Source organism: Tinamus guttatus, unplaced genomic scaffold (genome assembly GCF_059628265.1).
Source record: "Tinamus guttatus ecotype Peru unplaced genomic scaffold, ASM5962826v1 Tinamus_guttatus_pri_ptg000311l, whole genome shotgun sequence".
In the NCBI taxonomy this organism is placed as follows: domain Eukaryota; kingdom Metazoa; phylum Chordata; class Aves; order Tinamiformes; family Tinamidae; genus Tinamus; species Tinamus guttatus.
In genome coordinates this window covers 2,884,710-3,028,888 of record NW_028288845.1, presented here as the reverse complement: position 1 = coordinate 3,028,888, position 144,179 = coordinate 2,884,710, and the positions used below count along the sequence as shown (strand labels likewise).

Here is a 144,179-nt window from a genome sequence, read left to right as displayed (position 1 = left end):
AAAAAAGGTGACCATCCCCACTTTTTAACATCAGCTATATTCCACATGGAAATAACTTCTAGAAACACCTCCTTTTTATGTTTAAAATGAAGAAACCACTTTAAAGTCCATTAATTGTTTTAAATGAAATAGGCAAAGAAGTCATCCTTCTTCTTTAAGAAGGATGGCAGCTGGACATAGATCTTTTATACCAACTTTCAATGTTGAACTTAGAATAAAAGAAGCACTAAGAAATCTAATTCATGGCAGTGCAAAACTACATCAGTTTTCAAAGTTAGTATTTTAATTCACTATTCTTCCCCTCCAAAATATCTACTGGAGTACGGTATCACACCAACATGTTGACAGACAACAAGAATTAAGTTTAAAGCATTTCCCTCCTATTTCCAATTCTAAAATTGTGCATCTTGGGAAAGTGGAAAGTCCATGTTGCCCACTCATCTTACACAATTTGCTGCAGATATTTGAATTCTCCATGGATTTCTTTCTTTCTAAATATATTTAAATTATAAAGTTTTCTTCTTACAAAAAGACTGCTATTAAGACTGCTAATCTTGATTTTTTTTTTCCTTGATCAAATAGTGTTAGTTCCTACTAACACATTGTACAAGGCTAGGAGTAGCATAAAGAGATTGTGGATACTATTTGATATGCTTTATATATTGACAGACAGAAATACAAAGAAAAATACATACACAAAGTTTTACTTTCCTAATAGGAACACTGGGATTACCACATAGTATATATGAATCAATAGGAAATATTACTTTGTAGTAGCACACACTTTGTAAATAAATACTTATTTTTTTAATGGAAATTTTATAGAAAAAGCTATTTCTGTATACTCATTTGATCTCATGTTTACTGAAAATGCTGCAAGTGGGAATTGTACATTGCAAACTGTGGGGGGGGGGCAGGAGGGGATTAGGGAGCAGACAGCTGACTGACATAAAAAGTATGTACACACTGGACAAAAACAATATCCAGCTGTTTGTGAACAGGAAAGTAAAGCTTTACTGTAGAAGAACAGAATAAAAGACTTTCAAGGCAATGGGGTTGGGCTTGTTCTTAAGAAAAACGTGGAAAGAAGTTGCTCAAGGTTAATGCTTACAGCATGTGTTCATTATATAAAAAAAAAAAAAAAAGAGAGAGAGAGAGAAATACTTTATGGCTTAATGTCCAGAAGAAACTATGTAAGGTTTGATGCTTTGCAGATAAATACAAAAATCTAGCAACTGCAGCAATTGCTTTGGTTAGTCTGCCGTTCATAACAACTTTGCATGTCGTGTTGGATGCCTGAAACCATTACCTATTGACAAAGTAACTCACAAAACATTTAGAAATATTTCAGTTTCTATCTCATTAAGAAATGCACCTAGCTGGTAGGTAAAAAGAAAGCCTCAGAACCATCTGATTAATTTTCATGCCAAATACAATGTTTGTTGTATACAGGCTTTTTTCCTTCAGGTTTCTGTAGTAAAAGCATGAAGTCTTCCTGTTCAGCAGCCAAGTTTGTGGGGAAGGCACACACAGTGCCCTTCCTAGGATGCCACTTATATTCCTTAGCTCCTTTGCAACCCTCATGTTTCATGCAAGTAATGTTTCTATATGGTTGACCCCTTTCAAGCATCTACACACTCTAAATATATTTCTATTTCCATATTTTGTTATCAAGAACCTAAATAATAAAAATTTAGGGAGATCTGAGTACAGTCTCCCTTTATCATCTGTTGGCTTTCACTCAACTCCTTTAAATAAAAAATATCCAAAGTAATATCACAGTGCTTGTTTTCTCACATGACAATAAACAAACAAACAAGCAAACATACATACTTATATTTTCAATCTTTAATCAGATGGAAAAAAGACAATAGGAAAAAAAGAATTGCACAAAGTTAGTTTTTGTGTAATGAAAACAATCCCCAACACAGACCTCTCCTAGTAAACATTCATTTAATATACAATGGTCTATTAAGAAAGATATTCTCACGAAGAGAATTATTAGACTTCAGTTAGCTCCAAATAACTAGCTGAAAACTATTGTCACATGGCTTATCTGGGCCGAAATTACAATTGAAGAAATGAGAGGAAAAAAGCAGAAGGGGAACATCGTACATTCTTTCTCTCATCGTACACTATGCTATAAACGTAATCTATATGGAACATTAACAGTAAAGATTGTTGGGATAATCCTCGAAAGAGTCCCAAAAAGGTTGATTTTTTTATTGTAAGCTACTTTATTTCTTTGTGCTGAATTTTCACCTCAGTATCTCCCCCCAAAACATCAACATGGAGACTGAAAAAACATGAAAGCAAAGAGAGACCTCTTTTACTCTTTCCCTCCAAGAATGAAGTGCCGTGCATGGTTCTCTGTAAGAATGGACAGGTCTGTGAAAAAAGCCCTCTCTGAAGTTACAAATGCTTTTGGTAATTTCTTCAACTAATTCTCCAACAAGACAATTGTTCTATCTTATTGTTTATAGAATTGTCTCCTAACTGTTGTAGCATTAAGAGTTCGCACCGCGATTAACAATTGCTTGTGTAGGGAGGCAGTACAGGCTCCATTTTGCAGAAATAAACACGTTTCTGGAAACAGAAAGATCTCGGGGGGGGGGGAAAAAAAAAAAAAAAAAAAACAGGCTTGTGTAGGTTTATTATTCGTTACACTTTGTCTCAAGCCTAAGTGTAGGATAGAAGATAGATTTGAACAATACTTCATTGTGGAAGCCCACTGTCACGAGTAAGGTCCCTGACTGCTTGTGATTTGTGTAGCTTGTTCCCGAACATGGCTTGGCTTTCCTGCATCAAGCCTGTCTTCCCTCTGGCTAAAAAAAATTTACACATCTTTGTTGGTGGTGTTAATTTCCTATTCAATTGTTCTTACCATGTATCATTTAAAAAGCCCAAAAATCTGAAGTCGCTGGGACTAATTGACTCTTCACTGAAACTACTGTTGAGGGTCAACAAAGTAAACTGCTCTTATCTATTTCACAGTATAAGCAATACCTGTCACCCATCATATAGGCTTAGGCAAGTGACCCTGAGAAAACACAAATTCTTAAAATGATTTGCACTGAGGCCTATTGGCTTGGCTCTTACAGCTTCCACCTGGATGAGCATTATTAGCATTATTCTGCCATTTCCAATACTGGTACCTTCCCTTGTACAGTGATTTGGAGATAGCTGATAATAAGCTTTATTTTATTTGTTGTTTCATGAATCCCTCACCAGTCACTCAGAGAACTTAACAGATCCATGAAGCATAACTGAAAACCACTGACCCAGCCATGCTGAGCAGGGATATAAAACCCTGCAACAATGAAGTTACATCAAAAGGAAAAAGAACAAGCAAACAGAGCAACAGGCCCTCTGTCAGGAAATGGCAAATGGAGTTTTTTTTTTTTTTTTAAATAGCAAGGTTATCTATGTACCACTGATTTTCAAAACATGAAGTCAGAACTGCCCACTAACCATTGGTCTCCTCTGTTTCAAAGGGCCATTTCCCAGGGCTAATCTAAATTCTCAACATCTCGATGTCAAAGTCCATGTTACAGATCTATGATAACACACAGATATTACATTTAATGAACACAGTTAACTGAACATTACTCCCCAAATATAAAATAGTTAATTTTCCATAATATGTGAAGAATAAAAAGGAAAAAAAAAAAGAACGGGGCGGGGGGGGGGAAAGGCAGGCACATGTAGCAGCAGGCTAGAACATTTTTACAACAGCAGCTAGCATAAACAAGATAGCAGCTATTTATTCAAAATCATAACTATAAAGACACATGGCACATTTAGGAGTTAAGAGTGTTTCAAGTGTGCAATCACACTAACAGAGAGGAAAGAGTCCTAGCATTGAGTTGCACCCTGGCTTTTGGCTTTCCACAGTGAAATGAAACAGCACTCAGGATGCTCAGAAACAGGCCCAGGTTGAAGGAATGGACAAGAGCAAGTTCCTGCATGGTAAGGTGGGGTGTGAACTCACTGTACACTGTAATTATATAATTCTGCATCCCACAGAAAGCTTTTCTATGATAAATTTAAAGTTTTTTTTAAAAAAAAAAAAAAGCTTCTGCAGTTGCTGGCATGCTTTCCTGGTCCACACCCTAGCTAAGCATCAGGAAAAAAAAAGCCTCTGCATATTAAAATATTTTATATGAGACAGACATTATGCCACTGTTGCAGAAGGGCAACCTATGACCAGAACGGCCACGATATTCTTGTTATCCTTTACAAAAGCCATGTCTTTCTGTTCAGGATGTATCCTGTATTTGTGAGTCTTCCTTATTTGTTTTAGTTTGTTTAGTTCCTGTCTTTGTGATACACATTATCTGCTCACCAGCTCGGTTTGCTCTTAAAGAGCCAGGTGCTCACTCTGCTCTTGGCACCTGGGAACACCAGCCACCGCACAGAGCCCTCCCTCCAGGGCAAGCAGCCCAGCCATCTGCTCCTGGAGAGCCACGGGTGGAGGAAAGCCCAAGCAGTCTTACTAGTACAACAGAGAAACGCAGTGAGAGAAGGCTGCTGGCCAAAGAAAAATGGCAGAAGGGCAGGAGATGCACATCACACTTGGACATGCAGTGCAATCTACCCTATACTACTGTAAGCCTCACAAAATCTGTTTCTCACTCTTTTTCTAGAAAGATGGCAACACACTGGCTATTTCCCTTTTGCTAGTTCAAGAAATCTGTGCTACCCTTCTCCAGCTCACTACTCCAGAGAGGTGTCTTTACTGCCTGCAGCAGCATCTTCCCCTAGACATACTGATTTTTCACACCTTCCACAGCTGCTGCTACTCAGGTTGGAGCTCACGTGCAGCAGCTGTGAAGAGGCCCTCCTGCAGGCCCACACGTGCCTCCACATGTTCGCCAAGGCCAAGAGCCGCCCCTTAACGGCCACGGCGGCAGAGGTGCCACTTAACGCTGTTAGGGGTATCCTGCCCCCGCTGCGAGACGAGCGGCGCCCACCCGCACTCCTGCCCCGGCCGCCCCGTTACCTGCTCGCTGGGTCGGCGGCGGCTCATGCCGGGGTGGTGCGAGGCTCTGGCCGCGACGCTGCGCGAATCCCTCCCAATTGTCGGCCTGCCCGGCGGGGCGGCGCGGCGCCCCGAGCCCGCGCTTCAGGCGGCCCTCAGCGGCGCGCAGCTTAACGCTCAACGGCCAACGGCCAACCGCCAACGGCCGCGGCGCGCGCCGCCCCGCCCCGCCCCTCCGCGCGCACGTGCCCGCCCGGGCCCGCGGCTGCCGCGAGGACGCGGAGAGGCTGCGAGGCGGCCGCGCGGCTCCTCTTGTGACTTATGATGGTTTCAATTTTCCTAAAGGGCAGTTTCATTTCCATTCAAAAACAAAGCAAAAAAACAAAACAACACAAAGAAAATAAGGGGCTAAGCCAAGCTCCAGTGCAGATGGCTTTCTCTGTAACTCACATTTTGTGCTAGGCAAACACCAGTGTTACAAAGTGCTATTCACAATATTATTTTTTAATTCTGCAGTGTAAGAAATGTTTTTAAAAGCACCATACTACTGCAAAAGAAAAATCATTTATTTGCATAGAACAGACCCGAGGCATCATTTGAACAGACTCAGAACCAGAAGGCAAACAAAATAACCTTTTTATAAACCTTCATAAACTCCTGATTTTTAATGATTTAGAATTAGCAAAGCTAGAACAACTATAGAAATGAGACCTCAGCGTCCCAAAACAAAAATTTTGCTTATATATCTCAATCACTCATTCATGTCTGCCTCTGAAAAAGGACTCAGTTCCCGAATGGTTTGTCGTAAGTATGGAAAAAGAATTTAAATTATATTGACCAGGGAAGGCTAGAACTCATTTCTTTCCAGAAGAGCCTCAGTCCTATCACTAGAATTCGTGTGGCTAATTTGCTGCATGAGGGAGATAAACATCAGTCTGCAAATCTGCAGATGCAAACTTCGAAGTGGAAAAAAAAATCCAGTGTCAGCAAGTATGTTTGGGGGGTAGATCTTTCTTTTCTTTTCTTTTTTGAACTATTATCATCTTAACACTCTTATTTAAAATAATAATAATAATAATTAAATGTTATATCCAAACTATGTAAGGAACAGCTATCCCTATTTCTGATAACTTTGTTTAAGATGTAAATAAATACAGCTATTGCAGTTTGCAAATAAGCAATCTGACACAGGCCAAGGAAAGCCCTGCATTTTTATTCTAACTTCTGAACCATCTCAACTTTGACATTTTTCCTCATCTTATTAGCATGTCTAAAGCCAAGCTGGAAACATTCTAGGCCTATAAACCTTATTCATGTTCTGCCAAGCTGCTACCTACATTTTTCTTACATCAGACAACACCTTAAGACTATTAAGATTAAACGATAATTCTACTCTGTCTTGGGTCTGCAGCCAAATGACTGAACTATAACATCAGAACATGTACTAGACCAATATTTCTTGGCTGTTGTGCAACAACTGAGGGGCAGAACTGAGAACCCATCCAGCTCACACCAACAAACAGTTCTGTGTGTGTCCCCGAGGGACTAGTGCTGCACTGTCTATTCAAACATGAGAAGTGTGTGACTTGCAAGATAATGGGTGAGTAAATCATGAGATGAGCATGACACCCAGGAACTAGGTACAGCCATACTGGCTGTTGAAGAGACTTCATAAATATCTGCAGAGTCCAAGGAATTCTCAACAGACTCTGAGACTCATTAATTCATTTGAAAGAGGAATATTCCTTTTTTAAATCTCTGGAAAAAAAAAGCATATATGAAATGATACATTTTATCAATGATAAACCATTCATAGTTAAATATACAGCGCTAATTACAGAAAAACATATCCCTCTATGACTGCTAAAATTGCTAATGGATGTAAGCCCTTCAACTGGGATAATTTTGTTGTTTTTGTTCAGCATAACTAGCTAAATTTGTGTTAGGAAAAAAAGAATAATATAAAAATATCAGCAATAGATAGATAGGTAGATAGACAGACAGACAGACTGATAAGAGAGAAAGAGAGAGAATGCAGGCAGTGCTCTCACAGTGGTCAGACTCTCTAAAGTGAGATAGGAAAACTGAAGATGAGTGGGCCAGGCTCTGTTCTTCACGCTTCAGGACATGGTGAAGAGGCACAAGGGCACAGAAACAGACGGGGCCACCAGATGTTGCTAACTGAATGATTCCCGTTTCACAGCTGCTAGATGCATGCACGCAAAGAGCAGAACACACACTGAAGAGCATTTGAAGGTGGTGCTATGTACTGCCGGAATTACTTGTTTTTCCTTTCCCACTTGCACAGCTTTTTCTAACTCGATAAAGAGGGCAAAGTATTATGTAAAGATGATACATGAACATCTATTCCCCCGCATGTTGAACCTGTAAAACAGAGCGCTCAGAAAGAGGAAAAATGGGTGTGCTACACGCCATGCTGAATGTCCCCCAGGGCACATCAGCATTAAGCTAAACAGCACTGGCTGCTCCTGCATGTAGAAACTCGGTTTTTTTTGCGCTGTCCCTGCAAACTCCCACTTTTCATCATTAATCACTGGTAACTGTACAGTCTGTGAGAAACTATTATTGAGGCTTAACTTCACATGTTTTTTTCAGTGTGCTATACATACTTGTACTTAAAACCATCTCGGTAAACTGGCATATACAGAATATATCTTTTGCCATACAGAATGAGTTAAGGAGTCTTGTGTCCGAGTTCCTTGCAGACAAGAACAACGTGAAATCTCTGATAAGCCAGGCAAATATTTCTGGCTCACTAGATAGCAGGAACATGACCTCAAAGGGCAAAGACATCCCACAATTCCAACAACCATTCATGTCCTAGGGAGATTTCAAAGAGCTTTCTTGTCATGTTTTAGTCATGACTGCATTTCTGTTTGTCAAAGTGCATTTGCCAGTTGCACCACTGAGGATTTTATACACGAGTCAGCCTACAGCGGTTTCCAGTAATGGCATCTTATGCAATTTTTGACCTAGTTTAACATACTGAGGCTCTTGGAAACACGCAATCCACTGCAGCAGTTTTCTGCTTAACGCTATGTTACACCACTGCATTAAACAAATGCATCATCTCACTAAAATACAGGGACTTCAGGAAGGGGAAAAAAAAGACTAATTTCAATTTGCCATATAAATTCACCAGCAGCACCCTATTCTGATCCAATGATTTCAGCTCTCTAGATCCTATGTTAATGGAAGGATGCTCTTCCATCAAAAAAGAAAAAATCTATACAGACTTCGGTATGAATCTTACGTAAGAAACTCCTGTATGATGACCTATGTTCTCATTCTGGCACCAGTGGTTACTGATAAAGCATAGCAAGATGATGACAACAAAGGCCAACTATAAAACACATCTGATATTAAGGGACAGCCCCAATCCCCCTAAACTGATTGACACATAAAATTACAACTGTTACAGAAAGCCGGTCAGGGAATCTTAAACAGTTTATTGTTTCTGAAACAGGAAAATTCAAGTTGTTGGGTACAAGTTACCATCAATCCACACAGGCACTGGAATCCTTCATTGTCCCCTGTCCCAAATAGTCACACTTTGCAACTTCATTTTCTTGCCAGCTACGGTCTTACCTTTGGGAAAAAGATGCCTCAATCCACAAGCACATAGTTATCAATCTGCTCTGAGAAAACTACCTACAGGAACATTTCCCATCTTTCAAAATTGATGCCCTTTTGCTACACAACTTCCTTTCTTATCCATATTAAGCACAAGGGTTGTAAGCCTGAGGATGAGATTGCACTGTAACAAGCCTGCAAGTCTAGTCAGCACAACCACAAACTCTTCCAGTTGAAACAGCATGGCCTGAGGAGATGGTACTGGGTTTCTACACCCAAGTAGCATCTCCTGTGAGGACATACACATAAAATACCAAATGAAGTAACCAAGAAGCTCCCAACCATCTGAAGAAGTTTATGTCAACTCAGCTTGACTTTTCAGATCAAAAATCCCACTCCACTTTCCTTCTGCAGCTAAATTTCTCAGTAATGGCTCACCCAGTAATGCTGGGTTTTAGCCACTTGAAATCTGGGGATGGGCAATGAGGGGAGAAGTTTCAAAACCCTCCTCACTTACAGAATAGCTCATGCTATTGGGATGATTAGGAATTTACTAAGGGAACAGGAGGACAAACTTATGAGCTGCTACTGTGCCTAACACCTCAGTGGAGGGCAAAGCCACTCGTGCAGCTTTTCTTCAGAGTGCATTAAGATTTGGTACCAGTTAAATCTTGTCTACGGATTTGTTCTAAATTAATATTTAAACCAATGACGTTGAAATTTACTACCACTTGTAAGTGGTATTTAGATTAAGCAAGTCCCCAAACCAAACAAGGTTAGAGAGGAATTTACAGAGTTTACTACAGTGTGCTATCCCAGCTAATCCCCGCTAACCTCTCCCTAAACTTAAAAGGCAAAAACAGCAAAGTGAAGACTTTAGCAAACACCATCCCTTGCACTGAAATTCATCCAAGCTCCCATGTGTTATGCTTTTTTCCTGTTCACAAGAAGGCTTACAGTGTGCACACAACTCAGTACAAGGTTTCAGCCATTAAGATATTTAAAATATTAAATTAAGTCATCTGTCCCCTTTGTAACTAGTTTCTTAAATTAGAATCTACAGTCATGGTTTTAAGAGGGAACTTGTAAGGGACAATAAAAAAATCAAAACAATAAAAATATCAAAACAAAAAAAAATCACTGTAAGGACTCCCCTTTATCAGACAAATAGAAATGGCACTAACAGGCTCACAAGTAACAAAATATTTGGATACAGAAAGAAAACACAAATACTTTTATTTCAGATAACTGTAAAGCAAATCCAAAAGATTATAATGCTCTCTACCAAATCATACATACAGCTACACATGCTTTCTAAAATAAAATATACGATTAAAAGTGCTAAGACTTAAATATATATGAAATTCATCAGCCCTTTAAAGGAACTGTTGTCAAATCCAACTTAAACTGCTAGCAATTCCTACCATTTTAATGCAAAATCAAGAGGAGGCACTACTTCCACAGCTACATGCAATACTCACTGTTCAGAGCTGCACCACATAAAAATTTAAGTACGTGCTAGTGAACATAACCTTGAATTTTCCTTTAGTAGCTTCTTTAGGAGCTTGCCTGAGATTTAAAGAGACAAAGAAGTCTTACTTGTAGTCATGGATTAGCAGACCTATTTAATCCAAACAAACTACTCAGTAATATACAGGCTTTTCAAAAATTCTCACATTATACTGATTTTATGTGCAAGAATCAGTTATCAAATTAACAAAAGTAAAATTAGAATGACCTGGATTTTCTGCACTGCTTTTCCAATTTTTTTTTATTTCTCATTTCGACAGAAAAAGAGAGAAGAGCTGTATAAAGAAGGTGATATAGGGATTCCCTCTTGTCATTTGTATTAAAAATGCTTTTTCTAACAAGACAGTGACAGGTACTCTATATAATTTAATTGGGTGGCAACTAAGACCACTGTAAAAAGATCAAGGCTCATGACAGAATGTGTGTTTACAGCAGCACTGATTTATAGTCAAGTAACATCTGAGGTTTTAAAAAAGGCACATTTTTGATGTGCAGCATAACACCTGCAGCCAAAGAAACATGAGCCCCAAGATGCATGATGTCAAGTAGTGGAGGTTAAAAGTTATCCCCCAAGAATGGCTAATACAAATACAGGTTCTAGTACAAAAGGGATGTTCCTCAAAAGTAAACTGGGGACTGGAAAGGGGGAAGCCCACATACGACAGACATTGTTGTAGCAATGCGGAACCAGAGTCCTCCATGCCCTAGGTAAAATTTCCTGCTCTCGACACTATGGTTGATTGAAAACTCATCTGGCTACTAAGACAAGATTACAGGTTTTTATACTACAGTCGTAGCAGCTAAAAGATTTACCCATGCAGAAAGCCAAAGATTTGTTTCCAAACACATTTATGACTTGCACATGAATGAATACAATGTTCCCAATTAAGAAGTTTTGGGTTACACGGTAGTATGAGATTTTTTTTCTTCTATAAAACTCCACTCAGAAAGAACACTAGTTTTCATGTATACTGAATACAGGCATGTACATCCTTAGTACTTAAATCTATATTTTTTCAGTTAGGTCTTAAATTACACAATTAAGACACCTTTAATAATGATTTATAATTAAACCCAAAGAATGCGTACTGAAATTTTCATATGAAGAAAATGAATAATCATGTCATGCCCTAATAGTTGATACACCTGATTATAAATATTGATAGATCACTTGCTCAAATTAGGGGGGTGGTGGGAGGGATGGAGAGGGCAGAAATAATAAAAAAAGGAAAAGCCCAGATAAGTTTTAAGAGAAACTATCTCAGCATCCGCATATATTTTACATAATAATTTTGACAGACTAGGGAGAGCAGTTTGTTGAATTCACCCAATCCAGAAAATGCTAGTGAAAAACTGCCATTTCACACTTTTTCTAAATAGACGAGAAGGAAAAGAGAACCATCTCTTTCAAAAACTGAACAACTCTCTAGAACTTACCATGCCTAAGTGAATTCAAATCCGAAATGAGATTTTTTTTTCCACATGCAGTTCATTTTCAGATACAACCTCTTAAGTTCTCTCACAACTATTAAAATACTTTCAGGCTGCAATAATAGTCATATCTTCAAAAATTCACATGCCCCAGCTCTAAAACTGCAAGACTTAGACTACGCATTCCTATGCAGTATTATGTACGCTATCATTATAAAAGTACCCATTGCATATTTGTGAGGAACACACAACCATTTTTCCATTGTAAACAACAACCAAAAAGTGTGCTAAATTATAGCAGAAGTGTTCTATTTTTAATGAGCGTAAGTTCCATTATGAGCAGCTTCCTCCAGCCTTGCACAGATGTACGCCTGCACAGGCGTTTAAAAAAGCTTTGTGCAAATGTGGCTTGCTTTGGCCTCAGACAATTTCCAGGAAGGGCATTAAGATTTCAGAACTGATATTGAACTTAATCATAATTTTGAAAACCACTATAAGAATTAGGCATAAAAGCTTGTTACCTAACAAATCTAGCCCCCAGTACTTGTAACAGAGTATATACTCCAACTCAATAGCCTCAGTTTACTATAAGGTAGATGGTAAGACCAGTTTTCTAATGACAGATGAGGAAACAAACAGAAAATTAAGCCAAAAGAATGGAATATCAAATATTTAAAATGATGCAAGGAAACAGAGCATATAAATTAAACATACGAATGTTTAATCAAGACAATTCTTATTTTCAACAGAGTTTCTTCAGGAACTTGTTTTAAATGGAAAACAAAAGCCTATTCCCACAATAGCAAGGCCACTTCTTTAAAGTAGCTTTGTTGTACAACTGTTACCAGGACTCTAAACCATTTTAATTGCCTTATACTGATATTTCTGAACTAGAAAGTTTTAAAATATTGTATAATTTTATTTGTGCTCCACATATCGCAAGCAATTAACAACACAATAAAAGATTCAATTCCTCAACTAGAATACCAAACTCTATACCAAGTATTACATGTACACAATACTTGCACAGTGACAAGCACAAGAAAGTACTAGTTGAGCACTTACTTTCTGAAATCCATACCAAATCTTAAAATACATTTTAATTCTCCCACCCCACCCAATCTAGGATTTAAGGCATCTCCACACATCCAGCCACCAACCCACCCACTCTCATGCACACAATTTACGTGGAGGTGTTTACTCTTTCAAAATATCCACTATGTCAGTCAGGTACCATTTATTATTTATCCCTAAAACTGTGTCAGCATTGAGATATGACAGTTAAACCAGTGTTAAATCAATACAATATTTACATAGCACAGCACATTAAGCTTGAGACACTTCGGGGAATAAAACCACATTTTAGAACAGGACAAAGATCACCATTATTATGTGTTTGAAAACAGCTATTTACAGATCCCTAAAATGACATAACTATAGTCTGTACACTGTTCCAATGGGGCAGGCAGAAGCATAATAGGCATTTTTTTGAGGGATTTTAAACATGATTTGGAAGCATATTATTTATGCTACCCTCAACGCCATATACCACCTGAACATCCTCCAAGGTGGTCTCGTATCCTAGAATGGCATGTCCAGCTGATACAAAACAAACAACATAACATTTTCATTTGTGCAGATTTTTTTTTCTCTCCTGCTATTCAGTCATCTGAACTTTGAAGGCAATTCGTCCCAGAAACTTGTCACGGTCATCTTCATTTTTTAAATTAGGTGAGCCCAGGATCTTACACTCAATTGTTATTTCTTCTTTGGTACTGTTGGAGTTAATTGCTAGTTGAACAGCCACTAGAGGCTGTAAATAGTGAGCCTAGTAAACAGAAAGATGGGGAAAATATTTGAGATACCAGAGTAAGTGATCTGCACAATTGACATGAACAATTTAATCCATCAAAATCCTGCCCAGAAAAAACTAATTAAGATCCTAGCTTTCAAAGTCCAGTCTGACTCAGGTAAAACTTCTTCCACTCCAGCATTAAATAACCAGGTTTACATTCTTTACATCATTTCCTAACTGATGCAGTCAACATAACTGTTAGGCAAGGTTGTCCTCAAAATTTTCAAGTCAACAGCAATACCACATTTGAGACAGTAACCAATTTTCTACTGATGAAAAAATAAAAGTGGACACTCAGGAAAATCATTTCTAATCCTTTAAATAGGTGCACAAATCTCTGTGGTATTTTGTAGACAGATCAGAGCAAAATGGCCTTTTACTCAATATAAAACAGATAAAAATATTCAGCATTTTTATTAAGCAGTACAGATCTTTCCAATAACAGAAAAAATCACTAAGGTCAGGCAGTTGGGTTCAGTGCACTAAGAATGGCAAAAGGCAAGCAGCCTTTCTGGAGAGACAAAGTAACATACCTTAGTATTTTCACGGTTCCCACTTTTACACCTTCAGAGCAGGTGTTTAATTAGTTAGGAGAATAAAACTAACTCTTTCACACAACAAAGTAATTCAACAAGTCTACAAAGTTGTATTGCAGAAGAAATCAACCCAGTCTCTTGAGACCTAATGGAATACAAGACCTAATGGAATACCTTAACCTCTCAGAACTCTTCCTGTTGTCTTTTTTTTTTTTTCAAAATATAGCAGTGTTATGAGAACTGAGCTTCACATAAAGAATTCCTCAAGCAAGGCTCAGTGCCTAGCTCACACAGCAAAGTGAATGCGAAGAATAAAACATCCAAAAAAGAGTATCAGTTCATTAATAAATAAATAAATAAATAAATCATCTAAAGGTAAGGAATAGCACTGTGTTTCTTTCTCTACTTTTTCCCCAAGAAAGGATAGCATGTGTACTGACTCTGCCTTTTGGAAGTGCAGATTGGCAGATCCCAGACATGTCTCTAGGCCCTTTTTTATTACACAAATCAACTCCTGAAGTTGTACTGAATTGCTTTTGATGTGTGAAGCCGAACACTGGACTTTCATATTAAAATTGCCAAAGACCAACCTCATCTGAACACAATTATTTACAAAGTACAGTAAATCCTCTACATTTTTCAAATTATAAGCAATAGTTTACTGTCCCAAGGATTCCCTTTTTTGAAACACAGCACTCAGCCTAAAAATGATAGAGGCCTCTGTGGTTTGAGTTTTCACTGGCATAGTTGTGCAGATCATGTCAACTATAACAAAATGGAAGAGACAGAACAACATAAAACTAGATGCTAAAGAATAACAAACACCTTCCTGATTATGGGTAAGTTATGTAAAGATATGAGCTGCTGCAACCATAGAATACAGTAGAAAGACAACGGATCATTAAACAATTTGGCAGTGTAATAGAAAATCATTTGGGGGAATAATAACTAAATACTCTGCTATGGACCTCACATTTATGTAAAAAAAAATATTTTTATCTTAGTGGTGAGTGATGAAGTTGTTTACTATCTAAGAATGAACTCAGTACCCTGTAAAGAGGTCATAGAATTTAGAGTTGATAGAAAGTAAGGACTTTTTTTTAGGCAGTTATCACAGCTTGATTAAAAATATATTTAAATACAAAAGGAAATTGTAGTCTTAACCCTACTTGTTCTGGATTCACAAAGCAATGCTTTTTTGTTTTTCAACCTAACTGTTCTTCATACATATAAACAAAATTTATGGTCAGAATACTTGAGGTGGTGAGGACAGAAAAAAATATATACATAGATATGTATATAAAGCTTCTAAATAACAAATCAGCTAGCTCAAAGAGCTTCTTCACAAAACAGAGTGAATAGAAAACAAGTCTGCAGAACTACAAGGATGCATAACTAACAGTGGAAAAAAAATAATTTTAAATTTCATATCCTGAATATAAATCCTAAGGACTAACTACCAGAAACTGTATTGTAATCAGAAAAAACAGCTTAGTTTCTGTGTTGTTCTGCACTGAAATTTATCTGTGCAGAAATATATCTCTCTATCTGTATCTATCTATATCTATCTACCTATATATATAAGCGACCACAAAACAGCACACCTCTAAAATTGCTAGTCCGCTAGTATGAAGCCTCTTCCTCCTAAGAATAGTAATGCCAAAATTATCTTCTGGCTGCAAAAGCATCTCTCTAATCTCACCAAGCACTAGGAAGCTTCTGCATTCATAATATTCCTCATAAACACCTCATTGCAAACTTCAGACTTGACTATGATTCTGAAAATGGTAGTAGTAAATGCAAAAGAAATTAAACACTTAGAAAATGAAGACTGTCAGATCATAAAGACATACTTACATGCAAGCTTTTCCCATAGTATGGGAAGTACATTAAGTCAATCAAACCTCCATGAGGAAAATAATTTATCTGCACTGCGCCTTCTTCCTATGATTGGAAATAACGAAATTTAAAGTTAACATCTATTTGCATAAATAGTAATAAAGTAGATTGTAACTCAATGATAAAGTGCAAGATCAAAAAAAAAAAAAAAAGTAATTGAGCTCTGAAGTATTAGAATAGTTTCCAGAACAGATTAATTTTTGGGAAACAGTTACATGCTGCACACATCTACTACAGTAATATGTAAATTAGTAAACCAGTCAAGACAGCTTGCATTTAAATTTCCCTTATCAAAGGAAACAGGGCAGTGGGAAAACATACTCATTGCAAAGAATAATTCATTTTAACATGAAAGCATAAAGAAACTAAAATCCCCCCAAACCACAAGTAAACCTGTATGTTTTGGTGAAGCAACAGCAAATCTGTATTTAAGTTAAAGCCAAATATTCAATATTCTCAGCTTTTGCAATAATACAACCCTAGCCTTTCACAAGGAATTCTAGCCAACTCCCTGCAATGCTGCCCCATTTTCAATTTGTTCAGAAAGTTCTTGGACTAATGCTATCAAGAAGGAAATTATGATGGTGCTACAATTTCTGTGCACTATGAACACACAGAAGGTACAATGTACATATCCATGTCTTTTCATTAGAGTTCGATCACCTGAAGAGCTGACACATAATTCCTGACTGAGGAGTTGGCCAACAGGACACTACAAATAAGATTGAACTGCCTCAGACCTGGCTTGTCACTATGATAGTATATGGACACATCACCTATGTACATTATTTTCCAGGATTGTGGATGCTGCCAGGACAGTAGGCTACCACAAATTCAAGCCATTAGAAAATGGCTGCATCTAAAAGTGACTTTCTACAAATAGGTAAACATTTACCAGGATTATGTAAGCAAAATACTACAACCCCTGCCAAACACTATGTAGGATCTTCCAAACATCCCTGCTTGTTCTGTGTATTTCACAAATTAAAAATGCATTTTTTCTAATATTACCTTATACAATATCAGGAATTAAAAAAAAAAAAATCAGAAAAATACTGCAGAAATAGATCTCAGTTAAGAGGCCCACAGCAGCAGAGAAGTAAGCCACAAACCAAGAATGTCCTCCTCCCTCTCTAAGGACACACTATATGATGTTTAGGATAAGGCCATATTCTCACTCCTTGAAGCCTCAATTGCTGCAGTTCTCCAGTATGTTTATAAAATACTTTGGACCTTGAGTTAGCAAATTTAATTAAGCAGAATTCTGATGCACTGCAGCATTATCCTCTATTTTAATTATACCTCATGCAGCTCAAAACAGTCATTATTCAAATATAATTCTGAAACTATGGTAAAAAAAAGATCAAAATACAGGATAATACAGGAGTATTTCCAGAGTAGTTACATACAATGCATGCATGCAGTCACAAGCATATACATTAGGCCATCAATAAAATACTAGAAGTATTCAGACATGCAACTGCCTGTCATGCAAATGCTGTGATTTTTGAGCTATCCTCACTAATATCCCTACACAATTTTTAAAAAGCTAAGCAAGCTGCATTTGCTGAAGAGCTTTAAGATGAAATCCATTTGTGCCATTTTTTTCTGCCTACCATTGACAACTTCCTCAAAGAGCTGCAGGCAGTCAGCAAATCTATAAATCGGATCGCTTAGCTGTGCAGATAAAGATGTGCTTCTACTTCACCTCATCAAGAACAACTTTGAGATTTAAGATCAAGTACAAAGAACAATGGAAAAACTTGGGTTAAAGGCTTGTAAGACTGTTTTTTAATCATTTGAGAAGAAATATAATCAGTTGCATGCATCTGTTTAGGCTCACTGCTCAGTGTAAAGAGAAAAAAAAAAAAGAAATATGTTAAAGACCAATACGAGCTAACAGGACCTGTAAGGTGTTTGGTCTCCAGAAAGTAGAAATACATAGTTTGGAATTATTTGTCCTTTTTATATATTAACAAAAACCAACAACAACAAAACCCACACACATATACAGTGTTTTTCCTTGCACCAAATCTTTTCATCTTTCAGTAAATGCAGTTTTAACATGTAAAAATGATGCTGCAAGAAGTTCCAATGAACATGAAACTAGATATTTCCATCTCAGAATTGCAGCTCTAGAATGCTGAAGTTGTCAAACTTCTTGGAAGCACAATTCATTTAAGCTTGTTTCTTCTGGCAAGATCCTTAAATCAAGAGCAGGCCAGTTCCTCTAGTGGAGCAAGAACCAGCTGTGATTAGAACAATCCCCTTCCTTCTCTATAGAGACTACATGATGACATCTTGAGACCACTACAGAGTGCTAGTATCCTAAAGAATCAGATACTGATGCAATTGGGGAAACAAGGACACATGAGCTGATGCAAAGGAAGACCATAGTCCTTTAAGATTTTAAGTTAAAAAAAAAAAAAAGTATGGCCAAAATAAATTTTCAGTCAATAACAGGTGTAGGTAAAGAGAAATTCTCTAAAAACAACGCATAGACAGGAAGAAGAAAATGGTAACTGCTAATGCTGATTCTTCACTTTGGTCTCTACAGAGAAGATTGAATTCTAACCCATATTTAGGCTTTCATATGCAAGTAAATTAGGACAGACTAGAGTAAGCATAAGCTTAACATAAAACAGATGCATTCAAAGTAGCAAAGCCTGACAAAATTTCCCCTTGAGTCACTACCTTTGATTCCTTAGCAATAACCTTACAGAGCAGAGATTTTAAAAGGGTTAAAAAAAAAAAAAAACTCAAAGTTGTTACCAAATTTTGCTAAGGAGCTCAACTTAGAGGATAAGGAAGAGGAACGTCTGCAATGGTTAGCATATCTTTTAACACTGTCTCACAGGACATCCGTATAAGAAAACTGAAGCGATATGAACATCATGAACTGGGATTCCTGCTCTGAATATTGTGTTACAGTAAATGATAGACTGGAGAAGACAGTGGGGGAGAAAAAGGGATAGTAAAAGTAGAGAGAACTTAATTGCTTTATTCTAGAAAAATAAATCATTCCTTCAACAGAACATTTTATACAATCAGACACAAAATATCAGCCTCAACAACTGAGAGAAGTAATCACTTTAGCTTGCAGCAAGCTGCTACAGAAAGATTAAATCTGTCGAACAAGCCACAAAAATCTAGTATTAAAATTAATGCTTAACAGAGGCAGGTGGTCCTAGGTGTTCTACCTTCATCCTAGATGTTTGCCTAGGTAATCTCCTAAAATTCCCCAGCCTACCTACCATTTTTTTGAAAGCCACCTTAAGCTAAAAGCCATGGCTCTGTCCTCTGCTCAAGATAGCAACTTACCAAGTCCTTCACTGCTCCCCAAGTAGACTAGGAAAAATGTGCAGTAGTTATAACTGTCAATAAAACATTCTTTTTAAATTAACTGGTACACAAAAAAATAGGTATAGATTTGCTGTTATTACATATAAATCGTTTATAATTGATTCGAGGACAATATTTACTTGGAACAGTTAACAACGTTAGTTTTCACACTTTCTCTTACCCATCATTTACAAAATTGTCTAAGGTGCACTTGCAGCATGGAGAGAAAAATAAAAATATAGGTTATGAAATGAGAAAACAAAACATAACTTACACAAAATTAAAAAAAAATAACATGAGCACAGGTTACATGTATGTTCTTTCCTCAACTCTGTAGCAGGTCAAATAGCTCAAATACATCTTAAAGCTATTAAAGATGGAAGAACAAAAAAAGGACAGTATTTTAAAAATTACACTAAAGAGGTTAAGTACACTAAAACTAAGAAATACAGTGAGATGAAAACAAGAAATAAAAAAGGGAAGAAAACAACAGTTTTAAAAGTTTTAGGAAAAGGGAGAAAGTACAGTAAGTGCTTAGATCCAGTATTTACATTTGGTTTTCATCCTAGCCATAAGGAAAATAACTATACACATATTTATTGTATTTAGAACTGACCTTAGGTGAACACTGTATATATGGTTCTCCTTCAGGCTTTAATCCAATTATCTAAAGGAAAGAAAGAAAAAATATTTATAATGTTCTTCCCCCTTCCAGTTTTACATACTAAATTTAGTAACTCTTCTTGCTTAAAATAACAGAGTACATAAAGGCAGCAAATCTGGTGAAGAACCATTTTTATGGTGCACAATTTTAGACTAGAATGAAAATTTAAAGCATTTTTAATTTAAAGCTCAAATAGTTACAATGGCTATACTAAGTACCTTATTTTAAATTAGGCATGCAACATTAATGGCTCAATTCAGCTAGCAGATCAAGTGATGTGTAACATCCATGAAAAGTGATATATTTATTCATGCAATGTAGTTTTCATCACATTGCATAGTTCGAATGTTACCAAACACATTAAATTCTAATTGCATTTATATAATGTAGATATGAAATAAAATGTACTTCATTTTTAGAAATCATTCTAAAACCGAAAAAAAAAGAAGATAACTATGAACTTACTCTATTCATTTTCACAAGCACACACGGAGTTCCTCTAGAATAGCCAAAGGTCTTATCTTCCTTTCCAGAGCATTGTCCAAGCTCAGAGATATTAAATCGACATGCCTTTTTAACAGCCTCCTCATTCTGATCAAAAACCTTTCCTGGAGTGCAGTCTATGTTTTGGGCTTGTTTTGAATCATCATATGCTATGAAACATTAGAAAAGTGTAAAAATCAATGGTATAGGGCATACATGGAGGCAAAAAATAGAGAAGCCTACGTAAACATCTAGTCTACAGTTGTCACTTGCTAGATTTGTTTTTAAAAGAACTTTTTTTCAGAGCATTAGGGATCTTATTTCGCTCTTAAACACTGTTACTTTTCCAAAATCTAACAATAGTCTAACAGTTCTACTATATCTGAATAAAAGAAAACAAATTATTACAAGAGAAATAATACAGTCCTATCTTACCAATAATCACAGCTTTATTAGTTTCTGTAAATAAATAATGTGTTAAAGTATAAAAAGAATTTTTACCTCAAGACTAAGGTACAAGCATGTTTTCCCTTTGTACATTTTTTAAAAAAAAAACAGGAAAACTTAAGTATTCACAGAGAGTATTAACTTGTATCTCATCTATATCAGGTAGCACAACAGATGTTATACTGACATTCCAAATTATTTTCTCATGTCTTTAAATTTCACACATCTCTAGCTCTAGAAACTGCTAACACGGAAGAAAGTACACAGTTTACATTGTTACAAAAGCATTCACATTTAACACACTCTATGTTTGTTTAGCTGTGCGGGGTGGGTGGGTAAATAAACAAATAAACAAACAAACAAACAGGTGATAAAAGGCTTGTTGTCAGTGTGTGGGTCCAAAACCTGTTTAACTGCAGGAGCGGCAGGTAATCACTAAGTACAGCACTCCTTTGGGGAAGTTTCCTCAGAGCTCTGAAAGATGCATCTACTCACAGAGCCTTTCAGGAGGCACCAAAACTAGAGGCACTCAAACGAGGCGCATTCCAGCAGAGCTTCCACAGCTAGCAAAGCAACTCACAAACAAAGATGAGATGCTACAGAACCGCTTTAATTACAATCTACACTTGCCAATATTTTTCTCAATTTCTACATTTATAGATTAAGTATATGTGTGGGCAAGTACATAAAATTTGATAAGTCATTTGCCATTCTTCCACACGCTCTTTGCTACCTTCTCTCTTTCAACTTTCTGTTTATAAGGACTGTGTATTACGGTGATAATGATTAAAATGCTCTTAATTTATGCTTTATGTGCCTCATGAAAAAGGATTCAAATACTCAAATTCATAAGGTCAAAGTATTATATATTACAAATTTTGATAAATGCTGATTCCAAACACATGACCTCTGTAATTTTATGTTGAATTCTCTTACATAATTCCTACTTCTTGTAGCGTCTATATCAACATATTACCAGAACTCTTGACTAGGACTCAAAACTCTATTTTATGCACTCTGCTGTTCCTTGTGCTCCGTTTCCTGTCTGTAAAATACTCACTTTTTTTGTAAAATGAGACTTCGAGATCCAGTGTTGAAAAGTGCTATAAAGTAATTACAAAAATAGACATCTATAGAACAAGCCTAAACTTACAAATATGTCATTTAGCAATTAGTCACTCCATGCATAAAAAGAAATGAATGTACTCAACAATAAGACTCCTGAACTATCTGGGCAGTTTGAAATAACTTACTTACTTTCAAGAAATTGTCTAAGTGTAGAAACATATTCTGCATATGATTGGGAGTCACTCTTGTTAAAGTAAAATTCCAGTGCAGTGTCTGGTTTTGGTGAAATCATAAGTCCTTAAAAAGAAAAAGTACACATAAAAGACTGAACTCTTCTCTACTCTACTCTAACCTACACAAATTGAATAAAGACTTAAACTCAATTCAACATATAATTGCAATTCACAAATCAGAACAATTGATTAGGAACAGCAAAATCAGCAGCTTATTCACTTTCAATTAAAGTATTGTACTGATTCACGTTGCATTTTCCACATTCAACAGATTAAATGAAAAGGAACAAACACACAAAAAACAACCCTAAAGTTACACTTGAGACCTTAAGGCAATACTCACTAAGGCTATCACCACTTTAATCTTAGAGGAACGCACAAACAACAAAGTTTTTTTTTAATTTTATAATGTGTAAAGATTAAAGATGCCTGGAAATATTTCCCAATCAAAACAAAGTCTGTTGTTCCTTTCCTCCTTCTCCATACACAAAAAGTTTAGATTGCATCTGTTTCATGGAAAATACAATCAAGTTTATTAAACCACTGCACACATACCACCTTGAAGGGCTGGGTATGTCTTGGGGAACATAGGCCATAACAAGCCTTAAGAAAACAAGCAGCTAGCACCAAACAATAAACCAAGCAGGGTGACATACAGTAGTGCTACTTGCTCCCCAGTCTACTGTACTCAGTGCCTACTGCTGGACCCATTCAGCTTCTGGCTGAGGGACACTGGAACAGGAGCAACCTACAGAGAAAGAGCCAGGACTAGCAAGAGTAATGAGGACACTTGAATTACTGAATACTGAATGCAGCTTTGTGATGGAGGGTAAGAAAGGTAGACACTGATATGTGGGACCTACATGAAGGGGAAGAAGCATTCTTCCTGGGAAAGGAAGAGAAAGACATGGTGTTGAATCTGGGGGATTTTTCAACCCCTCACAAAAAGCTACTAACTGATTTTATGTTATAAATCCTCATACCTTGCAACCAATTGTTCCTTTGAAACATTTAAGTAATTGAGTTAGAACCCATGGTTTCCTATAATTAGTTTATACTTCAAACAGGTTTTCAAATAAGCATTAGCTGTTAAACCAGAACCAGATTTATGAAGAAATAAATACAATTACCTGGACTAGCAATTCGGTCACGGTATTTTGGAATATCACTGCTCAGTGTCTGAAGCATAACCCACATTGTGAATGTGAAGAGTGCTGCTAGGAAGCCATAAAATACCAGATAGAATAGTAAGATCAAACCTGTAAAGAAAAACTAAAGTTATTATTTTAGTTTTGGCAGATCCTGGTATGCAATTTCAAAATCAAAAGTGAAAACAAGCAATAGAGTGTTTTATTTGTTTTCCTTAGTATGTTCCCTGCGTCAAGACAACTAAGGAGCCCATTAGGGAAAAGTTTCACGTGTTTAAGGAAATCGCATATTTGTATGAAGAAAGGAAGAAGTGATGGGGAAGAGTAACTGGGTGAACAGGTTAAATTGTTGCCTTGGATCAAGAACAAGTAGTAGAGACTAATGCCTTAATAATGTAGCTGATATCTGAGACAACTCCACACACAGCCCTCATTCACACATGCTTCCTGTTACAAGTGACTTCTCAAGGTGGAAATGCTTTCTGCTGAGCATTTCTGAACACAAACCAAGTCTTCTATTCAGCCATAATAAAAGCCTTTGCCTAAACATCCACTTGCTTTGCAGATGTACCTCAGGGATCCAGCAACATGCCTGGAATTCCCCAGTTAGATATCTGTTGCTGGCTTCTACTTGACAACGGCTTAAGGAAGAGCTCCTGAGGACTTCAGGAAACAGCCTCAAGAAGACAGCCTGTAACCATAAGGCTGCCAATGCTGTAGCTCCCTGACAGGAAGCTGCCACAAATTCCGTCCACTGAAAACTCACCATGATGATGTGTTTCTATTTATTTCCCTGTTCCAACCCCCTTTTTTTTTCATTATACATGCATGCAGTGTCACATACAAGTTGTTTAGTGAAAGATAATACCAAAGTTAAAATTTTGTATCATACAGACTCAGATCCGCTGAAGTGATTTGCAGTGAGCTTTCTGCCCCAATTCTCAGAAAAATTATGCATAAGACTCATTTTAAAACAAATTAAAATTTGGGAGAAATAGCTTATTTTAGAAGCCAAGCTTTCAACCAAGTTTTTGTATTATTGCACCATTTGCTTTTTGACAGTGATGGACTCATATTAGCTTATCTCTTTAAACATTAAAAAGCTAATAGCACTCGTTTTGCTACATTTACTCAACTTTCTTTTCAGACTTTCTGAGAATATACAGTAATAATTACTATTATTATTATTATTGCTATTACTATGACCTTTTAAATTTCAGTTTATTTGGAGATAGCTTCCAATTTTAGATGAAACATTTACATTATTTGGATGAAGACTTCATAAAAGACACTTAAGATTCTACAGAAATTGTTTTATTGATTCAGTATATGAAATACTATGCCCCAAAAAAGAGCCCACAATTTTGGTAAGGCAAGACTGATTACTTGAGACTTATGAACACATTCATCTTTTCAAAAATAATGGAAGCTACAGATGTATTTAGCAATTTAGATGCTTACAGACACTTAAACTACAGAAAACAACTCTCAAAAGCTGTTTAATTCGAAACTGCAGGATGCAAATTCACTTACATTTTACATGAATTTGTCAGCTTGTTTACAGAAATCTGAAGATGAAGAGAAGTGTATCGAAATCACAGTCCAACGTCCCACCACTGATGCTTGAGTATATGAGACTCAAGTGCAGTATTCTTTGCCGAAAGCAAACGCGACTCAGTAACCCAAGGACAAGTACTGTCTGCTGCAAGAGGACCAGAGGAAGCCCAAGTTCTGGCTTCTCTCCCAGAAAATGCGCTTCCATATCGCACTGAAGTATTTTCTAGTGTACTACAACCACATAGTTACCTAACTGCTGTTAAACATATTGCTTTATAAGTTGTCTGCAGCATCTGGATGTTGGGTTGGTTTTGGTTGTCAGTTCCACACGTTAAGAAGGCTGTTTAGCTATCCATAAGAAGTCTGGAAATGGCAAACTATTTAAGATCTATATAAATTTCACCTATATTTTACTTATAATATTACAATTGCTTCAACAGTGATCCTCCAATTAATAAACAAGGCATTTTTTTAATAACAAAATATTTCCTTGACTCTCATTTTGATCCTTAGAAGTTAATCAATTCTTCAATACACCTTTATCAAGCCAAGGGAAAAACTTGCTTCCTGTTAAGCGACTACGACATTCATCAGCATCTTAGCTCCAATAGAACAGGAAAAAGACATTCAAGACAAGCTCCTTTTGTGGGAGCCTAAAAGCAAAAATGTCAGGGAAACTTTCTTCACTGAACTCCAGAAATATGCTGCCTTATTTCAATAAATAAATAAGCAGGTGCTCCCAGGGCCTGAGCGGGAACACCAAACCTATAAAGAAAACAGAAGGATCCCAATTAAGGTCTGAACATTGTGACTGACTCCATGATGGAAACCAGAGTGTGAACAATTCTTCCTCCCATCCACAACGTATCTACTAGGGAAACTGCAGTAAAAAGACCAGAAAGATCCTGTTTCTATTCACAGTCCTGAAAACAGTACTAACTTTCTCCCTCCCAAGAAAGCACCAGATATGATTTTCTTTTTTTGTGCAGTGCACATTAACACTGCTCACTAGACCAAAATGTCTCATTTAACACTACTGTGACACATTAAAAAAAAGGGGGGACGGGAGAAATAGGGACAAGAAGAGAGGAAGGGAAATCACTCTGAATCACTCCGCAAATTTCTGTGGCCCCAAACTGAGTAAGTTGCTCTTTGTGAGGCTATTAGTACTAATTATCCTAAGCTAATAGCAGGGAACAAGCCATAACCTGTCAAGAATCTCTGCTAGAACAATTTCAAATAATGCTGGACTTCTTGTCAGGAAACAAAATCCACCTAAGTAACAGTGGAAAACTATCCTGCACATTTGCTCCAAGGAAAGTTCAGCTACCATATATAATTCATTCACTTGTTTGAAGGATTATAATGCACAACTTTTTGCTGCAATAAACCCTCAAAGTCTCTCACTGTAACATAAACTATCACACAAAGGAATCTGTCAAACAGAAATTCTGCATTACAATGTACCTCTTATTCCATTTTTTCGCCCTTCTCCCTTTGGCAAGGTTCGCAGTAACCACATACCCTGCATAGCCTGACAACAAACAGTAACAATCAAATTTGGGAAACTGATGTTTTTAAAACAACACAACTGCAGAAATCAAAACATGCACTTCTCTACTATGAAAATTAGAATTTCTGACAAAAGTAAAAACTTATTATAAATTATACTATTTATTATATACTAAATATTATATAACTTATAAATTTAATGTGAAGTATTCAATATCTGTCTATATTTTCCATGAGGAATATGAATTTTTCAGACTTACAAGGCAAAAGTGATAAAAAGCAGGTGAATCTGGTATGTGCACATTGTGTAAAGATGTATTTACACATAAATATGCAAAGATGAGATACATCAACATTCTCACAGCACACATGAAGGTGGCTGTTCAACATACCTGCAGCAACGAAACACTGTCTTTACAGTATGTTAGATTACAGGCTGCTTCAACTGTATCACCTGCACGATCATTCTTCTTCAGTACCTCAAACTAGAGCAATCCAAATATGTGAATAGTGTTACTTGGGACTACCACCACCACCTGCGACATCCAGAAAGCCTTTTGGTCCACCTGCAGCCTGACCTCCTTGAACTAACATAGCGATACCTATTAGATGAGCCCTTATCGTACTGCAACTTTACTCTCTTGACACTTGTGAAATGTTTCCAGTTTGGGGGTTGAAAAGCTAAGAAGAATAGACTAGGAGAAAAGACTCCAGGAAGAAAGAAAACTCGTGTCCTATGTGGCAGTTTATTTAATTAAACCTGGGATCTACATATAGCATGGCTGAACACTTCAGGGGCCAAAAACATTACGTGCAATACTTGGAAAGGATCGCAAGAGCCAGTCCTTAGTGTCATTAGTGTCACGACTAAGCATTATTTAAAAACAAACAAGCAACAACCCAAAGAACATCCACCTTCACTACTCCATCAGTTTACCAGCACTTACAACAGGAAAAATCAAAAAGCAGTAACTCAAGCCTATATTTCAAATATTCACTTCTTATGATAGGCAGCATCATGGTAAAGTTTAATAACATTTTGACTGTAGTCATATTCCTAGCTGCACATATGACATATATATATACAGGTAGAAAGTTTTCCTAAAAAAAAAAAAAAAAAAAAAAGCCCTGTTTTTTTCTATTCTTATTAAGCACAAGTTTGTGCACTGAAGCACATAACTAAGCATTCAGGAGTATGCTCAGTAGCTCTAGATTTATATGCAGGCCAAGATAAAATCATCTCTACCTTGAAGCCATGATTGGCATTATAAAAACACTCAAACAAGCCTTCCAGCATCTAGTGTGAACATGAATCAATTGTTGCTGGACTCTATATATTGTCTATATTTATTTCTTTTTTGCACGGTTTTACATTTTTTGTTAAAAAAACATTACTGTCTATATTATACAGATTATACAAGAAAATTCAAAACACGTCTGAGTGCATAGCGAGCACCACATCACAATACTTTCAGAATGACCTGTGTTCTTGCTGTTATTCTAGCGCAGCTCAGCATCTTGCAACCACCAGTAAAGCAATACGCTAACCTTCCTCTTGCCCTCAACCCATAGGGAAAACCTACATGTTAGTACTCCCAAGCTCTATTTACTTTGCCCTACCTGATTACGCCGTGTGAAACCCGGGGACTGCTCCTGCTTCTCTTTCCTTCTATGGGGGTTTTTAGCGCCACTTATGCCTTGTTCCTGAGATCATCACAAGCTCAACTCATTCAGAGTTTTTTTTTTTTTTTCCCCAATACTTCCTACACGAGTAATACATTTGATTATGTCAGATGATTCAAAGTATGATACTATTAATTATACCACTAATACAGTTTGAAAACTACCAGATCTGGATACCAGTTTGTGAGAGTTTCAAACTGAAACATCCCTTGTCAGTCTGTGAAAGCTAAAGCAAAAATCTCTAGTCATTTCTTAAAGCAAGGGAAGATGTAACAGTGTTTTACAAACTGCTTCCATACGGCCACAAGCCTCTGTTTCATGGTAAACGAGCACAGGAGCTGCTGGTGTTTCATCTTAGTATAAATTTGGTTTAGTAGCAGCACGGAAAGCACTCCAATTGTTAGCAGCTCAGATTCATAGAGAACCACTGCCTTGCTGTTGGAATTTAGGTAAGTCTCTATTACAACCTCAAGTTCCAGGCAAAGTGTATAGGAATTGCAAGTAGTTATTTATCTGTTTCTCCACTTCTTCCATCTTCTTTCTGTGAGGAAGCTGCCCAAGACAAGAAAAACACACAGTGAAGAACCAGAGCCAACTGACTTCTCATCATGCTGTCCCTGGAGATGCCTCAGCGCAGCACATTGGCAATCAGAGCTCCCTTCTACTTTCAAAACAGTGACAGGCAACAGAAAAGGAATAATTATTGAGACTGCTATAAACTCACATCATCACTGCAAAGGCAGAAACAAGACCAGACGCTGCACAGTTTCCAGTTAATGCAGTTATAAGCTTGTAAGCAAAGCATATGCTTTTGAAAAAAGAGTAGGCTAATACTGAAAGCGCCTTCCCAAAAGAGTTGAGGAGTGTGACTTACTTTATATATGCAAGTAAATAAATCTAAAAAGCACAGTGCATTAAGCATGAAAAGCTAAAAGCAATAACCTTAATCTGCTAAAAATACACTGAGAGTTTACAGTGTTGAGTAGTCATCTTTTAACATCAAGGATAAGGGAAAATAAAAAATTAACCCCGCACAATCACGTAAATCACTGAAGAAAACTAATCATGGAAATAAAATTGTTCAAATTGTTATCTAATTCTATTCATAGTGTGACATGGTACAAGTATCTTGTAAAACAACATAGCAAATCAATTACCAGCTAAGTTGTACCAATTTTAAAAGTTATCTAATGCGTAGCAACATCTAGTAACATTTTGAGTGATTCACCCTACCAGATAGCTTTAAGCAGAGATAGCTGGTTTAACATAATTTTCTTCAAAGTTACAAAATATTTCTAATATGCCCACTGTATCTGTGCATTCATGACACAAAAGGATTTCTGTGATCCACGCACCCATTCATGCAACCCACGTACTTGAGGAAACCTGCCCATACAGAAAAACCACTAGACAACCAGCATAGTGGAAATTTCCTCTGCTTGCTATTCAACTGGCAGAGTAGCTTGCAAACTCTTATTTCCATCTGAATGGAGGGGAGCTCAAGTCAGAGCAAGGGCCCTCTCTTTCAGAGGAGACATTGGCACAGCAAGGAAAGCACAGACCGTGCACAGGCTGCTGGAGGCTCCTCCTCGCTATTTCAACATTCATTGAGATTGTGTCAAGGCCAAAGATGTATTGGCTTGTTCTTTTACACCACACTGAGATTCTTGCTGGTTTTGTAAGCACATTTATTAAATATCCCAACTGCATCCAAGTTCTGGGAGGAGACACGGCATTTTCTGAAGTCAGTAAATACGTCCCATGAGCACTGGAGAAGCATTCTAATATTAAGCGTTTATATAACCGTTTAAGAGGAGGACACATACCCAGGAAATCCAAATATTTTTATTGGAATTAAAAAAGACCACGATAACAACCTTTCAAGCTCAGAGAGAAGCAAAGGCCCCCTGAAAGCAGGAAAGCTGACAACTGCCTTTGTGGCTTTATTAGAGAAGCTCTTCGTTTAAAAGCTCCATTTTAAAGCGCAGGGGCCCCGAGGGGACGGCGTGACACGAGGGGCCGCTCCGGGCCGGGGGCACAAAGGCAGCGCGCGCCGCCGCGGGGCGGTGGGGGGGGCGGCCCGGAAGCCGTCACGGCGGCGGGCGCAGCCCCCCGCGGCCCCCGGCGGGGCGGAGCCTGCGCGCGCGGCTGCGGCATTTGCGCGCTGAGGCGGCGGCTGAGTCAGCTCGGGACGCGCTCCCAGCGCCCCCCCCCCGCGCCCCCGGCCCCCTCCCCGCGGCGGGCAGAGCCTCGGGGGCCGCCCGCGCTCCCCCCCCCCCCCCCGGCCCCGCCCGCTGTCACGGCGCGGGCTATTTTTAGATGCGCGGGCGGCGGTTGTAACGGCAGCGGCGCCGCGTGCTGCGGCCTCCCGCGCCGCCTCACCTGCCCGCCGCAACGCCCGCGGGGAGATCGCTGCACCCCGCACCGCCTCCCGCCGCCGCCGCGGCAGCCCCTTACCCCAGCTCTTGGCCGTGCGCCCCAGGAACTCGCCGCTGCGGGGGTTGTACACGAACTGCCGCCACTCGGCCATGCTCTCGCGGAAGGGCTTCTTCTCCTCCTTGGTCATGGCGAGGGCAGGGTGGCGGTGCCGGTCCCTACGGCGGCGGAGGCTCGCAGGCAGAGAGAGCCGCGGCGCGCGCCCGCTCCCAAGCGCTCAGTAACTGCCCGCGGCGCGCGGCGGCAGAGCGCTCCGCGAGCAGGCACGCAGCGAGCGCCCGCCCTCCGCCGCCGCGGGGCGGGCCCACCGCGCGTCACTCCGCCGCCCGCAGCCAATGGGCGCCCGCCGCGCGCGCGCCCGCCCGCCCCCTGGCGGACAGCGGCGGCGGCCGCTGGGGCGCGGGCCGGCGAGGCCGCCCCTCATCGCGCCGGCCCGGCGCCGCGCGGGCCAGGCCCGCGGCTCGGCTCGGCTCTGCCGCCGCCTATAGCGGGAGGACGCTCGGCCCCTTGGCCGCCCCACGGCTGAGCGGGTGCTGCAGGCGTCACTGAAAGCAGAGGGCCACTGGGGGTGAGAGGTGCCTGGCTGCAGGCAGCGATTCTTAGGCACGGCTGTCTTAGAAACCAAAACGTCTGGTGACAGAGCATGTTTCTGTACACGATTAAAGGAGGTATGGACAGTCCAGGACCTCCAAAGCTCGTTTGGCCTCACATTCCTAAAGGTCAAAGAACAAACAGTGGCAAAAAAAAGAAGATATGAGAGTGGCAGAGCGAACAGGCTGCCCAGAGAGGTTGTGGAGTCTCCTTCTCTGGAGATCTTCAAAACCCGCCTGGACACCACCCTGCACCACATGCTCTAGGTGTCCCTGCTTGAGCAGGGAGGCTGGACGAGACGATCTCTAGAGGTCCCTTCCAACTTCGACCATTCTGTGATTCTGTGATTTCCATTTCTCATCTAAAAGGAGAGGGACAGAATGCTTCCTCTCTACTGTGGGCCAACACTTTCCCATTCACTTTTCCCCTCTGTTACTGACCTGAGAGTCCCCTTACTGCCAGATACTGTGCGTGGCCAGCCCCGCGGTCAAGATCCTGCAGGTCACCTCTAACATAGCGTCTCAGTCACTGTTAAAAAAACAAAAACAACACTAATTAGGGGTGTTGCAAAACTCAGTCAAAACAGGAGTGCTCCTGCATCAAAGGATCTCTTAAAGTATTCAGTCAATAAGGCAGAGATCAAGCCTGAGTGAAAAGACTACATCTTAAAAATGTAAGAGAAACAAATAGGAGATGTCTTAAACAAGAGGAATTAAGTATTTATCAGCACGGTTAGTTTAAATCTTTGTTTCTGATGCCTGTAACATCATGCATGCCAAAAAGCAGGAAACACAAAGCATAAAATAGAATAATCCCATTTGCCTCCTGCACATCAGATTCCCCCATTCTGTCCTTTCTTCTGTTACAGCCAATCATCCAAATCGCTCTTATTTGCTCTAAAACAATAGCAAAGAAAAACAGATCCCTCACTACTTATCCTGTGTCCTACTGATCAGCTAATGCATTCCATTTCAGGCCAAAAATAAGTCATTCTCATTTTTCCTTTTTCTTCTAAATGTCACGCAGCAGAAGATTGAATGCCATTCCATTCCAACAACTGCTTTGCTGAATTATTTCTCGCAGTTTATTCAAATACCTATATCACACACTTAAGGGACTTTACTTCAGCAAAATATGCCACAGACATCCTTTTGGAAGAAACACCATGTTGAATCAATGACTGTGAAGTTTACTAAATGTGAAAACTGGGGAAGTTAATATAGATAGAATAATCAGGTTGCCTGTAAGGAATGAACGTTTCTTACAGTATGCACACAACTTGAAAAATAAAGTATATTTGTATTTACAAATGACTAATTCATATTTACACCCTCCCCCTCAGCATCAGATACTGCCTCGGGGTCAGGTCGGGCACATCACAGCCGAGGTGGGTCTGGAGCCCGGCCCTGCGGCAGTGCCACGGATAGGGACTGCTGGGTGGGACGGCGCCGGGGCCTGGGCAGGGAAGGGATCGATGGCCAGCTAAGGCTGGGCAGGGCAATTAAGGCCTATTAGTGTACTCAGGACTCTGACAGGTAGAAACACCCATTTATTAATTTTTTTTTTAATAATTAAACATCAAAATGATAAAAGTAGTTGCACTTTTGATGTGAATTTGGATTTCTCTAAGCCATTGGTTTAGTGCCACAAGACATTATGATTTATATGGAAATAACTGAACCAAAACCTGGCTCACTGACATTTCAAAATGTAATTGTCTGTGGCAAGATATCAATGAGCTGATCTGTTTCTAGCAGCATCCTTCAGGATGCTGATTCTTCATCCAAAGGCATTTTGTTTTAGTGGTCTGGATGGTTATAGAAAGTCTTTGAAAACGATTAGAGAGGACAGAAAAAAACAGTGTACTAGTAAACAAGGAAGAAATACTCTTCTTACAGACTCATCTTAATCATATTGTTAAACCCAATACATGTATGCAAATGGAAGCAAGCACACAGAGGTGTAAGGAATATGTAGACCATTGCTACAAAAGCAGTGGCTCAAAAAAAGACTTGGAAAAATCACTGCTTTGGCAAAGCACAGGCAGTGCTGTAGCAAAAAGAATTTATGCAATCTAGCGTGTATAAAAACATACACATCAAGTAAAAATAGATAGCTTTGCACTAAAAATAGATCTCTAAACACCACAAAAAAAAATCCTGCATCCACTTCTGATATTTAGACTAGAAGGAAAGTGGAGATATTAGTGAAAGTTCAGAGAGTAATGAAAAATGGTCCAGGCAGTAGAAAACAAGCGTTACAATGCCAAGCTTACATATTTCAACCTACGGAGCTTCTGAAAGAAAAACCTGTCAAGAGGATGGCTGTTCTGAATATGTACATATAGAAAAGAGATCTTGATAGTATGACCTTTTAAACCTTGCAGATAAAGACAGAATGATATCCATTAATTGAAAACTGTAGCTAAACAAACCTAATGTTGACATTTCCTGACTGTGAGGGCAATTAAATATTTACAAAGTTTATACCAGGAGAGATAGTGGGTAGGCCTTTGCTTGAGGTTTAAAAATGAGATTAGATAGCCTTTTTAAATATAGGTTTTAATTCAGCTTTTGAAGAAATCCAGTTGTGCATGGACAGGCAGCAAGATTTTACTTATCCTCAGACAACCTCGCAGTGCAACGTGCCATGTCAGTAAGCAGCACTGTCTGCTTGCAGGCACCGTCACAAAGTAAGACCAATTTTCTCCACTGACCACAGGGATTTTGCCCATGATCAGTCAGACAGTTACTGAAATACTTGGTTGGGCTCCACAAAAAGAAATGAACAAGCAACACTGGTCGTTCTGAATATGGATGGCTAGTGATTGTCAGGTTTATGTACACTTTATGTCATCCCAGCTACAATTTGGGCTCATCACCTCACAGGCCTTTTGGCACTAGGAATGTTCTTCAGTTTACGCATTTCCTATTTCTCTGGGAAGGCAGTTTTTAATCAACATTGCTATCTTTGTAACAGTGTAACTGGTAATATATTTCCAAAAGCACAATGGGGAAGAAAATCACCTTGACCATCAAAAGAACAATGTATGATGATATTAAAAATGTAAACCATGCAAAACAAAATCCCTCCCATTTATTATATTAGTTATATATAAAATACTTCCTAAGATTTTTCTTTGTTTGTTTTGAATGCACAATTCTGGGAAGAATATAAAAAATGACAGGAAGCAAGATTGCTATGGGTAACAGCATAGAAGGCTCTACAGAGGACAGCTTTTTACCTGATATAAATTTCCTGTGTGTTGCTAAGAGAAATGTCACATTGGTCCAGCAGAGGATCACAATGATGAGAAAGTCCCCCCCTTTTCTGGGTGCCAGTCTGGGGTAGATCACAGCAAGACACATTTCTAGCCTCACTGAAATGGCTCCCTGTGGCTGCTGTGGCCTCCACAGGGTCTGTCCAGCCCAGCTCCAAGGCAGCTTTGGAATGGCAAGAGACATATGCCTGATCGAGACTCCAGGCTGCTGCTTCATTCTTAGCTCAGTTTAAAACTGGAACTCAGAGATTCATGATAAACTCAGGAAAGACCAAACTTCATAAACTTTATGACTGAGAAATACTTTCTACTTAATTGTACAAAATACCAAGAAACATAAGAAATACATTTTCATGAGTTAAAAAAAAAAAAAACACACACAAAAGACTTCCCACTAAAAATGAAAAAGAAAATGTCTGTCTTTGTGAAAGTAAAAAGACTACAGAAACAGTTCTTGTGTCTGGTAGCCTGCCAATGAATCAGAAATGGCCGCTAAAAATGCATTCATTGTGTAGAGTCCCCTCACTCTTGAAAAAACTCCTTTATTCATAGAGACAAGATTCTGCTCTCATATATAGCACGACAGCTCCTGTTAAGTCAATGGGAGTTGACTCACATTACGCAGAGGAGACTTTTGCCCAGATATTCAGTATTTGTTTACAGCTTGAAAAAAAGAGACCCTAACTATTGTTGAAAACTATTTCACTGCTTATTTTAAAATACAAAGGGCTTAAAAAGAAGGCGGCTAAATTTGTGGAAATTTCACTCCAGATTTATTGGATTTTTTATCCATCTTGTAACATATGCAGTCAGAGCTAACACACAGAATACATGGATGTAAAAATGCTTCTTAAACAACTAAAACTGGTCTGAGGAGGTTTATAAGTGCAAAGTATGTCTTAATTTACAGAACATTCTCCCTTTTTTAGCTAATATTTTGTCCACAGCAACTGAATGATGGACCCAGGCACCACTGCTGACAGCCTCACTCTGTGGTGGGCCAGCAAAGTGCACAGCCTGTGGCTGGGTGAGACCACAGCGGGTGGCAGGAGCAGGGAGGGCAGGGGCAGATGGGGAGCCAGCAAGGAGGGCGTCTGATGAGTTAACATGAGAAAATGAAAGGCTGAGTCAAAAGATGGGGGCTGAAGATATAGTTTGATGTTGAAATTAATGTAATTGTGAGCTTCTGCTAAAAGACAGACTATCTCCTTTGCTATTCCACTCTCCTCTCCAAACCTGTTTGTGATTTTTTGCAGTGGTGTTCCTTTTTCACCACGATGACCCAATTCACAGCAGAACTGGAAGAAAACTAAGCACACAGGTCTGGCTCGCAGCGGAGACCAAGGGAGACAGTAGGAGGGGTAGGACAACCCCTTTCCTTAGCAGCCCACAATTAGGTTGGCAGAACTACATCCTGAGATCAACAGAGGACTCGGGCAGAAAGCCAAGGAAAAACCAGCACTGGCCAGGCCAGGAGACTGAGGCTGAAAGGAAGAGTCTGGAAAGATGAAAAACTGGTGAAAAACCGAGGCTGGAGAGAATGAAAGGGCTGGAAGAGGGGAGGTTGGAAAAAGGAAGGGGTAGAGAACAACAGCAAAAATCTCCTCACCGACGCATGGACATGTCCAACACCAGAAACTAAATTGGAAAGTGGCGAATGTCACTGTTCCTTTACTACCAATAAGTGCATATCAGCAAATTTTGTAAAGTTGTTCATAAGCCAGTCTGATTCCCTTCTGTCATCACAGAAGACGAAAGTTATTACTTTTATCGCTAATCTATGAATGTAACAGACAAAAGCCATTTGCATGAAGCTAATCTTACTGAGAAACATCACGGTATCATACCAACACGAATGATAGCCTCATGATAACACTGACATGTCTCTACAGTGTTAAAAATGCATTATAAAAAGCCAATTAAGAAAAAATAAAAAAAAAAGCACACACAAACCAACTTCAGACACCCGTAAATTGAAAAATCCTAGAATTATAGCTCAAGTAGATTAGTTACTAAATGGTTAAATAAAAGCGAGAAAGACTCATTATATTACCAAACTTTCCCAAATTTAAGAGTGACATATATACAAAAATAACTTTTTCTGTTTTTAGCTGGTATGCATAACTAGATGTCTAGTAACTGAAAGTGTTAATTTTTATTCAGTTTTCCTTCTGCACCTACAATTCCCTACTGATGTAAACTTAGTCCATACAGTGCGGGTACTTTGTGCATATCTCTGTGAAATATAATAGGTTATCCCTCTAATTTACTTAAGTGCTACTGAGAAATTGTTTTGTGATGGGAACCAGTATTTTCAGTTTTCCCAATCCAACTTTCTTCTCTCGGTCAAGTCAGTAATTCACTTAGTAATCTTGAAGAAATCATTTGATTTAATTGTACCCATATCAAGCCAGCTGGAAAACTGAGTAAAAAGCTGCTCTTCATTGAAAACCAAATGCTGTGCCTAAATTGTGCCTTTCTGAGTAAACAAACACAGGCGAGACTATCCCATTTTCCCCTTGGGACTATGATGAGGGAGTCAAGCATTCCAAATGTATTTCAGAATCCAAGAGATAGGTTCCAGTTTGATCTTCATAGATGTTTTCTCTAATACAGTAATTGACAGGCTGCATTTGCATAGAATAAAAGTTCTTAAATATTTAGAAGCAAATTATCATAGTATCTTAAAAGATTTACTACTATTTCAAACATGCTAATTTCCACATTCAGTTCAAACAATCTAGATCTCAGCTGTTACATTTTTAAAACATCTGGTGGCTTACTTAATGAATGCTTGTGATTCATAAAACCTATTATTAGTCCTTCTGAACATATATCAGCTAAAAAAAAAAGAACAAGCTAGCTTTCATTTACTGCTTAGCAGGAAGTTCACTGTATTATATAGACCACTCATGTACTATTCCTTTAATTGTTACGGATTATATTATAACCTGCTTGTTTCGAGTGTGTTTTTTACTTCCCAAACTAAATAGCGCACATTACGTACATTCACCTTGCTAATGGCTGCCTCAAACTAAAATCTTTAAAGTATTTAACCAGCTCATAGAGAGAAACAGCACTTGAATAATGTAGTCCTTGTCTGAGTTATTTACGAATTCTTTGCAAATACTTCTGCCACTCCATGAGAGTTACATTTGTTTAAGGCTAAGCACCTTTATCTTTGATGAATGATGATGTTCACCCCCTTTCAGCGGCGGCGTGTCCAACATGCATCCGTTCTCCATTGACCCATTGATATGGATGACTCCTACAGTAAGCAAAACAGTGCAATGCTCGCACAAATTCACAAAGCTCACAAACTAAGATAATGTTAACTTCTATGTTAAGCAGTCAGTCTGTTTATTTATGCGATTATGCAAGAGGAAGTTTAAGAAAAGGAGAACTTTTGAAAATGGAAAATTACAATCAGGTTTTTGTTTGTTTTTGTCTTTTTTTTTCCATTCTAAAGGGGTGGGAATTCTAAGATTGCTCTATTTTTGGTCTAAGCTCTAACAGCATCTTTTGTAGGAAAGCACAGTACTCTTACAGCAAATTATTAAATAACTTTAAACCAAATTGTAACTTCTCTGCAACTGATTTTTTTAAAGCTATCTACGATTTTGAAAAAATAGTATATGCTTTGTAGTTTGTAAAATAGTTTGATAAACAAATACTATGGGGGGAATAATATAAATTCACAAAGTTACATAAGATTCATATTCCTATTTCCTCTGATCGTGAAGATTCCTGCAAGTTTAATTCGCAGTATATACTGCTGGATTTTCCCAAAGTGCCATAAAGAAAGATTCTACATAATTTTAAAATTGCATTTTCTAACCTTTTTCATGTTAGAACAAGCATCTATAACATGCAATCCTTAACAGTGTTTCCTAATCATAACACAATCTAAAAATGTTCACTCTGCATCCCAGTTCCAGACACCATTATTTGAAAGAAACATACACTTAAACAAGAGATTTAGCAATCTCTATGTATTTTCAGGGCAACAGTGGTGCCTACCAAATGACAGCAGAATACAAAGTTTTAATCACAAAGAGTCTTGGGAATAGATTTTGAGATTCATACTTCAGATAAAAATAACAAAAACCCACACTCAAGTGCTCACAGAGTAAGTAAAACTGCTGTGTCTTCTCCCCACGCTGTTCCCTTGCACTGCCTTTGGGGATACCACACACACAGGAGAAGTACTTGGAGAGAAGGAGCAGGGTTCAGTCTTCTGGAAAAGGGAAAGAAAACCCTGTCAAATTGTGGTCTGTTATAGTCACAGAGCCCACGAGAAAATAAAATCTTAAACTCCAAAAAAAGGAGTAGCAAAAAATAGACTTAAATGTTCTACATACTGTGTTTATTGCAGTTTTCCCCTGCTGCAATTGTAATTGTACATTTTGTTAGAGGGATACCATCAATCTTCATTTTTTATTTATTTGCTAAATTATTTGCTAGCAGAACACGGAGATCATTTACAATAAAAACCCATTTGTGTAGATGTGTGCAAACATAATTGCACATAATAATATTCAGCCTGAAATATATTGATTTTATCTAGGAGATCTATTTGTTCACAAATTGAGGCCATATAAATTGATTTTTTTTAATAATTCTATAATACAAGCAAAGTACTTACAGTCATCCTCAGGAGGAAATCTGGTTATGGTTTCTGGCAGAAATCATAGTGCAGTTTCACTGCATGGAGAATGATCTATGAAGCTGATGAAGAAACTGCATGTCCTATATGCTCTAAAGCCTCGTACTGTATTCCTAGTGTTTAACCACGCGCTGAGCATAGTTGTTCATTACATAGAACACAGTTATAGTTTCAAGGCTGTAGGAAAGCAACTAACTTTGCACTTCATGTCAAGTTGGATTACTCAAATTTGATACACACAAAAAAAGTTATTAATACCAAAGAAGAACAATTGCTGTTGCCCTGTGCAACATACGAAAACAAACCAACAAAAAACAAACAAACAAAAACAAACAAGTTTGTAGCCTGAGTTAATCACTTTTAAAACACTGTAGCCCCACAAGAGGAAATGGTATTTCACAGGTTGTTTTGGAGGAAAACAGTCAGAGAATTCATGTTCTTAACACAATGCATGCTATGCAGTATATTTCTTAAAACTATTATCTTTTCCCCAAAACAATGATCAAATAAACACAACACCAGGAAACGCTAAGTATCTGCCTTAAGTCTGGCCATGAAGTGCAGTTACGCCTGTTTCCCTCTCCTTTGGCAAATTTCAAGAGGTTAGGATGTATTGTAAAGAGAGCAGATTTTTGTTAGCATCCTAAATATATAATTATATCACTGCCCACAGTGAAGTCTAAGTAGGGCAGCTGTAGTACAGGGCTGCAAATGAAGTAATCTCTATTTTAAAACATGCTTAGAATGAAGCTTGGTTTTGAATTTTTATATTAAATTGTGCCAATTCACTTAATCATTATGAATTAAAATTACAAGGAAGATGTAAATCAAATCCATCTTATCTACATATGCACATATATAAGAATATATATACACACACACATTTATATTTACACATAAACGCCCTGAAATGAACTGGAAGAAAAGTATTTGGAAATTCAGTATTTAGGTATGTGAATTGTTACCCTGTATAAGGAGCAGTCAATAATTATTCTTAAATTGTGTTCTCAAACACAGATCTAAACTTCTGGATTTAAAAAAACTCAGTCTGGGTTCAGTTTTTACCATTAGTGTCATTTTGGTAATGGAAAGACACAAAACCCCATTTATAAACATCAGTTATAAACCTGGGAGAAGTTTGAATCTTGGTGCAAAAATCATTAATTTCACTTTTCCTGCATGACATTTATTTACAAAGCTGTGAGTAAACTTTTATTACTTTTATCATTATCTTTCCATTTTAATCATGTTTTGGACAGATTTCTTAAACTGCAGCTAAAAGGTATGTGGAAAAATACTACTGAAGTTAATGATGATTACAATGGGGCAAGGATTGTATTTCTTGTGTTCCTTTACATTTCTGCTTTGTGTGTAGATTCTGCATACTTTATTCTACGCAGCATTGGCAGCAGTGTGGTTAACTACCTTTTCCCTTATCCCAACTGCAGCCTCCTTAGAAGAGGGGAATGTTTCTGCAGGAACCTTGCTGGCGCAGAGGGTGGGGAGGGCAGGCAGAGACAGGGCCAGCAGGGAGCCTGCTGCAGGCAGCAAGGCTGGAATGAACAAAAGTGTTTGCTTGCGGCACAGAAAAGACTCAGACCTAAATGCAGAAATAAGGATGTTTTCCTAGGAACCACAGAGGGAGTTGTGTAAAGCACGCGCAGATTAGGTGGGAGCTGAAAGTTACTCAAAAAGAAGGCAAAATTAAGTATAAGGATTCACCCAGTAGGGCACAGTGGAGAGAGAAATATTCATCTCAGTATAAATCCCTTTGGCATCTGAAAATGTTAATTACTTCATTCACAGCTTGTGGCTTTTGCTCAAATAAGAAAACATGGACTATGCTTTTGTATAAGTGTATGTGCAATCCTAAAGACATTTCTTATTGTACAGTTAAAAATAGTTTTTCTAACTTTCTCTGTCCTAAAACTGTTCTCTGCTCTGAAAAACAGCTGCTATTAATCACAAAGTAAATAAAACTGCTGCTGTCTGGACTTGCAGCAGCAAAATAGCCTTCAAAAATCCTTAGGGTATCACCTAGAATTATACAGATATGAATCTGCGATCACAGAGGCTCTTGTAATAAAAGGATTTTTACTGAGCTCTACTGAGTACGTGCGCTCTCAAGCTGTGCTAAAGTCTCTCTCCGTATTGCTTTGCTTCTTTATATGAAATAAAAGTTGACAAAAAGATTTGTATTTTCATTAGAAATGGGGAAACTATACAAAGTGTTACAGATGGATCTTTAAACTATGCTGAGCAGCTAAGAAATTGATATCTAAACTATCCCACTAGATAGCAATACAAAAAACAACTGCAGCTAACGTACTACACAAGAGTGCAAGATTAAGTCGGGCACTCTAGCTTTAGCTTTATGCTTGTAGGCTATGTAAATATTACTTATTGTTGGAAAATAAATTAATTTGTTCTAAATAGTCCTACTAATTTCATACCATCTGCATGGTCCAAAGTCTGAAGCATTGTGTCTTCATTGTCTTATTTCTCAGGCCTCCCAGTAGAAGCATTAAGTGCAATCTGATAGCTACAGAGGATACAGATAGTTGTAAACGAAGATCAGAAAATAACTCTTCATATGGTTAATATAAATTAGAATGTATTTTTAGCTCTATAAAAAAAACCTCAAATACTATCTCCTTGCTTGCTATTATAAATATATATACATATATTTATATATATACACATATATCATTGTTCATTTAAAGTAACAGCTTTGACAGAATCTTTTTTTTTTTTTCTCTTATCAGAAGATTACAGGTATAAAACACTATTAATGCATTTGCTGTCATTCCTGAATAAAATGAAGATTTACAGCCCTGTATGTCCTGCCTTAAACTAATTTTAAAATGTTTATTTCTCAGATAATGTCAAGATCAGGGTCATTTCAGAACAATGGTTTAGAATCCAGAGCTGTGACTTTCCATAGAACCCATAAAAATCAGTTATCTCTGTCTGTCCAAAAAAACAACGGTCACAGAAGAGCTGCCTGAACGTCATGGATGGAGTAGACAGAAACTGGGGGCTGTTTACCAATACAGATAACAAACCACAATTTTTTCTCTAAAATGCAATGATTTCCATGTTGTTTTAATTTATAATGCTTATATTAAATATCTCCCTACTTAGTTCTAAACTAAGGACTACATACCTGTAGCTGATTAATGCCTCAGTTAGTCTACACGTATATGATTGGAGTCAAAGGGCTCAAGGCATGCATTAGATTTATGCTCTTCTGCTATACAGAGAGAAGTTCATCACATATGTTTGCTCTCCTGCTTATTAGCTAATACAGCCTGAAGACTTCATGCTACTGTAATCTATGGCAAGTCTTCCTTTGAGTTCAGACTCTGTCAATTAACTGTCATCTTCTCACTAAAAAAAAAAAAACAAAAAATCAACAAATTTTATATATATTTGATTTATAGTCCGCATCTACTTCGAGATCGCTTTGAAATCAGTTACATAAATACTGCAGATATGGTATAAACTGTATCATAACTAAAGTGTCAATTACTGGAGAAGGCCAGTTTTCATCACCGATACATTCAATGCAGCTAACTTTCCTTTTTCAAACAGTCACTTCAGAGGACTTCAATATCTTACACTCAGTAAACCTCTTAACGTTTTCCAAAGGAATAGAACAATCCTGAAAATCAGGGTCAGATCCTATTCAATGGCAAAGGCAGTTAAAATGCCCTGAGTGTACTAAGAGATCAACATCCATAAAAACAACAACTTTCACCTATTGAAGAGTAAAAAAGCTAGAGTTTTGTTATGAGCCATCTGGAAGCACTCCAGGCCTGGAGCTGTGCACATTTTCTGGTCTATATTTAAAGCTCGAAGTGCATCAGTCCATACATTAAATTGAGCAAAGTCTTAGTGCAGCCATTCTGTACAGCCTGTTTTCCCCACTGCTGTTGGCTTACCAGATGGAAAGGAGCTGTTTAAGGTGAGGAAATTGTTTGTTGGCAGCAAAATAAGCTAGCTTGGTAAAAGATCGGGAGGTTTCAATCTGTTGGCAAGAAATCGAAGTTTCCTTCCTTTTTTTGTTTAAAACACTTGATCCACTATTCTCTGTAAAAAGCACTTGGAAAATTCTGAACACGTTATCCGTTTCTTTATGCCTTCCCCTGCCTAGAACTGGTGAAAAAGGAGTCTGCAGTAAGACTGAATTTCTATGAGTCCATATGCAATTATAGTTCTTGCAGTCAGCAGGCCCTAGATCAGCTCAAATTGAGGAGTTAGTGGCCTTTCACCTAACATCTTGCTGCCACCACATTTCCAAACACATACAAAGAATATAATGTTTTGATTCCTCTCTTACGCAGAGGATGAACTGCTGGTTCTCAGGTGCAATTAGACAATTTAGAGATTATTTTGAGAAGCATGTATTGTGCCTTTGCTTTGCCACTTACTACAGAGCAGGTTTTCTATTTCTTGATAATTTATAGATGCACAATTGCTATAGATGCACAGTTGTACAGCTGTAGTTGTGCAACTAAAATAATTCAGAACAGTTCACATTTTACATTTTATCAGTTATAAATGTTGAGACTTCTTAGGCATACAAAATTCCTAAAAGCAGTGATAGGATTGTTGCTTTTCCTATTAAAAAAAAAAAAAAAAAAAAAAAAAAAAAAAAAAAACAGATCTGACTATCTACATGTATGCTCTGCAATGGTCTGCACCACTGATATAATTTGCAGACCTGGGCATTAAAGTGAAAAAAAGAACTGACCTGAACTAAAACCAACTCTCTTTTTTTCTGTTGCTAATAAAAAATACTCCTGATACTATTGACCTAATTGATAAATCTCAATATATCCCTTTTTATATTTTCTACCTTGTTGGCCTAAAACTTAATTGTGATCTCTCATTACATTCTTCATGGCAGCTGTTCTTAACAGCTCAGCCGTGGTTTTGTGGTCAAAAATGGTCCCTCATCTGTTCCTAGGAATGCATCAATATATCAGTCCTAAGGAAAATAGTATACAAATCAGTATGGAAGGAAGAAATAAATATTTGAAAAGAACAAAAATTTCTAGTATTAATCAGAATAACTTTCTTCCCCTAATGAGAGTTTTCAATACTGCTTCATATATGATTCTTGTATAATCAGGATATAATAAAGCAGACTTACAAAGCACTGTATTTGAATTTACTATTCTGTGAAATGCCTTTATCAGCTCAGCAGACTATTTCCTCCTGTTGTTCGTAATATCCTGTTGCCAGTATGTTTTGTGAAGAGAAGCACAATTCTTTCTGACTTGTTTGTAATTCAAGCATCTCCAGTTTACTACAAAAAAAAAAAAAAAAGTTAAATCTATGATCGGTGCTTCCTGATAATCATGATGTTACCACTATTACTTCTGAGCTGAATTCTTTCACAGGAGGAAGTGCACAAGCAGGAATGCTTTAGTGGCCTCCCTGTTTGGTTTGTTGCAGACATTATCTCATTGCTTGCACCCTGACCATTTCTTTCCCTATCAAGGTAAAGCTCTGCTGATGTCTGATTCAGCCAAGTAGTTCCCTAACAGTTTGACTGAACCAACTCAATCCATAAAGCTGCAGGGCTTTTTCTCCATCTTCTTTTTCTTCACTTCGCTATCGCTGAAGCCACTACCGACTTGCACCCTGACAACATCAGAAGCAGACGTGAGCACCCCATATACCGCTATGGCCATACACTCTGCTCTCCTCTTCCTTAGAGGCTCAGGAATGGGAACAACTTATCTCTGTAGTTCCAGCTGTGCAGCTCCATAGGCTGTCACGTAACTAAATGCTGCAGGCTGCCAATGTATTTAAAAGAAAGTTTTCATTATTGTTCCAAAGGTGTTTGGTCTCGTTATTACATACTTCTGTAGGAGTGTTTGCTGGCAAGATTGTTTAACAACGAATGTGTTGTTACTTGCTGCAGACCTTTTACTGCAGTGATTCAAGAGTCACGAGACATGTCTAGCACATCCTCTGTCATGTTTGCATGCAGTCCTGCAAAGCAAACATAACTGAACATTCATTTTCAATAGCTGTTTTTTTTAACTGTTACTCTACTATTGTTAAATGAGCTACAAGTTATGACATCTGATATATCTGTGGTCATCCCTTTGACATTCTTTATAAAAACATGAATCACAGAAACATTCATCAAGGGGAACTCCCATCATAAGGATGTGCATTCAGCGTGTGATTCGGCCTTGTTGTATCTTCCCATTCTGTGACACGCAACTTGATTGAATCATATAGGACAACATGCAAGTTTGCTAGGAAAGAAATCTGATAAAATACACATTAAGATTAATTAGTTATGTTTAGTATGAAGCAATGCTTGTGTACTGAAGAAAAATGAAAACCATAATTCTCCATAAGCCCTTCTACTAAACACTGTAATAGCACTATGTTGGTGTAATCAGGAAACAAAAGACCTAAAAAATTGGCCTACTAACAATGCTCAGATCATCATATCCGTATCATCATAGATAAAGAGCCAAAATGGGACAAAATAACTGATTGTGTTAAATTGTTTGTGCTTACGCTTGGTCGGGGAAAAAGGGAGGAATTAACTACTGCAGTTGCCCCAAAGTTGTCAAGAGGAAAAGGAATAGAACTAACATGCCCAGAAGCCTTTTCAAAGAGGTTCATGTTTTTTTCTCACACCTTCCTCCCCGCCTCCCCTGCTCAACCCCCCTCAAAGCCTTTCGCTCTTTGCAGTAAGGTAACTGGTGCTGACAGCTATTCTCTTTGACACCACTTGTCTGCCCAAACTATAGAATTAAGTTCCCCTAAATGGGAACTTCATGGTAGCTTCATTTGAATGTTGTCACCCCTGACAGTGCAAGGAGAGGACACAGATGTGGAGATAAATGCAAGAACAATAAACCATTGCATATAAAGGAAGAGAATGAGGAGAACGGCTCTACACACCCAGTCACCAGCTGTTTACACTTTTGCCATGGATTCTGGGATTTGCATTGCAAGAGACAGTGACACCCTCTGTGTTCTTGCTCTTCACCCCTTCCAGGCCAGAGATGCCTAACAGACTCCTGCTCCCATGCGCATGGAGTGGGTTTATTTGCACTTCTGCAAGTGCCAAGGGCTAACCAGGAAGAACTTTTTATTAGCTCTGCTCAGCTTCAGGAAGGTCTATAAATGAAAGTCAGAGAAATACAAAACAGTGACTTCCCAAGAAACATTCATCTTTTGTCTTACTACTTTTTAAATGAGATACTATGTCTAGAATTATTTGCTGTAATAATGCAAAGCATAATTGTATTTTTTAAAGTATGTTTAATTGAATTTTTTTTGGTTCATATCCATGCATTTTTAATGTGTCTAGGAAGCTCCCTATGGTTGTCATATGCGATGTTTCAAATAGACTCCCTAAACAGAAAAATCACAGGTGGTCACTACTTCTAACATTTTAAGTTGTAGGTATATTTCTAATATAAAAAGCTGGTAATTTGCGATATCCATAGATTTGAAAATTGATGCTTTGTCATTTGAAAAAAAAAAAGTATGTTTTTCTTCCAGCAAAATCCAACAACATTGTAGGATCTTCAGCAATTCTGTGGTGATATGATAACTTAATACTTAATTTAAATCCTCTTTTAGGGAAAAGACAAGCCCCTGTGCATAATTTAAGATCAGGAATATTCTATATATTTCATTAAAACCAGTGAAAGTAGCAATAATCTCAATATAATACTATGAATTTATTTTTAAAAACTGGTGTTGACAGGAAAACTATATAAAACCGTGCAACATTTACAGCTGTATTGCATAATTACATGTTCCTGCTCTAATTGGATATCTAAGTTCCATTTTGCATTCTGCATTGACTTTTTTTATGATTAACAAAATTACTAAATCTCCAGAATCTCTAAAACTCTAAACCTCAAGAATGAGATTTGCTAAGAGGCTCTTGACTTTATATGAAGCCAATACCTGGTGCTAACAGATAGAAATAGACAGAAATAGAAAGGTGAACTACTTGCAAACAATGAGTTTATAGACTAATTGAGCCTTTGCAATGATACAATTCGGTGCACAACTAAGGCTTTACTGCCTCTGATAAACAATCCTTATGGGCAATGAATTTGTTATGTTAAAAATAATACTCATTTCACTTCTTTGGGCTCAGTAAGATCAGTGGCCTAAAGGTAAAGATAATGGGGAGAGCAGCAACGAAAATTTAGACTTGAAAGGAAAGCCTTTCTCTCTGGGCCAGCAGCCATCCTTCAAGGTTGCCTAAGGTATTTTAAATGATGCTCTTACAAGAAAAGATTTCAAGTCATTAAGAATCTCTCATTTCAGTTTCAGCCTACTTCAGTTGGTTAAAATAATCAAGTACTTCTAATATCAATACTAAGTAAAACAGGGCAGGAAAGACAGCACCATTTCCCCTACAAAGCACTGTAAGGACAATCACTGCAGGGTGGCAGGGTACTCTGGAGCCTTTCGCAGATGGCATTTAATGCAATGGAGATCACAATTTATTTTTTTAGATTAGATTAACACTTGAATGGATCTTATCTGTCTTAAAAAGAGGTAGGCAAGTGAGGCGCCATAAAGCTGGCAAAGGGGAAACTAGCAAAACAGCTTAAAGGAAGAAAGAACTGTTTCAAGTTACATATTTTTTGTTTGTTTTGCCACAAGAACTTAAGTATCCTACAACCACAGGATTATTCTCCTCCCACAACTTCAACCCTCATTTTCTATTATAAACATCCATCAACTTCACCAAAACTTTTGAGTAAAGCCCTGATCTTGCATACTTACACATGCATTTAATTTTACTCACGTGAGTAGTTAAAAGCAGTAGATTCAACAGGACAATTCGACATAGGCATAAACCTTTTAGGATTCCTGGCTCCATTTCTTTAAAGTGAAGCGAGATGTTTAAAACAAAAATGTAAGAAGGAACTTGACAGGAAAATATCCAAGAATTTCACAGATTCCTTAAAAGAAGTTGAAGTTTTTTTGTTTGTTTGTTTGTTTGTTTTTACAAAAGTGTTAAAAATGTTACCAGAAGTACATCTATAACCTTTGCTCTGCTCTATCTGTCTCTTCATAGTGGAAATACAAGTTGTCCATATCTCTGAAATAGAGAATTTCAGAAAGTTAAAATCAATAGTGTCAAACTAATACATTTTTCCTCTGTAACACACTGTGCCAGACTGTGCATTATGAGAATCAGCCTACTGGTGTGCTGCTTTGAATGATTCATGGAACACTTGAAAGTTCATATTAGATCACTTGTATATATCTCACTGGGGTTTTTTTAACACAGTAATGTTTCTAAAAGCAAATAAGCTAATTTTATTGCACATATTGTATCTTGCTAAGCTCACATCTCAGTACTGCAATACATTCTGAAAAACCCAGACTTGCAACATCTGGCATTATAGGGAATATATGATTTTAACATGGCATAAATTGCTGGTTCTTTCTATACATAACTTTTTTTTCCACATGGGATTATATGTATACCAGAAAATTAGTTATGTGCTAGAAAACACAGAGCCATTTCACAGTCCTACTTTATGGCTCTGGAGGTTTTGTGAAATGGCACTTCCGTGGATTTGAAAAATACACCAATTTAAAACATAAATTCAATGCTGCTAGCTCTAGTGGGCTTCCACTTAAATTTTTTTTGCTGACATGGATACATAATAAAATTTTATATCTAGGATGCTGAAATTATTAAATATATTAGTCTAACACCACTCTCTGACAGACAGAAGCAAAGAGAAACAAAACCGCTGGATGTCGACAGTGGAACCTCTTTCCTAATTCTTAGATGGAATGACATGACTGCCTTTCCTCTCAACCTCCTTTGCTTTTCACAATAATCCTTCTCAACATATTAAAAGCCCAAGCCATAACGTTTAGTCTATGTTGTTTAGAACTATTTCATAAAAAGTCTCCCCTCAAAATGTGCACAATTATATGCTCATAACAACTCATTAACCGAACTACCCACTAATCCTAAGTAACACTCTCTTTTATGACTTTCACTTGAAAGCTGAGTATATAAACAACTGGAGAAGCAAATTTAAAAGGAAAAAAAAAGGAACAGTTCTTTTTCTGCTTAATCATCTTTATACAAAAATAAAGAACAATACAACATGTTATTTAGTTGTGATTAAATCATCTAAAATATTTAAAACTACAGACCGTTAACTACTACAACATTTGAAATGTGCTGTGAGATTACCAATAATCACTAAAGTTATACGCTGTTCATGAGAGATGTGACTGTAGATGACTGTTATTTTCTGTTGTTCCTCTTTCGAAACAAGTGTAGGACTTGAACCCTGATGTCTGTTTAAACCATTCGAGTTCAGTCAGAGTTCTGCTCTATGAAAAACAGGCTACAAAGAGCACTTTCGACTTCCACTTCAGCCAAAGGGAATTATGTACATGAGAGTATTAAGCATCCAGAATTAGTTTTAACAGTTCTTGCAAACTACTAACATGTATTCTCTTCTTGACAGATAATCAGTAGGATACCTCTGAGGAGTAAACACTGCAGCATCAGCAAGGCAGAAATGTTTCTGATTAATTCCATTTAGGTTACCAAACATTTGAAAACTCAAACAAAAATATCAAATACTGTGCAGGACTCAATTAATTATCTGAGGATTAAGGTGTTAATTTACATACATAGCCTTTCAACCATTACATCACTGAATAGTACAAAGTATTTAATATTTGTGACTACCGAGTTAACATTTTAAATACAATGAAATGTATTTTTTGTAAAAAGACGGTTTCAAGCTTTTTAGTCTATTTCTAGTTTAACTTAAACTACACTAATCACAAAATATAGAAACATTATCAGGAAATGTGATAAAAGGTTGAAATCCATTGTTAAAAAGAATTTGTATTCATACAGAAACATATTCTATGCGTATGGTGTTATGACTTAAAAATACAGTTAATAAGAATAAATACTTTATTCAATGTAATTGGTGCATTTTTATCTTCACTCACATTTTCAAAGTCAATTTTGAAAAAAAACAGATCCTGTCAGTCCTATTTCCCATTGTTCTGTAAAGCCTTTTACATTTTAAAACAATTTCAATATATTATGATCTAACCCTCCAAAAACTAACAGAAATTAAGAAAAAAATCAGACTGGCTAACTAACGAGATTCCAAATTTGATGTAAAATATGAAGTCCATTGTCTGACTGAGAATATTACTTAAAATTAAAATATATATATATTTCTGAATACTGTACAACAAAGACGAAACATTAGTAGAAATAACAAGAAAATAGAAAGAAAATCAAGAAATGATTGTATTCAAAATAGTAGAGTCAGTCTTTCAAAAGGGGTTGCCTCTTCACCACTGTGTTTATATTTCTGAATTTTTATCATTCTAAGTTTTTGAGAGACACATGATTCTTCATTTTGATCAGTTTCCAATAAAACACCAATAGAATATCATATCCTTTGCTAGGAGAAAGGAAAATAATACAGTCTATACAGCTTGTGGTCCTACCTACCCTGTGAAGGTCATATTACTTTGATTTTTTCTTCTTAAACAGACAAACTGACCTTCTGAGACAGTGTAAAAATATGGAAAGTTCTGGGATAGTTTCTACTTTTTTTGCTAAAGACGTGATATTTACAACAACAAACAAACTCCTGACTTAGCTTCACCTCCATTTGCGTATCCCCCGGAATCTACTCTGTTGGGATCATTCAGTTCTTCAAAAAGTCCCGTTTCAATAATTTCTTCCTGCCAGGGTATAGAGACAGCTCCTGTTGCAAACTTTTTGAAGAACTTCTTATCTTTATCATCAAACTCAATTCCTCGCACTTCAGAGAAGTCAGCAATGTCTGCAAGATCTTTGGCATAGACAACAGATGGATCTGGCACAAATGGAGGGTCGATGAGGTTTGCCTCTAGCCTATGGAAATTTATTGTCTTGAAGAAACTATGTTTTCTTGGGTCATCATCTTCATTTCTGCAATAAAGCAAATGAGTGTTAATAAGTATGATATTATACTCTCAGATAGATACAAGGGTCTCGGTGTTGTATGCATTAGAGTATTTAAAATTAAGGCTATGTATATACTGTGTAATGTAATTCCAGAGATCTCCTGTGTATCCAAAGAATGCTGCATTGTACAATATAAGCGTAGCTGTGAAGCAGAAAACATCCTGATCCCATTATTCATTACACTGCTTCTCAGGATAAATTAGTCTGGGCAAGGTGCCATGCCAGAATTGCAGTACTGCTACTGGCACAGCACCATGTTGAGATACTCGTGCTTAAAAGTGTTTTAACTAGAACTGAAGATATAGCAGGATGATTAGTTAGGTGTGTGTAGGGATATGGGATTTACTGTCAATCAGGAACGTCCAATTGTTTGGTTCTATTTTAGCTAGAATACGAATATCTAGTAAAGTGAGGTACAAGGGGGTATAATCTTGGGACTGGCTCTGAAGAAAAACAGCTTAAACAGGAAACTGGTGACAATTTACATCTGTGGGTTTTTTCTTAATTCAATGCATTTACATCATAAAAGTATTTTGCAAAACCCAGGATGGAGTTTTAATACACACCTAGGCTGACTAAGTCAGTTCATAGCCAAAGGACTACTTTTGTAAGTGCACAGAAGCTTTAAGCAAGATACGCACAAATTATGACATTAGAAAAATGTCATATTCCTTAGAGACAGACACAAAGATAATCCTTTATTAACATGGTTGAAACCCAAAAATAAAATCCAGAAAAGACTAAAAGCATTGTAAATACATATTTTAACTACATTTTGACAAGAATAACTGCGTCCATACAGAGAAAAAAATACGGTCCTCTTTTGTTGAAATAAAAACAGTGAATTGTTTCATTGTAGACCCACAGTTAAGACCTGCAGGATATTGTGGTAAGAACAATCTAAGCCTCAAATGTATACTCATCAAAGTATACAGACCAACAATCCTAACTTTTGAACTGGGTCTTGCCCTGTAATGCACCTGCAGCACGAAGGCATGAGGTTTGAGTTTAGAATTCTAGTGGAAGGAGGCACACCAGGGAGGACTACTCCATTTTGGCACCCGTACCTCCGTTTTCATGCATTTATGAGCGGACTTGGTCTTGAGAGTGGGCACATGGGAAAGAGATATATCTGCTTTTTTGACCTCTGCAAATGGTAGCTGTTAACCTGTTCTTATTTGCTTTTCCAGTTTCCTTACAAACTCACACACCCAGTGAAGAGTAAGCCTTCATATTTTTAGAACATCATGGCATATTCTAGGACCAAAAAGAATGCAAAACTTTTCAAGGCCACTCATCTTTGCAAACGCCTAGAACCACTATACAGAAGTAGTCTTAAGGACCTACATCCAGAATGGACGGCTGCAGTGCTTCTCCTCCTGATACAGTCTGACACCACCAGGAATAGGAAGAGTTCAAACCCACGGAGCTACAGGGACGCCATCTGCTGGAACCAACCGAGCCATCTTCCAACTACCCGCACACGCACCCACATGGGCTCTTCCTCTGCGAGTTTTATACTTAAATAACTTTATCAGAGCAAATAAACTTGTCTAAATTCTGTCAGGCTTATATTCCTCCATAGCAATTTCGAAGTACACTAGAGAGGTGTCGGACAGGTATGTGAAATCCTAAAAAAAAAACCTAGCGTGGAGAAAATAGGGTTAAATCTTTCCTGAATTAGCTAATTTCATTAAGTCTTGAATATGAGATGTGTAGTCTTTTAAAAGGTCAGGTGAACAAATTAAAGCTGTCCTTGATCAGCTTTAACTTATGCAACAGGCACTTATGTAGATAACGCAAGGTCTTGCTGTCCTTAGTAGAATTACAGCGCTAATCTTTACAAAAGGATGAGCTGTCCGGAATAGTATCTCCCTGTTTAAGAGGTACATATGTCCAGGCATGGTACACATCCTTTTTCCTTTACTAAGTATCACACATAAAGGCAAGAAACAGGACTTGCTCATTATGAATTCCACTATGATCTCACCACAAAAATAGTGTGCATAAAAGGGCAGCTCTATATTCCTTGCACTACAGCCTATCAATAACATAATAGCACGTGCCCTGTTTCCCCCCATGTCTGTGTCAGACTGATGACACTCTAGCTGTTCTAGCTGTAGTTCTGCTTGTGAGATGAGGGAGATCTTTAGTGAAAAGAAATGAGACCCTTACTCAAGTTTCTCCCAGAATGTCACCAGGCATGAACATCAACAAGTACAGAGAAATGACATTTTAGATGCAGAAGAGAATTGAAAATATCTGTGCAAGTCACTTAAGCCCCCAAATTTCAATTTCCCTAACTCTAAGGTCCATTTTTTTAACCAAATGCTGTAAGATGAAATGTTTGAAAAGCATGTTCACTCGTAAGGTAGAATGTGCTAAATGTGTTTGGATTAAATTTACTTTCAAATACGCTTTAGAAATGTATTAAAATAATACATACTTAGTATCAAACAATCTAACTGCAATATAAAAAAGAGTTGAAATCTTGCAGAATTTGGGGGAAAATTAATGAGACCTCGAAACTAGCTGTCTGCATTAAGCACTAAGATAATGAGAATATATCTATATCTATTAGTAGTGTAATATCTCTAATTGCTTAATCGGGCAAGTGTATGACCAACATTTTGCAGGACTGTTCCAAGTTGTCATGCAATAAAAATTTAGAAGATTATCTGTACAAGTCTGCTAAGTTCCCTGTGGTTATTTCACCTTCAGACTGGAGAACTATCTGAAATTTATATATGAATAAAATGATGAAGCATTCTCAAGTCAATCACTACCAATTTCCTATTCATTTATTATATTTTGATTATATTTTCTATATTTTGTCCACATTGCAAAGTAGACCTTCAATTTTTCTGATTACAAATGCGCTAAATGATGCACATACGTTAAGAGGATGAGAGTTTTTACAATTAAATATTATAAGACTTCTTACAGTATTTATAGCCTTCTAAATTTCTTATTCTTTTCTTCTGAAACTGCTAAGTAAGGGACATATCCAACTGTCTTCACTAACCCAAAGCTGATGTCCCAAAAAAGGGTTTTCCTTCAAAATAATGTGTCCAATATTCTTTGTTTCCTCTCTTTGCTCTCTGGGATGAGTCAAGAAAAACAGGGACCTCTACGAGATTATTTCAAAGCACTTTATCAAACAGGAATGGTTAAGGTCTCTTCAGTAAGCAGCCAGTGACGCATCCCTGGCGTTAGATATCTGCAGGGTAGAAAATCCATAATGCAGATCTGAATTTCTGCCAGTACCATTCTAGCTAGTTAGTGATCCAGCCAAAGACCACACATTCTGCAGTCAGTCAGCATTAGCCAAGATGCAATTATTTACTTGAATATCCTTCATTTTTAGGAAAGGAAATCCAAGAGATAATGGTTTGCTCCCCTCTCCCAGAAGGCAAGGAGCCTAACCCCCCAGAACACCACGTTATGGGGAGTGAAGGTGGACAACTGCGTTACTGCAACACTTATTTCTTTATGATCACAAAAAAAAACCCCTGCTTCTCTCTTCCTGGAAGTGAAAGAAGACTCAGTAGTATGTATACAGTCAATATTTAAACTCCTCCTTTTTAAAACAACAATTGCAGCATTTATCTGGTTTTTACTGAGTTTGGGAAGTAAGGCATACCTGCTTCCTAAACGGTCCTCTGCTTTCTTAGCCAAAAACAGCCGGCAAATATCTTTTGCTTCCTCTGTGAAGTTGGCATGTTGAAAAATCACCTCATCTTCCAGAGTTCTTCTTTTAACCTCATCCTTACCAACCTTTTCTTTGAAATCCTTAAACGGTGTTCGCCCAGCAACCATCTCATAAATACTACATCCCATCGCAAACCAGTCCACCGGATAGCCGTAGTTTTCTTCCTTCAGGATTTCAGGAGCCATATAGCCATTTGTTCCAGCCTGTTGAAAGCATACAAGCAGATTTATTATGCAAAGTTAACATTGCATGCAATTAAACAGACTAGTTTTCAGTTCATCCATTATTAGTAATACAATTGATATATTTTATATCTACAAATTCTCTGTAACATACGGGTGTGTTTGTGCAATATGTTTTCACACATAGATTATTTCTGCCTTTAAACAGCATGTGTAAAAACTTCAAATGTTCTCCAAAGGTGAAATGTCTGGATGATTTCTGCCTAAAAATATATTTTTTTCAAATTTATCTTCACCTTTCTTTTCTTCAGAACATCATAGAATCACAGAATCTTTCACATTATAGTTTTTCCTTTGTGTCAAAGATAGCATTGTTAGTTTTGTCTTCTAAACACAACTGGTAATCATTTTGAAAAATAACGGTTAAAAAAAAAGACAAAAATCAGGCATCCATTCCTTCCCCCTCCATCGTGTTGGAACTTGGGTCCAACAACGGGTTTTGCTGCCAACAGAGAAAGTTCTCATCATGCTGGTAGCTGAGCCACATTAGGAAATTCTCACCCGCACTCCCTGCTGGTTTCTGGAAGAAGCTATTACCATCAAGGGCCAAGGAAAACTCTTTAAAACCATTGTAAGGAAGTAAACCAGTGAAAATCATTGTTAGTAAATGGCTTATTTCTTCACAACAATAGTTAAAAGCAAAGCAAGCTCTTTACCTACTGCTCCCGGTCTTCTAAACAAAACTTTAAAAATGGCCCTACGATTTAGTGCTCATAAAACAAGAAATTATACTTCAGATCTTTTTTCAATTCAAAAATAAATCTTTTGAAAGAGTACAGATATTTGCCCTCTTTGTCACCTTGTAACTCCCGTAAGCCATTACAGCAGCAAGAAAACTTCATGGTACCATCTTGAACATGCAAATAGGTGAAAAAACTAGGGAGTTAACACTTCCTACCTAAAACAAAGCTCCTCGAATAACAAATAATAATAAATATAGCACAAATTAACCCTCTCTAGAAGGAGAACAGACCATTTTCAGGGAGAGAAATTTGTCTGTTTCTTTCCAAGTCCAGGCCTGGACTATTCCCAGCTGGAGAACAGACAATATCCAAGGTAGCTTCTGTTGCCTCTCTACTAGATTGTTTTATCTGTGAGAAAAGAGAGGATTTCAATGTGTCTGTACATTTTTTGTTGCACTGTCATATTACTGATGGTGTGAGATTTTAGTCAACACAACCTGCCATATCTGACACTGTATTTTATCCTATCTTATATATCTACCAAATAACTATATCAGAAGTTACTTGAACCTTTTTTTTAATATCTTCCCCAAAATTGGAACTGTCAAATTACTAGTATTACTATTTTGAAGGAAAACAGGATGCAAAATCCTCAGATATATTCGAGATAGTCATGGCTATCATTACGAGAACACAAATAATCGCTAAGAGATTTGCTTTTAAGAAAAAGAAGAGGTAGAAAGAGGGAACAAAGAAAAGAGTTTATATGAGGAAATTACATTTGTACAAAGCAAAGCGCAACGGATGGTTTTTAGTTTATGAGTTGAGTACTCATACAACTTTTGCAACTTTAAGCAGAGTATTTCAGAGTCAGGTCTTATAAACTTCAGCTCATGCTGAAGAACAATGCACAAGGCAACATGTTAACATCAACTACAACATAAGTCTAAATACCATTTGCAAAAATAAATAGGTAAATAGATAGTAAATAAAAAGAGGCAGAAAATTAAATCCACTTTGTTTTTCCATTTTGTAATTTTTTACTTTTAGGGATATAAAGCCAATATATCCATTTGGCTGAAAAATAAATGAGCAAAACAAAAATACCAGCCAGATAGACAGTAAAGGAAGGGTTTGAAGCTAACTCTCCCCCGCTCGCCATGCCCACCGAAGCTGCTCAGTGCAGGGAAACCACAGGGGCAGGGCAGCAGCTGACAATTCCTCAGGCAACTTGTACTGTTTGCACAGAGTTGATCTGAGAAGTTATTGTTGAGGGGTAACCAGATGGTACTAAATTTTTATTATGATTACTTGTCTACTCAGGTAGGGAGAGGAGCATTCAAATGTGGACCCCTGAACTCAGATCCGTCTGGCTGCAAAAGATCTTGAAACTGGAAAGAGAGAGGAAGGGTTGAAAGCAGTATAGAGAGTCTGGCACACAAGAATGCATATAGAGCTCCTCTGGATTAGTGATCATGAACACTAAAAAGGCTTCTGGAATATATATATATATATATTTTTCTCTCTCTGGGAAGCAATAAACACTCTTAGTGTCACTGAGGCAGAAGATGAAGCTAACTGGGGCACTAATAGCTTGAAAAAGTGATGAGTCATATCAAAATGTATCCCGACAGCCCAGACTGCACCTCCTGATAAGACCCTACTTTGCTGCAATTTAGCCTCATCAGACAGTGAATCAGGCTGGATAAATCCGAGACAAGAAAGACAGAACAGCAGCGTGTGGTCATGGCTGTCTCAGGGCAGTTCCTGTCAGCAGTGCCTCTCCTCTTCCACTTGCCTTCTTTCTTCCATAGAACAAATGGCTTTGTAAAGAAACCATAAAAACAAATAAATAAATAAAAAGCTGTTGCAAATAACCGCCATCTATTTCATGTGCATTTCCCACACAAGCACCCCCAAGTCCCCCCATGCAGACAACTCGGCACTGGGGTGATTCCTTCACTTCCCAGGGCCGGAGAAAGCAAGGTCACAAACGCAGACCGAGAAGAGCTGCCTAACAGCACTTTTGTAGGAAGCAGAGCTGGATGAACAAACGCTTCCCTTCAGATTTAGGTGAAAGACTGTGGTGGAGTTTGAACCCAACTTTAATTTTAAAATTCTAAACCAGCAGCATGGAAATCTTTTGAGCTGTTTTTGAACTGATTCAACTCAGTGTGACAGAAGTCTTAAAAGATTTATTGTTCTTTGATATGTGAAACTACTCCAGTTCAAGGTTTTAGAAGAACAGATGGTTTTCTCATGAAATTTCCGACATATAAACTCTAAAGAAATCCCTCTCGATTCTGGTAATTTCTTACAATTTGGAATTAAGGCGCAGGTTGAGAAACAGGAATCTAAATTTAATCTTGCAATCCTTGACACTCAACAATTAAAGGCTGCCATTTTCTATTGGAAAAAAAAGGGTCTTCCCAAATGGTCAACAGCAGTGCTTAATATGATAAGTGGGAGGAAGAAATACATAAATGTCTCTGCCATTTTTGTCAAAACAGAAATTTGAAGATAGGAAAACTTAAATTTTAGACCTTCTCTATTTCTAACTATTTGGTAATTGGCAAAATATTTTATTTGGAAAGAAAGATGATAAAGCCATTGAAGCACTTCAAATTTAAGCAGCAGCAAAGTCAAAAACCAGAAAGCAATACTAAGATGCAAAGGTCTATCCAGGATTATAAGCAAAAGAGCTGCTCAGTGCCAGGAACATGTAGAACATACATCTTTCAAGCAAAGACTGAATTATAGCTTTGGGGAGTAGATAACATTGGAGAGAAGCTAAAATTTGTCATCCCTACACTAGTCATTACGGAGAACAATACATCAAAAATGAGATCAACTTTCAAAAGAGAAAAGAGATCCTGCTGCAACACGAAAGACAACCCTCCATGACTAAGGAGAGCTTTACTTAAGCAGATAAAACAGATGCATGTTCCCAGACTACTGAAATGAGTTTTTGAAGCAGACAGTTCTCACTAGAGGTAACAGAATTTAAGTGGCTAAAAAACAGTGTACTAGGTCGAGAACATAGCCACCAATTTCCAAAGGAAAGTCAGAAAAAAAAAACAGTTCAGCTATTCTTAGCAGGTCAAAGAGTAAATAAGGGTACTGAAAATTACATTAAAATATAAAAAAGGGAAAAAAAGCAGAGGATTAAAAGTTATCACACATACATACACAAAAGAGATAAATGCATAGTTTTTGAGAAGTATATTTGCCATGGACTGTTATTGAACATTTAATTCTGTGAGACTTATCTGACATCTCTCAGTGTGGAAACTCTGAGTATGGATGGCTGCCATTTTTCTCACCTGAAATATTCTTAAATTATTAATTCGTAGTAGAATTGTTTTTACACAACACAGTTTATGAAAGAAAAATGGAAGTTGTATATTAAATAAATAGCACCTTTTACACTAGATCTTACTTTACGGATATGGGCAAAATAAAAACATATCAAGAAAGTTCAATACCCTGGCTGGCAAATCGGCACAATTCGAATGTGCCTTAGTTTTGCCTGAGACTAAGGCTAGGGAGATTTATTTCTTCTTTCCTGTAAGATTCTTGATAGGATTCAGGACCGTTTGTATGTGTGCCATTGACTGCTCCAGTGATCTTAGAGACACCTAAATAGGTGTAATTACCCCTTCACTGACCCCGACATGGCGGTGTGCAAAGTGACACAATAAAACTGCTATCACGAGGGAGCTGCAGGATGTTGCATTACCCCAGTGTCTCCAAGAAGGCAGAAACCATGTTCCTGCAGAGGCACCCAGCTTTCTGGTATGCAGTTAGTGCAACATAGTGCCACTTTTTCATTGCTCATCTGATATCGTATCTTTCATGATGGTGAACAAGGTGCCTTATTTGCATATGCTGTTCAAAATATAAAAATATAAACTCTAGTTAATTAAATTTTACTTGACTTTTTGTTTTGTTTTGTTAAAGAATTAAAGGATCTATTTCTCCTCTTACTTTCATATTTTAAGAGGAACACAAAACATAATTTTTCCATAAACATCTAAAATACAATGACCAAATGTTGTCTTTGGATACATTAGTGAAGAACTGCTGTTAAGTGGAATTGCTTTGAATGTGGTTTGACAGGGCACAGTAGAAATGATTCATCTGAATGCTGCTTCTCTGAAATGGGATTCTGTATAAATTTTTTAAAAGGCCACATAATTATAATCTTTTAATAAAACAATAAGTGATCCAGAGAAGCATTAAGTGCACTCAGTTCTCTGTGCAGTCAAAGGTATTTGGCACACTACTAATACTTTCAGCAGAATGAGGCCTATAATTTTAACCACATTCACACATCCTATTCGGATTACTGTCCTGACAAGGGAAAAGTACTTTGAACAGCACAGTATCTCAGTGTTAATAAATACAGTGGAGAAAGAAGTAGAACTGTCTGTAGTTTTTATCAGCATAGATCTGATGAACAGGGAGAAATGGGATTTAGATCTCTCTACCTTTTCCCACAGATCTCTGCAAAACATACTCACTGATATCACAAACTAAACAGTAAAGCAAACTAGAATGTCTATCTTTTGTTTGCCATGGCACAAGAACTGTTGAACAGAGAAGAAAACAAGCTGAGTTTAGCTCCATCAGCTGTTTCCTGGGGCTCAGTTCTTCCTTCCTCCAAGGGGTGCCACCGACTGCTTTGTTCTCTTTCCCAGCTGCTCCTCTGCTCCTTCAGAAATGGCCTTAATAGACCCTGGAGGAATGCAGAAACAGAGCATGGAAAAGTTTTCTCTATACACAATTTAACAGGCCCTAGATGTAGGAAGAACAAATGATCCTCCTCCATCATTTCACTTATCAATCCTCATTTTTCTCCCAAGGGGCACTATGAAGAGGAAAGCAGCAAAATTTAAATTGGTGACAGAGAATTACAGCTCTTTACAAAATGATCAGACAGAAAACAGCTTATCGAGTGAACAAGCAACTACTCTATAGAGAAGATAACATCAAACTTAACAAGCACAAAGGAATGTCCTCTGTTGCACCTGTGAAAAGTCTCACGCAACAGAGATGACAGCGTGTCGCCAACGCTCAGCAAAAGCGACGTGTCACCTCTGCGATGCACTGCCGGGCTCTCGCGCAGAGGAGAATGGAGCAAGCGGCTTGTGCGGAGTCGCAGGAAAAGGTAATGCCAACGTTGGTACAGGAGTGTAGGAGTTCCCAAATACATACGCTTACATGAAACTCAAGACCAGAAGTTCTTTTCATTTTCATAGAGATGTAATTTTAACACCAAAAGGTGTCTGCTTTTAAATATATATATATATATATATATATATGTATATATATATATAGATAGATAGACAAAATCAAAAAAGAGGAAATAAAAATTGCCTCTGGGAATCAAAGTCAGTAAACTGAAGCAGCCTATATATATGTATGTGTATATATATAAAAAACAATTTCAAGCTTGAACATCATTAATCATTGAGGCTGCCATTAGAAGTCACACTTAGGCAAGAGAAAGCGACATTTGCAAGTGGAGGCTGCCTCTGTGCTTACTCTTTGGAAGAAAAATAGACATGCTATAGTATATTTTTCAGTTCAGATTCATACTATATGGAAATTAAAGGGATAAATGACTTGAGAAAGAATAGTCCAGTGACTGGGCACTCATTATAATCTTGGAGACTACATCATTCACCTGCTTATTTTCTGCCAGATCATGCATAAATCACTCTTCCTGTTTTAGATATCCAGTGCAGAACTGGCTAACTTCCCTACCTCAGGGAGGTCTCATCAGAAAAAAACGCATTTAAAGGACAGTGAAAAAATCAGACATTAGGGGATGGGGCTACACAGGACATACAGAATGCTTGGTATAGAATCACAAACACCAAATTACAATTCAAGAATTATCAGGATTTCTTTAGCCTTCCTGTAACAAAATCTTCCTTTTAAATTGTGAAAAGTTTTTTCCCTCCTTTAACTTCTTTCGAGTATTTCTCATCTATAATGTGGGAATAATAATGCTTCACTTCAGAGATGCTTATGGCTTTATTATTTAATGACTGTTGAATATTCCACTAGCAATATTCAGAGAGAACATTATGAAGCCATTCATAATAAATGCCAGCCTGGTACCAGAGCACAGAGCATGAGGGGCTTGCTCAGAGAGAGGACAAAGAGAAAGCTGGTGTCCAGTGCAGGGGTGACCGAGGGAGCGGGGACTGCAGGGTGCGCTGAGAAGGGCCATGGCTCCCAGTGTAGCAACAGGCTCTGTTGGGAAAGCAGCAGAAATGGTGTTGAGGCCTGGATAGTAACTACTACTGAAATCCACAGGATCTCATCCAAGTTGTCTTTTGGGATTAGGACTCAAGTTGAAAGTGCAACTGTTTTACATGCAAGTAGAGTCTTGCATCAGATCAAAGGGCCACCTAGTCCCTTTTACTGTCTACACTGGCCAAAAACAGATGCAATGACCCTTGATGCTATATCGTAAAGAGAGACGATGGCTTATTCCAGGCAGAAAAATATCATGTCTGCTTGGTGGCCTGTCCCACGCAGCAAACTGTCTGGTTGGGGCACACCGACTCCTCCTACATCCTTTCTGCCATTCCCAAACTGCAGGAGGCAGAAAAGCAGCACCAAAATCTCTGTTACCTTCACTTCTGGTGATAATGGCATTCATAGTAGATAAGGTTTTCATTTTTAAACATACATAACTTAGGGATAAAAAACACAAAGTACCTTTACTTTATACCAGTTATCATTATCAAAATTTTTAAGATCCGAAGTCACACTGGTCAAAACGAATGAATTTTGAATGCCACACTTAAAAATGCAAAAACCGAATGCTGGTTTTGAACTTGTAAAGTAGCAACAACAGTCACTGTGCTCTAGTTCTGAACCAATGAAGGGTTGTCATTATAAAAGGAAGAACAGCTTCTTGCAGAATGTCAACCAATAGAAAAGCAATGAAGTGATGACCATAGGTCAACTGTACAAATTTCTCAGTTATTTTTTATGTCACAAGTAAGAACCCTTCTCTCCGCTTCTCAACTGTCTTGAAATTAAGCTGCAAGTTTCAGGAACATCTAAATAGATTTTCTTATGTTTGCCTAAGAAATACTATCTTATAATAAACAAACATACAGGAGGGCAAAAGGACATTTTGAATAAGATTTTAACCAAAACATGTTTTTCCTATAAAAATATTATGATGTCCTTCAAACATATAAAACACAACACAGGAAAACTGTGAGGAAGCCTGAAACCTCTAAACATATGAATGTACTTTTATGAATGTTACCAAAATATATTTACACAATTATTATTACAGTACTTAAGCCCTCTGGTTCACATGTGTCTGTGCAAAATTACTCCATAACTTACATACCACAGCTGCTTAGTGCAAAAATGGTGAGAGGCAGAGAGATGGTACCAAATCATCTGTGCTCCCTTCTGCCCCATAAGGGCAGAGAGCTCTTCTTGGAATAAACAGCAAATCTGCAATGATTTCTGTAAAAGAGAATAGACCTCCCTACACTTGGATATACAAAAGATACAAGAGTCCTAACCGAACTGTGAAGATCTGTCTCACTTTTCTCATAAGCATTCTCAGGAAATTAAGTATCGTTACTCACTGGGATACGAGCAGCAGCATTAGACTCACATACATCAGGTAAACTTTCAGTTGTCTAACAAGAACACTTTCTAGACTTTGCTGAGGAACATTCTTTTTTTTTCTCTTCTGAAAGTTTTTTTTTCCCAAAATAAACTGAGATTTATAGTAATTACAGGCAACTGATGTAGAACAGACAAGTATTTCTCAAAAACAGTACCTGTAGTGACAGTACCTAAAGGACACCAAAACTATCCCTTCCATTATATCAGTATTATATCATCAACTGTATAATACTTCTTCTGTAACATAAATACACATTACTCCCTAAAATCATACTAAAATCACCCATATAAGTTTCAAGAAACCTTTCCTCCTACACAGAAAATAATCTTTGGCTAGTCAGCAGTGCCTAAAGACTATAGGTTCACAGAAATTTCACCGAAAACTTGCAAATGTCTAAAACAGGAACTTGTTAACTAGTCTGCCACTAGTGCCATGTGACAATCTAGTCACATAACAAGATTTGCAAAGGGATTTATAGAGTCTCCTGCTGATGTATGGGTGGTATGTATTTATATATGAGATGCTAGCAGCTTTTTGATGCTTTGAAATTGCAACAAATTACCTTTAAGGGCTTACACACTCATGTGAAGTGTACAAAATTTTCAGAAGGCATGGAAACATCATGTTTTTTTTGGTAATCTCTAGTGAAATAAATAAATTAGGAAAATAATTCCATATGCTATATACAACTCAACATTGAATAACGAATGATGTTTCTACTTCATAATATCTAGGAAAAAAAAAAAAGACAGTGAATATCTTGCTATCTCACAGCCAAAAAAAAATTGTTACTGATTTTCACCATCTGTGATATATTAAGAGGCATTTTCACAGCAGCACAGTTACAGCCGAAACACAGGGATATGAACATTTTCTAAGCAGGTGCCTACTCCAAATGTCTACTCCATATTTAGGTAGCTAAAGAAATCATCTGATTTTAAAGAATATAATCATTAAGGCATTTTAGGAGGTTCTGTAAATATTAAGACTACCCAAAAATCTGTGTAAACTGCAAGCAAATCCATATGAATTTATCTTGCATCAAATAATTAACTTTGTACTTGTTTATAAAACAAAACAAAAAACAAGGAGAAAAGAACTACAGTGTGCTGCTGTCATAATATGTACCTTGATTGGCTGAACCTGATTTCACAGAATCAGCTGCATATTCATTCCCTGAGACATCTAGAACAAAATAATGAACAGGATTATGTTAAAGATATGTATTTAAGATTTCTAAAAAATCTCTGGGTACACTGCTGTACACTCAGCAGCAATTAGATACTTGGATTTTTTTTATAAAATCCCGATCAACTTTCTTAAGTACAAAAAAAAAAGAAAAAATCTCTTGCATTTTTTTCAGGATTGGGATTAGGACTAGGCAAATATCTAAAAGATTTCGTTATTTTTCCCCAAGTTAATGTTATAAAAGAAGGCTGTACAGAAGAGAATATATAAAAGTATACAGTGACTAAAATAATACTTTGCTTCTCTATAACTTGGAAAAAAAATAAAACTTGCATGAGTTGCTTACTAAAGCAAAATGCTGCAGTTAATGTAGCACTCAGTTCATCTGTTATAATAAGAAACACTATGTGCAGCGTCAAAATCACTTAGAATGTATTTTTTTCCCTCTGAAATACTGCTTTAGCAAAAACAAGGTATTCAATAGTTGATGTTACTGACATATCTACCAGGAAATATGAAAAAATGAAATGAAATGAAATGCTTGAACAAATCGAGCTCAAAAGCTATCCTTATGCAGCAGAAAGAAAAAGTATCAGCCATCAGCCATTTTTTTTAATACATTACTTCCAGAAAGACTGCAATATATGTACTTCTACCTACTTTTGACTAATAGACTACCTTACTTTTTCTTCATAAGCCATGTGAGACTTGCTAAGTAAGATTTACCCAAACAAATAAAAAAGATATTCATAATTGTAGCCATGTACCAGAGAGCTAAATCATGATTTTCTAACAATGAAATTAGCTAATTCCTTTGGGCAAGTGAATAATTTGTGAATACGACTGAAACATAAGTTTCATATTTACTTAGTGTGCTGGAACACTACAAGCATGATATTGAAGAACAAGTTCAGACTTCTGAACTTTCGAAATCTGCAAACGGCTCTTTGATATTAGGCATGTAAGGCATGCATACAGTAAAACCAGGTTTGGCCTGGAATAATATTATTTCTTCTTCTGTTTGTAGAACTCCAATTATAAATAGTGACACTGAATTTAATATATCTCTCCTGGGACCACATATCTCCCTGGGTGACTAAAATTATACCTATACAAATATTTTTCCTCAACACTTTAGAATATTGACAATTTGATAATCATACTCAAAAGACATGCTACGATATAACCTTTCCGGCAACTTTAACAGACACAATGTATCTGATCAGTAAACAAAAATTGATTTAACACCACCATTTTTAATTTATTACACAGGGAATCTTACGAGGTTTAATGCAATGAATTTTGTAAAGATGCTTTCAGATTCTCCTATGCATGACATTACAAATAGTAGTAATATCTAGTCCTTATACAGTAGTTTCTAGCAGTAGGCTTCAAATTACTCAAACAGGGTCAGTTCATACAAATGCAAAGTTTTGCTGGGAATAGTCGTTCACTTAACTTGCTCATACCTACGACACTTATAGTTCATATACACAGTTTGTTCCCTGCCCATAATTAAAGCAGATTAGACCATTAAAAATACACGTATCTATAATTTGCAAAATACAGTAAAGTTTATAACTGATATATATGTGCTCAAATGCCATCTTCATGAACAAATCGATAATCCCATCTGAAATATCTTTTATTCAAAAACCTGCCTTAACTGTCACAGAAACAACATTCTCATGATATTCCTCTAAAATACAACACATTCTCATTTTATAATAATATCCTATTTCTATAGCATTATTCTCTATATTTTCTTTCACTGAGACCTAAAAACAATTGCACAATTTTTGAACTATCAGAAGAAAATGTATCTGTAAAATACAAATTATTGTATTTTGCTACTTAAACAGCAACATTAAAAGATATGCTTATTTCAAGCAGGATGCAAAAGGCTAATGGCAGGTCTTCTCTCTTATCCTTAGTTTGTATAGAATAAACTTGAGAAACAAGTGGGAAGTTAAAACACTTGGGAAATTTTATAATATTTATAATTCTGGTTCCATTTCTTCAAAATGTTGCATCTGCCTCAGAAACATTCACTTCTTACATACATCCTTAAACTCCATACACTTTGGGATAAATAACTGTTTTGTATTTAAGGGATACGACACATCTTTTTGTGCAAACCCTATGACACTATCATAAATGAGGCTCAACCTGGGAAGACCACAGATAGGGCTAAGGCACTGCACACCAATTCACATGTCAAGAGGTCATAGGCCATCCTGCTCTTTCCTCCTATGCATATACACAGGCATGCACGTTTTCCAACTGTCACTATCTGCAAACTTTTTCAGAAATTCATTTGCAAGGGAAGAAGGTTCGTAGTCATTTATCAGGCAGCACCATGAACGATACAAATAATACCACTACTTAAAGAAATCTGGAAGAAATTCTAGAACCAAAAAAAAGAGGAGTCATACCTTTGACTGCCACCTGATATACAAAAAATTTATTGCTTAAATCCCTGACTACGCACTATAGCTCAAATCCCAAGGACTCTCGTGTTAGCATCTACACTGCTTACAATCATTACATGTGTTTTATCTTAAGTGAAATCAGGTCAAATTGATTGTTGTATTTCTCTGTAAGATGAGTTGTTTTACTACATATAGCATCCAAAGAGTTAATTAAGCAAATCTTCTTACCACCTGTCTCTCAGAATGAAATGACCACGTAAGGTCTTTAGCAAAGAACAAATCCTGAGGAATTAAGTCTTGAACTCATACTGCATTAGAAATAGAACAGCTTCCCTCCCCACCGCCCGTGTTCAAACCACTTGTACTCACCCTCTGAGTGATGTTTTTTCCCTCTTTGACTTGCACTGCCAAGCCAAGATCAGACAGTCTGCAGTTACCGTTATCATCCAGAAGGACATTTTCTGGCTTCATGTCCCGGTACACGATCTTGATAGAATGCAGATGCAGAATCCCACAGGTGATCTGAGCTGAGTAAAAGATGATCCTGTTCATTTCCAAACCTCTCTCTCCCACATTGTAGATGTGATATTTAAGATCCCCTCCATTCATGAGGCTCATGACAAGACATAGATGGCTTTTGCTCTCATAGGCATAAGCTAGGGTGACTATGAAAGGACTGTTCACCTTCTCCAGAATCTCTTTCTCCAGCAGTGCCATCTTCTCTCCACCTTTCTTTTTCAACCTTTTCTTATCCAGTTTCTTGCAGGCATACATCTTGCCAGTATTTTTCACTTGGATGGCACAAACCTAGAGAAGGAAGATGCACAAGAAAAGGTAAAGAAATAATTTTACAGATATAGACTGTAAAATCAAGAGCAGTAATAGGTATGAACTGGGGAAACACAGTTCATACAGATCTTAGCAGCTGCTGATGGTAGCAGAGTAGATAAGGAAAAAAGAAATATGATCTGTTTTGTTCAGGACTAGTATATGATGGGCCTAGTGCAAGATACTTGAGGATTACATTAGTCCATTTGCACTAGTAAATAATATGGAACCCATTCTCGGGCCATGAGAGTAGGTAGCATATACAGCTTGCATCAGTACAGCTGCATGTTCTTCTCTCTCAAAACAAGGCATTATCATGTTCTTGTTCACAGATCCTGATCTGTGCTATTCCCTTAACTGAATCTAGGAATTATTTGGAATGGTATGAGCTAGCACAGGCCAAAACAGTGGCAAGAAGCAGGCTAATAATTAATTACATGAATAATCAAGTAAGCCTGCGTCCTATTTCTTTACTAGCACAGACAAAACATAAAATGTATGGAGAGGCCCTTCACTAATTGGTATCTGAATTCTACCCAACCATACAGATCACAAACAGCCTAATTTCTGTGAAATGGAGCAAGTTTTGCAAAACCTGAAATGATTTCTTAATTTAGTGTCAAATCCTTCTTTGCAAACCCGCCTGCTGGTCTTAGAAGGGGAGGGGTGACCAGCATCCTCAAAGGGACAGCTCTTACCTCTCCAAAGCCACCTTTGCCCAGAACTCGAAACTCATAGAAGTATTTGTCAGTCACTGGCTGCTTCTCAAAAACTTTCCATTGGAGGAATTTGTCATAGAAGGAGCTGGCCTGGAAGTCCTGAAAGGGCTTGCCTTGGAGGAAGAGTTTGGTTTCCTCCTTGGCCAGCTGCACAACATTCTCATAGTCCTTCTCAGTGGCTGCCTGGCACTTGCTGGCCAAATCAGAGCTCATGAAACTCAGATAGTTTTTGGCGCCTGTCTTAAGGAAGTTGGTCATCATATTCTCCATGGTACTGCTCTTGATATTGTCCTCTGCCAACTCCCAGTTTGATACTTCATCCAGGAATTCCCTAGCTACCAAATATTCAGGCATTGTCTCTAAGAAGTCTCTGAAGAACCTCTTGCCAATGGGCTGCTGCTCACAGATGCTCTCATAATCAACCACAATGGACTGTCTGGCGTCTTTACACTGGTCAACCTTCGGCAGTGAGAGGCTCTTGCGTCTCTTTTGCATCTCCTTGGTGTCTCCATCTCCACTCTTCCTGGCCTGCAGGTAGGCTGTGTTGGCAATCAAGTTGTCGAGGCCTCCCATGTCACACATCTTGGCAAACTCTTGAGGTGGCAGAGTCCAGCTGAGACAAAATGAGGAAGGGGCCGAGAGCTGTGCTGCAGCTGCCCTGCCCTTCTCCCTGCCGGTGGTGTGTGTGGGCTTTTGAAACACACCAGAGACACTAACTGCTTTTGCATTAAATACCTCTCAAGGATTTTCACTAAGTACCTTTAGGTATACGTACCATTTGTGGAAAGTGACTGGTAAGAGGTTTCTCTGTAAGGAGCTTTTGAGTTTGCTATATATAGTAGAGGAATGACATCCTAGGCGAACCATCTCACTAGCAGCACTAAAGAAATGCAGTCTGGCTGGTGTTTCTCAGAGCAGGCCCCAATAGCCTCTACCTACACTGTCCCTGGCTGCTGGGAATGGGCTAGGACTTCTGTTTGCAACATATGTCCACTCCAAACTCAGTGGCATGCTGGCCACTTAAGACAGCAGCATCTTGGCTCCCTCGCTCACGAAAGTGAACACCACATACACACAATTCTTTAACAGGAATTAAGTTGGAATTTGTTTTTATAAAAAGCTGTTATCACAACCTTCCACAGCTGAAACAGAAGCTGACGTAGACTAACATGAGTTGTTGAGTTTTTGGTTACCACTCATCCAGTCACTGAGCACCCATGCTTCCAAAACGCAAGTTATGTTCAACATCAATGGCTCTGGGCTACAGACATCTCGTGCAAGGCTTGATACCTTATGCTGCTCCCTCTGAAGGAACAGAAGGCGGATTATATGAAGGAGGGGCTAAGAACAGCAGCGACTCTAAAAATAATGATCCCTACATACAAAACAGCATAAAATTCTGATCTCCTCTCCCACACACAGGAAAAGAATACTCTTCAAATGACTGGTCAAATATTGCCATCACAGTTCCAAAAGATACAGTAGTCTCAATTTGTCTTCTCTACTAAATTTGTATTAGGACAATGAGTGGCAAGACAAGAAGGTGGCAATAGCCTAAGCCTGAGGTGACATCCACAAAGGGACAAAGCTGATTACCACCAAGTGAAGCCAAAATCCACCTAACTTTACTCATAGACTGTCTAAAAGGACATCTGCACCCCACTTTTTTTGCAAGTACTAAACATCAAGTACGGGACTTACCACATTGAACCCTTGTGCTGTGAGGCCATAATGTGGCTAAAAACTTTGAAATAAGTAAGATGTCACAGGAGCAGGAAAAGCAGTTCCATGTTTTCTCCAGTAGCAACAGGGTCATATTACTCAAGACGCTACACCTCCTTTTTCACCGTTCTATTTCAGAGCAAGGTGAAGAGTTGACTCATGGGACAGAAACGTTAAACATCAGGAGCAACAACAGGCAACACAGACTCTTTAAATGCTCTATCCCTCTTAGCTGCTTTTTGTTAACTCTAGTATCCTACCACTACACAATATTTTGTTTTCACAGGCTTACTCCTCTGAATTCATGCTTATACTCCACAAAATTACATTATAGGTTCATTTTTTTAGCAGAGTTTGGGAGGATGATCCATTGCAAAGTGCAATGTGCAAAAGTGGTGGACTTGAGTAAAAATAAGGCAAAGTAAAACTATGACTTTTTAGAGAAACTTGTGCAAACTAACAGGTCATTCTATATTTTGGCATTAGTTCTGCAGATCTTTTACAAAACGTAAAGATTAGCATTATAACAAAACTATATATATATTTATACACCAATGCATTCATCACACACATTTGAAGAACCTTAGCTACCAACAGTCACAAAGAAAATAAAGTTGTCCTCCCACATTCTTCCATGTTAGTAGTAATGTGACCTAGTGAATTTAAGTACTCATATTTTTTTTCTTTACAGCTAGTGAAATGAAGACCTTGTGAATTGTTTGCAAGCATTCCAATGAAATGAGCAGGAAATGGAACAACTACACTTGACCTGTATGATGACAAACTTACTAAAGCCACATTAATTTATCAGTAACCCACATTAAACTATCTTAAAAATAAGGCAGTTTGCAATCATTAAATTGAAAAGCAATACTTCACATAATCATTAAACTATTCCTCCAAACAGCATCTTCCTTGTTCAAGTAATAGTTTGCAGTTGCTTGCATCTATCTCAAAGGCAAAATTTTACATAAGTATCTCAACAACTCTACAATACACTACTGCAGAGAGATCTTTTAGAGTGTTCTGCTTTCAATGTTTGACTCTATCCTACTTCTGTTTTCATGTAACCATCTAAAATTTTAGTCATTTGTAAAGAAAATTTCCATATTGAATAGCTGATAATTCCCATCAAAAATAACTAAGTCAAATAGAGTTAAAAAAAAGTAGTATATTTTTTCTTGGGTTAAAAGTTTACAGGATCCTTTTCTCTCAACAACTTTACTTACTAAACTCCTGCATTGAATAAGGATGCAGAACTTCTACTCAGCATTTGTTAAGCGCCATCTCGAATATTGCGTCTGGTTTTTGTCCCTCAAATTCAAGAGACCTTAAAAAATACAGAGTCGAGCAAAGGGCCATCAAAATGATCTAAGAGCTAGCTAACTTGACCTATGAAGTGAGGTTGAAAGAAATTGTTTAGCCTAGATAAGAGTGGGTTTGCAGAGAGAGGAGGAAAAGCTAATCTCAGTCTTACAATACTTAAAAAGCAGATGGCTTTTAAGATGCAAATTTTCTCTCCTCAAGATGTACCCCCTTTAAAAAGATGCATGATGAGAGGACAGGAGGCAATGAGCAAAAGTTGATTCAGAGGAAATTCCTTCTTGATTCAGAGGATATTCCTTCTGGTTGTAAGATTTTTTTCACTGTGAGACCAATTTCACATTGGATTAGTTGGCCCAGAGAGTGACAGACTGGGCAGGACTTAGCTTGACCCATGCAAAGCTTTGCTTTCAGCAAAAGCTGAACTGGATGGTCTCCTGGGATCCCTTCCAGGTTTGACTTTGTTATAATTTTTAATATATTTCAAAGATTTATCTCTTTCAATGTGAACTGAGTATATGGCCTCTATCCTGTGAAAATTTCTTCAAATTCAACACAGGTAGAAAAAAAGAGAGGCAATTTAAAGAGGCTTCTATGTCAGCATCTAACTTCCCGAATGTTTCATTTGCATTAGGACCTGTTGTAGGTGGCATTTAAGAAGACTTCTCTGCAATTGTTATTTTTAGCTGCTATGCATATGACACGTGAACTGCACGCAGAGTGCAAATTACTTTGGTACCTTCCATGAACCCAAGCAAAATGAACAAAGAAATCCTCTGATGCGACTAGATAGAACTAAAAGAGGTTAGAGGATAGCACTAGGCACCAAATTTTGGCAGAGAAAATATGTGCTAAACATAGTTTAAATGCTACAGCTAAAAAAATACTTCCACATCTAACAAAAATTTCTTTTCTTATTCTGTTAGGAAGAAATCTTCTTACACAAACTGAGATGGGAAGATGAAAGAGGCCATAGCAACACAGAAATTACAGGCATTTCATTCATTATTATTAACCTTTCTTGTATTTGGTTTAAATTTTCAGAAAGACATCATCTACGATATTAACAACTGATGTGATACAATAGAGAATTTCTGTGATTTCTCTTAGTGTACAGTGAGATTTGTTGCACAAGCTAGATTTAAAACATTCAAAACTTTTTAAAAGTGAGAAAAGTAAGTAGGAAACAAAAGCACATTACACTCTACATGCACACTTGATGAAGTAATCCAAGATTTCCATTGGACTTATTTTAGACAATGAAGTGATACCTCTAAAATACATTTAAAAAAAACAGAACTAGCTAGAAATACCTCTATTGAGAAACATATAAACCTTGAATATTTAAGTTCATCATTTTATAGTTAACAATGATATGCATATAATTATTGTTTCAAATCTGCCCAGGTTTATTTAGCATTTTATTAAGCCTGAATTCATTTCAGACAATGTCAATCTGTCTATTATTTATAAAATACCCACCCCATATGTTCAGATTAATTTAAAAATTCAATCCCCTCAGCATATGTTGACATTAACTGTAATCGCTTTGGACGTTTAGGGAAAAGATAAACAGAAAGTGAGAGGTAAGCAATTAAATAAATGAAACAAAAACCACAAGACTGATAAAATAAAAAAGGGTATTTTGATGTTATTCCATAACAATGAAAACAGCGACTTCTCCTATTCCCCAAAACAAGTGTTGTATCAAATAAAATGATGATAAAGAAACTTGTGTAACAGACTTTTGATGATATAACAATTTATTATAACATATTTTTGTTAAATTTAGTAAGTACCTGCTTTCCTTCAGATATCTAAGTTAACAGTTTTGCTTGCTTTCTGGATTAGTCAACTGACCATCTAAATTGTTTACATCACTAATTAGTGGTGTAACTGATATCAACCATGTATCACTGCACCAGCAGTCTCTGGATTAAAGGAGCATGTTTCCATGACCTTTAACAGAAATATAAATAAGAAAATGTTAATGTGGTTTAACATTATGCTTGTAAAAATTATGTATAGAATATTATACAGCAAGAGATTTTGAAATACAGCAAAACAAATTTTCTTAAGTCATAAAGAAAATCTAAATGAGAAATGTATAGTATAGTCTGATGAAAAAAGCAAGTAATAAATGCTTCACACACCATTCATTTTAGATTAAAAAACAAAATACTTTCTAACAAACCTCACTGCCTGTCATTCTGTAGGCCATATCATTTAGACAACATTTTTTTCTGATGATGAGCAATACAGTGTATCAAACTTTCAAACATGGTCACCCTTTTGAATTCATTCACTTCTCTAACCAAATACATTAGACTGTATCGAGATAAAATTTATATAAACGTATTTCTATATTCTGATACAGACACAGTTATTATTCAAATTGTAATAGATACATTTTTAACACAGTGTCTCTTTTCAGTTGTGGAAAGATGTGCAATAAGACTGACCATTGCCTCGTAACACAGCAAAGAGCACACAACAAAACCACTCCATTATTGTAGCCGATGAACCAAATAAACCGTGCCGTGACTGGCCTGTTTCATTCTTTTGTATGAGCATATGGCATAAGACATACACTATTTAAACAAGTTCAACAGAAAAAAAAATATTCCAGTGTTTTTATTTGCCTATTCTCTGGACTACCCAGTCCTGCTGGCACAGGGGACAGCGATTATTCTGTTTCACCCACAAGGACATGCAGCAATTGTGGAAGGAATGATTGCATTCTCCCCAGACCACTGAAAAAAATGAAAAAATGTTTCAGTTAAATTCCTGAGCAGATGAAAAGTTAGCATTCATACCAAGGTCCAAACTACCATTCTCAAATGTTTGTAGATATTGCAAGCTGATATGATATTTAGATTTAAAAAAATGTCATCAGTGCTTTATCCACTGAGATTGTATTATTACTGCCGTTCTTATGACACTTCTCAGTTTGCTCTCACCAATCTTTGCATTTATTTCCAAATGAAAAGAAAAACATACATTCTCATCTTCTTGTACAGTCCTGTGATTTGGTATAAACACATTTATCTTTGTGATAAGAACAAGAGCATTCGGCCGAGTTCTGTTCACTTTAACTGCCCCAGTAGCAAAATGCAGCCAAGGCACTACTCGCTACTACTAAAGAGCATATTACCTAATTCTTATCTGAAATATAGTGTTTAAATTAAAATATGCAATAAGAGGGCACATTTGACATAATATATAGCCTCAAAATGGGATCTCAGAGCAGTTGTTCACAGGATACAGTTACTTCTATATGCCAACTCTTTTCCATCTATTCTTAAACAGTATTAGTCACTTTGCTTTATTCGCCTATTAACAGTTAACAGTAATCGAACATATGTACAATTAACATAACTAAACACATTCACAATCAAAGAAGTGCTGTAGATTGGTTTTATTTCTCTCCTATTGTCTTAAATAAGACATTATCAAGCCAACCACAGGTTCTAGAACAGATAATTCCTGTTCTGGTTAATAAAACAGTCATCAAAAAATAGTGGGCTGAGACAATATAGTATCTTAATACATAAATAAGAGAGTTGTGGAGAGACTTATTACTACATTTAGAAGTTAACAAGGTTGTGAGCAAAGATCATGAGAAAACAGCATGCATGCTAACAAGCAAGTAGCAAATTTGAAGGTGTTTTGTTCTATATCACATTTGCAGTGAATATTAATGTTTAGCACTCAAAACAATAAAGCCAAAACTATTTTTACTAATGTAAAACAACGACAAACTGCAGAATTAAAACACAGCTTACTTTTTAGCTTTAACAAAATTAACATTCCCTTCAAAAACTCTAAAATGCACCCCATTGAGAAAAAAGCTTCAGTTGAAAGACAAGCAAATGAAATCACTACATACCAACACAATCTTCTTGTTTGTTTTCAGCTTGACATCTAAGACAGGCATCTAAAAGTAAACAAGAACAAAACTCAATTTGATGCTCAGAATATTGTCTTACTAATAGTTTGTCAGAACTGATTTACCTAAGTAAAAATGTTACATATTGCTGTCTGATTCAGCCCTTTAACACAAAACTATTCCCCCACTCCCCCAAATTTAAAATCATGCACATAACACAATGAAATGTGCATCTGCAATAAATCAAAAGGATTACTAACTGTTCAGAAAGTTTTATTTTCCACTGCTTCACTACTTTCATAACTTTTGCAGTAAAAAGCGTTCATTTTGCAGATATGACAACCAGATTCATGCCAAGGCACTTAGGAATATTAAGACCAGAGCAAGCACACAGCCAAACCCTAATTACAGGACTTTGTTTTACAATGACAGCATCTCCTTTTAAGGAAATCACTCAAAATTTTGGTTTCTTAAGCCTCTACATCTCTCACACCCCATACCTACTGCTACCATATTTTTATATGGTTATTTTCCTCAACAAATATCTGCATGTAATTTTTACAATATTGACATATGCACACCAACTATTTTTAAATGCTGACCACTAACAGATAAACGGGGAAAAAACCTCATTAAAAATGTTTATCTTCTTTGTACATTCTGGTCTCTGCAGCTACAGGTCATGGTGACAGATTCAGGATTACAGATACAGTAGTGACGACTTCCAGGCTTCGTACTGGGCCACACAAATCCAGAGAGAGCAACAGCTTCATTTCTCCTTTGCTCCAGTATGGACTGCCACAGCCGAACGCACACAGGCCATGCACAACAGAAAGCACCCAACTGTTACAGCAGCCTACACAGTGCAAACATGTCCTCATCTCCTCCAAAGATGAGGTAACCATTTAGACTAAAGCATCCCAAGAGGTGAATTTGCCCAACAGGTCACCAATTGGAATATATTTTTCCAGAAGATAGATGTATTTTTCTATCTAGAAGATAGATATAGCACTCTCAGTTTGAAATTCAGTTTGCTTTCCCTACCAGATACTGCAGCGTGCTTCTATTTCAGATTGACCTGCCCAAATAGTCCTTGTTTTCCAGGAAATGCAGAAGGAAGAGGAAGAGCTTCAAAACTTGTCCTTTCCTCATTAAGATTAAAGTAGCAAGTAAAATTTCCTCTTGTCTATAATAATTCTACAGTATCTAGAGATCAAACTGCAGGGAAGATTCAGCCAAAGTGCTTCAATTTACAATTTACAGTATGGCACATCAAAACAAACTGCTCCAAAGGGGTATCAATGTGCTGGGTAACAAGCTGTGGCCAGTTAGAAGCTGCTGTAAAAGCAGCTTACCTATCCCAGGTCTAAATTTAGGGTTTCAGCTGGAGAGGCAACACAGACAGCTGAGGACACAAATCAGTACTCTCAGACTGGCACCAGCTGCTGCCCCCACTCTTGCATCACAACCCCAAAGGTATCAGTCTATGAAAGGTTAAACAAATTAAGTTTGTACTGCCACAATCCTTCCCTTTCCAGGCAACACGTCAGCACTACTGCTTCTTTCCCCTGTGCTTCTCTTATCCTTGAAGTTGTTTTAAGGAATTAAACGAGTAAAGAAAATTAAGCCACCTCACACTTACTTCCCCTGCGGGGGGAAGGGGGGGGGGAACAAAAAGCAAAACAAAACAAACAAACAAAACAAAAACAAACAAACAAACAAAAAACCAGTCGTGAACACCTGGAGCCAGCCCAGGCTCCAACCCATGGTTACTGCAGATGCAGTGGCTCTACAGAGAGTCGGGCCATGTCTGGCAGGGGTCAATATTAAATTGCCAAAGTCGAAGTTTATCACTGAAACTGGTACTGAAGTTTACCACTGAAAAAGCTGGGTTTCTCTATATTAAAAAAAAAAATGTTTTCTGTTGATTTTAGATGGAAAAATACTCCTTTTGCCTGATTTATGAAAAAAATGAACAACTTTAAAACTTTTCTTGAAATGTCTGATTGACTTTTTTTGAAAGCTTTTTACAGTTCCCTGTAACAGGAACAATTGTTTTTGTAACAAGTCATCACCAGAAGCTGCCTCATCAGTAGTTTTTTTCTCATAAATTGCAGCATAACAACAGCTAGAAGAGGGAAATTCATTCTTAAAATTACAGTTTCCTTTTAGCAGATGAAGCTAGTTTCACTGCCATAGACGGGTTCTGCCTCCCAACTGAAAGGAGGCAGATAACCTCGCCAAAACAGAAGGCCGCTCTGGCCACTTCAGTCTGGGCTGGGTCTTTCCCTGCAGCGCTCCTGTTTTGCTCCCGTTGCAGTGAACGTTTTCAGTAAAACCGTCAGGGGAGAAGCGGCCGCAGGTACCTGCTGTCCCGCTGCCCCCCTCGCCAGGCCGCGCTGGCGGCACCGCGGGGCCGGGCCAGGCGAGTCCTGCCCCAGCGCGGCCCTGTGCGCAGCGAGCCGGGAGTGACTCAGCAGCGCGGAGGGAAAGGGGAGACACCCGCCATGGAGGCCTGTGGAATTTCTGAAGACCCCAAGGGAGAAGGGGCTGCCGGGCAGCGCTAGCGCCGGTCAGCGAGGCGAGCTGCTCAGGCTCTCCTGGTCGCCTCATAAGATGAGCACCGCCGTTATGCGAAGAGCGACCCGCGCTTCTCGGCGCCTCCCATCGCGCACTAGCACTGCAGCCTCGGGACAAACCCCAGCAAGGAGCGTCCCCGCTGGCGCTGCCTCGAGCCCGCGGATGTCCCGCACGCGCCCGCCCCGCCGCAGCGCGGCCTCGCTCCTCCCGCGACGCAGCGGGCCGGGCGCCGCGGCGGGGCCTGCGCGCCCAGGAGGCCCCGCAGGGGCGGCCGGCGCTCTCTCCCCGCCTCCGGGGAAGCGGCCCCGCGGCGGGGGCGGCGGCCATGGCGGGCCAGGCCTGGTGCCGGCGCTTACCCATAACCTGCACGCGGCAAATGGCGCAGGTGTCGCACTCCACGTCCCAGCTCCACATGGCCACCGCGTTCCACTTCTTCAGCGAGAACATCTTGTCAGCGCCGCCCGCCTTGGAGCCCGCCGAGGCCGCGTGCGCGTGGGGGGCGCCGAGCTCGTCCCCGTCCTCCACATCGGCCATGGCGCAGGGGCGGCACCTCCCGCCGCCGCGCGGGGACGCGGCGCCGCCCCGCGGCCACCGCCGGCACCGCGGGACGAGAGGCGCGCGGCCCGGCGCGGCACTGCTGCTCAAGGGCGGGCAGGCACGAATGAAAACTTACTAATGTGACAACGTTAAAGCAGAAAATAAATTAAAAAATATTCAGCATAATGCAACTGATAAGAGCGGTGAAGCACTACAGCTAAAAGGCCACGAGGGAATGTTAACACAGCTGCTACCCTTTGAGAGGAACAGCATTGCCATTTCTGCACATAAAACTACTTACACACCCAGATAGGAGTCTTCATGACCACTTAAGAGTGCAGAGAAAAACTGAACGAGTAAAACACATACATACTTTAAAAAATAAGAGGAATGTGGATTCCTTGCATAAAGGAACGAAACAGCTCTAGGAGGAAATGTTCTAGAAGGCTGCAAATGGTGGGAAGAGGAAGAAAGGGGGGTAGAGAGGGAGACACTGCTTTCAGTAATGAGGATGACAGCAGCATTTATAAAACTTATTTTTTTTCCAAATTATAAATGGGGTAGCTTCTAATTACTTATGTCCTGACGAGCCTGCTCTCACCTTCTCTACTCATACAAATAAACCAACATGCGGTGCCAGAATTTACATGATCAGTATAAGACTTGGGGGATATTTTGTATTAGAGGAATAATTATTAGCTGAAAAAAATCACTATTTTCTTGGCTATTTTATCACCTAAAGTGCTTTAAAAAAGAGCCAAGAAAATTTGGATTTTTTTTTGTCCTGGAGCTCTGATTTGTTCCCTATAGATTCCCTTTGCACACATGACATTGGGAAGGCAGGATACAGAGCAATAGAGCTCTTTTAGAAACTTTTCTCTACATTCATACATTTTCCCCCCCCCACTTTATATATGCATAGAAATTCATTATTTCAAACCAAGAAGACGATTACATCTCATTTCGTTTGGGCTCTACTGAAAATGTTCAAATTTGAATATCTAAATGTAGGAATTTGCATTAAGTTTTTCAGTTACTCAAGTGATGGCTCAGCTAGCATAGCTGCTCAGTGCATGCTATAGAATAGGGAAAAAAAAGTGTTTGGCAACTGTAGATGATGATGTATGTAACAGCAGATATCCATATTTAGAATTTCTGATTTTATACTCTGTGCCAAAGAACACTCATCCAACACTAAGTGTGGGACTGCCATCTTCAAAAAAGAAAATATGCACAATTACCTAATAGCTGCTTTCTTTTCATACTTCTAAGCCCAGTACAAAGGAATAGAGAGATACATCTTTACCTTTTTAACGAACATTTTCATTTTCTACACATCTTTTCAAACTCTGATTATGGCATTGATGGCGGTTTGGGAGAACGTACAATGCTTTCCACAGATTTTTTCATGAACCTTGCAAGAATGGAGAATTCTAGATATGACCTTTTTTTTTTTTTTTCCCTCCCCTCTCTCTACTTTCTTTCCTTTTTCCTTGTAAAATTTTCATTTTTTTGTTGTTTTTTCCACAGCTTGCTTTCTCTGCAACACAGAAACCAACATTATTTTTACTAATAATAAAATTGTTAGGGAAATGTTGATTTTATGGTAATGCAAAGAACAGTTATGTAAGTGTATATCTTGGCCAACTAATGCACATACTGAGTTTTATTATTACACTTATTGTTTGCTCTGTCAATAGATAACATATATCAGAACATTCAAGTACTGTGTCAAATTAATAAATTTGCCAAAGAATGTAAGAGTCATCTAAAAATGTAGGCAATGTTTGTTGATGCTTATTGGCCTGATTTTTTACTCTGTACACACGCTCCTTTCAAAACATATTGAATCAGTCCTTACCATGTGTGAATGTGTTGCATATTTAAAACTTTAAAATACACAGACAGAAGTGAAAGACAATTGCTTGTAAGTATTTCCATATGTTATTGCTTCTTCTGTTACTGCATCTACTATATATAGCCTATTGATGGACTACATGGACACACATACATATATATTATTTCCCCACCACCACTATGTAGTTACCTGCATGTAGTATAGAGGGGACTTTAGGAGACTTTTTTTTTTTTTTTTTTGAAAAGCCCAATAATAGAGATGTATGCATGAGAAATTCACATATTAACTTTCAAAAAATTGAGAATTCTCAGAACTTGCCAGTTACAGAGGCAGTACTTACCTATGGCTAGCCCAAAATACCATCTGCAGAGAAGCTACAGACTTTTTATGGTAATGCTCTTTCATGTTGCAATTTAGAAAAACTCAGAATAACTAAATGGTTAGAGAAGGAGGCATACTTGTGAAAAGATTAGACCATTCTGCTACAATGATCACAGAATCCTTAATAAGATCTATACAGAGAAACTCCTGTTCTTGCAATTTCATCTTTAACTTCCTCTTTTTGAATCTTGCCTATGAATGACCAGACTGGCCCTTAATACAGCTTACCTCAGAATCAATCAAAATTAACTCCAACTTGCATTGTAACTCCTGCTAAAGAGCTCCCATGCTTAGTTTTCTGTACAAGGAAAGAAAACATCTTAAGACATTGTAACCTGCTTCTATACAACATTTTCCCATAAAAATCCCATAGACGCAGGAGTGAGATGTGAAAGAAAAACACCCAAAAAGATACCTCAACTTAATGTTATCATTTTTTCTGTCAAACAGATATAACTTGTTATATTGAACCACAGTATGTAAATCCCTATTTAATTCAGTCTTTGAACAATGATAACCTAAAACATAAGGTCATACAACCAATAGGCAACAGATCAAGTTTGTTGTAAATTTATTTGTGAGTTATTCTCAAGCCATGTTACAAAACATTTTGATAAGAAAATAAAATTTAAATAAAAATACATTCAACAATACATCATCATAATACAAATTAAAACTAATGGTAATTTACAATCCAAATAGACCTAATTACTGAATATCTTTCTAGACTAATCAAATGAAGGCAACTGTTATTATTGATCATCCTATTTGTACCTAATTCAGTTCTAGAACATCTACTGCCTTTAAAAATATTAAATGAGATATTAAATCTTAATGATCACAAATATTAAATGGCCTTTTTTTCCCCTAGATATTTCAGTACCAAAACAAAAGTGCATAAATTTTTACAAAATGTTGCAATAGCATAGAATTTAATTTGTCATTGAAAAAAAAAAAAAAACAGAAGATGGCTCCAAGGAACCAAGACTTCACAGCAGGATTGGCCAATACACCATGAAATTTAACTCTGACATTCAATAATTTTCAACTTTAATGGCAGCTTTTTAATGGTAATTCATCAGATCTTCCTGACTTTGGCAAAACACATTTCTTGGCATGAGTATTCCCCCCCCCCCCCCAATTTCAAGTGATGCCAAATAAAAGTCCCTCAGAATACAAATATACATATAAAAAGACAAATCTAATTGCAGGTGATTAAATGATTGTGACAATGCAGATAGTTCTTCTAGATTTAAAACAATAATTTTTACAATAGTTTACATTCATTTCAAAAAATATTTCCATCTTGTCTTGTCAATTGGATTGTATTTCTGTAGAAAGCCTCCTTACAGTATTGCAAATGTATAGTACATTAGAGTTTTCAAGCATTGTGAATTTCCATTCTTTCTAATGTTAAGTTACATTCCTAATTATTTTGGGCAAACTACGATTGTAAAAACAAACAAAAAGACCCCACAGTAAATGCTCCAAAAAGAGTACCACACATAGAAAGTTATTATTAAAAAAATAATAATCCAAGGAGTACCATTGTATTTAATACTGCTGAAGCAAAGTTGCCAGAGTAATACCTTTGCTTCTTCCTGGTTCTATACATATATACTCTTTGAACAAAACCTAAATTCTCAGATGAAGTGAGCAAAAAAATTAATCTTTCTAAAGTCAAGAATGCCAGATTAAAACTGTGTTAACTGGCAAATAAGAATCCATACAACTAAAGACACGAAAATATTACTTTAGCATTACCAAAACAATGTTGATCATTTAACTGATCATAACAAGCAGATACTACAAAGTATCTAAAAATAATCTGGGATAGTCCAGATATCTAAAGTGCTTTGAGTGATTATACTACAGATGAATTATTTATTAGACTTGTAGTCAAAAGATAAACTGGACATAATTACTACTTTTTATTAAAAAGAAAATCGTATGTGGGATCATGTAAATTGATCAGTACTGTCTTAACCACAATCCGCTCATGCTTGCATTTTTCTGCCTTTAGATAAACTCTCAGGGGCTGAGGGGAGATGTTGCTACCCTGCATTTCTTAATAAAGAAAAAAAACTGGACCTTAAAAAAGGTCCTAAAAGAAAGAGATAGTGGTCTAATGTCACTCCATATGTTACTCACCATAAATGTAAACATGAGGCACAATATACCTTCCCTGATTTCTTTTTTGTTAGTACTTAAAATAACTAACACTGGTATGTGCGGCCCAGATTATATGCAACATACTGCATGATTTTACGACTTCAGCATCAAGTCAAATCAAGTCCTGACAAAACCTAACACGAGAAAAAGAAAAGTCAAATGAGTTCAGTATGAAACTTTAGATTTTTTTTTCCATGTCAAAGTATTTCAGGATTCCAAGATACATATCAGCAGGGCAGGCACTCATGGTAAACTGATACAAGTTTGCAGTATACATATACCCAGAGATGTAATCCAATCAATAATGGCTGTATTGATTTTCTTCCATTAAAAAGCTTATTTGTTTAGAGAGTTCTTCTCAGTCGGACAGAAATGGCAGAAAAAAATGATATTTATTCACATCTGTTGCTTCAAAAACTCGAAATTTTAAGTTCTTCAGCAAAAGGGGAATAAATTTAAGACCAGATTTCTAACCAGAAAATTTTCTATTAAATATTAAATAGATTGTCAACACAACTAGCATTTATGTTCATTCTTAAATACTTTCTAAAAGTGTAGGTAATGAATAAAAAAGAAAAAAAACACCAAAGACAACCCATGAAGTTTTCCAGTTTCTTCTTCATCCGCATAAGCCACAGTTTGTTTTGGTTAGGAAACTTTTCCAACAATTGGATTTTCTCTGGAAAAAAAATAAGTATCACATGTAGATATGTTCAAGGCAATACTTGCTTTCCAATTCTCATCATATAATTTAAATGGCAAACATTATTTGAACAATTTCTAATACTATTTGTCAAATGTTATTGTTTGCTGAAAATCTGTGCTTTTATGTCAAACTTATAAATGCATGTCCATTTTTCTAAATCTCTCAGATCAAATATTAAAACTAAGCAAACCAAACAGACATTCCTTCTGCTTCAAGCTTGCCTGATGCCAAGAAAACAGAAGCTTGACTAGTGTTGTTCTATAGATATTAGCTAGGATCAAAGAGAAATGAAAGAATCTGTTCTCTGGAACAGCTGGGTACTCCAAAGAACAGACTCTCTGAACATCACCAACAAATATATCTTACCATTTAATGTAGAAAGTGATTTAAAACCAATACAAATGCAGCAGAAGAGATATGTACACATATGATTTTTTATACTTCTACATAACTTGGTATTTTAATTCTTTCCTAACTGAAGTTTTATTAAAATATCTAATATTATAAAAACATTTAATATTATAAAAACATTAGAAGGTAGGCAGTTAGGGGTAATATCTGAAGCTCACACAAAATTCAAGTCGCAAGGAAACAGAGTCCTTGCACCTGTTGGTGGAAATATCAACACAAACAGATAATACAAAAAGTTCCTCTAGCATGGATTTATCTAATGACTCGTAAAAAGTTCCACTAAAAATACAGCAAATTGATGTTTCTGTCTTGTCAAAATCTAACTTTAGCTTAAATCATCATTACCTCAAGAAGCCTAACCTCATTCAGTGATTTTTTTGCGCATGTTTACATATGCTCAAATTATTTAAGATACTTACTCACTGCCATATTTAGCACTAGATGATCTCTTCTTTCGATATTTTTCATGGGAGTCATTCAGCTTCTCTACTATGTCTATTATTTGTTTAAGCGTATGAAAGGTTGCTACAGAGTCTTCAATGGTGAAGCTAGAATAGTCATCTGGTTCTTTCTGGGGACCTTGATAGACTGCTATACTTCCACAAGCCTCTACAAAAATTATCACAAGTATCACATTAGAATCCTGAACCTTTAATAAGTATACCTCTTATAATGTAAACGGCAATTCTGATATATTAAGTTATTCTAGCTTATGCATAAGTAGCTTATACAAAAACAAGAAAGAGCATTAATTAGATGTACTTTTTTTTTTGGCTTATGGTTGTATATTTATCTTTAGCATTTAGATCTCTCATGCTCACATTACCAGAAGGCCAACATTTTCTCAGAACTCAACCAATCTGTACATAATTCTTTGCATGTGCAGGAAAAGGAGAAAGTAGAGCAAAGACAGAGGAACAACTGACTATATCTGCAGGCATTCTCTTGTTTATACTACTGCTAAGATTTTCTATATGCAAAATCATTTAGAATAAGGTACATAGCCAGCGCTTCCAGAAGACTGTTTGATACCAGAGAACTAAGGACACAAAGATAATTCTATACAGCTTCTATTATTCAGATAATGTCAAGACATCAAATTGATATCATGGAGCTAAGGAGAAGAGGTGATTAACACCACTATAGTTCTTCTGAATTATTAGTTAAATACCTTCCAGCTTCTGCAGTTTGGATATGTTGATGGTGAAAAGTGAGTAAATTCTCTCTGTTTCTCTGTCTCCATCAATCTCAATTTGTGTATCAGCAGGGACATCTCTAATTGAAAGAAAAAAAAGAAAAAAAAAAAAGACAAAGATAGAAAGATATGGGTAGTCAATGCAATTCATTCTCTAAAAGGTTAAAAGCAAATAAAAACTGATTCAGTTTCAATATGCTTAGCCTTTTATTATGTCTATTACTCACAGAAAATTTCACAATTACTAGACAAAATTTAGCATTTATTGTGAAGATTACAGAATCAAAAATATAAAGTTGAGGAGGAAAAAGTCCAGAGCAGTACTAAAAGACCCTTACAATAGAATTTATTATTCAGTACTTCAAAAGAAATAGTATTTCAAAATACTAAAGTAAGTTTAACATAAACTGACAATTAAATGATGGTTTTAAAAGCTGCTGTACTTGGAAATGACCAGAAGAGAAGCACAAGCTACATTCCTATTAGAACCCCTAAAGCAACATCAGATGAAAACAATAAAAAGTTACTTAGAACTGAAAATCTTTTGAACTAATGGAAAACCTAATATATGACTGAACTAAGTAACCTTGAAAAATTATGACACTTTTTGCAGAAAGTTTACTTAGAGCATCTATTCTGAACTATATTCTACAAGAATTGAACACCACATTTAATCTGTAGTTTATGCAAACCACTGAATTAAGGAGAAGTTTATAGAAGATATATATCTCATGTTTGTTTTTAATAAATCAGCAGCTTAAGGACAGACATTAAATCCATTACAGAATGTTTTGCTTTTTTTGTAGCATACCTACCCCCTGTCAATCCCCAAAAGAAACAAAAAGCCAAACAAAATAACCTCCCATAAATGATCAGTCTAAAAATCTACATCCAAGACTGGCTTGTTTTCTTAGCACATTATGTTTAAAAATAGTGAGATTTCAATGAAAAAAGAGTTTGTGTAAAATAAGACAAAGTAATTAGTGAAAGTGACAGACTTTCAGGCTAAGCCCTATGCTGTAAACTATTTCAATAATTTTATATAAATGATCTAGGTGTATCATATTTCTGCATGAAACTTGACACCTGAACAAACTTAAGATATCTTTTCTCTTAAGTGCACTAGAAGCAACAGTCCTCAAGGAGGAATCATCACCAGTCAACATTTGCCACAGAGTAGCTACCGCATATCAGATGTCTCTCAATATGCTCTGTAATCATTATGCACATTAGGAACCAAGAGGACAGGCAAGGTAGATGTTCATTCAAGGCTGCTTTGGGCTGCTACAGGTACAATACAGACTCACAGCCAGGATACAGCTTGAAAGAGTCAATTACTGATAGATCAGAAGATAGATGACAAGAGAGGCATTGGCACCCAAACCCTTTTCTTTTATTAAGTTCCCACTCAAAGAAGAAATACCACAATGTGGTATGAAACATTGAATTTACCACCTTTAATATTTCATATGATGATTAATGAAGTACTAGATATATTAAAAAAACAACATTCCAAGTCTTGTTTAATAAGTTTTTAGTAGCAAAGCTTGTTAGAATAGATAGGAAAATCCTTGTCTTCTGATTCTCAAGCTCTATAGTGAATCAATAGATTTTGTCCTAAAAAGCACACGTTTTATTTCAGAAGCAACTTACGCAGTGCAACGAGCACAGCCCTCTGTGTTCTCTATGGTAGCCTTGCAGCAAAGCCAGTTCCCATTCAGAAAAGCAGAAGGATGGTAAAAATTAAGTCTCTTCTGGTTGCATCTGGTTACTCGGCAAAGAGCTTCTATCCACTCACTAGCTTCTACACAGTTATTTGCCTGAATATAGAGTGGCTTTTCTCCATGTAGTACTTGAAACATCTGTAGATGGAAAAGCAACATTATTCTGCTCAGTGAAGAGTCCAGTTATTGAGCAATTTTGAATATGTTACAATTGAGACCTTTGGCAATTCATTAGAGCCAAATTAAGACTAAATCTAAGAAAAGGGATTCACACATTGTTTTTTTTCCTGCCAACACCTCTCCAATTACACTATGCAGTCCTATTCAAGGAGAATAAAAATATATATATACAGCTGCCCACACGATTTCTTTTATCCAAAAATGAATGTGAACAGGATGCATTTTTTGTCACCTTCATACACACACCTAAATATGAGGAATCAACTGCCATTGTGCCTCACATACTGAGTAAAAGAAGATTCACAAAGCTTCTCCTTTAGCCATCCTCAGCCTAACAGCTGTACTTTAATCAATGCCTAAGAATTTTTGATTGAAATAATGGCAAAAATACTCACATTTTAAAGGTCCAGAATGGGACTTTGAAAAAGAATTTTCTCTAAACTGATGAAAGGTAGAGGAAGCTCTCCTCAAAAGGAATAAGTGCAAGTCTGCTAGTATTGCATTTCTAATGGAACATGGTATAATACATACTAGTAACAGCTTGCACAATAGCCATTCATAATAAGGTCATTATAGTTTTAACCCTCTTTTTATAAATTTGGAAAATGAGACAAAAGTCAAAGTCAGAGATAAAACAGGACAAAAAAAAAATCTAGATTTTAAGTGCCACGTTCAGTGCCAGTTAATACTGCATACAGCTGTTTGATTTTTCCTCTCCCCGCCCCCTCTGGATCCATCTAAGAGATTTTTTTTTGCTGATATGTTTAGTAAGAGGGTTTAAGTCACCTTACTATAGGGTTACTTAAGCTAATTAAGATTTTCTAATTAAAGAGCATGTACAAAATTTCAAATAGCTTGACTCACATTTTTCTTGTTGAAGGAACTCTCATCAAGCTTCTCTACTGCAAGAATGTTTTTGATTGGAATAGTGAAAATTGGTTCTTTATCTGCAAAAAGTTATAAATGGATAATGAGAGCAAGATAACAGGATTTTTAAAAAAATAAACTCAGTGCATTTATATGGAAATTTCTCAAAACGTGCATTTTAATTGTTGAGAAAAGGTACATCAATCAAGACTATACTCTAATGGCCAGAGAATAAAAAGATTTACTAAGCAAAGCAGAGATTAGGAAATCATCTGCCATTTCTCACTGACTTGATTAATATGCAACCCTACAGCAATAAAGAGAACTGGACAGTGAGATGTGCCACAGAATCTGTCACATATGACAGAACAGGGTACTATTTATTTGGTTTAGTTTTTCAATTAAAACTCTGATAAAAAAAGAATTTAAGCTTAGCATGTTCTCTTCCCTATTTTCCCCTAAATTTCAAACTACCATTAATTTAAAAAACAGAAGGAAAAGCAAGACTGAAATGCCAAACTCATGCATAATCTCACAGTTCATCATTACCATACAAGAAGAGTGGCTGTGAAAATTCAATCCTGGAGAATCAGAACTGTACATCCAATGCCAAAACACTTTTCTGTGGTCAAGATATAGCACCCAAACGAACCACGTGGAAAATACACCAGATTATTGCAGAAAACTGGAGTGAAACACCTGTTAAGCATTGTTTTTGATAGCTGCATCACATTATTATCCAGTACTGAAAACCATCATTTATATGACAGTCCACAGGTCTGTCTGTTGTGCTTGGTATTAAAAAAATACGAAGAACCTTTGGCAGTTCTAGAATTAGTCAAAAGGAAATTTATTTTTCCATTTTCAAAAACAATAACTTGGATTTCTTTTCATACATGAACAGGACATGAATTGCCTTCTGGGTTTACTGTATCAGCATCTTTACTGCACAGTAAAGTAAGCATCAGCCAAAGAGATGAAGAGCTGACTGTTCTTTACATAATTCTCTATTTCAGATGCATGAGCAATTTTATACTAATCCACGAAAGTCTCATTTATTTTCAAGGAAAACTGTAAGCACACCCACACAAAGTAAAGTCTATAAAGCAGAAATGAATAGAGAACATCTGATAAAATACAATTTTGCTGAAAGCACCCATTCAGTCAAACGGTGACTCAATCAAAATCAAACATTTTGTGAAATAACTTTCAACAAACTTCCAAAGTGCAGATAACAGTTTTCCTGAGAAAACCATGCATTTACCTGCTAGCTCACTAGACAAGCTGTTTTCAAAACAAACAAATAAAAGAATCTATAGAAACTCTAGAATAAACTCTTTGCTACAGGAGGAGAAAAAAAAAAAAAAAAAAGTGTTCTCCAGTTTCCTTTACTGAACTTGCAGATTCAAGAACCCTGGCTTCAACCAAGGCTCTCAGAGCTATCAGTATTCCCAATCTGGAAGCTCTCAGAAGCTGTTAGGAATCTAAGGAACTAATTCCCACAGTTTGGACCTTTGAAGACTGAGATCTTGGATCTCTCTGAGTCTGTATTTAACAGCTGCATACACTAAATTCCAACAACTGTGCTGTAGAAGCCTTATGCAAGACAAGTAGGACTATGATAGATCAGAAGCACTCAGAGAACAAAGGCAACTAATATTGTATACTTTAAGTAAAAACACTGTCATGTAAAATAATTTACCTTGTTGTTTGTGGTAGGTAAATTCTCTGCTTGTTAGACAGAACCACCGTTTCTTGAAATTCTTCTTACCAATCCGAGTTCTTCCCTGAGCTCTTTTGTACATTTCTCTGTAAATACAGAAATAGACAAAAATGCTTCCATTATTCCTTGAGAGAGCTTTCAAAACCACTTAAGATAACACATTATTGTTTATACTGCAGTGACCCAAAAATTCTATTTATCACTTGTTCAAAACACATCCCCATAATTACTTCTAACATGGTGATCCATGTCCCTGGCTGCATTACATAGTAAGGAGTTTAACAACATGAAATCCAGGTTCTGTTAGTAGCAGTGAATTTGAGATGGGTTCTGACTTATTCAGATCCTGAACAACAAACTGTCCCAGAAGGGAGTAAGGTGTATTCACTTAGAATATTCTCTCTTTCCTGCCACTTTGCACATGTAAGGGTAGCTGTTTTGTTCTTGATTAGGAACTGAAAACAAATGAAATGATCCTGAACAAAACTCAATAGCAAGAGTAGACACAAATTGTGTTCAGTACTGTTTAAAGCTTACTCACTGGAAACTACTGCTTGGATCAAGTGCCATCAGTTTCTGACACAGATTAGCTTCCAAACTGATATATTCAAGTGTTGATATACTGTCACCATCTCCTGCTTCATTTCTAGTTAGTATTTCATCAATAGGCACATCTTTTTTGTTTTAAGTTCAGACGTTTTTTTCACAGAGGATCTTCAATTGCTAATAATAATCTCTTCCTGGGTGAGTTAAAAACCTTTTCTCCTCACACAAATGTTTTAATTTAACAGCACCAAAGTAGATAGTTGGTTCATTTTTAGAAGCATCCATTTTTGCCATATTTTTTATAAAAACATTATCACTTTCTGTTAAATATTCCAATTATAGGATATTTTTCCCCTATGATAAAAGCAGGACATTTTGCCCAGATAGGCTTAAACATCCCGCAAAACACTATTAAAACTATCACAAATATGAAATGTCATAATTATTATAGTAGAAATCAAACACTTATACTTTAGTGTATGACAGTTTAATGTTGACATTAAGGAAACAGACAATTCTGTTCCTCATGGTACAGAATTAAGATGTATTTACCCTTCCTTTAGATGCACTGGCTCACTCAGACCACTGGGCTCTTTACTTTCAGTAGAGGAAACATCATCTAGGAACTTGAAAGAAAAATACAAAGAGAATATGTAGTATTTGGAAAAAACAAAACAAACTAAATCTAATCTGCGAACCCATATGCAGAGTTTCTCTCAATACATAATAACTATTTTGGGTAACAGATGAAATGAATATATATATTGAGAGACTTGAAACAAGATTAAGTCCATAAACTATAGAAGATTTCTGCAACTAGCTCCAAAACGGCAGATCTAAGAACACCTGTTCCAAGTGATCTATATTTAATACACAAATGGTTTTCTAAATGAAGTCTACAATATATGTCATTTGTGCATTCTATTGCGTAGTGTTTTTTCATTTCTAGTAGAAACGGAACAATAACACTACAGGTCTTTAATTGAGATTGCCCTGTATTCAGATACACCATACTAAAAAAAAAAAAAAAAAAAAGTAGAAAGGTACCTTTTTAACAGATTCAGTAAACTTTTCCTCTTGAAATGTTTTGAAAAACTCATACATAAATGTCTCCTTGAAACTCGACTGAAAGGAAAGGTATACAGATATAATTAGGCTTCTCAAGAATGTAGTCTCCATGAAATAAGACAGAACAACAGAACACTAGCAGCCTTACAAGTTTGCTTTTGGTCAAACTTCCCCAACTCCCCAAAGTCTGTATGGCTTTTGATATAAGAGTTAACGTTCTAGAAGTCTGTGCATCCTAGAATAAAGAAAATAGTAAGTTATGTTACATTTTTAGATAACGTCAAATAATACTTTGATTTTAAAATGAAAATTTCACAAAAATGATTATATTACAAAATGCAGTAGAGTATGACACACACATTCATTACTCTTCTCCACACCGAAAAAAAGTGCATGTGCAGCACTGTCCTTTGGCACTTCCTATGCTTTATAAGCACATTTATGTATTAAAGATTATTACACAGGTTTTTTTTCTTTAATTTTATTCATTATCACTATAATTCAATATTAGTGATCAGAAAAATATTTTTCCCTATGAAGCCTCTGATCAGCTCCCTCCTACTACATATCTTATGCTTCCAAAATATTCAAAACTGCATAATGATCACAAACTGTTGTTGATAAATGGAGGAAGTTTTCATTATATAAATCACACCTAGAAGTTTACAAATTGCTTACTAATTCCTTTCTGTTTTAATACAGAATTATAAACAGCTAGAGAGGCCTTGAAGATCCCTTTAACATTTTCAATACTCAAGTGATGAATGCCACTAATCTTTTACTATAATAAACTGTGAAATATCAAGTGTCTGAAAGATTTTAAACAATTCTGGTTTTCTTTGGAAAATGCTACACATAAATAGATTAAATAAGAGAATAAAAATCACTTCAAGATGGGACGGTTTCATACATGTTCTCTATTTCATGTGAAAGAGTATATCTTTCTTATATTCTTATTTTTTGTCTTTTAAGTTTTTTTATTTAAGTATGTCTATCTGATTTTGTATACACATAACTGACTGACCTGTGCCCATTATTACAACTATAACAGGATTATTACATTACTAACTTTAGTACTATATATTGAAATTTTGTCAAGACAGGTACAGCTCATGATGTCCAGAATAAATGTACAGACCATGCTTAAAGGTAAAAATGACATCAGGGTATTTAACTCCCATGGTGGAAGGAATCTATGCAGTACAGAAGAGCCTTCCATCATGTTGCCCTCCTAGCATAAAAACAGCTCCCTGCAAGGACATCCTTCTTAATAGCAATAGCTCTCCTAAATAATTTGAGCTGCAGAAGTCTTAGTTCCTTCAGTGGGGAAGGAACACAGAAAAGTCAATCTACAGACATTGATTAATCTTATTTTATTTCTCAGTTGCAGAGCCAGTAAAGGTAACTTATGTCTTCTCAGATAACACAGGTCTGAAAAATAGGAATAAAGCAGAACAATACTTTACAAAACTTACTGGATGGTGAGGTCGTAAATGAAAAGTATGAGGTGAGACTACGGCTACAGCAAAGAAACGAAGAAACACAAAGCTGCTCACAGCAGAATACTGTACATGAGGGTCATCTGCAGAGAAAAATGGTGAAATGTAACATGCACTAAACTTAATAGAGAAACAGTGAAGACAGTCAACACAAAAATACTTAAGATAACATCAGAGAAAATACTTATACAAATCAATGAAGTGCGTGAAATGAAAAAGGTGACCATGGTAACAAATGTTCTACTTATAATAGAGGGATTAATTTCTCTTTAAAAAGAAGCTCTGCTTTCATAGAACTGGCTCATCAGCTCCCCTGCTAGTAATAATGTGATAGTCACAAGCACTTATATGCAGTGTGTATCACATGGGGCTCTAAGTATTTTGAGCTGAAATAAAAATACAGTAGTAGCTGGGTTCAAAGATTGGCACTATAAGGTTATTCAACCTTAAGATTAGGTATTGATCAACACACACACACACAGAGCTATACAACAAATGCAGTCAACAGATGTGAACAACTTTAATTCTAAACCTGAGCTGCATCATAAAATGGCGTTACACAATTATGATGCTGTAAATGAACATTTCCTCATCTAACATTCATTTGGGGTATTATACATACACCTTTATACATGGCACTAGAGTTGGATCACATTCTTACTCTAATCATCATTTTGATCTATTCTGAGAAGCTAGCTATACCGAAAGGAATGCCTACACTGGAAAAAATAAATATGGCCTCAGTTCCAGTGACAAATAAGAGCCAGGAAGACTGCAAAAATTCATCCATTAGCCCCTTATCTAACATCTTAGGTTTTTGCTGACCTTTAAGCATCTTGGCATTTCGGACGCAGGCCATTATTTGACACATAGGCAGTATTACAACTCTGTTTCCGGAATTATTTTAATACAGAAAGAGCACTAAACAGCTTCTAGCTCTTCCAAATTCAGGGCATCATTAATTCCCCATTGTCTCTACTTTTCTTCTGGTATTTCATCTTTTTGCTGTTGGTTTCTAATTGTGCTAGCGTCTTGCAGCAGTTCTGACCTGCTGCTTCTTTGTATCTGAAAAGAATTCTTCATGACCAATCATAATGGCTAGTGTAGCATATAGACAGATAGAAAACTCAAGTGCCTGATCGTCAGGTTAAAAAGTTCAAGGCAGTCTTAGATTAAAAAAAAAAAAAAAGAAAAAAAAATTTCTTTAAGGTAACTATAGGTGTTAAGTAGTTCATTATCCACATCATTTTCAAAAGTAAAAGCACACTTACTTGGAAATCTTTTGGCAGCCAGATGCCTCAGAGAATAAAATACATCACACATTAGGGTAGGACAACTTATACTTGACCTCACAATTTCACGGAATACTTTGTCTACATAATAGCGTAGATTTTCCTGTAATTATAGGAAAAGATATTTTTCAGAGTGTTAATTTGCATTTCTATGCCTTTTTTTCTGAACACAATTGTAACGCTACGATACCCTTTTATAAAACATTCCTTGACTATCCAAATACGTATTCTGGCATAGTGTATATTTAAAAGCCTCATATAAGCTATATGGATGGGTTTGGTGGTGTTAAAAAGTAATCTGACAATATTTGATTAAGTTTAAATAGAAAGCATCTTTAAAGTTTACAGGCAGTTCCTGTATTCTATTAAAATAGATTCTATTAGTTTTATTAAAATACATTTTTGTAATTTGACAATATGCTACAAGGAAATAGAACTTCCCACGCATCCCCAATGAATGTTATTCAATTTGCGACAACTACTACTGCTTTTCATCTTCAGTAAAACACAAGTGACAAGCAAAATTTCAATAAAAAGTACTGAAGCAATGCTAATTAGCTATTTTATTACTTGGATGTGGAGCATGGAAGTCCCAGCATCACAACAAACTGGTAGGAAGACTGATCCTCTGCTCAGTTCCTCCTCGACGTACTATTAGCAAGTTAATTTTCCATTGCTGTCTTTGTATACAGGGATATGAAAATTCATCTTTGTTGTTTGTTTGCACAGTCATTAGCGAATGATACTGCTAACATAAATGGATCAAATTACTCATTTTCTGTTACACAGAGCTGCTTTTAAAAGTGTCATTGTATCATATTTTTTGGAAATTTAAATTATGGAAAATAGATCAGGAAACTCACCATATGAATTTCTACGTTATCACCTTCTTTTAGTTTGATGGGATCTATTTCACAGGGTTTTGGAGACTCACATATCTGAAAACCAAAATTAAGAGTTTATTACTTCATTTTTATTTATTTTTTACGGAAGGTCCAGAAATACATCTATTAAATATTGAATTCTGTCCTAGATCTAGGCAGAAAGCTCTAAATAGGGTCTGAAAAATCCATAACATGCAGTAATCATCCTCACTTTTCTGTGTGTCTTTGCACGTAGATCAATTACACAAGGATCATGTGGGAAGATTTGGCAGTGGTGTTAGAGGCTGCAGCAAATGCCATTGACTATTTATTTTTAAGAATACAAGACACTACAAAAAGCAACCCCTCCCAAAACTGGCAAATTTAGGTTAGCTTAACTTTCCTCTAGAATTCCTCTGCCTGGAAGATTACTACGATAAAAAGAAATACAAGATGACTGCCTATGAAAGAGACAGGAAACTAACTGTCCTGTGAATAGCTCCAGCATGATAACTTACCTCATCAAGAACTGGTTTCAAAGTAACTTTTAGATAGTGCCTCCCAACAATTTTCATCATTTCATCTACACATCGAGTTGCTAACGTGTTCCCTCTGAAAACTGTGTTTGCTTCTCTGTAAGAAAATATTATCTCAATGTGAGGAAAAAAAAAAAAAACTAAGGAGCTCAGTCACTAAGTCCAAATAATATTTTATCTCACTATTAAACAAATTTGTTTTAAACTTTTATTCCTGGTGTACCAGGAATTTCAGAATTTAATATCCAGGTTGCAATGGCACCCATGAGCAAAGAATGAGAAAACAAAATAAATACTTCACAATTTTATTACAGCTATTTCTAAACCTGTAACATAAAACCATTTTTAAATTGGTTGCTACATCCGTTGCCATAAATGTTGAATGTGAGAACAACTGGAGTAATTCCAAAGTAGCTGACCAATGCAATATTATTACTCCAGCACTCTTGGTGAGAAGACTATTACCACTACAATAAATAGCATACTGCTGCCCCATACTGACAAAATCAGGCACTTTTTGACCAAAACACATTTAATCTAGGTTTGTTCTTTCTAGTCCTATGTAGCCAGACAGCTACAGACATTCAATGGCAAAACAAGTCTTTCTACTCTGCTGCATTTACTGTAATCTTTATTACAGCGCAAACATAAAGGAAAGGTTTGTGTGTACCAAAACACAGTGCAAAAAGTTACTTTCTATACAAGTCACTTTTTACATAGTCAGCTGTCTCATCTAATTTATATCTGCAGTAAGTCAACTTTGCAAAGAACCATCCTGTGGTGACAAAATCCCTTCCACTGCTCCACTGGACATTACTCAGCATCTCAGTGAGCGCTACTTTGGCCTATTTCATTTCACTAACTGCAAGTTGCAAATCCATGCACCACAAATTGTTACAGAGGTAACAATGTGGAAAAACATCTAAGGTGCTAGTTTCAAGGCATACAAGGGAGCACAGACTTGCTTACAGGGTGTCTTTGAAGAGAAAAGTCACATACTCAAGGAAACAGGATAAGATTCTTAGCAATTTAAAAATGTTAAGTATCAATCTAGCGGCCAGTAGAATTGTAGAGTGGTCATTTCTTTTTTTTTTAATTGTGTTCTTGGATACAACTCTAGTTTGCTATGTTTAGCTGTACATTAGCTCCAATAAAGTTTTTTAGACAAATGATTCCATCCCAAATGGCATACTTAATTTGTAACTCTGACCCCAGCTTCAACGCAGTTTTAATAAATGTTTTTATAAATCAAAATGAGTGCATTTTGTCAGACTAAGATATTGAGGGAAGAAGAGCTGATAGTTTACTTATCAGTGTTGTATCATGAAATCCTTTGAAACTCTAAGAACAATAAAAATAGCATGAAATCACTAAGCATGAAATACATACTGAGTGTCCTTCAGATCTAGCTCTGCCACTGCAGTGACAAATGGAACTAGCTTATTGTGGTGTAGCAACAATCTTACAAGAGGCAGAACAGCATCATATTTGTCGCGACACACTTCACTCAAAATGTAGGCAGCTGATGCAGAAATTGGCTGCGAGAAAGCAAAAGAAAAAAAAATCACAAATGAAATAAATGAATGTTTTACATATATTTGGCAAACCAAGACTCTGAATCAAAACTATCAAAACTACAGATCTATTGAAAAGAGCAACCAACAAGAAGAAAGTTGCCATTCACACAGAACAAGTTCCTTCATTGTTTCTGATTGTTCATTTAAAATAAGAACCAAAGTTAAGTATTTGAGAGCAGAAGTAAATGCTCTAGAAGGTGCGCACCTTTTTGTGACAGGAATAGTTAATACACAGGAACAAAAAAATACTATAGTCATACTTATTTCCGCACACTTTCTCTCACAAGAGGGCACAACCTAAACTAATTTTTAAATCTTTAGAAGAAATTTTCAATGGAAATACCTGAACATCTGATGATTTTAGCAGCAAGTTTCTTAAAGAAGCATAGTATTCAGACGGAAGTACATAATCTTCAGTATAGCAAATATTTAATCTAAGTGATCCCAGATCATCAGTTTTAGAGGACTTGTTTCCATTCTCTCTTGGTTGAAGTAAGTACCTGAAAAGCAAAGGGACAGTTTTAAAACACAGCATTATTTCGTCCAACTCTACCATAAAGCAAAGCATCACATTTAACTATTTCAGTGTACATTACCTCAGTCTGACACCTAACAATAAAACTGACACTATAAAAAAAAAAAAAAGGCTGTATTTGTTTGTTCCTTACAAAGCAGCAATATTTGGTGCACCTTCAGCACATATTGGAACATATATTGATTTTCTCATATCTTTCCCAGCAGGGAAAGTAGCAGTAGCTCAACAGGGAAAACAGCAATAATCAGAAATTATGTTGAATCCTCTCCTATTATATCTAGGTTATAATTAGGTATCAGCCATTAGATGTGTCAGACATTACAGATGAAACAATACAGAAATCAACAATATAAATGGTCTTGACTTAAACTTGTAGAATATTATATTAGTAGGTTGCATTCCTGAGAAAGAAATAAAATTCAAATCAGCAGAAGTTTAATGCTTTAATGTGTTTTTTCTTCTACTCTTAATACAAAATATATCAATCAACTCATCATTGTCTTTGTTTGGTGGCTAAAGCTGAAAGGCATCCCCAGATTCACTAAAACTGAGCAAGCCAACCAAGAGTTAGCTCAGTGTGACAGCTTGTTATTCTCTCTAATGGAAATAGCTTTTTCATTCTACTTTCCCTTTCCTTTGGTATCCATACTTCACCCACAAACACATTAACTACTCTGTGCATGGCTAGAGTGTGGGAAGGGAAGAACTACACACAGGCTGGCAAGGTTAACTCATTGAGCATTTTAAAAAAAAAAAAAAACACACTAGAAAGGCACATTATGCTTTGTGCCTTGCACATACAGAATTCTAACCTTACTCAGATGAATGAGACTAGAACATCTCATATAGAAAGACATTTTTAAAGAATAATGAAACATAGTCTTTACATGGAAAGATAAGCGAGGTAGATTCTAATTCACTTCTGCACCATGTCTTACCATGCTTGAAAGGAATCGTTTCTTAACACCTTTACAGGAACTTTAATTTCTCCTAGAAAGATATCTTGTACCAAGTTTCCATTGTTCCAGAGGTCAACCCTGAAAATAAAAACATAACTATAACTAAGAGCACTACCTCCAGAAACAAAGAAAAATTTTCAAGTTAACAACTGTCTTACACCACCAGTCCACATGCACAGAGGCAGGAAACGTTAGAAATCTCACTCCATTCTAATTAAATCAAGAGAAATCAAACAAATGTCTTATTAAAGACCATATGAAGCAACAAACAGTGAAAGTTAGAATCACAGCTCTTGCATCAGTGGAAAAGTGATATTGGCAATATAAATGTCTTTTGAATAGTTGCCATTCCCTAAACTGTAAACATTTCTTCACAGGTCATTTAAGTGTATTTTTAAACAAATATATTTACATCTCTATCTTGCTGTTGAAATTGGGCACACCGCAATGCCACAGCAATACATGCGCTTGTTCTCCCAAACAGCAGTTCATATTTACAACTTTAGAAGGAATCACAGACTCCAAAGACATGCACCTTGTTTTTTTAATCTATCACTTCTTACCTCTCTGACATTTCTGACAGACAGCAGATGTTAAGAAGAACAAAGAAAATTAATACTAGATGTTGGGGCATGACTTTTTCCTAAATCTATTTATATCTATAATGAAATACACAATATTAAGATGTTTATGAAGCTAATTAAAGTATCACATACATACTCTTCTGTAACTGCTAGTAAAACTAAAGACTAAATTCGTCTTCTGTTGGAAAAGAAATGCTAGCCTTGAAGTTGTCATTCTCCAGGTTCTGTGTGCGTGTCTGTGTGTACGTATCAGAGGAGCAGAGATTAGGGGCTCTCCAGTCTTAATTACCCGGCACAGCCAAATCTCTTCTAAGGGCAATGGAGAGGAAAAAGACTACACGATGAAATACTCTTTGCATCTGGAAGGAAGATGCAAGATGCATGTCTTCCAAAAAGCGATGTCAAACCATAAAGAGGTTTTTCTCTCTCTCTCTCTTTTTTTTTTTTTTTTTTTTTTTTGCAAACAGTCAACTGTATTTGACTAGCATCAGGTGCCATCCTTCAATACAAGCCCTATTATCAATAATCTGCCCAAACTACCACAGATAGATTGAAGGCCTTGTGACATCTTAGAGGCACAGAAAGAAAAGTTTAGGCTGCTGGTCATACTGCCAGTAGGTGGCAAAAAAAATACATAAAATTTTAAAAAATAACAGCAACTTCCATTCTCATTCAGCAAGACACTACAAAATTTGGATGATTTTCTAAGATAGAGTCATCTTTTCTACAGGTTTGATCATTAATTCTCTAGAGCTGATTACAATAAAACATTCACTATCTTGAAACTTTTATTAATGATAAAATAAATCACTTTCTAATCTGCATAACCTACCTGACTTCCAATTTCTCAATATCTTCTTCTTCCACCTGAAATTGGGACTTTTTGGTATAACTGCTGGACCTGGTTACCTGGAAGTAAAATCTTCCTATTAATATACTTTTTATTGCCTTATTTAATAATTCAACACGACAAAAACAAACCCCAGATTTTAGCGTTTCTTTTCAAAGTCTAGTTCACCAAGTGAACAGCCTTCTGACACAAAGCAGATGAAAAGGGGGAAAAGAATGTCTGATGTTAGAAACTGAAAAGGCTAGTTTAGATCTGTTAATATTTTAGACATAGAAGAAAAAAGTGATATGAAACTGGCAAGACTTTGTCCGGTTTCAGAATGAGCCCCAAGAAAGTATTAAAATTAGTCTTGAGATGTTTAAGAAAAAAACAAGTCCACTGCTCTTGTCCCAGTTACACCACAGTTGCACTACCTTACTTTTCATTCTTTCTCACTTCTTGACTGACTGCACTGTCAATTTATACCCTATAGATCACAAGTGAACGTGGTTTGAATGTTTTTAATCACATTTTCAGCTTAGTATCTTACTTCCCACCAAATCACTTCCAATATCTTAAAACATGGCAACTGAAACACACTTTGCAGTCAATACTAAACACACACGTATGGGACAATTTCTTACTGAAGTCACACAGCAGGATCTGGATTTATACAAATATGGTAACAAAGTACATTTGAGGTACATGTAATACTTTTACTACTTTAACTCTTTGCTAAGCAGCAGAGTATGCTGCCATTTATTTCTGTAAATGCCAGTTTTCATGGGTTTTTTTTGTGTTCCTTTGTATCACTGTTAGCATAGCTGATTTTAACTGGAATCCTGACACCTTTTGTAGTGCAACAAAGCAGCAGAAAAGAATGTTTAGATCTCTGGCAATTTTTCTACACTCTGAACTAAAATTCTTAGTCCAGTAAAATGTCTTTATGCCCTTATTAGACATAACTGCCAAACTGCTGAGTTCCACAGCATAGGAAATTCCCTCAGAATGTTTCCTGATGACCACAGACACTAAATAAAAAGTGCTTCAAGATTAGGCCTTCAACATTAAGTACTGCTATGCAGCTTTCTTATAAACAGTTGAAAGATTGCAGAAAACAGATAAACAGGCAGAACATAATATAAGGCTAGGACTATACATTGACAAAAAGTTACCTCAAAATAAAATGTTTCGTTAAACTGCGGATTGCTTGTTTTCTTCTTTACTTTGGTCTTCTTTTGGTCATTCCTGTTCCAATGTGGTAAAATTTTTACCATAGACAACTTAAACACACAATTATAAAGACATTCTATTGTCAATGGGGCAGTTAAAATAATTTGTTACTTTACAGGTCACTTCAATCGATGAGGGGAAATATTAATACAAAACTAGTTCTTCTTCACAATATAGTTTGAAAAGCTAAAATTTCGAGCAATGCATCTATTTAAGTGTGCAGCCGTCCAGCCTTTATAATTCACTTAAATTTTTTACTAACAACTTATTGATAAGTTTATATTTCAGTTCACAAATAAAAGTAAAATATAGCAATTTCTGAAAAGTTTCAAATTGAAGCCTGCAAACATTTTCTTAAGAGCTGCTTGCAGGGTTTGAGCAAAATTTTCATGGTCTCGTTCAAATGTCAAATTCCATTTCTCATCCTGTTTTGGTGTGAGAATATCCAACTAGTTCTTTACAGACAAAGGCTTAAAACCAGGACAGCAAATGTTTTCTTTGGAAGAAACTGCAGCTAACACTAGGTGCCAAAGAGCATACAGACAAAAAAATGAACACTCCCCACTCCCTTATATTTTACACAGGTAAAACATGTTCAAAATTTAACATATTGAAAGAATAAATTTGTAGGTCTTGAAGGGCTTTCATAGTATTAAAATGTTTTATATAAAAAACAAGTATAAAATGCTAAAAAAAACAAGATGAGGGAAAAGGGTTGGGGGGGGGGGAGGGGGGAAATGTATCCTAGACATCCCCTAACTCTTCCCAGGTGCCATTAACCATAGAAATATTCCATTCATGGTGCATGAGTCACAGGTGAACGATACTGGAAAATTTGAACGGGAAGCTTCTCTCAGATTTGCGCATGAAATCTCATACAAGGTACCAAACGGCTGTATGAGAGCATGACACCCAGTTCCTTTTGCATAACAGGACTCAAATATATGTCAACTTGCATTCTTTGGCCATCAACACCATGCTTCCTACAAATAATGACAGAATCCTCTGAAAAGCAAGCAAGCCAACAAAAAAAAAAATCTCAGCAAACTAATTTGATTGTCCACTACCGGTTAGGAAAAAAAGCCTCTTCCACCTAAAGCTTTTTCAGGGACAGTTCTGCCAAAGTCTTTAAGTACATAAGTTTACTAGAGAGGTTCTGGAACGGCTCAAAGACACTGTTCTTCAGGTACACCAGAAACAGTGTTCATGCATTTTTGTTTGAGGCTGCAAAAAAGAAACAATTTAAACCCAACTTACTTCACATGCTATTTGACATGGGATTTTCCTCAAAGGAACAGGGGAAAAAAAAAAAAAAGTTATTCAACATTACTGATTCAAAAATGGAGGTAACATTTAAGAAAAGGGAACTCTGAAGGTGCCATCCTGAAGCCCCAACATTAGAACAGTCTCATCAGAACCTCTCCTCTCTTGCTTTTTCCCCAATCCCTAAACACCTCCTAAAAAAAAAAAAAAAAAAAAAAAAAAAAAAAAAAAAAAACTTTATAACTTGATGCATTAGAAAAAACGGGGAAAAGGAAAAAGGAAGTGGTAAACTGGCAATTAACCCCACTGCCCTATTGTATTGGACATTGGAAGATATCAAAAATATCCCCATTTAGGGAAAAAAAATAAAGTCAGCACAAAATCTGACTAGTGTAGGCTGTTCAAGCAGAACAAACACTTTGAGAGTCTGGTAGGGAAGAGGAGTGAACAGTGGCAACCGAATACATGATGTATACAGAAGGCATTTTAAGACTTGTTTCTCTGACACAAAACATAACACCTCTACATTCTCTAGCACTTCTGTATTTCAAAGGTTTTTACTAAAAGCTATCACTCATTTCCAGGATAAGATTACAGTATTTTAGATTCACTACTTTTTTTTTTTTTTTTTTTTTTTAAATGCTAAAAACATTACCTGGAGGGACCCACAAGAGAGACTGTTGCATAAGGGTCACAGTTCTGTCCGTTTATAAGAGGCAACCCGTGGCATTCCTTAATGCTAAAATGAAAGGGAATCAGTGAATCAGTATGCTTTGGACAGGGGGAAGAAAGACAAAACCAGAAGAATGCCAAACAATTCTATCCATTTTTTAGGCATGTCCTACCACACTACACACTGACACATTCTGACCTCACATAATGAATGCCCAGAATACGGATCATGACTAGAGACTCCTGGATGATAACACGAGGTAATATTCAAGTATATAGTCGGACTTGGGCAGCTCAGTGAAAACAAAATTCTTGTAATCACTTAGATGAAAAATACTGCAGTACTGTAATCACAAATGCAGTAAATGATCCTGCAAGTCTCAAGAAACTATAGACATTCATTTTTAAATTTGATATCTCGGAGACTTAAAATGCTGTTGGGCTTCCCCTGCAATGACAACAACTGAAATCTCAGCACACTGAAAAGGATTGAGAAAACATTCAGCTAATTGAGGTGCTAAACTGAGTAAGCTGAGGAATGCAAAGGCTTATCCCGAAAACTTATTTCAAATTGGATATCCAAAACTGCTAGTGTATAGCCCTAGCACCTAGAAACCTAGAATCTTGTTCTTGATCCTCTTCATACTATTTGTCCACAAGACAAATATCAGTTTATCTGGGAAACAGTACTTAAGCTTCATTTCCAAACTCTCTTCTCAATAGCACGTGAGTATATGAAAACAGCAAAATTGACCTTTTTAAAAAAAATCCATAACATATACAGCAAGTTGTAAGCTGAGGATGAACACGCTCACTTTTCACTACTCCTGATGCAAGAGACAGGATGGTTATAAAATGTTCTTGGGAGGTCTTCTCTGAAGGCCTGCAATCTCTTTTCTGAATAGTCCTCAAGTAATACTCAAACATGAGAATTAAAATAGCTGGAACAATCGGCAAACTTTAGGCAGAATCCAGACTTTCTAGCAAACTGCTGTTCTAATATGCACACATCAGTATTTACATCCAGAAATATTTATCAGATTGTGAATTTTCACACACACATAGACAAGATTTTGTTTTCTCAAATAATCTATGGCACAAAATTAAGTTGATGTAAATAAGCTCTGGTTGCCATAATTAGCAAGTTTGAATAAAACTAAGTCTGTATAACTTAAGGAGAGAATAGATTTCTCTGCTAAATTCGTAATCAACTGCATTTTCTAATTGCTGTATTTTGGAAAAATGAGATGTGCACTAGTTTATGACATTACTGAAAGCAAAGCAAGTTTAAGAAGTTACAAAGCAGCAAGACAACACTAAGCTGTTACGTAAATACCTTCTATACTGTAGAAAAGCAACATTAGAAGAACAACAAAAGGCTCTAAACTCAAACACCGACAAGCTGCAAAACAACAGACATAACACTCCTGTGCTGCCTCAACTTTACCCACTTCTGACTGTGCATTTTTATGTTCCAGATGATGTTTTTTGGGGAAAACATTCCCTTGTCTTTGCGTTTAGCCACACTGCAGAGTCATTTTGTATTTTTCCTTACAGTGGTTAAGCATGCGGACTTAAGCATTTTAATAGCTTTGGAATCGCAAAGAATCTTACAATGACTATAAACCGACAGACTTTAACGGGTTCTTGAATCATCCAGCTATTTCATCAGGACTGAGTCCTCCTCCAACACACCTGTGACAGAGTGGTGCCAAAATTAAACTGTCTAGACAAATGACCGTCAAACAGTCAGTTGGGGTATCTGATTTGGGACAGCTAGCACTTGATTTTCTTCAGACTATCAGGCCTTAGGGAGCACTAAACATACCAAGTATCCAGAGCTCACCAAAATTTTCAGTTTCAGGCATAAGTTAGTCTCAGCTTGAATCTCAACAGGAAATTAACAGCAGATGGACTAAGTCAAATCTACCTGGTATGTTAACCAGGAGAACATAATATCTCTTCCTACTGTCTCCTGTCTCGGGTTTACCACGCTTCTAGATCTCTCTACCAAACAGATGCAGACCCTACAGAAACATCCACTATACAGAAAGTTTTAAATTTGTTCTCTGATCTCTGTATGACCCACATCCTTGCAGATAAGGATCCCTTAGAAAGGCATGTACCCGATCAAGCCACTAAAAAATGATCACAATGCATTACTCTAGATTACACAAACAGCTTGTTCAGGCCTCTCCTGTCTTCCAATAGCCTGACTGCAACACAGACAAATTAAATAAAAACTTGTTTGTGACTTCCTGTAAGCTGAAAAACACTTCAGCAACAACCACACAACCCTGCAGTAGAACTAGAATCTCCAGATACATCATACAGACCTGTCACCTCAAGCTAATTTCATACTACAGTCAGTCTCGTTGTGTAGGCAGCCCCAGCATTCTCTTTTCATCTCCTGCCCAAGCCCTAGTTCTGATGCCAGCAGTAAGTTCTAGCTAGCCTAGGCAGCCTACTCTACTCCAACATCCCAAAAAATAAGCAATACCCAGCTCAGCTGACCATCAATTTCTGGTATTGCCAAAGTTTTCCTTGTGAGATACAGTAAGCACAAGAATTTGATTCCAATTCATCCAACCCCCTTTCTTTCCAATTCTCTAAGCTAGCCAGTTGCAACCATCTCTATTTGCCAACTACTACTGCCTAGAGTCTGCTTAAACACATTACTCTGCTGTACAGCTAAGTCAATCTAATTGAACTGCATTCTTACTCCTCAGGGACTGCCTACAGAAGACTGAAATGTTGGAACATATGTTTGAGCTGCTAACAAACAGCCTTTGGTTAAGTACGCATTAAAAATTTTGAAGATATATGGGGTGGCTCAATTGGAGTACATTTAACAGATAGAACCTCATGAAGCTTATAAAGTACCAAATCTCAAAGGAATACAGAAATATGCCAGATTGCAAATTTCTAGGAAATATGTGTATATATATATATATATGGCTTTGACTAATCAAAAGTAACAGTAAATATGCATTCCTAGTCTGACAACTGTATGAAATACATTTGCACACAGTAAATGCACATGGTAAGCATCACAGCTTTGAGACACTCTTTTGCCTATCCAGACTCTCATAAGCAATTTTTATTTAAAAGGCAGAAACTCCTGGAGTTAGTAGAAGTAGTCAGGAGTGAAAAAAGACTTTAATTTTAGCTTTAAGTTTACTACAACTTTATGTAAAGTCTAAGTAACAGGTAACAAGGACTTTTGTTCTTCTCAAACTACCAATGACTTGCAGCTCATGGTTTAAAGAGAGGTCTTTCATACTACATTCATTCTTGCTTCATATTTCTGTGGTTTGGTTTGTAAAGGAAGTTTCATACAGGAAATGTAAGTCTTCCATATATGAACTGGCATATATTAAGTTTGTGATTTGGAAACAAGTCTTTAAAAAGATACAGCCCTCTGTAACCCACTTCATCCCACCCAGTGAGGACTGTTGGGCTCTGTAACCCCATCATTCACATCAACTGAAGCCTTCCAAGCATAGAAACAAAGCAGCTATAACCATTAGGCTTCGCGATCTTCAAAACCCGCTTGGATGCAGCCCTGTGCCACGTGCTCTAGGTGACCCTCTGTGTGCAGGGGGCTTGGACTAGATGATCTCTAGAGGTCCCTTCCAACCTCAGGCATTCTGTGATTCTATGATTCTGATCTCAAAGTTTTTTCTACTCCTTACAATGAAGACAGATAAAATATGTTGAGCGGGATTTACATGTCTGATTCCAGTAAGATACAGTAACAAAATGACAATTCTCTTTAAGGGAGTATAAATTTAGATCAAGCAAATGCAAAAAAGGCAAAACAGCTGTAATAAGCTATTTCTGGCCTTTCAACAATACTGTAAATACATACAATGGTTTATCTTGGACTTAAAGCTCTGTGACACAGAGAAGGCAAATACTACCATCTAATAGCCTAATTTGGCAAAAAAAGTATCATCAGTTTCACCAGTAGCAAATATGCAAAAAACAGTCACGCAAACTTGTTTTTTTACATACTCCCAGAAAGGAGAGCAGCAATCATGTATTTTTAAAATGTGCTACTATACATGCCACTGTGGTTTTGCAAAAAGAGCCTGCATTGAGTCAGCAGTTAATCTGTTGCAGTATCTTTTTTTCTCCTCCTCATTCACACATTTGAAAAGGAAGCAAGTAGTGTAACAAACAAAACAAAATTTTAATTCAGAAGAGGTCTGTGGGTGTATCTGCATGAAGCTTAACCCTAAATTCGCCATTAACAGAAAATTGTGCATCAAATCAAGGCTTAGCCAACTAATTTTCCTCCCCAAGACAGCTTTTCAGCAGAGGAAGCTTATGCTGCTATTTATATAAACATATACAAACATTAATAGCAAGAAATTTCAAGCGTTAGTTCGATGCATTTCAAAAACTTGCTCTGATAAACAATACACCATGTTTAGGTTCACTCAATTTTCAGAAAGGACTCAAATGTGTTGGTTTTAGGTTTCTAAACACACTTGAAATATTCATTTTTCAATTCTTTGTCCAACTTCAAATTTTTAATTGGCTTCTGAAGGTGCCACCTTAGGGAACTGGCATGCACCCTCACACCTATTCCTCTTCCCTCCTCTGGCTTCATCAAGACCAAATCATTAACCTGAAGTACATCTTGTCCAAGACTCTTTTTTTTTTTTGTCAGCTTGGATAAAAGAAGGACACTTCCAGTTTTTGAGAGTTTTGGATTTTTCTTAGCTGCAATTCCCAGCTTCTCTGGTATAAACATAGTCAGAGATACTAATACTTGTCCTTCCCAAAACTTATTTCCCTTATACAAAGGCATATAAGGCAGTTCAAACAAGACTCCAAGTTAAACACTAAGGGGGAAACAAAAATAAATAAATAAAAGCAGCGTAGAATCTCACTCATGGTCTTTTTATACGACAACTGCCCATGTCTTGCAAAAGTCACATGTTCCTTTTCTGATCATTTCTTATTTGGAAAGTAACTACAGCCACATACCTTCCTCCCTTCAGTATTAGCCTTGAGAAGCTAAATTACAAACACTTAAGACCTACTTCCTACCGTAACCACCTATATTTCTCAACTCAATCCTCATAAAACCCATCCAGAAGGCAAAGAAAAAGAGCTTCCACATGCAGGACTACTTAACCATAGTAACAACAAACAAGCTTCTAGTCAGGTCTAATCTTACCAAGTTGGTTCAGTCACAAATAAAAGTTAACTGACAGACTCAGGATGATGCCACAGAACTACTTGCTATTGTCTGTGTGCACCTTGAGCTGCAAAAGTTGTGGCTACTTTTTTACATCTTTGTAGAACTTAGGTACTCTCAAGGAATGCACCCTGAAAATCCATTAGAAACTTATACAGACAAGAAAGCCAGTAGAAGCATCTCAAATTCTCTTATCCTACGAAAATACACCTCTTGAAGGCTTAAAATAAATCCCTGTCTCATTACATTAAGAGATCATTTATTTGAACACTGCTCTAAGGTAACTACTACTTACTTTGTGCAAGTATACAAAATAGACAAAAAAACTTTACTTCTCATATTCTGAATGAACATGTGAGAATGCTTATGTATGAAGTACCTTTTACAGGCAAATATTTCAAGACTACCAGCAAGCCTGCTAACGTATAATAAACGTGTAGCTTTAGTTTAAGGAACTCTTGCTCTTTCATAATCTCGGATGAGGACAACAGTGCTGATGTAATACTGCAGCGTTTAACGCACGCTCTTCTTCCACATGTCACTCAGTGGGCGCACACAGCGACCACGAGAACCCTAGCTTCCTTTTGATCATATATCTCCGTCACAAAGAGATCCTAAAAGGGGGCACACTGAGTAAACCACTTCCTACTCGATATTGCAATCTGCAACAGCAACTTTCTAAAGCAATTTTTCTTCGCCATATCAAAATCAAAACATTTTAAACACACACACAAAAAAATATTAACTGTGCAACTGCGTAAATCCCATCAACATATAAAAATCAAATAAAAAAAAATCTAACATTTGCAATAAAAAGATGCTAAATTGGGAATGTAGCACAAAGACATAAAATTCCAGTCACCTTTTGGTGGAGAATGGTCTATTGTCTTCAAAGCTTAGAGTCAAAATTAAGTCTGGTAATGGGAGGTCCTTGAGATGTTGCTAAGAAATTTTATTGAAACATGGTAATGTTATGCTTTCCCAAAAAAAGGACCACCTGTATTTTAATTTTTCATAGGCACTCCTTGCCATAGTTAACCATTAGAAAGTCACTCTGAAGCAAAGACAGACCTTCATATTTCAAAAGAAAATATTACTACTGAAAAGGTTGCTGAACCTTTTCCCACCAACAGCAGCCACGGCTCATCTGTGTCAGGAACAGCACTGCAATTTCTAGCTGCAGTCAGCGTCCCTGGATTTTTTTGCTTGACTCATTTTGCCTGGCCTCAAAAGGTATTAGTAAAAAACAGCCATGAGGAGTCCTAATGGAAGTGACTGCTTTGGGAACTGGAGAGATAAGCAGCTGCTAAAACCTTCTGCAGAAAGTTCTCTAAGCAAATACTTATTCCTTCCCACAAGGCAACAGTCTTTCACCCTTCCCAAAATAATCCTCTCATGCCATATAGAAGGAAAAATGTTATTGGTACTAGGATGTGCAGACATTCAAAATTAAAAGGGAATAATTATATCACATTGTAACAACAAACTCAAAATTTACTGATGGTTATATATATGTGTATATATATATATGATGTTCTTACTGTACTACTAGCTGCTGACACACAGATCCATTATCTGTTATCAGTTCATTCAGTTTTAATTCAAGGTGAACTTTTCCCTGGAGGAAAAAAAAAAGAAAAATATTTTTTAAACACCTTTATTTTAAAATTACTAGTTAAGACAATATAATTTATAATTAAAAATACTTTTACATTAATTTCAATACATCCACTTCAAAAGTAGGCATTTTGTCTAAGATATGTATCCTGCAAGTACTGTACGTGAAACGTTTTCAGCTAGGGGAGACAATGATTAAGAGATGCATCACCACCATGAACTGCACACAGCACATGAATTGTTCAAGCTTCTACAGATCTAACTTAAAAAAAAAAAAAGTATTTCTTTCCAGCATGAGGAAGTATAGAGAATAAAAGAGAAGTATAAAGAGTAAAAGCTCCTCAATCCTGTCGTCCTAAGCATTAGAGGACTCCATGAATAAATAGAGAGTGAGTTCAGGAAAGTTTCAAAAGGGAGTCCTAATACGAACTTGAAAGCTCAAGGTAATTACATAAATAAAAATAGTACAATAGCATAGGGTAGCTATAACAAATAACCTCTAATATACAGCTGCAAAGTTTGGTCCATTCCACTAGACTGAACATCCTTCAGAAATCTTATCCTTGTGCAGCTTTTAACCATCTCCTGAAATCTGTTGGTGCTTTGGCAGAACAATAAATACAATCAAATGAGACAAAAAGACGACAAAAATAGCTAAACTCGGCCGCCCCCCCTTTTTCTGCTATAGTAGAACGGTGTTCAGCATTTTCTAAGATATATCAGAAACAAGAATCCAAAAGAATCCAGAATCGCCTTTCTACTCCTCACTATTCGCACTGGTTTAAGAAATACACGAAATATGAATACATGAAGTGTAAGAGATACTGATACAAATAAAGACTAAAGAGATGGCTAGACAGATGTGTTAGCGTATCCGCACATCTCCCTGTGTTTGCACAACTATACAAAGAGAGAGAACAGCCTCAAAGGATCCTGCTGTTCAAATGAAATAATTCAGAGTTAAGAATTTTACCACTGCATCACCTGTGTACACAAAGTGCATCATCCACAAACCAATGGAGGGTGGGTACTCCAAGCAGTGATTGCTGTATGATTCCCTAACCCTTAAACTCTTCTCTAGAGATTGTTTATAAGCTACTATCCAGAGACAGAACACCAGGCAAGACAGACGTTCAGTAGTACTTCAGAACCTACACACTGCTATTCGTTTTAGATCGGTGTAGTCAATAAACAGAACATTAGATGACACTGCTTTGTTCATGATTAGAATTCTTCTTCAGCTGAAGAAGAAACAGGACAAGTTAGGTCTGGAAGGTAATTGTTGCAAAAGGAGTAACAATCTGAATTATAGTTTTGCTGCTACAACCCTAAAATGGAAATAAAACCTGTAACTGACCCTCTGCACATTTCTACAACATTAATGTTTTGACATAAAATCGAAAAGGTTTTATTGTAAATCCCCTGGGGCAAGGGTTGTATTTTTCTCTCCGTACGTCACATGGGAGGAAACCTAAAGTGTTTTTTTTTTTTTTTTTTTCTTAAAGGAAGTTTTAAATGTAACTACTTTGGGATGCCTGCCAAGTGTTTTGCAAACTGTTACTACATGTGGTAGAACACAGGTACATTAAGAAAATATTTGTCAAACAGAGAAACTCTATTACAAAAATAGATTTACAGGCTGAAAACAGGATATTGAGCAGGAAGCCCATAGCCTTACAAGGTAAAGTTCTTGAATGACAAACGAAGAGACAGTATTACTTATTGTAATAGCTGACTTAACTACTTTAAGTAAACAGACCTAGTGAGTGGCCCAGACACACCTTTCTCTGCTCTTAAGCAAAAGAAAAACAAAATCCCAAACTCCAAAGCGATGTGTTCTTCTGCAGTGGTCAGTATGATTAAAAAGTTTACTGACCTTGAGAGTGTTACCTCTATTTTGTCCAAAACTCATTGTCATGATGGTGATAAAATAGCTGCATGTAAGTGAATATCTCCATGACAACCATAGCCAGTTTTAGGCAGATTGTTATTGTTTTGTTTGTTGAGAGCAGTGTTATGGTTTCTTAAAGCAGCTCATATGCAGATCTATATTGCAGCTTTGAACAAATATACATCTGGGTTTTAAATGCAGTTGCATAGTTTGGTTTTAGACCAAAATATCAAGAGAAATCAATCATTCTTATAAGATGAATAAGATGAATAGGTGAATGCACTTTTGAAGATCCATTGGTCTCCAAGCAGCTCATAAAGCCACGCAGGTACCATTTTCATTTTATAAAGAGATTTACAGTTACCTTGCCTGATACAAGCACAAAGGAGACAAAGCTACTCATTCTGGGGCTAAGATTCATACGCACATTACCAAAAAAGCCAAAAGAGGGCTCAAATCACCAGCCTACATGTCAGAATCACAAAAACTATTTTATTTCACATTTTTGTTTTATAATTGCTGTTGCATTCAAAACACAGTATTTTAAGAGGTGCTTTTTCCTCCCCATACTTTCAATGTTTGGATCATTTCTTCACTGAAATGTTGCAACTACCTGTACTAAGTACAAGGCTTCTAAAGCTCTTCAATAGACACGAGGCTCGCAACTGTATTTTAAACATTTACCCCGCAGGCACTCACATATTGTACCAATGTTATGAATTACACTACTGATGCAAGTATACAACAAAGTAACTTTTGACAGTATTAATTTTTTCCTTAAAAACTTCTCTCCTTTATATTTAAGAGGAAATATACAACCTCTTGCTAGAAAGAGGGTGGGTGTTTGGGAGGGCTATTTTTGAGGCAGGATGTAGGAATGCACGTGTATGCTAGCAGTTATTCTCTGATTTCTCCCTCAGCAACCAAAACGCTACATTATAGCGTGTTTCTGCTAGATCGTGTGTCCTTTTTCTACTTCTCCCAAATCAAAGGAAAAAAACATCACAATCAAATTATTGGATTTTTAATAACATACTCTTAATATATATTACAGCCTGCTAGCACCTAAATAGAAGAAAAACTGTAGAACATGCCAAAAACTATATAATAGTTCTACAACTAGTGTGCACACAGCAGTTATCTCTGATTATTTACTGCTAAAACTCTTTAAATACCAGAGGCAGGTTTTCTTATCTTTCATTATTTTTTTTTCCAGCTTCCTCTTCTAAATTACAACAAACACAGACAACATTTCAGAAACATACTACAGTTTTACTATCTCTGCTACGTAGCTCCTAGCCCAAAGGAGCAGCCTATAGTTCTGTACTGTTATGAATAGAGTACGTTCAATCTGGACCCTACTGAGAAGATTTACTCTAAATCAGATCTCTTTTTGCTTGGATTAGAAGACTGAGCTGTTTGAATCCACAAAGTGGCCTGAGGTGCAATCTCTCTTTCCAAAGAAACTTAGGCATTTGACTTGAACAGCAGATGAATCTATCAAAAATAATAATTTTATGTTAGACTAACCCAAAACCTTTCTAACTCAAACACATGGTGCCTTTCATTTCCTGAACTTCACCTTCAGATTACCAGTACTATAATAAAGCCGTGGACCCAGAACATAAGATGGCAGGTATACACAGCTTTTGCATTAGTACCTTATGCTTTTTATCCTAGAGAAGCCTTTAACTTAAAATTGATAACATGGTTTTAGGAAGTGACTGCTGTTTGTCTCTCTCCCCGCTCTTTTTTTTTTTTTTTTTCTCCTCAATTCTACAGGAATTAGCAAATAATGCCAGAAAAAAAAAAAAAAAAAATCACCCACAACACGACACGGCATTCAATACACTTTTAAGTCTTTCTAGAAACTGCCTAAATTTGGTCATTAATGAATTTAAGTCTCTTATGATGCTCACGTCCATTTGTCCATTTACAGGTAGAGTCTATAATTTCCCAAACAGACTATGAGAATTGCTGGAAGTGTAAAGAAAAAATAGGAGAAAAAAAAAAAAAGAGCCAAGAAAAGTACAAGATAAGCTTATTTGAAAAATACATCAGCCAGTGCCAAAGCATTTTATGACTCAGCCTGGATTGTGTACATCTGCATGCTGTACACAACAACATTCAACTTTATTCATTGCAAAATGAATATGCATCTCTACCATTAATGTATCTGATATACAAGTTTTGCCTTACAGCAAACTTAGCTTGTAGGAAAAATAGATTCCTGGCACACACAAAGCGCAGGGTTCTTGAAAAAAATATTCTTTCTTTAAAAAAACTGCAATGAACCCTGGCCATAGCCAGGGAATATAAAACACTTAAAGCCATCCTTGCATTCATCACAAAGACGACTCATATGGAGGAAACGAGAAAAAAAAAAAAAAAAAAAAAAAAGTTAAATATTGTTTAGCCCTGCAAGGAGCACAGCAGATTTGAAAATTATTTTTCTTTTTCAAACTGTCACTTAGGTTTTAAATATCTATCCAGCCAACAAACAAAACCACAAACAGACACTCCAAGGCAAGATTATCATGAGGAACTCGCATGTCAGCGACAAAATGTCATTGTCTATTGGAAAAGTCACACAGGAGTGTTCGACATGCCTCAGCCATAGGAAAATACCAAGTAAGAGCTTATATTCAACTGTGAACTACAAATTCATGGAAAAAAATCCAAAACATAGAAAATTGTTCAATTATATGACATGCCATTGCATATCCATAAGCTGAAGTCTTACTCACAGGAACATTTATAGTAACATGACAAAAAGCAAGAACTTGTCTTTTTTAAATGAATGAAGAAAAATAAAGCACGAAGAATAACCCTTTAGGTGAAAGCTGAAATGTCGTTTCAGCTTCTACTTTGAAAGGATTTTCTCTAATATTCAGTACAATTAGATGGTGAAACTGGAAGAAGAATGAGACAACCATGCCTTATTTTCAACAGATAATAGAAAGTGATACTAGCTCAGATAGTTTTACCCCCAAGATACCCACAAGAGTTACATTCTAAGGTTAGAGAACACACTTGCACATTAATTCTGTCCACACATTCACCTTTTACAAAGGTAGGCATGATTCCCCCACTCAGAAAACTCCAAAGAAGAACACAAACACCACCGAGTCTGAGACTACGCACCAAACAACTCCCGTTTTGAAGACTATACTATTTCATATGACATAATTGAGTTTCAAATGGTAAAACCAAAACTGATTAAAAAAAAAAAGTCTTTTCTTAAACCTTTCACCCACTTCAAGCACAAATTCCTGTTATACATTTTAAGAATATATATAGGCTTATATACTGATATATATTCTAGAATACATACACTGATAACACAATATCTTTCGTTAGACATGTCCCAGACAGTGGCCTCAAATATTCTATCAGTTTTCAAGTTATCATAAGGAGTAATACAACTGGTTTTGAAATGCCAAACACGCATTATTCTTCAAGCTGAAAGATAACTGCCTCAAGAATAAAAAAAGGCTCACCTCTATCTGCCACAGCTCAATATAAATTCTACCATTACATATATTTACATATATTTAATTTTAAAATATAAATGTGCAATTTAATACTTACCTGAACCTCTGAATTAGAATCAATAGGTTGAAGCAAAAACCAGCTCTCTTTGCCTGTGTAGTTGCATAAATCATCTTTTTTGATCGAAACCTTTCCTGAGGTCAGGGAGAGGGAGAAAGAAAAGGTAGAGGCATAAATATCACTTTCATGTGAATAGGTCGTATAGCTTAAGAGATCTGAGGTCTTCATAGTTTCTTAATCTTGTTAAAGTTGGTGATGTAGTGATGTTATATGAAAAGCTCACAACAACAGGAAACTAAAAACGCAGAAGAAGTAAAAGATCAGAAGGGCCTATATAAAGGCAAATTAATCTAAACGTAATCCATTACCTAGGCTATCTAATAAATTCAGACTAGGCAAAATAAAGAATGTACTTATGCTTGTAAAGAAGGTAGCATAATAAAGCTTTGAGAGAACAGTAACGGTTTTGAAGAACATTTAAATAGGAAATTGAAAGTAAATGCCTTTTGCACTTCTGATTGTTAGTTGGAAAGCTGTTATTATACGAAATTATCTGGCATCCTGGTGCATATTATTTCTTTCCTCCATTCAAATAATGTGAGGCCTACTTCCACAGTAGACTGTTAGCCAGAGCTTTTTTTTTAAGCTACTATAACCAAATTGCAGCTGCAATAGGGCAATTATGCATTGAAAGAAATTCTATCTCTAATTTTTCAGATAAGCTACATCAAGCATTTTGCAGCATCTTATTAGTCACTGGATTTACAGGTTACACTTGCAGAGATAAAAACAGTATAAATAATTTTGCGCTTTCTATACAGATATACCAGTAGCCACAATTATTCAAATATTCAATAGAAACAAAAGGGGAGGAAAAGAGATAATAAATACATTGAATAAGGCCTTAATGTGTTCTATTATTCTAAAGAAATATATATGTTCAATATAGTGGATTACATATATTAAAGGAAAGATAAGAAAATGTTGTTTCCAAAGCATTAAATGATTATTTAAAGTGCACTAGGCAGCTTTTTGAAATAGGCATCAGTTTAATAATTGTATTCATTAAACTACAGAGCATGATCCTGAAAATGGTCACTTTTTTTTTTTTGAATTATGCAGTATGTAGGGAATATCCCAGAACATACCTATACGCAGGTCTTTTTGCAAAACACTCTTATCATAAATATAGAAGGACAACCATTGGAATGTTCTTGGAATCTCGAAGTAAAACTCTTCCCCGAAATATGGGCTGAAAAGAAAGATTGAAAGTTAAAACAGCAAAACACTTATTGTAACTCATACAGAACAATTACTAAAAAGCAGCATTTTGCTGCAGTCAGAACGTTGAACAGTGAGAAAGAAAAGTTACTTAAATATTTATTTCCTCCTGAAAACTTAACTAGTCAATGAATTTCCAGCTAAATAAGTCCAAGACTGTAGTTATAGTTCACTCTATTTCACGTCTGTACTAACAAATAGTAAGAACTATTTGAAGAGCATCTTACTTTTCAATATATAGAATCCTACTCATACAAATGCAATTTAGAGAAACAAAGAGTTATCTACATAGTCAGTAGAAAGAGAAGAGAGCCTACTGGGCAAGTATAACTCAGAACACTGACTCTTAACTGCTAACAAAACATTCTCCATTTAGCAACAGAACTTTCATATTGTCTGAAAACTTTCTCAGTGTGCACTTAAGGCCTTCAGAACTGTCATCTTGGTACTGTGAGATTTTTCTTCCTTGATTTGTAACACACAAATGCTGATAATTTCATTTAATTCATTTCTATTTTAGCAATATTAAAAAAAATCCTGATTAATCAAAGATTATTTATTCTATCAGTGTCTTACTAGACAATTAGTAGCTCTTTTGTAGTCAAAGTGCATTTTAAACACTTTTTAAAGGAATACAAAAAAAATGCTTGTATAAAAATTAAACACAAAGGGATTGTTTCTAAGCACAAGATGCTTTACAGTGCCAATCATTAAGCCTGTCAGAAACCTGGCCACACCAGCACACTGAAAAAAGAACATTTGTGCATCTTTCTTCCAAATATGAAAGTTAAATATATTCAGTATGCTTTGAAACTGCATGCTAGTAAATCATTTTCATTGCATGCAAGAACCATGGAGAGGAGAAAAAAAAAATTAAAAAGGAAAAAAAAATGAGGCATCTGATGATCTTTGTGTGTGTGTGTATTTAGTTTGATGGGTAAAGGGGAACTTCTCTATTTGAATGAGAAATGTTGCGTTTCTGCATCAATAATATGGTGTCTTCAACCTTTTTTTTTTTTTTTTCTTTTTTAAGACTGCTCTTTCAAATTTAATTTGAAGTTCAAAAAATCATCAAAACAATCAAGGACAACTATATGTCATTTTTAAATTGGAAGTGCTGTAGTCCAATTCAATTAATTTCAAAATATAACTGGTTCCATGTATGTGGTGCTTGCTGTTTATGCCTAGACATAAGGAAGCTTTGAAATGATACTCTGAAGAAGTAGACATTTCCCATTTAAGTTGGCTATAGGATCAGCAATATTTTTTCCAGGACAGAAAACAAAGAGAGATGGCTCAAAGAGCAAATCTTAAATACAATACTCCAGGAAACCATAACAGCAAGGAAAAAATTCACATTTCATAATAATAATAAAACTCGGATATCCCAGAGAATGTAGCTGTATTAGTGCTTCACTGTGAGTCAACAAAGAACCTAGAATTTCAAGCTGTAAAAGTGCCTATACACCACTTCAGCCATGTTACCATGAGTTTTTTCTTGTTGCTTTGAAGCTGTAGGGCAGTAGCAGAACGAACAGCTAACCACTCAGAGAGGCAAAGCAAGCCATTCTGTGCAAGTTCAGCTTACAGAGCCCAAAACAAGATCTTCAAGAGAGAATGAGGCCTATTCAGGGAGGTATCCCACACCAAAAGAAACTCTGCTAAATGGAAGAGTTCCAGTTCCTTCATTCTAAAAACAGGTTTTACAAGACAGACACCAAAAGCAGAATTCCACCAATACAGAACAACTACAAAATATTATGTCAGGTACAGGAAATGACAAGGAGAGCAAATATCAAGCAGATTCCTTTCCCTTGAAAACAACCTGGCAAGAAAAAGTATGTTATTGTGCCCAAGGAACAGAATAAAATAACGGTGAAAGACATTTTAGTATGTTTCATTTTAAATGTATACACTACTATTCATGAGCCTCAATTCTGCCTTCTTCCACTTACTCTCAAGATTTACACATTGCTCTACTGTTACTGAATAATCTTCACAAGTCAGCTCTCATATTAAGGAGACACAGCAAAACCACACGTACACATAAATGCACATGCTGTTTTCATTCTGCACCAAGGAGGTCTTGCTCACTGTTTCCACTTAAAAATTAAGCTTACCTTAAAGATTTTTCAACTACTTGCGTACGAAAGACTTCCTCCTGGTCCAAGTTTATAGTACAGAAAACATCTCTCATTTTGTTGGGTACTAAATGTTTGGCTTCACCTGTAAATACAAACAATGACTATAAATATCGAGGGCAGAAATAATTTTGGACATTTGTTCAAACTAAAAAAAACTTCTGCATTCCTTCCCCTATTCATTCCATACACCTATTAAGATCACTCATTCATAATGTTCACAGGATTCAATGTGTACACAGGAATTGTTACACCCACCTTCATGTGGGAATGAGAAATCGACAGGAAGACAAGAGCGCTCTGACTCACCACCACCACTTCCTGCAGCACCTGTACTTTCCCTTGAGAGGTCTCATCTCGGCCTTGACCCTGGCCAGCTTGCTAAATCCAAGCAGCCTGAGGTGATATGGTATTGGCTTGTAAGATCAAGCAAGGATCTGACTGAGCTATTGTTCCCTCAGTATTTTCTCCAGAAATATTTAAGTTGAAGGAAACTGTTTAATACAATCTTACTCATTGTAAGATTCTTATTCATTTTCCACAAAAAAAAAAAAAAAAAAAAAAAAAAAAAACACCTTAAATAGCATGTTCTCAAAGGTTCAGTCGCAAGCAGTTTTCTCCCGACCCCAACAGTCTGGGCATGAAAATGATGAAATGATCGATGAAAAATCAACTACTGTCTAAATACAATATTGATAAAGACAAGCTGGATAGTGAGGCTGTAGAGAGCCAGGGTAACTGTCAAACACAAATCACAAAGATTTGCTGGGTACTGAGTCTATCCCATTGCAAAACACACACACTGGATGTCATACAGTCCTTTCTGGAAGCAGTTATTTCTACGCAGTTGCTGCTAAAAACATCTCCCAATAGACAAATTGGAAAGCTCTTTGAAAATCTTAGTGCTGCAGACATCCACATTTATTTATGGCAGTACTATGCTTTAGCTTAAAGAGCTATGTCCCCTATGGTGTTTCCTTCCCCTCTGAAAGACTTTCTAGACCCTTTTTAGCTTTTATTCTGCTATGAGAAATGAGGCAAGCTTTTCTGGTCCTCTCTTGTATGAAATGCTTCCCTCTCTGTACCTGTCCCATTTCAATTACTAGTTTAAAGACTGGCAACCAGAACTGTACAGAGTATTCCAGGCTGTTGGGTCTTATCCAGGAGCTTTTACATTGCATTTGTACTTACATTTCTACTAGAAAATTCTCTCCTAATAAAATACAGAAGCAAAGTTATCTAAATCTCTGCTATAACATATTAAAGGGCAACAGAGCTAAAAATACATAAAGTACATGGGTAAAATTACTATCTCATTAATGTCATTTCCAAATGGTAATCATTTACCCTTTCAAAGATCTATAGCTTAAAACTATATTTGAAATGTTTTTTCTAGAAAACTACAGATGTGAAGCACTGTGGGAAATAAGATCTATTGCCTAGGTTGTTAAAATTTTAAATCAAAATTCTTAATTACATAATATTCAAGACTGTCAATAATTTAACCAAATAATACATGACATTTCAAAGGCTACCATAACCGTATCCCAACAGAGAACGTGGTGGTTTAACAACAACAGAGCCTGAACTTCCACACAGCCTTTTTACCATCAGGTTGTGTACCCTGATGGAAAGTATGAACAGACACTTAGGTAACTGCAACTGTTAAAAAATCTGTTCTCAGAAGCATCAATGAGCTTTTCATCAGCTTGGGTGTGGGAGAGAAGGAAGTAAACATTTTTAAATGTCATGCTTAATGTCGACAGATTAAGAGACATCAACAGAACCAGTATTCAATACCATGAGACCCCAAAAAAGAGACTAAGCTCAAAATTATAGTCCAAGTGATATATTGTAGGAAGAACTGAGAAAAGCAACAGAGATTAAACATCACTTTAAAATATGCTGTTTTAATATAGCATACGAAATAGTTTCCCCCTCAGAGGGCTTTTGATGCTGTAGTTTGCAATTAATGTGCATGACCTGCATATGCCAGTTATTCCATATAAGGACCTTCTAATTTTTCATCAATACTCTGTAACTTAATCATTCTATTGTTACATAAAATATTTAAGCTCGAGTATTACTTTTATGCCACTCTAAAGCCAGAGTAAGGTGAACTTTGAAAGAGCATTAAAAATACTAGTTTCTTCATGCCTATTTTGTAGTCTTTTGGTATTTAAAAGGAACTTTATTATGCAAGGGAATAGGAGAAATAGAAGTTCTGATTTTCTAATGAATGTTGTAGACCAGATGTTAAGCTTTAAAGCACACACGGACTCTTCTTCTCTTAGCAATTTTAAAATAACTTTTGCAATTCTCTATTCATATCCTTGTTATTCTCAGAGCATAAGATTTCACATTTTTCCAAATTCCTCTAACGTGTTCACTTCTGGGAGACTTTTCAGCCATATAATGATCCAAATCTTTTAAGAGGTCCTACATTGTTAATAAAAAGCACAAGCTTTTAATTGATTACACTGCAGATAAATCTTAGTTTTTCCACAAAAAAACCCAAGTGTATCGCAGCTGCATAAAAATCAAGTATGAACAATACACATGTAATCTGCCTGAATTTTCTGATTTTCAGTCTGCTTATCAAGTACGCAATTCTGAATGACAATGATGGCAAATGAAGGCAGTATAAAGGTCCACTGTTCAAAAGATAGAAAAGAATTAGGAGAAGTGAAAGAAGTATATTGAAAAAATGTATACCAGTGTTTTCCAAGAGTTTGTTTAGAAAGCAGAGATAGTATGAAGGAACACCAGAAACACCAAATAAAGTTGTTCTGGGGACAAGAGAGCAATGAAACCAAATTTGGTTCCAACTGTAGAACTGTACTTCAAACCTTTTCAAGCGACTATCATTTAAAAACATATGTTGTGATACTTGCTTCAAAAACCTTGCAGTTCAAACAGCAAAATACAGGATTCAGACAACAGCAATAATAGAGATTTTTGTTTTAACCATATCAGTTCTCCCACTTCAGTCACTGAATTGACCTAAAAAAGAAATTCTCACATGACACTTTCAGCAGCCTAATTCAAGAGAAAAAGCATGAAATAAACGTCAACCTTCTGACAATATTTTGAAGAGACATTCATAATTACTTCTATTTATATGACTTTTAAACTAACTTCAGCGCCAGTCAAGTGCTTACTTTGGGAAAGCAACGAGAAATAAAATACTCTGGCTAATTAGGTATATTAGTTTGGTTTTTTTTAAATATTTCTAGAAAATACTGTTATTTTCCCTATACAAATCCTTGTTAAACAAACAAACAAAAAAACTCACTTCAAAATAACAAATATTAGACAAAATCTAAGCAAAAGGGAAAAACATGTGTTGCTAATAAACACATAAGTGTTAGAGCAAGAAGAATTCAAGTGATTAACATCTAATAAATTAAATTCTGTGTTACCTTAATGTTACAGAAGTTACTAGATACAGCACTGTGGCAGCCTACTAAACACAACAGTCCTGTCCCTTGCCACCATTTTGTACATAATTTGTTAAATGTACATATAGCACAAAAATATCAAGTTAATTCTTGTTTTGACTCAAAAGTGCATCAGAACCTAAACAAAAGCAGCAACTAGGACAGGTTCAGTCAGAGGATATTGTGAATGGCATACAAGTGTACAATCACTACTCATCCTTTGACAGGAAAAGGAAACTGAGAAATGTAAAATAACTTTATGCCCACAAAGTACAAAGTTTTCTATTCAGGGACTAACCATGCTGTACAGCAACAGCTACATCCGTTGTAGAGGTGTGGGATAATCTGAGACAACCACATGGTGTAAACTGCTCGGCCCAAAAAGTCCGAAATAGATTGTACTCTTAATACTATCCCATGAAAAGCCCCGGAAGATGACAAACGAGAGATATTTCCACAGTGCTCCATTAGGACAGGCTTTCAGCAAAAGCAACAACATAACAAAAAAATTATTCAAAATCACTTACCACATTAAATAAATGCAGGACATCTTATAAAAAGAAAACAGAAGCTAGTTATATAATTTAGAACACTAAATTTAAGAAATACACACAAAAAAGGCTACAAGAAGATATCCTTATACTTAGAATAAGTAGTTAAGGCGCTTTTGACTCCTGGCTGTGTCAAAATAGAGTCATTGATACATAATTGTCATTTAAAAAAAAAATAGATTTCTGGTGAAAACCTGCCAAAAGAAATATCACATTTTCAAAGAAAAAATATGGGGGTTTGGACCAATAAAAGAGGATCACATCTTCACCATGTCTTCCTCTTATATTCCAAAGTCAGAGGCATGAGACTGTACAAACACTAGAATTGAACACAGTATATATAGCACTATGGATTGCAGAGGTATTCCTACTTGTTTTTTTCATTGCTATGTACAACAGCTACTCAGGTCAACTTAATTATAGGCCTCAAGTCTCTTGTGATGATTTGTGTAAGATTTATCATCTATCTATGTACTGTTCAAAAAAAAAAAAAAAAAAAAAGATAAATAACAATTTACCACAGATTATATGTTTTGTACATATGTAGAATTAAGCAGAACTGGCATTCCTCATTAAAATATGCATGAGCATTCATGCAACATATACAAAATGAGTAGGATTAAGTCCTGTAGTAGTTCACATGCCAACAAGACTTGAACTTCACTTTCTACTTGTGAAAAGCACGTTTCAGGAAATTTTTTACAGATATAAAGTTTGCTATGGATTAACTTAATTTGGGGGGGGGTTCCTCCTGCCCAAAAAAAAAAAAAAAAAAAAGACACATGAGCCAAAACATTATAAAGAAGTGAAAATATAGCACTATATAGTGTGTAAAGAGGTCAGATCAAAAGCTTCTTCAGCATATTTAACTCGTATCTTTTCTTATTGATGTTTCTGTTTTGTTAGCAGAAATCAGTAGTTTTACAAAAAAAAATACATTTCTTGAAACAATATGTGAAAATCTATCATAACTATTACTTTCACTCATTTTTCAAATGTGCTCCTACAGCTCTTCCATGCTTTTAGCAGCCAATTCTCTGTGTGTTCTCTAGGAAGCAGGTCACAACCCCTGCTTGCCATCACTTTTGCCAAGTAATTGGCTGTGGTAATAGCCAAAGCTAAAATTTCAAAGTAGCAATTGCAGAGTCTAGGCATAACACATGAATGGGATGCAATAAAGCTCGTTTCAACAACAGTGTTAAGAAATCCATTCCTTGTCTTCTAATACTTAACAGAAAAATTCATTCAAGTATCACGCAGTTTAAGACTCTGATTTGCAGCGGCAATACAAATCTTAGGATAAAATTAGGACAGAAGGGAGTCAGTGAATAACTTACAACATGGAATTTCAGAGCGCGTGTGTTCAGTCTGTCCCCTCAATGAAAAATAATTACACCTTCAGCTATGCTCAGACTCAACATCTCTTATTGTCGTGAACATTTTCTACCAACTAAAGACAAACTCAAGTCTACAGGACATGGCATAACTGACCGAGTAAAAACGACCTCATTTCTCAACTAAATCTTTCACAACTAAGTCTGATCATTCAGAAGGTGTTTGTAACTGATCACCGGTCCCAGCACAGTGTCCAACCCAGCTTGATTCAACTAATTCTCAAAAAAGTTGATCAAACGCGTGAGAAAGGAAATAAATGGGTTACATCCGAATAGTATGAATGTATTTTGATACCCCTTCAGGAAGCCGCTCACATCCTGTTTCTCCTCCTTGCTTTGAAGCCTTTGCAAGTCACATCACATTATCTGCTTTCCTCCTCTCCCCCTCCTGCCCAAGTGCATCGCAGAGATCATGCTTTGGTTTGCCGAGCCGCGGAGCCTAGAGGTATTCTTGGTGAGCGCTTCCTAACCGCCATCTCCAGAGGAGACCCACGAGCCCCTCGTCCTCCCTCACACACTCTCCACACAGAGCCATTAATGACCGTTTCCAGCAGGGCCCTCTACCACCGACTTCCTGAACATCAGTAATTTCGCAACGGCCGCTTGACAAACAGACTCCCATGCCCGAGCTCGGGAAGGGAGGGGGCCCGTCCCTTGGCGAGCGCTCAGAGACCCCCGCGCCCTCCGCGCGGGCAGGGCCGCCGCCCGCCCCGACGCCGCCGCCGCCCGCCGCACGTGTCCCGCCGCGCGGCCCCCCGCGGGGCGCCGGCCCGGGCCGCCCCTCAGCCCCGCCCGCACGCGCGGCCCCATCAGCCGCCGCGGGCACCAGGTCCCCCGCGCGGCACTTACAGATCTTCCCGCGAAGGTTCTGCAGCACCCGCACCTCGTCCCCGCCGTCCCCGGCCGCCATCGCGCCCGCACCGCCGCCTGCGCACTGCGCCGCGGGGGGAGGGGAGGGAAGGCAGCGCCGCCGCCACACGCCGCCCCGCCCCGCCCCGCCCCGCGACGCAGCGCCCGCCCCGCCCGCCGCGCCTGGGGGACGCGGCAGCACCGGGAGGGCGGCGGGGCGCATGCGCGCTGGCCCCCTCCCAGCAGGCCCTTGCGCGGAGGCACCGCCCCCGCCGTTACCACCGCCCGCGGGGCGGGGCCGCCCGTCGGCGCGTGGGCCCCGGCGCGAGGCGGCCGGTGCGGGCGCTGCCGCCGGGAGCCGCGCGGTGCCCCCGCCCTCCTCCTTGCGAGCCCCGTGTTCGCGCCCGCTGTCGCTCATCCGCGTTTCCAACCTCACACCAGCTAAGCGAGTGGGAAGCGGCGGGGCTTTTGGCGCTTCCCTGGCGGGGAGGCTGCAGCATCCTGGTGTGCGCGAGGTGCTGGCTCGAGTCGCACTGCGCCGAGCGTGCCCGTGCTGCAGGCAACGCGCCTGCCCTCGCCCACGGCTCAGGCCTCTGTGCCGCCCTTTGCACTGATCTTTCCTGCAGACACAAGGCCCTGGTTTGAAGTTCCCCAAGGTGCAGCCTGTGCCTGGGTCAGCCCCGCGCCCAGAGTCGGCGGCGGGGGGTTCGTTACAGCTTCTAACATGTCCTCTGTTGTAGTTCCCTGACCACTGGGTACTTCTGTCCTGTAAGTCCCGCATCTGTGATAAAATCCAGCAGCACGGATAACTGCTGCATCTTGTCTGGGGCCTTTTCCTGCATCCGGCTTTGCTCCTGCATCCCCCAATGCTTTGCACACACATCCCTGTGCCCGTCCTGGCTGGGCCTGGGCCATGTTTCCAGGCAGAGACATCTACATGAAGGGCATGGGATGGGTGGGGAATAAGCTTCATCACACCAGTACCTGGAGCATTTGTGCACATGCAAAACCCAGATCTGCACAAAGGAAACCATTTGCATGAGCTGATTTTTTCCCCATTAGAAACGAAAGCTTTGCCTACACTACAGCATGAGATTTTGATTATCTGGTTTCCACTGGGTTGGCACTCCTAACTGAGGTGTAATTGGCGAACTCACACAAGCCCTAGGAGAGCTGAGGCATCTGGAAAACGTAACGGAGTAGCATTCTGAAAATTAAGATTTATGGTTAAACTGTATGTTGCAAAATTTCTAAATCTAGATTATGTAAATCTGCCTCCAATTCTTACATACTCTGTCAAAAGTTATCTCAAATGATTATGGCTAGAATTCAGTGTTTAATCTTGCATCGGTTTCCATAGAAAACACAGGCTTTCCACCATTAACAAAGAAAGGTTTTCGTTTTGGTGTTGTCTCATTGCTGGGAAATCCATTTTATTTCAAAAGGCCTTCACTTAATCTAACACACCATATTCAGAATACTTTGATTGCATAATGTTAATTTTTGGCACTCTGATGTTACATTTTAGGAGTGTGTCCCTGACAGATAAATCTGCACAGCTAAGGACGGAGTTAAGACTGGTGTGCTAAATTTCAATCTAAGATCAAAGATTTATTTTAAAATGAGGATGTAAATAGGGGCGTTTTCATCTGATGCCTTTGACGTTACTGGAGGTGTTGAATTGTAAGTGGTAATTTCTCTACTGAGGAAACTTAGAACAGAAAGGAGAGATAATAATATTCACTATCTTACTTCAAATACTTTCTCTGCCTGCATTTTATCAATATCAGATTATCTCATTTCACAGATAACAGCAGTGCTGTTCAATCTATTTGTTTCAGTTTTGCATACGTCATAAATGAAGGTTGACTATTGAGATGCACATACTTTGTGATGATCTATTTGTCCGTTCTACTAGTAATTAAAATAGAGAAAGTATGTGTAGCAAAATTGCAAGTTTTCCTGTTTAATTAGACATCTCTCCTGAGGACTAATCCCTAATGACCTATATAGTGTAGCCCTAACAATTTTTAAAGTATGACTAGTGACACCTAGCTGAAGAGGGGAGTACTCTTGAATATGCCTAGTTTTCTATTTTGTATATATGTCATAATTTTATGCAGATTAGGTACTTGCATTCTGAACAATGTCTTTAAATTTGTCCCAAAAGATTTGAAGCACGGTGTGCTTCAAATAGCACAAACTATACTGCAAAGTTACCATTAGACTTTAAATGAAAAATAAGAATTTTTGAGATTTGTAGTCATTCAGGTCATCATAAAAACATGTTTAAACGGTTTAGAAGCACTAAAATGAGTTCACCTGTCTTGCAGGTCCTCTGAGACACTGAGCAGGTACGTTCTGTTCACTTCAGCACTGTGCCTTCATCCTTAAGGGTAGGATGCCAGGAGATACCATCTCTTCCCTTGACGTGTGGAGTGTTCTTGATTCATTGTGCTGACCTTAATGAAGGGAATGTTTGTAACTGTGTTGCTTAATTGCATAATGAAATACATATTAGAAGATACATATCTCTAGATTATATAGATTGTTAAAGTACTAATGTACTTTAAAAAATGGAGAGACTTACAGAAAAATAGGAAGAGGTTTTTTTAATCAAGCAAAAAGAGGGTTATAAGCACTCTTTCTAAAAATAAAATTAGACTCTTCATCAATCCTTAACATCTGCATTTAATATTTTCTTCTAAACAAAAAAATACAGATGCCATTATGTAGCAAATTACAGTCTTTGACAACGTATAGTATTTACCAGCTCTTACACTTCAATTCTAATTTGGTCATTAATACTTGACTCATTACTGCAGTGTGTTACTTGTAGTAAAAGTGCCACAATAAACATGACATTGTCATCTTAAAACTGCTTTGTTATAAATTGTAGAGAATATACAGAGTTACAAAGTCATTGTGTTTTTATCAAAATATACAAACCCCCCCAAACCTAACACAAGCTATCCATATTTTTTTTCTTATGAACTATACAGTTATACAAAATATCTGTAAAATTATCTTTATATGTATAAATATTCTACCTTATTTGCTTTGGTCTATAATTAACATCATACAAGTCCACTTGGAAAATATCTCCCATGTACTTTCTTTGAAACATCACCATACTTTCCATCTTTATTCTCCTATATTCTTATTTCAACGGAACCAAAGCTGCCATGAAACCAAAAAATTTCTCCTGGGTTCATAGCATTCACCAGTGATAGAATAAATAAGTGGACTATATTATTACTTAAATCAATACTGTATTACCATTTCACTTTTAGTTTTATCATACTCAAGCTATACATTTTTTTTTCTAATATTCAAGAAAACTAAGTAAACAAAACGTATCGTATTTGCACATAGAATTAAATCAAGGTTCACTACCTTTTTCCTGGCTTTTTTTTTTTAAAACACTTCATGAGATGAAAGTACATGACTACTTGGAAATGCAGATACAGTACAACAGAGCCTTATTATATAAAATGCAACTTGCAGGCATCTATCCTTGATTTTTTTTCACCTCATTTAAAATGAATCATATTTTTACAAAAAAAGATTAATTGTAAGGTTTATTTTAGTGATGTCTTTCAGAAGCTTGTTCTCCCAGTTCTTAGAAGAATGCCAAACCATAAGGCTCACCATAAACGCGTCCACTGTGCTGGGACCAGGGACTCCCTGCAGAAGCTCGAGTGGGGCGACAGGTCAGGCATATTCAGAGGGATCACTGGGAAAGGACCTGGGAAAGGCTAGATGCTGTATTTAAGGCCTGGGAATGATGAGGAACCCCACAAACCGGCCCTATCCCCAGTTGTTTAAGGGCTGCCTCAGTGATATATATGGAAGCAAGAATCTGTGCATTTACCTACTCCTCAAAAAAGGAGAAAAAAAAAGGCAAGTTTATTGGGAGTAGCTCAGTCATTTGTTGTTTGGGGATTAGTCCAGGAGGGAAAGGGAGACTGTCTAAATCTCCCCCTCTTCAGAAGAGAAGAACAATTTTTCTAAAAGGCAGGACTCGCAGACCTACCAGGGGGTGGGAGCTTATACACATGATGTTTTTAAGCTGGTCAGATTCCTAACTTTCTATCTATGGGAACAGAGCATGAAGATTTTCTTCAAACAGATGCAACTGAATAGTCCTACCAGGCCATTGACAGTTGAATCTTTTGGGATTTATGCAATTTGGAAGACTGACTGTTACAAGTTGCACTGAATCTTCAATACATGTCTCAGAGATACGATAAATCTGGATTACTTTCCATACTATCACTTAGAGACTTGATGCTTAACAGGGTAACTGCAAAACTAAATATGGACATGTAAATAAATTTATATTCTTGCATCTGTTTTATAAATGCTGAATGCATTCCAGAACTCAACTGTACTTCAGCATACTCAAATTCATGAAACATTTCCCACCTTCACTTTAGAATACACTATACCACAATTATTTTGTTTATAAACACATTACTTTTTGTTTAAAAAAATGCAATATATGGTTTCTGCAACAAAATTTCCTTCTACAGAGTACACTTTGAATCTATGTATTTACTATGTCCAGAATGATCTGACTCAACAACAGCACTGTAAAATAGTTCAGTGGTTAGTTAATAGTGACACTAAGTAGTAGGGGCTTGATGGGTCCTTTTTAAATTTGTTTTCTTCTCTCTATATATATGTATATTAGAAGTCTATTGTGGCAAAAGTAGTTTGGGTCAGACCCTCATTCTCTTTCACATTAGGTTTGTATTATTGCAAAATACTAGTTTTTCTTTTCAATGATTTTTCCCCTTCCTCTTTTGCATATATTGACATACATTTAGATGAAGAACTTTGATCTTTATTTTTGTAAATGATACTGATTTGAGTGGAAAAGTTTCCCCATTCAATGCCTTTATATTTTTTCCAATATACATATTTGGATTTTTCTCCTCTTTTGTACAACTGTCACTCAGAGTATAACTTCTGGAGTTATATTTTGTATATTTTTCACTTCATTCCCTTCTGAGCCAAGAAAATGTTGATTTTCCAAGAGTTTAGCACTTGTATTGCAAAAATGTTCTTTCCTATCTTGTGAGCCTGGGTTTTTGAATAGATGTTTCTTTTGGTGCATTCCCAGAGCAGCTGCTGTCTTGCAAATTTTGGGGCATTGAAAGCAAGCATATCCTTTTCCATTATGCTCACGTATGTGCCTTTGCTCGTGATTCCTTTTGGTAGAAAGATACAAGAAACTCTGTAAGCAGAACTGACAGTGGTACCGCTTTTCTCCAGTATGAATTCTTTCATGTATTTTGAGCGTTTCATTTAAAGTGAATGCCTTATTACAGTACTGGCAGACAAAGTCTTTGACCCCCAAATGAATACGTTCATGCTTCTGTAGATTCCCAGGAATGGAAAAACACTTACCACAGGTTTTGCAGGTGTAGGGCTTTTCCCCAGTGTGACATCTCATATGCATTTTTAGGGTGGATGGACTTTGGAATTGTTTTTGGCATAATTCACAAATGTAAGGCTTCGAAGTAGCTACATGCCAGTGTATGTGTTCTTGACTTTCTGCGGTGGTAGATTTGTCTGTTTCACAGAGCTCACAGTGAAGATTGGGCATTTTGGGGTTTTCCTCTTGACTGATGCCCTTTTCCTCAGGTGCATTCCTCAGTGCATACTCTCGGCTGCATGTGTTGTGACTTTCCTTAATGGAGTTCTTGTATCCATGCTTTTTCCTCCATTTAGTCTTTTTCATTTTTCTTAGCTGTTTAGATTTCTTTTTTGGTTTGTAATTGTAATAAGGTCTCCAGGGCTTATCGTTGGAATCCTGATCACTCACATCATCACACATTTCTGGCAGCTCCATGCATTCCGCACTGTAGAGCTGAGATGGGCTTCTTTCTTTTGCCTCCACTTCCGACTCCTCGACTAGGTTGTCCTGTCTAGACTCATATCTAGATTTTCGACCCCTTTTACAAAACAACTTAGATCCTAAAATGTGCCTTTTCACAATAGCCTCATTACCAATTTTTACTGTTATTTGACAAAGAGGAGCAACATTACTGTCAGTAGACGTTCCAGGTAAGGCGGGCTTTGCAATGTATGTTTCAGTTTTACTTGACTCTTGAACAGTATTTGTTGTTTTGCTAGATGTACCTCCAGCTCCTGTGATGTACTGCGTATCCTCACTCGTTTCTGCTCTGTTGTATAGCAGTGTTTTCTTTTTCTCCTTAATAGTTTTTGATTTAGTAATGCATTTGCCATAATTATCTGACCCATATTTACAATCATCACTTATAGATTGACTAGGTAGGTTATTTGAAGATTCTGCTTTATTGTTTTCTATGGAAGTGACTGTTTTACTATGCATTATTACTGATGAAACTCTGCTACTGTGCATTATAACAGAAGGTGCAGAACTGCTGTAACTGATGACAGAGGTTGAATTCTCTTTCATATTAGTGAAAGACACAATTGAGGAATCATGTTCCTGAGAACTGGAAGCATTTGCAGCAGTGGAAACTGTTTTTTCACGGGTGAAAAAGTTACTTTGCAGGTCAGAATTTAATATACCCACTCCCCAGGAGGAAGAATTCTGAGTATTTGTAGAAGCTGCTGTATCATTACGTGAAGAGGTGTCCAAGGCAAGAGTTCTGTTGTTTGTCAGTATGTTGCTTTGAAAATTCAGTGACGGTAAGTCAGAAGTAAGAGAATTTGGAATGAAACAGTTACTAGAAGTAGATTCATTAACCTGGCTGCTTGCTTGAACACTTTCATATGAAGAATTTCGATAGGACTTATAAGGTAGTCGCCGGCATTTCATGGGTAAAAGTCGATAAAGCTTATATGGATACATACTTGGTTTTAAGCCTCCATTGGCTGTTTTTTTATTTACTGAGAGACGGTGGTCAATTGCATGGAAAGACTTTTGATGATTTTTTAGTATATAGTAAGTCATAAAAGTCTCCAGACAGAAAATGCACTGGTATCGTCTTTCTCCTGTGTGCCAGATCTCATGTCTGGTGCGATACTCAGCTAATGCAAAAACTTTGTTGCAGTAGTGGCAAGGATATGTTCTTCTCCATGAATGTACATTTGCATGTCTCCGAAGACTAGACAGTGTTACATAACTACGCTTGCAAACTATGCAAGTATATAATATCTGCCCATCAACAACTTTAACTAAATGATCTGTTTCTGGTAAAGTGCAGTTTGCATTAGAATAATCAGTTATGCTGTTTTCAGACAATAGAGGCTCTGTGTTTGCATATGAATTGCCATTCCTTCCATCTGTAGCAGTATAATTATCTGAAAAATTTTGTTCACTTCCATTGTGAACAGATAAACTACTTGATCTCATACAGACTTGTTCATGACTTTCCAGTATATTTAGATTTGCAAATTGTTTGCTGCAGTATTTGCATATGAAAGTTTCCTGGTGCTCTGAATGGAGCTGAAGATGAGTACTGAGCAAAGCTCTGTCATTGAATGATTTTGTACAGCAGTTACAGTTGAAAACAGGTGGAACTACAGTTGCCACAGATACAGGGATGTTAGCAGATTTATTTTCTTCTTCTCTGGGTAACTGGAAATCCCCAGCTTTATTTTGAGGTTTTGGAAAAGAAATAATTGTTTGATCAGCAACAGCTTCATGTTGGACTTCTGTATTGGATACTGTAGAGGCTGACGCTTTTGCTACAGCCAGGCCAGCGCTCTGGGCCTTAAAGGCAGTCTTAGGAGTACCACAGGTCTGTTTTCCTGGCTGTATGAGTGGTGTAGCTTTGACATTTTCATAATGCTCTTCACCCATCTTATATGAAGGGCTGTTGTCCTGTTCAGAAAAAGATGTACCTTGAAAAATATCTCCCCCTGAAGAAACTGCATATGAGTGTTCAGCTAATGTACTGGCTGATTCAGCATCTTTGCAAGCCTCACTTCTGTCAAGGCTGGTGGTGGGTGTTTGCATTGCCTCAGATACCTTTTTGAAGCTTGCTCTCAAATCGAGTGGAGAAAACACACTATTCTCGGTTTCAAAAATTGAGAATGCATTTGTAATTCGTGGTCCATTTGTGACAGCTGAGTCTTCGTGTCTCTTTTCATGTTTTTCCTCTTTGACAGTTCCCTTTTCATTGATACAGTATGCATAGGGGCAGGGGGAACTTGAAAAATTAACGTCTGTAAGATCTTCTAGAAATGATATTCCCAGTTTTTTCCCTGCAGCTGCAAGGTCTGTTACAGTCTCCTGTCTTTTAACAACTACTGTGGAACTGTAGATGTAATTAAGAATTTCTGTAAACACTTCAGCTTTGAGATCGTCTAACTCCAGTACATGACCTGAAATGCAGATAGTACGACTCCAGAAAATGTTTTTAAAATAGAGGCTTGAAGCTGCCAGCACATTACTATGGGCTTTAAACTTGGTATCTTCCACAATTATGGTGACATCACATAAAATACCCCGAATGCGCTGTTCATTTAAAATGGAAAGTACAGTGTCACTGTGGAAGTCATCCTTGAGATCCTTGGAATGCGACATGACTGTCATCTACAAGGGAAAACAGAAGAATTAATGGAAGCATCTTTAAAGGCATTATTCATTTATTTAAATGACAGATTGAGTTTATAGCCGTATATTTAAGTTTTAAGAATGAATACAGTTTTGCTATATAACTTGAAATGGACTCACGTGAACAATATTGATTTATGCACAAGATAATCACTAAGTACCAATTATTTGCTCCTAGCTGACCAATACAGCCATGTGATGCATCATCATGGCTATCGGTTACAAGTTCTGTCTCATTTCACTGGGCTGTGCTAATTTCTCAACAAATAGTTACAAACAGGTCAAGGATGCAGGAGTTCCTGTAGCTCCTCAGTAGGAGCCAGAGACTTCACCTATCCCTGAGTGGGTCTGTAGCCAAACCTGGGCCTTTTTGGATAAAGTGACTGTCACTCAGCCCTGGGACCTAAAGCTGCCTCATTCTGACTTGCCAGTGGTGGCTTGGATGCAGCCCACATGGAAGGACGCGCTGAAGCCTCGAGGTGATTTGCCCAGCACACATCCGAGTGACTTGGTGGCCTTTATGGGAAGGCTGAATTGTTTTAGTTCTGTGGATACTGAGGACTTCATTTTCTGGAGCCGGTTGTCAATCACGTAACAACATAACTGCATTTCATCTCCTTATTAACATAACATTTATCACAGAATCAGAGATCCTGTGAAATGCAGTTTCAGCTACAGGACAAGGCTTTATGAGCAATTTTGTAAACAGCAGTGGAGCATGTGCAACAGTACTTATGTAATTCCTTTACTGTTTTTAAAATAGTGATTAGGGTTTATTAGATATATGGCATTTACTTTAAAATGACAGATTTTTATTATTTTTTCCAATTCAATGAGTAAAATTGCAAGTTAAGATCAATAAAAGTGTTTTGTTTTGTTTTTGCTTCAGGTATAGTTTATTTATGCTCACAGTTTGCAATATGATAGTGTGTGTTTGTTCTTAATTTCTGTTACATAGTAAGATTCGCTAAGCAAACAACAGTCATCTAGAACACACTGGCTCTCTCATCCAAACTATTAGCAAGTAACTCTTCGCTGAGCTTGGGGCCTTTATCACAAAGTAAGCAATAGGACACATAGCCCTGTTGAAGCTAGTCTAGTTCACACTTCACACAGTTTAGCAAAAATCCACTGACTGTTTCACTGCCATTTAAATTATACAAAAAAGAATGACGTCTCTGGAGATCTCCAAGGGCCGCTTGGACGCAGTCCTGTGCCACGTGCTCTGGGTGACCCTGCGTGTGCAGGGGGGTTGGACTAGATGATCCCTAGAGGTCCCTTCCAACCTTAAGGATTCTATGACTCTATGACAATGCTACTCTGAAGACCAAGCCAGTGCCCTGTGTGAGATATCATAATTTAGTACATTATAGATGAAGTTTAGAGGTAAAATTTATACCTTACAACAGGACTGTTGTTTCTCTACGGCAGATATTATCAATGCAAAGGGTCAAAACTGCTATTGCAGATAATGGCTGAGAGTTGTGAACACACAGAGCTCACAAGCTGTGACCCATGCCAACTAACACATATCCAATGCGTAGATATGTATGTCTACACATATCTAATGTGTAAATATGCCATGCATATCAAGAAAGGAATTCATCAGTACTACTATGACAGAAATGTAGACATGCATACTGATTATCTAGTCACTTGCACTAGCTATAAGTCTAGATGCACTGTTTTCTGTTTTTAAATCTTAAAACCATATTTATAATATGTTGTAATGACCTGAAGTTCACAGTAGTTAAGGATATTTGTCTCCTTTGGTTCAGTATCTGGAAACCCCTACGTAATTGTAGACAGCTTCTAGCATATCAAGTCTTCTACATGAAGAACTCTGACAAGAACACTTTTCTTCCAGCAAGTAGCCACAATCCCTTAATTGATTCTTTTCCACACTGACAGTGCCTAAGATTATGTCTGACTTGCTCATGTGATGTGGTATTAAAAACCAACTGTCAGACATCAAAAACATTTCACAAAGGAAGCTATTGATACAGTTATTTCCTGAGTATAGAATATAAATGCTGTCAACTATCTCCCAATGAACTCCCCCATAGACACTTGCCTGTACTTTTTCTGCTTCTTTGTAGCAGACAGCTAGTTTTAGTTCAAAGACATACCACCCGACATACTGTTACTAAATATACCAACTTCTATTCTAAGTGGCAACTTCTATTCTAAGTGGCACTTATACACATAGAGCCTACAATTCGTTACCTGAGCATTTTTAGTAAGAGTCTTATTATTCAGCTAGTTATTTTGAAATTTATCCCTTCTCAGGGAAAAGTGTTTTCAATTTCTACTTGCATGTCAGTAGACTGGTAGTTTTTGCAGTCTTTGAATCATGGATATTGCGGTATGCTCAGTCTAGATTCCTTATGTAAAGATAGTAGAAACTGTCAATTGCTATTTGGACACTTATTTTCTCCCAATGTGCTAAACTATTTGCATTTCATTACAAGATTATACAAAAAAAAATATATCTCTGGAGCAAATTAATTTTCAGAGCCATCACTTTCACTTATCTGTCCCAGCTGGTCTGTTCCCTAAACAGTCTACTTCTTCATCTGTGTAATAATTCTCTACTGCCTTTTATTTTACCTGTCTTGCCTCTTGCATTTTTCTGTGTGTGTGTGTGTGTGTGTGTGTGAGAGATACTGTAAGATCAGAGTGCCCTATCTAGCACACATTTTAGGAACATTTTACATTCTGTTTGCATCTGAGGAAAGTACTGTAAAAGGAAAATATCTCTTTAGTTCCCAAGGGTGCCCTGCTGAGATTAAGGTGCACAGAAATCTGATGAATCTTTACTATATATTTTCTATTATAACACTGGAAAGTCCATTTGAAATATTACATTTTTTTTTTCTGCCTGATTATTGTTGTAAAATTATAGGAGAAATTTTAGTATTTAAAATGTTGCCCCAAACCTATTTAAGTGACATTTTGGGGCTATTCAACCCAAAGGGCTATTAAAAGGTCAGGTAAATTCTTCAGGCTACTAAATCATACTTCCTTTACAAGTTTCAGTGTATTACTTTGATACTTTTTTCCACTGCTTCCAAAGGAAAGTAACTTCTTTATAATCAGCGTGGCATCTACCTTGGGTATCTTGCAACCTTAGACATCTAGCTTCTGAAGGGCAAAACTTTAGTTGAGCATTGCTTTGTGCATATTTTTGTTTGTTTGTTTTGGAAAAACAATAGTAGGCCCAGTCTGTAGTTTACTGTTATATTATACATAGCTACACATCATTTTCTGTAAGTATATTTATATTTCTTTTCTTTTATACTCTTGCTTCTTGCCATCCTTCCTTGTTAACTAAGAACAACACTTCCCTTTTGTATTTATTACACCCTCAGAAGCATTATAGACTTTAAATATTTATTTTCAGCCTCACATTATTTCCTCTAATTTTTAATTCAGACTGTTGCAGGAGATGAGAAACTTAAAGAAGATTATACTAATACTGGCAGATCTCTGCAGCCATCAGATGAACCAGTCTGAAAGACTTGTAATTCTTTCTCATTATTGGCATCCTTAATTCAGTCTTTCATTTCCTGGTTTAGATTTTCTATCATCATTTCTCATCATAAGGAAAACAGCCTTTAAACCTTATCAGTGTAGTCAGAGAAGACTTACACTTTTGTTTGAAGTTACATGTCTTACTATGAAAACTACTGTCCCATCACTGAACCTCCTGTAAGAGTGGAGAGATTTGGCACTTTAACTTACCTGTCTCTAAAAAATAATCTTTTCATAACGTACATGTGCCATAGTATGTCTAGTTCTTTCTGATTTCAGAAGGTTTCAGCTTTTTTCCATGTCTCTTCTGAATCTTTTAACTAACTGAAACATGGAAATTCCTAACCAGGAAAGCTGGGGCAGGAAGTGGTGCATCTGCGGATTCAGCACAAGCTCAGGCTCGTCCCTTGCCCGCGAGGTGGAGCTGGATACATGCAAGAGAAGCCCCGTCCCCTTTCCTGGCAAAGCAAGGTGCGATAGTGAGGCTCGCTCAGCTGCGGTAATGGGAACCGCTATTGCAGAGTTCAAACATAATTGTTGTTTAATCCCCTATGAATTACATAAAATATAAGCTGCTGATACAGCAGTGAATTTGAGTATATTTCTCTGTCTTGAAATAGAGCCTCTTGAGACATCAAACATTTGGCAACTCTTCAACTGTCTAGATAACTTGAAGACGCTTCCTGTTTATGGGTAATAGCTGTGCCCCAGGCAAAACTGAACTGTAGCTGGGAAAGCTGCGTTTGGATATGATTTTCCTAGCACCCTCAGAAATGCTTACATGATTTATGCTCAAGTGTCGAATAAGCCGCTGTTTTTGAGCTGTGTGCCAATCAAAATTCATTTCCTGTGGTCCTCCTTAGCAGGGAGGAAGGAGACAAAGGCGGCAGCTCCGTGGAGCGCGGGGGCCGCTTGGGGCGCCATGTTTGGTGCCTGCAGGGCCGGCAGGCGCCGGGGCTGCAGCCGCCATTTTGCTTTGATAATCCCTGCTAATGAGGCTGGTGCTGCACAGGCTGCGCTCGGTGCCCCGCTTCTCCTCACACTAACTGCTACGGCGTTTTTATGTACTTATTTTGCATCAAATGCTTTGTGCTAAATTAACGTGCTCTTCTGTGACAGTTAGCATACTAGCCTGGTTATTTATATGTAAATGTTTCAAGCTCAGACAGACAGGGAAAGACAGTGTTCCCTACGTCCAACCCCTTGCCCTATGTCATTAACAGTTTGACTTACATTATTAATATTCATTTTACACTAGCAAATGACCCTTTCATTACTTTATTCTTTTTCAAAGCTCTTCTGCTTTGAAGGATAACTTCAATGAAGGTATGTAGCTCAGAACATAAGTTCTGCAACTTCCCAGTGAAAAGGAGAATATTTCCCCTAAATAATCATGTTTGAGATGAATTTGCTTCAGATCTTGAAGAATATTCATATTTATTTTCTTTCCCTTACCTGATTATACTAGCTCTCTTGTTTCTACATATACATAAAAATCTGCAAGGTAGCAGGAGGATATTTATTTTAAGCAGTAGTCTTAGCCTCTAATTTCATCAAAATATTTACTGCCTCAGGAAACAAGTGCAACATTACTATTGGTGCTTAGGAAGTGCTAACAATTGTTTGCCCAAACAAAGAAGAAAGTAGTGTAATTTTATTTGGCCAGAAGCATTTTATTTGCTCCAACATACTTGGCATTTTTTCGTCTATATATTCGCTCCAATTTTAAATAGATTGCAAAAGCTGTGTCTCCAGGTACTTTTAATCGTGAAACCTAGTGAAAAACTGGGCTTTAAGTAAGGTGAAAAGCATCCATTTAAGCAAAAGGATGTTTTCCTTTTGCCTTAAAGTTTGGAATAATTTCAGTCAACACTAATTCGTATTAATTTTTACATCTATGTGCTGTGGCTGGAATGATATTTTGTTTTCAAATCCAAACCTATGATTTGAAAGCACTGAATAATAGGAACTGCTTCATTTTAGACACAAAAGTTCCAGAAGCGTGAGCTATTTTGTCATCATCACCATTGGGAGCTTGGAACCTACAGTGTTGCTAAAACTCACTTCCTTCATAAATGCTGCTTTATCATCTAAAAAAAAATTAATATCAACATTAGATAAACAGATTCATCTTAAGAAGTGATAACCTTTTCTTTTTAGCATATTATTTTGGAATTCTTAGATGATTTCCTGGTTGTTTGAATGATATGGTTTTATTTTTTCAAGAGATTGTCAGAATTTCAGTGACTAATCTGAACTTCTCCCACTATTTTACACAATTCACATTAAAAGTCCAGCTGACAAATAATGAAGTTGTCTGTAGAGAACTTCATTATCACTTTAGCATTACTGAAATTCCCATCTAAAAGTTCTCCTGTTGAAACAATGTGTATCTTAATTTAGAACGCTCTACTCCCCAAAAGAGTTCTTTTTTTTTTTTTTTTTAATCTCACCACAAACTGAGGTGTTCTTATCAGTAGCTATTGGTAATGGAATGTAGAATAAATATTTGAAGAACAAAAGCAAGGTTGTCACAACCTTCTTTTTTATTCCAAATTACATAACTGAGAAACAGAGTTTCATAATCATGGGTAGGTTGCTTTTTATCATGGACTTTGCTTATTTACTGTTGTTTCTGTATTGTTTTAGGGGTGCATATTAGTATGTATAATGAAGACTTCTGACAAAAGTGCTCCCAGATGTATTTGTGAAGAACGTGGTGTTATTAGGAACACAACAATATGGATTAAATTCAAACCATTATAATCCTTAAAAAGAAAGAAATTACTATGCATTACTGAACAGGAACAAATACAAGTATTGTTTTAGATTATGTGAATCATTGTTAAGTACAGTTAGGCTATGAATTCTCATTAAACCTTAGCTTGTTTTTCTTTAGCTGTTTTGGAAGCAGAGGGATAACTGTCATTTGTATAACACATTATTCTTATACCCCCAGTATAGAGATATTAATCTATTTGTTTCATGTCCTGGCTGTTTCCATAATCACATAGGAGAGTTGCACAAAACAGATTTTTTTTTTTTAATTAATCCCTATTATCCCATTATCTTCCTATGGAAACTTTAGCTCAGTCACATTTTCTGACTGATAGTACTTGATGGTACTAATTCACATACATGAACTTGAGCTTTCTGGAATTCATAATATCGCTGACCATTTATATATTGAAAATATACTTCGTAGTAAAAAATTCTTTATAAGACTGGCTTGGCTGCACCTAAGATTTTACGTTCTCACTATAATGTTTCATATAGTACCATTTACATGCAAAGAAAATGGAGTAACTGATGCTGCAATCAGACCTGCAGTTGCTGACTACATTAATATCTGTTAATCTCAATGAGAAGTTGCACAAGGAGATCTGTCTACATCTGCAGTCCTCATTTCAGACTTTTTAATATGCATTATATACTAGGAGAAATAGCAATCTTCCTAGTGTACCAATTCCCATTTAACATATAAATTATTGTGCATAACATTACACAAATATTCTGTTTTTTAAATATAACTCCAGAGTGGTTTAAAAGTGATTATTTCTTTTATGGTATAACAGCAAGGTTTTATATATATATGTGTGTGCATATATATATATCATCAAACTTTTACTCCTTTTTAAAAGGAAAAAGGCATAGAAATGGCTGTTGAAATGGTGGTATTTAGATGCTTTGCTGAAGTCTGACAATCTCACTTCTGCCAATCATGGCATGTGGTATTCTTTCCCTAAGAGTATTTCAGACTGCTGAGGAAAATAATATTCCAATATTCCTCTGTAGTCAAGCAGTTTCAGTTCTCAAAGAATAGCAGGAAACAGTACATATATATAGCGCCTTACCAACTTGTGCAAATTCTTTGAGAGCAACAGAATTTGGTCAGGGCTTCTCAGTGCGTAATGAAGGCCTGCATATCCATGAGAAAAAAAAAATAATAATACTTGGACAGATTGGCTTCCCTATTGCTCTCTCTGCTGGGGTCAGAAGCAACCTATCAGGCCACTGAGAGAGAAAACACAGCTCATGCTTTCTCCTCAAGCAGACCAGCACTTCAGTGTGAAGTGTGGAGGAGCCCCAAGGGCCTCCACTTACTTTTCTGCAATGGAGGCAAGGGAAATCGTTCCCCTGGCGAGGCCTCCTCCTCTTCTAGACCCTTCAGCAGAGGGAGAAGAAAGCAGAAGGACCAGAGATGCAGTCACCTCTGCAGCTGCCCATTCACCCTGGGCTGCATGGGAAAGAGTGCTGGGTAGGACTTACCTGCCTTTAAAGCTCTGTAAGCTGCACAAGTACACAAAAGCAAGACTCTTTTCCCAAGTTATATTGGTTTCATATGAATCATTTTAGGCATGACCTTTTTTAAAGGTATAATTACCTTTGTCTCTCCACCAACCTAAAGATGAAAAACAGGCAAGAACAATAACTGACATAAATCCAGATTTTTCTCTTTTGCACACAATTTAGAACCTTATGTTGTACTGCTACTAAAAATCAGCTCCCTTTACATCTTACTAATTCTGTAAGAACCATCATAATATATTTTCATTTGCTTTATGTGCTGCTGACAAGTTACTTTCTAGCCTCTTGCACCTCTGGGACTCATGGCAGTCCTAGCTAGCTTAGATCAGACACAGTTGTGAAGCTGTGTTTACAGTCTGAGTATTTTCCCTTTTTCTATTGACTATTAAGTGTAGTAATTGGTATATCTCCATAGCTTTAAACAAAAAGGGCAAATTAAATATTTAATTTTTGCTCATTTTGGACAAACACTGTGTTGTATTCTGTTGCCCATTCGGTTATCAGATAAAATAAAAGTAGTCTAATCCAGCCTTTCATTCTCCAGTTTCACAGGAAACATCCTTTGAATATCTGAACCAACATCCTCAAGAGGAGGATGCCAAATTGCGTGCTTGGGGGCCACTGTGATTCCCAGCCAGGTGCGCTGAGGACCTGGCCAGTACAGCCACTCTTGACCTGTACTGCAGCTGAGGTAAAAATCTTGCTGGACTCAGAATAGAGCTGCCTCCCTTCCCCTGGCAACACATGCATAGCAATAACCTGATTTAGTTTGTCTTCTAGATGATGAGGCACAGCCATTCCAAAAAGCTACAAACATCAAGCTGCTAGCTGACCACCACGGATCTCTGACTTTATTTAAAACTGCAAAATATTTTTATATTTTTGCTCTTTTTTTTTTTTTTGTGAGTTTCAGCATGCTAAAAGTCCTAAACGCTAGCACAAATGATAACTTTTACTCTGAATCACGGTCACATGCACAACTACTCAAATCACACCAAATAAATTTAAGATCAAGACTTGCAGTCTCCCATTTTTCCTTTCTGTCCTTCCAAAGTTGAGCATTTTAGACTTACTTATTAACTATTAAAGATACATCAATTTGGGTAATACAATTAACTGGAAAAGAGGTATACAGTCTTCCATTTTATGGAAAATGAATACTTTGAGAAGACAGGCCCAAAATGTACATAACTTACCTCAAATCTCTAAAGAAATCTATCAAAATGGATCTGATCGATATCTAAGTTTCTTTTAAAGACAAGGATATACAGCAAGACAATACTACACAAACCCAGAAAGTGTACAGAAACTACTGCCTAAATGCAAAATTTTACTCCAAGTTTAGTCCATGAACATTTGCCATTTTGATCTCTTCTACAGCTTCCTATTGCTCCCCCCCGCTCCCTCTGTTGCCGGCTGTTAAGGACAGCACTTTATTGTTGCGTCTCTGAACCTGGATATTTTGGATAGAACGAGGGTGCCAGAAGCAGCAGAAGTTTCATTTTTATTTAGTGGCTTCAGTTTGTCAGTGTGTCAAGCAATGATCATATTTGCTTCTGAATTCTTGTGCAAGATTCAAATTTAGAATGGCTGAGCATTTCTGAAAGACATCAGATATCTTAATTTTCCATATTTTGTTGTATATAGTCAGAATCTTGGTGAAAAATTTGCACACTGAACTAGCCACACTAATATCGTCCAGTTATTAAAAGTCGAAATTAAAGCTCAGTGAAAAATCATGGAGAGATTTCCATTGACAACAATAGAATTTAGGTTAAAATCTTTGAATATGAAAAATTCATTTTAGGCTATGCCAGAAATCTTTTTACATGGTGATTTTCAAGATGCATGCATTATTATGAGCACATGCTATGTAAATGCATTGGGCTGGTTAAAAAGCATTCACTGACACACATCTGCAGCTTTGCTAATGTACCTTTTATTCGTATGTAGTTGCCAAGGAAACAGGTTATGGCCCAGTATTCTATCTAAAAAATACTGAGCAACTGCTCCGTGATCATTTTACTTAGAATAGGTAGAATTTAGAATAGGTAGAATTTTGCAGCCATTGCTCTGTATGTCCAAATGTCTTCAATTTATCTAATTTTGACATTTCATTGATTAGTTTAAACTAACAATGCCATATTTTTCTCTGAAAAATGTTATCATCTCCTGTCTTTAAATCATAGAGCACTGTATATTAAAAGTAAAGTTAGACTACAGATATTATTTTGAGATATTCTAAAACAAAAAGAATGTGGTGTTTTTAATGTTTTGTGTATGTGTTTTAAATAGCTCCTTTTCTTACATTTTGAGCAGCAGCCTATTTATCTATTTGTATCTTAAGATATTTCAGCTATGACTATGAGCACACAAATCTTTTCCTACAGAAATGTGTGAATAGTGCCACTGCAATCAATGAAACTACTCCCTTGCTACAATGCACATTATACTATACGATGTAAAAGGCCAGGTTCAAAATTAAAGAATTAAAGCATTTCAGATTCTTTCATTCTATACATACGCATCTCAAAGTGAAAGCACATATACCAGATATGTTAATTTTAACTGAGATGAATTTTGAATTCACAATAAGATGACAGAAACTGATAATATTTGAAAAAATCATGCAAAATGCACAACTGTATTTTGAAAAATCCTGATTATTTATCACAATACTTT

The 144,179-nt window shown here is 37.1% G+C and overlaps 5 protein-coding genes across 9 annotated transcripts in view; all 5 read right to left on the bottom strand.

Annotated features, from left to right (window-relative positions):
* Positions 1–12,236: 12,236 nt before the first annotated feature.
* ATP1B3 (ATPase Na+/K+ transporting subunit beta 3) lies at positions 12,237–30,569 on the bottom strand. Its single transcript, XM_088528518.1, has 7 exons — positions 30,421–30,569; positions 23,194–23,322; positions 22,020–22,127; positions 20,298–20,485; positions 19,785–19,835; positions 15,785–15,871; positions 12,237–13,364 (listed from the first exon to the last, which is right to left on the bottom strand). The coding sequence occupies exons 1-7, from the start codon at positions 30,527–30,529 to the stop codon at positions 13,194–13,196; spliced, it is 843 nt and encodes a 280-aa protein (XP_088384644.1). The 5' UTR covers positions 30,530–30,569; the 3' UTR covers positions 12,237–13,193.
* A 19,802-nt stretch (positions 30,570–50,371) lies between these two features.
* GRK7 (G protein-coupled receptor kinase 7) lies at positions 50,372–69,465 on the bottom strand. The gene is made up of 4 exons (XM_010227692.2): positions 68,423–69,465; positions 67,266–67,703; positions 54,608–54,879; positions 50,372–50,928 (listed from the first exon to the last, which is right to left on the bottom strand). The coding sequence occupies exons 1-4, from the start codon at positions 69,023–69,025 to the stop codon at positions 50,586–50,588; spliced, it is 1,656 nt and encodes a 551-aa protein (XP_010225994.1). The 5' UTR covers positions 69,026–69,465; the 3' UTR covers positions 50,372–50,585.
* Positions 69,466–73,233: 3,768 nt separating this feature from the next.
* RNF7 (ring finger protein 7) lies at positions 73,234–78,529 on the bottom strand. 2 transcript variants are annotated; one of them, XM_088528516.1, is made up of 3 exons: positions 78,314–78,529; positions 75,378–75,425; positions 73,234–74,241 (listed from the first exon to the last, which is right to left on the bottom strand). In XM_088528516.1, exons 1-3 carry the CDS (start codon positions 78,489–78,491, stop codon positions 74,123–74,125), a joined length of 345 nt encoding a protein of 114 aa, XP_088384642.1. In that variant the 5' UTR covers positions 78,492–78,529; the 3' UTR covers positions 73,234–74,122. The 2 variants fall into 2 exon arrangements, with proteins under 2 accessions (XP_088384642.1, XP_088384643.1); XM_088528517.1 differs by having other exon boundaries at positions 78,321–78,529.
* Positions 78,530–82,020: 3,491 nt separating this feature from the next.
* RASA2 (RAS p21 protein activator 2) lies at positions 82,021–125,201 on the bottom strand. 2 transcript variants are annotated; one of them, XM_088528543.1, is made up of 24 exons: positions 125,096–125,201; positions 118,841–118,946; positions 116,588–116,691; positions 115,479–115,573; positions 109,921–109,997; positions 103,151–103,234; positions 101,175–101,247; positions 100,003–100,079; positions 98,566–98,664; positions 97,436–97,592; positions 96,905–97,053; positions 95,498–95,612; positions 94,980–95,054; positions 94,096–94,219; positions 92,801–92,907; positions 91,474–91,560; positions 91,305–91,382; positions 90,810–90,883; positions 89,691–89,797; positions 87,986–88,068; positions 86,871–87,079; positions 85,194–85,297; positions 84,442–84,631; positions 82,021–83,584 (listed from the first exon to the last, which is right to left on the bottom strand). In XM_088528543.1, the coding sequence occupies exons 1-24, from the start codon at positions 125,154–125,156 to the stop codon at positions 83,554–83,556; spliced, it is 2,466 nt and encodes an 821-aa protein (XP_088384669.1). In that variant the 5' UTR covers positions 125,157–125,201; the 3' UTR covers positions 82,021–83,553. The 2 variants fall into 2 exon arrangements, with proteins under 2 accessions (XP_088384669.1, XP_088384670.1); XM_088528544.1 differs by lacking the exons at positions 109,921–109,997; positions 118,841–118,946; positions 125,096–125,201 and having other exon boundaries at positions 116,588–116,697.
* A 4,800-nt stretch (positions 125,202–130,001) lies between these two features.
* Positions 130,002–144,179, bottom strand: part of ZBTB38 (zinc finger and BTB domain containing 38) — a 20,646-nt gene continuing 6,468 nt past the window's right edge. For 2 of the 3 annotated variants that reach the window (XM_088528540.1, XM_088528541.1), the window contains exon 3: positions 130,002–133,634. In XM_088528540.1, coding sequence (XP_088384666.1) covers positions 130,056–133,634 — 3,579 coding nt within the window. In that variant the 3' untranslated portion in view covers positions 130,002–130,055. The remainder of the gene's footprint in view (positions 133,635–144,179) is intronic. The other variant, XM_088528542.1, reaches the window with a different exon arrangement.

Coding starts and splice junctions, on each gene's coding strand:
- ATP1B3 (XM_088528518.1), bottom strand. CDS start 30,529: ATGACCAAGGAGGAGAAGAAGCCCTTCCGCGAGAGCATGGCCGAGTGG. Junction 22,128..23,193: donor TGACCGAATTGCTAGTCCAG/GTAATTGTATTT, acceptor TTTCTTTTTAAG/GACTTATGATTTCACCAAAA. Junction 15,872..19,784: donor ATATACAGTGTTCACCTAAG/GTCAGTTCTAAA, acceptor TTCCAATCATAG/GAAGAAGGCGCAGTGCAGAT.
- GRK7 (XM_010227692.2), bottom strand. CDS start 69,025: ATGTGTGACATGGGAGGCCTCGACAACTTGATTGCCAACACAGCCTAC. Junction 54,880..67,265: donor GAAAAAACATCACTCAGAGG/GTGAGTACAAGT, acceptor TGCTTTCAACAG/GCTGGAACAAATGGCTATAT. Junction 50,929..54,607: donor GAGGACCGTTTAGGAAGCAG/GTATGCCTTACT, acceptor GCTTTATTGCAG/AAATGAAGATGATGACCCAA.
- RNF7 (XM_088528516.1), bottom strand. CDS start 78,491: ATGGCCGATGTGGAGGACGGGGACGAGCTCGGCGCCCCCCACGCGCAC. Junction 75,426..78,313: donor TTGCCGCGTGCAGGTTATGG/GTAAGCGCCGGC, acceptor GTTTACTTTTAG/ATGCCTGTCTTAGATGTCAA. Junction 74,242..75,377: donor CAAACAAGAAGATTGTGTTG/GTATGTAGTGAT, acceptor CATTTTTTTCAG/TGGTCTGGGGAGAATGCAAT.
- RASA2 (XM_088528543.1), bottom strand. CDS start 125,156: ATGGCGGCCGGGGACGGCGGGGACGAGGTGCGGGTGCTGCAGAACCTT. Junction 94,220..94,979: donor ATAACGTAGAAATTCATATG/GTGAGTTTCCTG, acceptor CTATAATTACAG/GAAAATCTACGCTATTATGT. Junction 85,298..86,870: donor GGCTGTGCTCGTTGCACTGC/GTAAGTTGCTTC, acceptor TCTTTCAATTAG/AGATGTCCCTGCTGATACAC.